At 39.3% G+C, this 144,179-nt stretch overlaps 5 protein-coding genes and 1 long non-coding RNA gene across 11 annotated transcripts; 1 reads left to right on the forward strand and 5 right to left on the reverse strand.

Moving 5' to 3' along the window:
- Positions 1-2,827: 2,827 nt before the first annotated feature.
- On the reverse strand, positions 2,828-18,820 carry LOC124286066. The gene is made up of 3 exons (XR_006900943.1): positions 17,610-18,820; positions 11,321-11,324; positions 2,828-2,858 (listed from the first exon to the last, which is right to left on the reverse strand). It is a non-coding gene; the product is annotated as an uncharacterized LOC124286066 (long non-coding RNA).
- A 4,300-nt stretch (positions 18,821-23,120) lies between these two features.
- LOC124286059 (zinc finger imprinted 3-like) lies at positions 23,121-23,969 on the reverse strand. The gene has a single exon (XM_046722377.1). The coding sequence runs from the start codon at positions 23,967-23,969 to the stop codon at positions 23,121-23,123; it is 849 nt and encodes a 282-aa protein (XP_046578333.1).
- A 319-nt stretch (positions 23,970-24,288) lies between these two features.
- Positions 24,289-39,700, reverse strand: LOC124286063 (hypermethylated in cancer 2 protein-like). 2 transcript variants are annotated; one of them, XM_046722381.1, is made up of 4 exons: positions 39,516-39,700; positions 36,413-36,615; positions 35,772-35,847; positions 24,289-25,627 (listed from the first exon to the last, which is right to left on the reverse strand). In XM_046722381.1, exon 4 carries the CDS (start codon positions 25,618-25,620, stop codon positions 24,289-24,291), a length of 1,332 nt encoding a protein of 443 aa, XP_046578337.1. In that variant the 5' UTR covers positions 25,621-25,627; positions 35,772-35,847; positions 36,413-36,615; positions 39,516-39,700. The 2 variants fall into 2 exon arrangements, with proteins under 2 accessions (XP_046578337.1, XP_046578336.1); XM_046722380.1 differs by lacking the exons at positions 35,772-35,847; positions 36,413-36,615; positions 39,516-39,700 and adding an exon at positions 32,287-32,376.
- Positions 39,701-41,902: 2,202 nt separating this feature from the next.
- LOC124286065 lies at positions 41,903-46,763 on the reverse strand. Its single transcript, XM_046722388.1, has 5 exons — positions 46,681-46,763; positions 44,186-44,670; positions 43,481-43,526; positions 43,090-43,182; positions 41,903-42,576 (listed from the first exon to the last, which is right to left on the reverse strand). The coding sequence occupies exons 2-5, from the start codon at positions 44,600-44,602 to the stop codon at positions 42,188-42,190; spliced, it is 945 nt and encodes a 314-aa protein (XP_046578344.1). The 5' UTR covers positions 44,603-44,670; positions 46,681-46,763; the 3' UTR covers positions 41,903-42,187.
- Positions 46,764-56,086: 9,323 nt separating this feature from the next.
- On the forward strand, positions 56,087-73,183 carry LOC124286064 (glycoprotein 3-alpha-L-fucosyltransferase A-like). 5 transcript variants are annotated; one of them, XM_046722382.1, is made up of 3 exons: positions 56,087-56,213; positions 58,151-58,311; positions 71,647-73,183. In XM_046722382.1, the coding sequence occupies exon 3, from the start codon at positions 71,658-71,660 to the stop codon at positions 72,825-72,827; it is 1,170 nt and encodes a 389-aa protein (XP_046578338.1). In that variant the 5' UTR covers positions 56,087-56,213; positions 58,151-58,311; positions 71,647-71,657; the 3' UTR covers positions 72,828-73,183. The 5 variants fall into 5 exon arrangements, with proteins under 5 accessions (XP_046578338.1, XP_046578342.1, XP_046578340.1 ...); XM_046722386.1 differs by lacking the exon at positions 56,087-56,213 and adding an exon at positions 56,293-56,322; XM_046722384.1 differs by lacking the exons at positions 56,087-56,213; positions 58,151-58,311 and adding an exon at positions 58,802-58,957.
- A 45,923-nt stretch (positions 73,184-119,106) lies between these two features.
- On the reverse strand, positions 119,107-141,222 carry LOC124286062 (methanethiol oxidase-like). The gene is made up of 12 exons (XM_046722379.1): positions 141,056-141,222; positions 134,741-134,895; positions 131,922-132,107; positions 131,269-131,389; positions 129,582-129,761; positions 126,568-126,749; positions 126,111-126,189; positions 123,802-123,923; positions 122,910-122,979; positions 122,130-122,177; positions 121,305-121,365; positions 119,107-119,894 (listed from the first exon to the last, which is right to left on the reverse strand). The coding sequence occupies exons 1-12, from the start codon at positions 141,147-141,149 to the stop codon at positions 119,732-119,734; spliced, it is 1,461 nt and encodes a 486-aa protein (XP_046578335.1). The 5' UTR covers positions 141,150-141,222; the 3' UTR covers positions 119,107-119,731.
- Between the last annotated feature and the right edge of the window lie 2,957 nt (positions 141,223-144,179).

The following is a 144,179-nucleotide window of genomic DNA, read 5'->3' on the forward strand; positions in this document are numbered from 1 at the left end:
CGTCATGTCACACATCATTTAACACACAAAAACCCCCACAAATACAGGTAAACATGACAGCGGTAACCAACACGGACTTTGAGAGTTTCTGGTCATGGCGCGGAACGACCAAGTATTGAGGAAATATTGTGTAAAAAGCCTTATAAAAACAAATAACAAATACTTTCTTGAACCACATATATTTTTGTCAAATCAAGATCTATGCATACATACAAATAAAACACTAATCCCTACGTAAAACACTTAAATGATTGAATTAAAATTCCTAGGACCAAAATGAATAAAAAGAGACACACTAGATTATCAAATTTCTATGCTACATAAGTCAGGTAGCGTTGATAGATGAAATGCAGTGACCTAATAACCTCAGATCAGAAACTACAACTATCAATAAGTACACTTACTTTACTTGTGGATTTCAGTCGATGGCGGCTTGCTGCCCGAGTATAACACGCCGTCCGAAACTTGGCGAAATTATTCAAAAATTGACGTCAAGAAAAAGGGAAAAGAAGGTTCGACAAAATCTCATGACGATAAAATCAGACACTTGAGGAGTATTCGGGCCTTCCCAGGCGCCATAAATAACAGGTATAAGAAACTCCCGTCATGCCTGTCAGTCACCTGTCGCTGAGGTGCCGTCTTCAATAGACTTCCCAACACAGGCGCGGTGTTGTGGAGTTTTCGGACTCGTCTCATTTGCATAATGTCACAAATTGATTTGACGTACTTTCCAGATATATTGCGGCGTTTGATTTTACATTTTCCACCTAAAACTATCATATTTGACATTTTTTATTCATTTTGTACATGTTTTAGAGTGTACAGAATGTGGGTCGTTTTCGGGCGTTCGTAGGAGCTGAGTCATGAAGTTTTGCATATTTGACAACACCCACCGAATACTTTATGGTTTGAATGACGCACAGATGAGTTTCATTTCAGTGTGTACTTTTCCTGTATTATTTAGACTTTGATAGCAGCTTTATATTGTATTTCTTAGGAGTGTTTTTTGTTCTATCTTTCCATGATACTAAAACTTCTCATATGTCTGCGTGCGTGCGTGCGTGCGTGCGTGTGCCAGAAATGTTAATCCCTATTTAAGGTTGAGTAGCATAGATTACTTCTTGTCCACTTTTGAGTCTCGAACGTAAACAATCTATTGTAATACACGCAATACACCAGCAGGTGTTGGTGAGTACATGGGGACTGAACAATTTTCCAGCGCTACACACCTCGTTGATCTTGTTAAAGGCGCACCTTCATTTCTTTGGAGTTTCCCACCGTGATATTGATGGAATATTTCTACAACCGTTCTCACTCACCCCGTCACTCTGCATCTGCACTCTGCTCTGCATGTGTGAAGGCTGCTAGACTGGAGCTAACTGACAGGTTTGATTTAAGTCTCAAACATCACGTGTATTAAAAATGATTTTTTTAAATTTTACACAACTTCGCAGCATTGTTACATACTTCACATAAAGGAAATACAATATCACATTTATAAGACAGGCGCACAGATGACTAATTCTAGATATTAGGTCACGATGCAGGTGAGCATACCAATATATTTCCAGGCGGTACAAGTAATCGGCCATATATGCTGTGGCTGTTTACGTATTTGTTAATTCATTTATTTTGTTATTGTTGTTGCTGTTGTTGTTGTTGTTGTTGTTGTTGTTGTTGTTTAACGCCGTATTCAGCAATATTCCAGCCATATGGCGGATGTATTTATCTATCTGTTCACACACGCGTGATTGCATTTATTTCAGAAGTTTTAAGATGGAAATCAATTAACAGTGTATGCTTACCCAAACATGCGGCTCAGAAAGTGTCAAAATTCTACGCCTAATATAATTGTATCGACAAGTTTCATACCGATAATTGATGAGGACTATAAAGTCACGTGGATGGTAATGAGACTGACTGAGTTCAGTTCCACACCGCTTTTAGAGATACTTAAGCAATACCGGGGCGGAGGAAACCAGGAATGGGCTTCACACATTGTACCTATCTGGGGAATGGAACCCTGGCCTGTTGTGTAAAGGCTTTAACCACGAGGCTACCCATCGCCCCATGGTACCGAGTGAGTGAGTTTAGTTTTACGCCGCACTCAGCAATATTCCAGCTATATGTCTGCGGTCAGTACATAATCGAGTGTGGACTCTTAGTAGTGGAACATGGCAAATATACTGAAGGAAAAAAATAAGGGAACACCACTTAATTTGGATTGTTCCTTTGTTTATTTTGACATTTCCTTCCACAGCGCTATTCAGAGCTGGTGCTGAAAACTGGAAAATATTCAAAGAACACTTGAATTTTCATGTGTTCTTTTATTTGTTTCTCTCAGTATAGCATAAGGCTGGACACGAATGATGTAACCAGCAGCTCGTGTATGTTTAGCTATTGCATCTTAGTTCATCGTCATACGTGGCGGTGGGATAGCCTAGTGGTTAAAGTGTTCGCTCGTCAAACCAAAGACCCGGTTCGATTCTCCACATGGGTGCAATGAGTGAAGCCCATTTCTGGTGTCCCCTGCTATGATATTGCTGGAATATTGCTTAAAGCGGCGTAAAATAAACTCACTCACTCATCGTCGTACAATGTTCACTGAATCAGTTGCCCAGCAACTGTTTAAACATGTCCGAAGTATGGGACAGGCAGTTGTATAATCCGTCCGTGACCACTCGAGTCAACTGACTGACTGACTGAGTATGGTTTTACGCCGCTTTTAGCAATATTCCAGCAACATCACGGCGGGGAAACCAGAAATGGGCTTCACACATTGTACCCATGTGGGGATTCGAACCCGGGTCTTCGGCGAGACGAGCCAAACGCTTTAACCATTATGCTACCCCACCGCCCTTCCGCTCGTGTCAAGTGGTGATGAGCCTTGTTGCAGACTACGGGGAGCGTCGCGTGGTCCTCACGATGGCCTGGGGCGTACGACCCGCCGAAGGGTGGTCATAGTGTTACTCGGACATAACCGAGGGCCTAAGTATAAACCTGTCAATCTGAATCAAATCTTGCCGCCCGTACGCTCGAAGACGTTAACGTGTTACAGACATGAGAGCATGAACCTATGGTTTCCGAAGTTTGATGTTTTGTCAGTTGTAACTGTTCAAGTGAAGATCCATGGGGACGTCATGAACACATTCAGGCGGAATGTAGTATCTTATGGAGACGGCGATGACGTACACCCCAACGTCTGCGGATAATGACGTGTGTCGTAACAGATGGAAACGTCTGTGTACAGGGACAATGGTGACGGGCGTGCCTGGTATAACGCATGTGGCAAATGGTGATGATAACGTATGTGCCAATGGGTGACGATAACGTATGTGTCAATGGGTGATGATAGCGTATGTGTCAAGGAGTGATGATAACGTATGTGTCAAGGGGTGATGATAACGTATGTGCCAATGGGTGACGATAACGTATGTGTAAATGGGTGACCATAACGTATGTGTCAATGGGTGACGAAAATGTATGTGCAAATGGGTGACGATAACGTATGTGTCAATGGGTGACGATAACGTATGTGCCAATGGGTGACGATAACGTACGTGCAAATGGGTGATGATAACGTATGTGTCAAGGAGTGATGATAACGTATGTGTCAAGGGGTGATGATAACGTATGTGTCAAGGGGTGATGATAACGTATGTGTCAAGGGTGATGATAACGTATGTGTCAAGGGTGATGATAACGTATGTGTCAATGGGTGATAACGTATGTGTCAATGGGTGATGATAACGTATGTGTCAAGGAGTGATGATAACGCATGTGTCAATGGGTGATGATAACGCATGTGTCAAGGAGTGATGATAACGTATGTGTCAAGGAGTGATGATAACGTATGTGTCAAGGAGTGATGGTAACACATGTGTCAAGGGGTGATGATAACGCATGTGTCAAGGAGTGATGATAACGTATGTGTCAATGGGTGACGATAACGTATGTGTCAAGGAGTGATGATAACGTATGTACCAATGGGTGACGATAACGTATGTGTCAATGGGTGACGATAACGTATGTGCCAATGGGTGACGATAACGTACGTGCAAATGGGTGACCATAACGTATGTGTCAAGGGGTGGTGATAGCGTATGTTTCAAGGGTGGCGATAACGTGTGTGTCAAGGAGTGATGATAGCGTGTAAAGGGTGATGATAGCGTATGTGTCAAGGGTGATGATAACATATCTGTCAAGGAGTGATGACAACGTATGTGTCAAGGGTGATGATAACATATGTGTCAAGGGTGATGATAGCGTATGTGTCAAGGGGTGGCGATAGCGGATGTGTCAATGAGTGATGATAGCGTGTGTGTCAAGGGTGATGATAGCGTATGTGTCAAGAAATGATGATAACGTATGTGTCAAGGGGTGATGATAACGTATGTGTCAAGGGGTGATGATAAGGTATGTGTCAAGCGGTGATGATAAAAGAATGTGCCAATGGGTGACGATAGGGTATGTGTCAATGCGTGACGATAACATATGTGTCAAGGAGTGATGATAACGCATGTGTCAAGGGGTGATGATAACGCATGTGTCAAGGAGTGATGATAACGTATGTTCCAATGGGTGACGATAACGTATGTGTCAAGGAGTGACGATAACGTATGTATAAAGGGGTGGCGATAACGTTTGTGTCAAGGAGTGATGATAGCGTGTAAAGGGTGATGATAGCGTATGTGTCAAGCGGTGATGATAAAAAAGTGTGTCTAGGGGTGATGATAACGCATGTGTCAAGAAGTGAGTGATAACGTTAGTGCCAATGGGTGACGATAGCGTATGTGTTAATACGTGACGATAACATATGTGTCAAGGGGTGATGATAACGTATGTGTCAAGGGGTGATGATAACGCATGTGTCAACGAGTGATGAGAACGCATGTGTCAAGAAGTGATGATAACGTATGTACCAATGGGTGACGATAACGTATGTGTCAAGGAGTGATGATAACGTATGTGTCAAGGGGTGATGATAACGCATGTGTCAAGAAGTGATGATAACGTATGTGCCAATGGGTGACGATAACGTATGTGTCAATGACTGATGATAACGCCTGTGTCAAGGGGTTACGATAACGTATGTGTCAAGGGTTGATGACAATGCATGTATCAGGGAGATGCAAGCTGTATCCCAACCACCAATAAAGGAAGGTTCCTTTGTGGCACGCCAGTGACGAGTGGCGGCAGAGTTGAAATCATCTCACATTATCAGCACAGATCTTACCATGTATCATTGTAATTTTGCAAACCTTTGTGGGATAATGCGCTTGTTTAGCAGCCCGCGTTTGTATGACACAGCCACGCTGCAGGCGATTTTTCACATTCTTTGTGCAGATAGACAGGTCAGTGGATCCGCCCAGCTGATTTGGACAGCAGGCTGTCAACACAGGAAGCATAAATGTAGCAAACAGGGATATTATTTCGTACAGGTGGTTTCCTTATGTTATTTCGGATATGTTATTTCGTGATGTTATTTCGTATTATTTCTTGGTCTTTTTCATTTAGTATATCTATGTTATTTCGTATTTGTTATTTCATGATGATATTTGGTAACGTTATTTCTTGCATGTTAATTCGTAATGTTATTACGTGTGTGATAGTCCGTGATGTTAATTCGTATGTGTTATTTGGTCATGTTATTGTACTATTTCGCATATGTTGTTTTATTATGCTATTTTTCATGTAATGTATATCATTCCACGTAAGTTATTTTGTTACGTTATTTCATGAGTGTTATTTTTATTTTATTTTTGTGTGTGTGTATATTTTTACGTGATGTTATTAAATAACATTATTAAATAACATCACGTAAAAATATACACACACACAAAAATAAAAATAAAATAACACTCATGAAATAACGTAACAAAATAACTTACGTGGAATGATATCATACATTACATGAAAAATATATTTCGTACATGTTATTACGAAGCGTTATGTTGTAATGTCATTTCGTTTATTTGTTTCATCATATTACTTCGTGATGTTATTTCGAATACATAAAAAAATCCAGATTCACTTTCATTTTAGGTCAAGGTGGCACACCAGTAATGCAACTGAAATACTGACCAATGTGCCAGTGAACTAAATCCTTCCATTCCTGACCGTTGCCTACAGCTTGGGACCCGTGAAGATCCGAGTTAGAATAGGTCTGCAGCAACCCCTGTTTGTCGTAAAAGGCGACTATAACGGGATCGGGTGGTCAGGCTCGCTGACTTGGTTGACACACGTCATCGTATCCTAATTGCTTGGGACGATGCTCATGCTGTTGATCACTGGATTGTCTGATGCAGACTCGATTATGTACAGACCACCGCCATAGCGTTGGAATATTGCTGAGTGCGGCAGTAAACAACCATCCTACATTTTGCACGGAAAAGGAATTCATATATTTTACGGACGCTTCAAGAACTACTGAATGTGCGCCGCCTTATTATTTGGCCATATTCACCTAAATCCGTCGATCGTCAACTGATCGTGAAGGAAATCAAATTCCCCATGTTCCAATGGAAAGTTCATATTCGAACAACTGACAAATGATAAGGAATTCTCCGCCCAAATTTATGGGAATCAACTCGACAAAGTGACACATAAAAATAAACATGTCTTCTCTTTAATTGCAATTTTAAGAGTTGTACTTTATAAATATCTACGGTTGTATGACATTTCACACTATCCAATGCTAAGCCAATATAGTTAAAAAGATGAGCTGCAAACTAACCACTGGTATACACATATTTTCTTATTTTAAACGTCTTCGTGGCGCTCCCCGCCTTAATCCACTAACGTTTATATAATCCCCTTTTGCCACACGAGACAACGTGCTGCTTGTCTTGGAGAACATTTTTACCTAATAAACTAGGAGTGGGCCTTGCAGGACTCCTCGCTCCTTGTGGCTATACCAACCTTTGTTACCATAATAACAGATCACCCAAATATAGTTTATGGACAGATAGAGGAACATATGATGTACTGACTGACTGAGTTTTGTTTTTACGCCGCTTTTTAGCAATATTCCAGCAATATCACGGCGGGGGACACCAGAAATGGGCTTCACACATTGTACCCATATGGGGATTCGAACCCGGGTCTTCGGCGTGACGAGCCAATGCTTTAACAACTAGACTACCCCACCGCCCCACATATGATGTACAAATGTATACATTGTTTATTACATGTTTCTTGCTAATTACCACAGTCAGAACTAATCCAGCTATATGATGGCGGTTTGTAAAGGAGGGGAGGTACCGCCAGGCCGACAATTGGGTTAATTTGCTCATTTTAGACCCTTCTAGCAAGTCGGCCTGGCGTAACATTTTACCCTTGTCAATTTAAAAAGGATTAGCGAAACAATGGAAGTGGGGGATTAAACCGGGAAAACATGTCAAAAGATAATTTGGGAAAATGTATTCACTTCTGGTAAGATGATTCGTTTATTTCCAGTCTATATTTTCATTACTTCATAACACAAACATATACATGTTTATACACTTGTTCCTTCATTTATTCATACACTTTATCATTCACTAGACCTTTTCATACATTTCATACATATTTTGGGCAATTTATAATTATATATATATATATATATATATATATATATATATATACTATATATATAAAGAAACTGTGCATTGTCAAACTATTATCCCAGTTGATAAGTACGATAACAATGTCAAAGGTACATATAAACTTTAATGGAGGGATCATGAGACCATAACAAGTCGGGAGAATTTCAATTGAAAAGTCAATCACAATGACGTCACGAGTCCACAAGCGGGACAGGGGTCAAACGACCATGTCACAAGCTCAATAACGGGTATGGCCACCATCGGCATTGAGAACAGCAGTGCATCGACGACGCATAGAGCCTATCAAACGTGCAAGGAAGGCTTGTGGGATGACACGCCAGATTCTCTCAAGTTCTGGTGCAAGGTCAAGGACGTTATCTGGCGGATGAGGAAGACGGCGTAAACATCGATCCATCTCGTCCCAAACATGCTCTATCGAGGAGAGTTCTGGTGAATTTCCAGGCCAAGGCGGTAAGTCAACGTTGTGGTGTTGCAAGAAATCCATAGCAACCCTTGCCGTATGAGGGCGGGAATTGTCCTGTTGGACTGTTAACCCAGGGCCATGACGTTGCAGAAAAGGAATTGCCACAGGTCGAAGAATCTGATCCCTGTAGCCCACACCAGTTAAGTTGCCCTGAACAAACACCAAAGGAGTTCTTTGGCGTACTGTTATTCCACCCCAAATCATCACGGAACCACCACCAAAGCGATTCCTCTCCAAGACACAGGCCTGTGCGAACCGTTCTCCCACGCGTCTATAGGCACGTTGACGTCCATCACTATGGGAAATGTTAAACCTGAATTCATCTGTAAAAACAACATTTCTCCACCAAAACAAGGGTCTGCGGACATGATTTCGCCACCACATTCGGCGAGCTTGTCGATGACGTTGTGTCAGGAAAGGCCGCATGGCGGGACGTCGTGGTCTGATCCCGTGATGACGTAAACGTTGTCGAACTGTGTTGGGGTGGATACGGCGAAGTCCTGGGATGCGGGCAGTCATCACTGCAGTCTGAAACCTGTAGCGAAGATGGGTCACCCTTATCCATCTGCCCTGTCTTGGCGTTGTTACACGTGGACGTCCAGAACGCGGCCGATCGATGACGTCATTTGTGTTCTGGTAGCGTCTCACCAGTGCAGAAATGGTGTTCCGGTGGCAGTGGAAATGTGCAACCACTTGTCGTTGAGACATTCCCCCACGGACCATCCCAATGGCCTCATGACGTTGTGCAGACATGAGCCTTGGCATGCTATGCGTTTCAATAGCCGTTTAATTTTTTTAACGATCGCAAGGATAGGGGTTGAGCTTTCCAAAGTGACAGTATTGTGTGGCATTCATTTGCTCTGTTTCTCTTTCCCGGAATGCACGTGCAACAACGTATTGCACGTCTCAAGGACGAACCCACTGACGTCACGGAACGTGGCACGTGCATGCATGTTGGATACATGTCACTAATCTCTGAGTTTAAATCCTCATGTGTCTACACAGGTTTGATAAATTTAGATTTTACATTTTTGTATGCAAAGTTTCTTTATGTGGCTAGTATATATTGAATACATTTATTATAAGCACTTTTCATATTGGATCACAAGCACGTTTCATACTTTTATTCATTCAAAGTGCAAGCATACCGAAACTTCGTTCACGAAAAAAATGCAAATAGAAATCTGAAGAATAAACGTTATTTAACTAATCGTGTAGCTTATTTCACCTCACTTTATCATTCAGATCACTTATTAATAATCTCTAAATGAATATATGATGTAGGTCGAGCTGCTTTGCATCGGAATCAATTTATTAATAATACTGATGAAGAAAGACCAAGCTGACCTGCTTTTTATGAAAGTGCATGGGTAAGAGAATATATTTTACACGAGGTGATACATTTTCACAGAAATAGGGAAAAAATATTTCTGTTATATCACCTCGGACTGGAAGTTCGGGGCGGGGAGATGGGGGACTGAAAATTCGAGGCGAGGAAATGGGAAACAGCAAAACAAAATGCTGAAAAAAATCTGTAGTGACAAAAGTGACGGAACTATACCTGGGTGTTGTTGTACAAAACAAACTTCTTTATTGCATTGAGTGCGACGTTTCGGTGCAGGTACTAACACTTGCTTGATAACGGTGGTAGTAGATGTACCTACTTTGCATAAAGAAGTTGACTATCAATAGAACTTGGTTTTCCTTCATCATACCAGCCGCTACATACTACAGAAGTCTCTTGAGCTGCAAATCATCTTTAGTTTTACCATGTATTGTATTAATATTGTCCTTACGGGTGGCAGTTGAGTGTCTTCCTGGTCTTGGATCACCATGAAGTTCCACTTCCCTTCTGAAACTACTCTTCCCACGATCAAATATAGAATACCAGTGCAAACGAAGATGCAGTTTTGATTATCCTCAGAAACAGATTCCATTTGGTGTTAAAGAGGAAAATAGCTTTGAAAACTATATGAATGGACAACTGAAAATGAAATATGACACCAGGTGTTCACGGTAAGGTTACTCGGTAGCACCAGTCATTCACAGTCTTTCCTGACTGACGCAGCAGCTTATATGACGGCGGCCTGTAAACAGACCTGTGATGGACGAGGAAGGTCATTTGTAGGAACATCATCCCCTGTACCGATACTATGTCTATATGGATGGACATTAGTTTTTGGGACCTTCCGGTTGGAGATATTGACCTTCAGCAATCCATGACCCAACACTGCCGCTGTTACAGGTCATTGGCTCCCTCCCTCTGCAAGCCGTCTGCGTTCTGCTGTTTATTTTGTTGACAGTTACATAGACAGATTCTTTAATACAAATGCATAAAATTGGTGATTTATGTGATTAGGTTGTCTGACAAAACATCCACTCGCACAGTTTGAGATCGATTGGGTCGAGAGATATTTACAAAAAACCGGGTCCACATGCATTTCATGCCAAACTATAGCCTACAGGATACAAGTATAAAAGAAGGTTATTGTTTGTAAACATACATCCGTATATCTGTAGACGAAATATTAGTCTGTCATACAGACCCTAAGCAAATATATATAAAAATCCCTCGCAAGTCTAGAAAATGTGCAAGTCTGTCTGAAAAATGAATGTCTCAGGGCTCCTTTTCCTTATATTTTTTTTTACTATGAACTTTTTTTTCAGTAAAATATGTTCATTTCAGGGACTAGTTGTTAGTCTAACGAAATATGTAACAATCCCAACGTTTGAGTGTGTAATTCAGAAACCATGGTGCGAGAAATGATATCAATTTCTTGTGAAGGAAGTGGGTGGATGGATTGGTTTCAAGGAATGTGGTATTATTGTTTATTATTGGATATTTATATAGCGCACATATCCACGCACTAGTGCATGCTCAAGGCGCTGGTATTTTTCTCGATCCTTGTACGTCAATCTCAACGGCCCATCTTATTATCAATCTCAACTCCCTGGGGAGTATACAACTCCTTGCTGCCACAAGGCGTACAGAGTTATTGCGGCTTTCCCATCCTTACGAGGTAAGGACATAGTCACAGTACTTTGTCCAAGTTCACTGCACGTTGCTGTACCCTCAACTAGGTGTTTGCACGTATTCATGTGGCCACCATCTGGTCATATACCAACGGATTCGTTGGTTCTTTTAAGTGCACAGGGTTTTGTACTGTACACTAGGGGTTGTGACAACACTGAGTTTTTACACCCGGTCACAGGTGGGCTCGATCCCGGCACCTCATGCCCGCTGGATCACCAGCCTGGCGCCTAGCCAGCTCGCCCACCATGCCCCATTTGAATGAGCACAGAGAAGAGCGGGACGAAAATTAGAGTTGGTTGAAAATTAGAGAAAGGAGAGAAGAGGGAAGAAAACTGGGGAGGAAATGAGTGAAGGGGGAGGGAATATGAATGGAGAGATGAGAGAAAGGATGATGAAAATGAGAGTGAGGGAGAAATACAAGAGGCAGAAAATGAGAGAAAGGAGAGAAAAATAGAGAGGGCAGTTAAAACAAAGCAGAGATGATAACACTGACTGACTGAGTTTGCTTTTACACCGCTTTTAGCAATATTCCAGCAACAGCACAACAGGGGACACCAGAAATGGGCTTCACTCATTGTGCCCATGTGGGGATTCGAACCCGGGTCTTCGGCGTGACGAGCCAACGCTTTAACCACCAGACTACTCCACCGCCCCAGAGATGATAACAAGGCAAGGCAAACCACTGTTCAGGTAAATTTGTAAGGAGCAAGAGTGAAGACAGGAAAGTAAAGATCTTTGTCTTCAGCAATCTAAACACTTGTCCTGAGACGTGACTAACTGGTTCAGTGGTCAGTGTCCTGACTTGCTTGATGCATGTCCTTGAATCCAAACTGAGTAGATGGATACTCCAAATGTCAATCACTGGATCAGTCACCAAGAAGTCCCAACTTGATTATTTTCAAAAACTCTTCATGTACCCAGAATACTGTTGAGTTTTACCTTAAACACAAAGAGAGACTAAGGAAATGTCCCCACAAAGCAATATTCAAGCCAGGCCCATTCTGGACAAGAGTGAGTGAGTTAAGTTTTATGCCGCACTCAGCAGTGTTCCAGCTATATGGCAGCGGTCTGTAAATAGAGTCTGGACCAGACAATCCAGTGATCAACAGCATGAGCACTGATCTGCACAACTGGGAACCGATGACATGCGTCAACCAAGGCAGCGAGCCTGGCCATTTGATCCCGTTAGTCGCCTCTTACGACAAGCATGGGTTACTGAAGTTTCATTCTAACCCGGACCTTCACGGGTAGTCTGAACAAGACAATCCAGTGATTGATATTATGAGCAACAACCCCTATATCCATCCAAGTCACTGAACGAGACCACTACATCTACTACCTAACCCTCGATTCATTTGGAAACCTTCTATGACCAGCATCAGATGCAGAGGATATATTCTGGCCTGGAATCCCAAGCAACAGTTGAAAACCTTGAAGTTCCCTAATAATGGAGAAGATAAACAGCAACATACACCAAGGGTTAGATCACCACAATAGCTTGTTCCCTCAGCCATAATGGGGCAGTGGAACAGTCTAGTGGTTAAAGCTTTCACTCTTCACACTGAAGTCCTGGGTTCAGTTCCCAACAGGGGCACAATGTGTGAAGCTCATTTCGCTTCACACCAAAGTGCTGGCTTTGATTACCAACACCGGTACAAGTTTCTGGTGTAACCTGGACAGTGGGGTAGCATAGTGGTTAAAGCGTTCGCTCATCTCACCAAAGTCCTGGGTTCAGTTCCCAACATGGGTACAATATTAGAAGTCCATTTCTGGTGTCCCGAACAGTGATAATTGTTGGAATATTACTAAAAGCAATCCTAACTCACTCAACCACCCATGGCCATATTGATGTTTGACATCACGGTCACAAAACGTTACAATGAAATAACAGGAACACAAACGCAATGCAAAGAACTAGTTTAATCAGATTAGATGATCAGTTATATATTATGATAAACATTCACCATGGCAACACACAGACTGCTCATACCTTGTGTAGATACACAATAAATGCTTTGGACATATAGATTGACATGAACAACAAATAAATGCTTTAATACAGTTTCACAATGATATACATTCAATTTATGATAACAATCAATGTATTTGGGTCTGTCTCACACTGACTAGTCTTTGATATACTCAATATGCTCAATGATATACTGCTCCACTTTTGAAAAGGAGTTTTATATTTTTCATGATACACAGAAATTATTTTAATGAAATGTCATGTGTAGGTTTAATTATATTTGGGCAATGGAGTAGTCTCGTGATTAAAGTGTTCGCACATCACAACGAACACCCGGGTTCAAATCCCCACATGGGTACAATGTGTGAAGCCCATTTCTGGTGTCCCCCGCTGTGATATGGCTGGAATATTGCTAAAAGCGGCGTAAAACCATACTCACTCACTCACTTAAACATATCTGATGATCTCTATCAAAAGTTAAATAGAATTATATGTTAAGATTCATGAAAACAATGAAAAACAAAAATTAACTACTTGCTACATTTCATACATTATGAAAACCATTGTAGCATTTATATCTTCTGAGAAAGACTAAACTTTCTTCCTTGAAAAACAAATAATAATAAACTTTTCAAAGAAATAAAATGCCCTTCAACAACAATATTATGATACATATATTTCCATGTTTAAGACTATGCCAGGCAAGACATTTTCATGAATTGGTTCACACATTTCTGACCATAAAGACATAAAAGGTGGAAAACAAAATTCAAAATTTTAAAAGCTCTTGTTTTTCCACCAAATACAATCTGACATGATCACCACAAACAAAATGTATGCACAACAGAATAAAAAACAAGACAAGTTGAAAACTGGCACAGACCACATGGCAACAATACAGAAAAATGTTTGAAGAACAAAAGAAGAAACTGAAAAATCTTACTGTTCCTTTCCTCCTTTAGCAAACAGGATTTTCACACAAAAATCTATACATGACAGAAAAAGTCTGACCCAACTAACATTTCACACACTTCCTATCTAACTTCATTCCAGGAACCGTTACAGAATCGTTGCCAGGCAACAAGAGATTGTATTGGTCTGGATAAGTACATAACCAATGTAGTTCCTGTTCTTCTGGAACCGCTCTGCATGATCCACATGCAGTCAAACAAATGTCATAAAACAAAGGGCACATCACAAGTCAAATATATTGCTGATTCAGCTGTTTTTTAAAGCATGCACGTTTGTTAGGTATGCATGAAAACCTCGCTGATCAGCGTCGTGTAGAAACTACATGCCTAGCTGCAGATGTACCTAGGAAAACAGTATATATGAACAGTACACGTTTTAACAACATAAAAAATTTGTTCCTACAAATTACATCAACAAATTCTCTCTTGCTCACATGTATGCACTCACACAAATAACACAAAGAACATAGATATATATACACCTCTGGCTTGAAATGCAAGTCACTTTATAGAAATTCTTCCACAGTGTTCCACAGCGGGTTTGAAGACTCCCAAACTCACAACTGTTTGTGGTAAACCATATGATCAAATCATGATTCTAAAGAATAACATAAAAGAGCACAAATAAAAAAATATCTATCTTGTTTCTCAAATTCAGTGAACACTAAAAGCTCATTTCATCAGGAAATGTAGCATTTTAAGCCTTGAGACAAAACTGAACATTTCAGTATACACCTTGTAACAATGGCATACTGTACTATACCAATACTCCATACAGACCTATGTACAACCGATTCATAGGAAAATAAGCATCATTGGTCAATGGTGAGAAAATGCTCAGAACAATGTTGACCAGGTGACCCATAAAGTGGACAAGAGTCATCAGGTTACCTCATATTAATGCTCGTCTCTGACCACTGAACAAATTTTGAAAGGTATTACAGATTTAACATCAATCACATGTTAGGAAGTTCCTATCAAATGTTGTCTACTTCCGCTGTCAGAGTGAGTGAGTGAGTTTGTTTACATCACACTCTGCAATATTCCAGCTATATGGTGGCGGTATCTAAATAATTGAGGCTGGACCAGACAATCCAGTGATCTAGAGCATGAGCATCGATCAATGCAATTGGGATGCGATGACATGTGTCAACCAAGCTGTTCCTGTTATTCGCCTCTTACGACAAGCATGGGATACTGAAGATCAATTCTAACCCGGATCTTCTCGGGTGTCGGCCGTAAGAAATATACCATCTATGTCACAAAGCTCTGTACACAATCATGAAAGAATCTGACAAACTTGTGACTGAAAGCATGAGCATCAATCTACATCACATGCAGGGGACACAACTCTGCACCATCCTTGCCCATGATGCCATTTACAACACTACATATTGTTCTGTGTATGTTTAAGAGTGGGAGTTACGATCACATAATGCAAAGATGGCTTTATGGAGTGTCGCCCTTTTACAACATATGCATTGGTGACAAAACAATTTACATTTAAGCCATGACATTGCAAAAAGCAAGACTTCTTCACTCTACACCACATTTTTAGCAATCCAAAAACTGCACACTTATCAAGACAATCACAACAATTCAAGCCCAAGCAACATACTGAAGTACAACACACGGTTAATGATGATATATAAACATAAATTAACATGTCACCGCAAGGTCTGGTCCAAGCACAAAGTTGTCTATAGTCTGTTTGCAGTGAAAACGTACCGATGAATTTCCCTTTAAACAAAAAAGTAAATCAAATAAAATGAAATTAAGATTGTGAATCCTCATAATTTTACCTTCCCAATTGAACATTTAGATTTCAGAATTTTAGGATTAAGTTGTTTAACAAACGATCACAGGTTCGAATCGCTATTTTGGGGTGGTATTACAAGTGGGAAAGTGCAGTAGTTGGAACAGTGAAACAAATGCACGTGTGGTACGTGATGAGCGTTAACTTAGACCAACCCCACTTGGTCTCGGTGTTTCATTTAATGTACTCCCTTGTAATACAAACCAATAATAGCGATTGAAACTATGATCGTTTGTTTAACAACTTTTATCTTAAGTTGAACAAAATTCTGAGATTTAAATGTTCAATTGGCAAAATAAAATTATGAGGATTCGCAATCTTAATTTCATGTTATTTGATTTACTTTTTTTGTTTGAAGTGAAATTCATCGGTACGTTTTCACTGCCTTACACAGAGACAACAAATGCTATTTCTGTTTTCAGAAGCTCGTGAAGTTCTCCAACGAACAAGGAAAGGCCTATGCATGGTGCTGTTCTTGACATATGTTTGGTTTTGCAAAAACATCTGTGGTGATCTGGTTTGGGAAATTTGTCTTCGTCAGGATATGGGCGTGAAACAGGTTGAGGAACGTGAATTGGCTTTCTTACTCTGTGATACCATATCCCAATTTTGAAGATCAATGCTCATGATGTCAGTCATTAGAAGTTCTGGTCCAGATGTGATTATTTATGGGCAATGGAATAGAAAAATATAATTTACGTTTTTCAGATTCCAGAAAGAATAGCTACTAATCAACCTGATTAGCACAGCTAACGAATGAAAACCAAACAAGTCTACATGGCTATATTGTTTCACAAATAAATTGCACATGAATAATTCACCATTCCTTCTGAGATATAAAAATAATCAACAGCTGTGATAGTCATGCTAATCATGATAAAATCTCCATGGATATAAAACAGAATTGACCAAAAGGAAAATTGGAAGAGTCGTTCTATTTGTTCTTATTTCAAATGGTTTTGATGTTGGTTTCATAAACCAATTATACAATATACAGTCCACTGATGGAAAACCAATCAAATTGACCTCTAAAGAAGGGTTCAGTGATGTCCAATGTACAAGTCTGGACTTCACATGATGCTTCTCGGAATGCTACTCAGCAACATACATTTTCATTATGATTTCCGAACACAACAACAAATAATATGAAATATATCTCAATGTAAGTAATTAAGCATTTTACAAGACAGAACAGAATTACAAAGAGTGAGGTCAATGCCATTTTGTACAGCAAAGGGACTTAGTTAGGAGCCCAAAACATTTCCTCTTGGCAGGCAAATTGGGAAAATTACAAAAAAATTGACTTTATAAAAGTTCTTATTTTTGAAAATTTAGGAGTATTTTAACACAAAATTTTCACATATAATGTTAAACAAAGCATTAAGCTCCTTGCTCCATATTGGTCGCTATAAGAAAAATACAAGACGCCTCCACAAAACCATAAATTAGTGAGAACTATAAAAGCATAAATGGAGTAATGTACAATTCCAGTTTGGATTTTTTATTGACACCTGCTGCTGTTATTGACACTTTTATTGACACAAAGCCATCGTAGTGGACACTCGCTTCGACTGTTCTAAGTCTATGTTAAAGTATGGGAGTTAGGATCATCTTAATGCTACGAATGCTTTGTGGATCGGGACCCTGGACCATAATATCGGTATCTAAGCAAGTTGCATCATGGCCTGTCAGTATGTTGTGGGAGGGAAGCCTGATACGAGACAGTTGCAGACATTGCTGGTTAGTGACACCAGTGAACTGAGACAAGGTGCCGAAAGACCTGAGTGAGTGGGTTAGTTTTACACGCTTTTAGCAATATTCCAGCAACATCACAGCAGGGGACACCAGAAATGGGCTTCACACTTTGTACCCACGTGGAGAATCGAACCCGGGTCTTCGGCGTGACAATCAAAAACTTTAACCACTAGGCTGCCTGACCGCCCAGCACCAATGATCTGAGACAAGGTGCTGAAAGACCTGAGTGAGTGGTTAAGTTTTACACTGCTTTTAGCAATATTCCAGCAACATCACAGCAGGGGACACCAGAAATGGGCTTCACACTTTGTACCCATGTGGGGAATCGAACCTGGGTCTTCGGCGTGATGAGCGAACGCTTTAACCACTAGGCTGCCCGACCAACCAGCACCAATGATCTGAGACAAGGTTCCGAAAGACCTGAGTGAGTGGGTTAGTTTTACACTGCTTTTAGCAATATTCCAGCAACATCACAGCAGGGGACACCAGAAATGGGCTTCACACATACCCATGTGGGATATATAAGCCAGGTTTTCGGCATGACGAGCAAATGATTAACCACTTGGCTGCCCCACCTCCCCGAAAGACCAGCACAAATTTTACAGGAAACAACCCAGAAACATCCTCATCCAGAGGTGACTTATATTTCACTAATAACAGAACATATAAGAAAATAAGGTAAAAAAGGTATCACTGATCAGTTTTAAACTACCACACTGAGAGCAATGTTAAAATACCTCCTAATCTGACAAAACAAGAAATTTAATAAACATCTATATTTTGAAAAACAGGAGTTTTTCCCTGTTTGCCTGCCCAAGATAATGAGTGCGGAATCCTAGATACATCTTGGGTTATGATACAAATTCTGATACAGGACATGATACATGGGTACATCAAGTACTGGTACTTAGTCAGTGTGTGACATATCCCAATAAGGTTCAAGCTTCATAATTTCCGAGTCACATTACATGTAACATATCGTCATATCATACATCAATATAAAACCAAGTAAATACATGCATCAGGACATGTGAACATTGAACATTGACCATTTGTAGACAGTATGTACAACAGTTCTGAAGTAACTGTTTATGTAATTTGACTCAGTAGAACTGCACAGCATTTCATTATATCAGAACTAGGGATGTCACCATACATAAGTTTGCATTTGTTTCTGTTTCCAACTACTGCGCTTACCCAGGGGTGGAAATAACTTTAAAATTGCTAGTGTACTCCGGTACAGTGTCACATGTAAAATCACTTGCCCTGATAATTTGTCCACTATACTGGCCGATTTTCTTGTTGATTTTTTAAATAAACAACATAATTAACATTGGAAAGTCAACTGGACACTGGTACAGTGTGATATGCAAATTTGCTTGCCCGACAGAAAAAAACACTGGACTGGGGCGTCGGGCAATGGGTTATTTCCACCCCTGTTACCCCTTTGTAATACAACCCAATAATAGCGATTCGATACGTAATACATGACACAATTGCAAAATGTAAATGATGCATAAACATATTTAAACTGATACTTTCAAAATTAAATAATGATACAGTTTTGAATGTATCGATAATTGTATCATCTTAGAAAAAGTATCAATGCATCAATGTATCGTGGCATCCTTAATCAGAACCATAACACTGACTGACTGAGTTTGGTTTTACGCCGCTTTTAGCAATATTCCAGCAACATCACAGCGGGGGACACCAGAAATGGGCTTCACACATTGTACCCATGTGGGGATTCGAAACCGGGTCTTCGGCGTGACGAGCCAACACTTTAACCACTAGGCTACCCCACAGCCCCCCCAGAACCATAACAATATTTTCTGGGTCTTAGTATGCAGAACATAGGCTCTCCATGTACAAACATTATAGCAATCACTCACTGTCAAACACTTTAGCTCCCAAAGTACTGCAATATGAAAACCAGAATTGTAATATATGGCAATATGATTCATTTACCAATACACAGTCCTCTCAAACTGACAGAACATATTTTGCTGGGATCACTTTTCTTTTAACAAAAGAATATATTTAAAATCTTATGCAGTATCATCACATTGCAACTATTGAGATATGTTGTAACAATGTGTACTATCATCCTGTATTTGGGGGCAATTGTATCTGGTTGCTGAGCAACTGTGTAATAATACTTGCAGCATGCCAGCATGCAAAAACTGGTAAAACATTTCAGGAAGTATTAAGAAATATGGATGGCCATATTCAGTCTAAATGCAGTTATTTCACAGGTGCTGTAAGCATGACACATCAACTTTGTGATGACATATATTGACTTTGGGATCCGAGTGGACGCTTGAAACATCCTTCACTCTCCTTCTAATGTCAAGATTGTAGTGAGGAAACTTTAATAGTAACATTGGAAGTGTTCATCTCTTCGTGCTGTAGTCTTCATACTTTGAGATAGCTTATTCATATTCTACAACAGGTCTTCATCATAACTTAAATAATACCATCAACAGACATTAACCTAGAAAGTCTACAAGACTGATTAGTGATAAGGATTAAGAAAACCAAATAAATGATCACAATTTTTCAATCAGGGCACTCGATGCTGTTAACCTTGGCACAGGCCAGCAGGCTATTCCTGGAACAGTCTTCCTGGAATAGGACACTAAATAAAACTGCAGTTTTAAACTTACTCTTTTAAAGAAATTCCACCCAAACAGACTTATTGACAGTTATGGGTGTCATCAAAATAATCTTTCTTTCAGTTAATCAAAACATAATATGTGATACTTACATGATATCATTATTAGTGATGTTCCGATGATCGAAAATAATCGAAAATCGATCGAAAGAAGAATTAAAAATGATCATCGATTGTAAAAAAACATATTTTCGATTAATCAGAATTTTGTTGTTTTTGTATAACACCCTTGAATGAAGTAAACTAACCATCAAATCTGACGAATATTCACGAACAAACATGCGCTCAACAGCGTAAAGGTATGCATATTGTAAAGTTTTAACCACTTTTATTGTTTAAGTACAATCCCAGTGTCTTTCTTGCATGACGTGCATTTCATTGCATGACAGCATTAGTTATAAAAACCCATTAATTAGAAAAAAACTGGGAAAAACCGTTAAAATTGGTGATTACATTAAAAATGTATATATTTCAATTATAATCGATAATCGTTCACCACAATCCTCCGATAATCGACAGTGAATTTGGTTTCCGATTCCCAACACAAATCATTATGCATACCAGAAACACCTGACTGGCCAAATCATCGAGGTGATATTCAACAATATTTAGTCACATGAGTAACAAGTGTAAGAGGATTGGTATATCTTTATGACAATTCAAACAATATCATATGAATATTCATCCATTTTCCAGTAACAGTGAAATAATTTTTAAAATTTAGGAAAATTTAGCATTGTTCCAGTAATCATTTTCCAGCATTCCTCAAGTATTATTCTAGCATGTAGTGCAGTGCTATTTCAGAACTCCAATAATATCCTCATAATATTCCAACATTTGTCCAGTAATATTCAGATGTTATTCCAGTATTCCAATCATATAATTCCAGAGATATTCAGTCTAATAACATTCTCACAATTGTCCAGTAATATTGTAGTACTCCAAGAACTCTTGAATTGAAGCAAAGTTGTTCAGTAATATTTCAGCCACCTTCCTGGCACATCTCAGCCAGAGTGTACGACACAGGCTCAACACAGTGCACTTGTTTGGTCCACTAGACAACTTCCTGGAAGTATTAATCAGGAACAGCATTGTTAAAATCCAACTGATCCAACTGACAAATGGGAAATAAAAAACGACAGTATCCTCACACTTGTTTACCTAAAGACAATTCAAAGGGGCACTATGCTGGGGCTAAAGTAGGCTGCAACAGTCGCAGCAAACACCAATTTGCTTACTGAACCATATTTTATGATTCTAACAAATATATTTGAAATAATCAGAAAAGAGAATATCTTCACAGGACACTAGAAACAATGTGTCAGACTCTAAGCTAAGATTGGACAATACTGTTTCTTTCTGTGGAAAGAAATTATTTGAACAGCAACTATAACAAAATATTCTGAAATATGTGAGTTTGAAGTTGCTAAGTAAAATATCTGTTAGATCAGTGATGCTTGTTTCCTATTGGGCATCTTAAAAGTCCTATTTCTGGCACCCCTGTTGTCTGGAGTAACACACGACTGACCAGCTGAGTTTATGACTCACTCACTCACACACACACACAGACCCTGCAGATGTTACTGCTTTGATTCAGATATACGAGATTCTGTTACTTCCCCTAAGTTCCAGGATAGTTTTGTTCGGTCACATCAACTTTACACATTTCGCTAGGGATGCCACGATACATTGATACATCGATACTTTTTCTAAGACAATACAATTATCGATACATTCAAAACTGTATTGACATTTAGTTTTGAAAGTATTGGTTTAAATATGTTTATGTATCATGTGACGTGTTATCACGCATTTGACTGTATTATGGGCCAGTGGCCTTTTACTGAATAAAACTGTCTGTCTGTTTATGTATCATTTACATTTTGCAATTGTATCCTTGTTTTTTTTATGTTATGAGAGTTATAAATGATTATTTTTCATGCACAAAGATGGGAAATTAGAACTTTTTAATCTCTGAGAATAAAAAATGTTGATCTTTTCATGAACAGTTATAAAATATGAAATATTAATGTTCAAAATGTAACTAAACTTACGCAATAATGCCGCGAAAATAGGTATTGTGATACATATCGAATCATAACATGGGTATCGTGATACGTATCGATTCATGAAACTTATGCATCGTGACATCCCTAAATTTTGCTGCTGAATCTTTCAGCCAAGTGTTCTGACATATTATATAAAAGAAATCACAGGGGCTTGTATTGCTGAAAATAATACATCCTAAGTCCAACACTCGTTCACTGACAGACATACATATTTACTAATATGTAGATGGCTGTTAGTGAACAAGTGTTGGACATAGAGCTAGTATTTTCAGCAATACAAGCCCCTGTGAAAGAAATCTTGACAAGTGTTATTTGAAACTTACAGACAGATGTTACAAGAACAGACATGTGATGGAGTCAATGCTATTAGATCCTGACATGGTCAAGGGAAATAACTCTTCATGAATAGATTGCAGAGACATTTTCCATGCAAACTTCAGTCCGCAGAGACATAAACCTATGTATATGGGAGTACCCCTGTTAACATTGTGTTTATAGAAGCTGGACCTGTAACGTGATCATGTCACAAGAAATCAAATTTTAACCAAAATACTACAAAAGTTAACCATCTAATTATGATGGACACAAATCTGAACTAAAAACAAAACAAAACAAATGAATCAAAACTAAAAGAAAACTCAAAATTAAAAGTATAATCAGATTTGATGAGGGACTTTGGGTCAAGCTAGAGAACATGTTTCAAATTTTGTCCATGAAATTCCAAGATATTCCACATCTAAAAGGATGGGAGGAAGCCAGTTAGGAAATGACAATGACAGGCAAGTCATCTGCATCATCCTCTTCCTGCAGGGCATTGTGGGTCTTTAGATGGTCCGTGTACGCCTTGTCGTTGGTGAAGGTATCGCTGCAGGTCTCACACACGTAGATGTGCTGCACGTGGGTCTTCATGTGGAGCTCAAGATCGCTCCGACAGGGGAACACGATCCCGCACTTCCTGCACCGCAGCATGGCTTTGTGGAACTTGATGTGCTTCAGGTACTTGGCCTGGTCTGTGAAGGTCTCTCCACACGTGACACAGATCTGAAGCTCCATCACATGAGTCTTCAAATGATCGGTAAGATCTATGCGAGACACAAATTTCAGTTCACAGAAGTTGCATTTCAATAATTCATCTGAATAATGCTTCTTGAGATGTGCGGCGTAGTCGCTTTCGTACGCGAACGTCTCCCCGCATGTGTCGCACATGTAGGTGTGTTTAATGTGGATCTTCAGGTGTTCCTTGAGCTCCTCTTTCTTGTTGAACTCCAGCTTACACTTGTTACACTTCCATCTTATATCCTCATGAGCCTTGTGATTCCGCAGGTGAGCAATGTACAGGATCTCCTCGGTGAAGATCCTACCACATTGCTCGCATCTGTAAGTGCGTTTGATGTGCTTTTTCAGATGTTCCCGAAGATCGTTCTTATGAGCAAACTCCAGCTTGCATTTGTTACACTTCCAGGTGACCCCTTCATCCGCCTTGTGAGACTTGAGATGAGCTTGGTAAGGGCGCTCGTCCGTGAAAGTCCATCCGCAGGAGTTGCACATGAACGTGCTCTTCGTGTGCTTCTTCTGATGTAGGTCCAGCTCCTTCTGAGACTGAAACATGTCCCCGCAGGTCATACACTTGTACAGTTCGTCATCGTGTTGTCATCCTCCTCATCATGAGCCTTCAGATGGGCCGTGTATTCTTCATCCTGCGTGAAGGTCTTGTCGCACATGTCACACTCGTACACAATCCCAGTGTGTGTCTTCAGATGCTGACTGAGGCTGTCCTTGGAGGTGAACTCCTTCCCACAAGTATGACACTTCATCTTCTCTGTGGAAACAGCTGCATCATCTCCATCTCCTGAACCACCTGCGTGGGAGCTGAGGTGAGACGACAGCTCACTCTTACACTCGAACTCTCTCCCACATATGTGACACTTCATCTTCTCGCTGGAGCAGAGACAGTGCTTGGTTTTGTTGAAGCATCACTCTTTGACTGTGTTTCCTTTGAACTCGGCTCATTGGTATATTTCTCTGACGAATGTGTGTTCCTGTGCCTAGTGAACCCTCCCCGGTCATTAAATGTCCGACCACAGATATCACACTCAAATGACTTATTATGCACTTTGGCATGGTTCTTCAGCTTGTAAGGAAAGTCAAACAGCTTGCCACAGACATTACAAGTGAGAGACTTAGGATCAATGTGACACTTCATATGCCCTTCTAACATCTTAGCGCTGATGAAGTCCTTGTTACAGACTCCACACACAAATGGCTTGGCTTTCGACTTCTTTTTCTTCTTTGCCAACCTAGTAAAGTCATCATCACTGTAGTTGGAACCATCATCAGATTTAACTTCTTCTTCTTCCGCCTCTGCATCATCAGTGCCTTCTGTAGGGATGTAATCTTCATCCTTTTCGGTTTTCTTATTTCCTTCTGATTCTGAGGACATGTCGTCTTCCATGGCGTGCAGGTGTGATACAAAATATTCCTCATATTCCTCGCTCTCCTCACTTTCAGGTAAGGAAGACTCCTCGCAGGACATTTGACCTTCAGCAAAAGCTCTGATCTGGAACAACCTTTGAGCATCATCATCAGCTGCTGGTGCATCACTCTGAGAATTTTCACTAGCAACATCAGGCGTGCCTTCGTTTGAGGTGGTGGTTAATGACTTGTCTCTTGGTTTATCCCTTGGGAGATCAGTCGACCTCTTCATTATTTTCTTCACAAGGTTATCAAGTCTGCTACTAGACTTGTGACCTCTTTTCCTCTTACGCGAGATATCGGAAAAGTCACTGTCGGGAAAGTTGGAACTGGAGTCTGTTCCACTAGTCTCCCCATACACCGACGCCTCGGTAACACTGTCGATACTGTCTTCCTTGAGACTGCTCCGGACACTAGATGCTCGAACTGGAGCAGGTTTCTTCTCCTCATCGCTACCATACAACAATTTGATCTCTGCATCCAGACTCAACTCACTGCCATTGTCCACTGGAATCTCGGACATTTTCGCTTCATCCTTAACCCCGCCTTTACCATCCACCGCCGTTGTGTCAGTGGTCCTGAATCCTGAACTGTCAGTCATGCTCACCTCGCCATTCTCATACATGATCCCCTGACCTGTGAGAGGGTCGTCTTTGCTGTCATCCATTTCGTCGTTACTGCTGCTGGCTGTCTTCTCTCGCTGCGCAGTCATATCCAACACCTCCTTTCCCAGCGCTGTCCACCTCATGATACTAAACTCACTTTCTCCACTTCCTTCTAGTGACATCCTCGATCTGGAAAAAATAAAAAGAACATTCTTATAATGGTAAAACAAATGTTTTGGGTTTGTGTTGTTTGTTGTTGCTTAACGCCGCACTCAGCAATATTCCAACTATATAGCAGCAGCTTGTAAATCAATGAGTCTGGACCATACAATCCAGTGATCAACATCATGAACATCGATCTATACAATTGAGGTACAATGACGTGTTAACCAAGTAAGCAAGCCTGACCACCCGATCCCATTAGTCGCTTCACACATAACAAGCATTGGTTGCTGAAGATAAATATGCAGGGATAGAAATACTTTTTGTTCTAAGTGTGCCCTAGGGCACCAGGCAAATATTTTAGGTGTGCCTTTCAGAAATCAGGTGTGCCCACGTTTTTAGAATAAATGACTGTAGCAAGGATGATGACGTTTCGAAATTTATTGTGAGAAAACAACAAATGTAACCAGTTTTCTGTTATCACTGATATGTCTTCTGTTTAAGTTGGCTTTCTTATGTTTCATTTGTTCAGCTTTCCCACCACCTTTTATAGCTAAGAATTGTGTGAGAGGTTCACCTTTTCCAAAAAATCTAACATACATAATTTCCTCTTCAATAACTGAACTATCAGTACTCCCAACACTCTAAATGACAAAAAACAACCAGTGTTTTTACATGAACTATCATAATTCCAGTGATTTCCTAGGTGATAAAGTCAATAAATGTTTTTGCTTGGTTGTCATTTGCATACCGGTAAGTGTTTTGTTTGGTTATTAAGTGACTAAAGGTGTTTTATGTCTCTAAAAAAATTAGGCGTGCCATAGGGGCACTGAGAACCTTTTTATCCGTGCCATTTCGATATTTACCGTGCCATGGCACGCTAAGATATTTATGGTATTTCGAACCCTGATATGAAATGACAACATATTCCTTGATTTGATACATAAACTATCAAAGTCTTAAGAGTCTGGCTATTACACAGGGCTCGATTTATGGAAATGAAACCTACTTCCACCATGTGCAATCTCGGCTAATACTGTAAATGAGGAAATTTTTGCATCACAATATTCATGCGAGTGGCAACCAACACATGTTTTTGCATCATGATATTTTTGCGACTTGCTCAATACTCAAAAAATAAATTGCAACAGAAAGTAAATCCAATCACATATTAAATGTTGTCGCTAATCTTGAACTGAGCTCAGCAGGGTACTTCCTTGTGTATGCAATCAGTAAAGTTTTCTTAAAAACAACACACTGCATAGGCCAGATAAGCTTAAAACTAAAAACCAAGATTGTGTGTTGCGTGGTTGGCGCCTGTCTGGACTATCAGACCTAATTGAGTAACTTTTGTGCGGGAGTATCCCTTGTTTGACATGTGAGAACTAGTAACGATAGTAATTAGTCTTCCCCCAAGTTGTTGTCATTGCTTAATTATGTATTGTCTAGATCTGTGGTTGATTATATAAACTGGTGAATATTTAAGAGATAATGACACACTGTATTTGTTGATCATTTATTGCATCATGATATTTTTGTGAGCTAAAGTCATTTGCAATTTTCGCAAATATTTCATGATCTACAGTAACTTTGCTGCACCTGTGGCTCAATATAAAATTCTATATAATGCTTGTTTTATATCTTAACAAATCTATTCTGGTCTGATGATCTTATCTTAAAAATGTCATGACATGAGCAGTAACCATGGTTACAGTCATACAACCACTGTCACAGTAGTCGTTCGAGTCATTGCTCCCACCTAGCTCCACATCATTCTGTTTTCCAGCTGACATTTGTGTTTTTTTAACTGCAAAATATTAACATGCATTGGGGCCAAGTTGGCATAATATGAGGTTGAATTTTGCAGTTTCATTTTGCACCAGTTCACGTTCTAATGCTTAATTTGAGCTCTGTTTAAAGCTTAATACTTTTCACAACTGCAAAAGTACCTATATTTCCAACATTTTGCCATGAGATGAATATGAAGACTTTGGTGTTTGGTCTATCTTGAAAAATCAAATTTTGTATGTCTACTGGCAAATGGGGCTGGGACAATTCACCGATACATCGTGATACATTTAAGTTTGATACAGCTATCATATCGACGACTGGTGTATCGATACAAAACGATACACAACTTTTTTCAAAATTAAGATTTAAAATGATTTATTTCAACGTATTTGTGTATAACAATAACACTATTGTAATAAACAAACAAGTAACTCTATAATACTTGCATATTTTTCTCTAAATAAGTACCTTATCATGTTTAAGATAATACTATACTGTGCCATTCTTTCAGGGTGTATGTATCGTGATACGTATCATATCGCAGGTAAAATATCGTGATATGTATGGTAATCGTGACATAGTGTATCGTCCCAGCCCTACTGGCAAACAAGGATAAGTTGGACCGGTTCAGAGAACACGTTTACGAGAAGTAGGCGGTGCATGGCAATGAGCAAATCCATTTGGTTTGTGAAAGGTAGAGCAGATGTAGGATAGTACTCATGCATTGCATGACGATGAAATTGACTCCGCGCGTAGCTGCACACGCCTTGCTCATAAGACTCTCACGTCAGTGTAGCAAGTCACACTACACTTGGTTGCGGACAGTCTGTGTCCCCTTCCCTTACAATGGCAAGCGCCAGTGGGCGGCACTCATACATGCTAATACAGGTCAATTGTCAGGTCGGTGATCGACTTATCCCTGTTTGCCAGTACAATCTTAACCTGTGTATTTAACACATACACAAGAGTCCTCACAAGTTAAAACCTTTGTGCATGAGTGAGGTTTTACTCCTGTTTTAGCTAAACAGCAGAAACCAATATCACACACTGTACCCAAATAGGGAATTGAACCCAGGTCTTCGATGTGCTGAGCAAAACACTTTAACTGCTAGCCTACCCTACTGCTGAACCTCTGAGTCTGAGGCACGATAACATCAGAATGGTTTGCAAAGCATTATGATGCAATTTTACTGTAGGGTATTTCCTAGGAGCTGATTCCTAAGTAACATTTTTTAATGAATTTAGCTTTCACCTATTTCTATTGAACAACAGGAGGGACTTGCTGCCAACACAGGAGATAATGACTTGAAACAAATGCTACAGGTGTCCTCCCATTTGTGAGAACTCCCAGTTGTGAGACACATTAATTAATGGTTCAGTGCACATAGGTGATGTTTCCACATCCCTACAATTAAAGTGGGATCAGCCCAGCCCAGTACCCACAGGAGGCATAGTTCCCATGCAACATAAAATACAAAATGAAATGGAGGATGAGATTCAAGGTTGTTGAGTTAATTTAAGCATTTTCCTGAGAAAATTTGAATCATTGTGTCTTGATGATGTAACCGTGGACGGATTCAACTATTTTCTGCTGGTTTACACAAGATGTAAATTCTTGTTTCCGTTCAAAATGGTATCCAGGTTATAACGGGTAGTGTAAAATACATTGATATTAATTCTTTTCAAGTGAGAAAATAGTGTAGGGCGTTTTCACTCTGATATCGACAAGAGCAACATCATGAAGTTACCTACACAAAAAGTGTAATTTTTAAGGACATTTACCAGAATATGTTAATCAATTTATCTTATAAAGTTTCATTAAGTTACCTCCAAAAGATTCAGTTACATAGCAAATCAGTAATTAGCTAGGGTTAATCCATTCTATCAGGAAGGGGAGTATGGTGTGTTTTGTGTGTTAATTACCTACTCCACTGTCTCATAACTGGGAGTCTCACAATTGGGAGTTCTCACAAATGGGAGTAGACCATGCTACAGTAAGTAAATGACATTTTTAATTTTAGTTTACAAAATGAATTAAAAAATATTGCATGTCTGCTCCTAATACCGATACCTGTTTAGGCCAAACAAAAATATTGTTGTGGTTCCGATTACACCTCTTCAGAATTTAGGGTTGGTAGGTATGATTATTATTTATTTTTTTATTTTGTTAAGTAAAGTACAAACTAATAACACATTTGTCAATGTGTAACTGTTTATTTAATCAAGCTTGCGGCCATCATGTCGACTTTCTCTATCAGAATGGCCGATTCCGCCAGGAAAATAAAATGGCATCTGAAAGCTTATTTTATTCATACCACTTAAAAAAAAGGGTCGGCACCAGAATTCAAGGGTCAGTCGGGTAATTGGAACCACATTTTTAGGTCTTATACAACGTAATCTAGAGATTTCTGTGGGAAAAGTTTCCTGAAAACATTTTGATGGGTTTATTTAAAAGTTTTTTTATTAATTTCAATTATTGCATGTTATTATTTTTATTATAGGATATTTATATAGCGCACATATCCAGGCAACTAGTGCATGCTCAAGGCGCTGTCTGATAACATGTGAATCAAATGTATGTCACTGATGCAGATGCTGCACACCATTATAGTTTTTAGTAACATTTTTAAGGGGATGTCCAGTATGTAATGTTTATGAATAATTATTGCTTTGATATTCAATTTTTAGGTTTCATGCTATTAAATCACACAAATGCAAATTGAGTCATTTTTTCAGCATGTTTGAGCTTAGAGATATCCAGTATTCTGTGGATGTACCAAGAAATGGTACATTTTGGTGGTCACAACAAACCAATCAACATTACTGAAATGGCTTTCATACCTTTCTAATTCTGGACATACATGTCAGAAAGAAATAGTACATAGTTAACATTACTTCATTCTGTGAAAGAAGATCACACCGCCAACAGACTAGGTAAGAACATTGCATTGGCAATACCAAAGGTTGAAATTAACGGACGCTAATATGCTAAATGCGTTTTAAAATTCATAATAGGGTTCAATTTTTTAATAAAGGCTGACTTTTTTAGCGTCTAGTGTTTTTATTGATTTAAATCAGAAAAATTATGAAAATGGTCGTATAAAAACATTGTTATACTCAGTTTGGAGTTACTTCCCTTTATTTATTGACGACAATTAATGAAGGATTCCACAATCCACGGAACTTACAGCCAATCACATGCTTAGAATAACATCTGCATTCTCCGATTCAATGATGGCTGACCTTAGCAACCGCGTGAATTTTGTCAAATTTGGCAAATGTTTTTGCTTCTTGAAATTTCATTTCATACTGCTTAATAAGTCACAAGCAGTTTTTTGCTTGTGCTTTAAAAAGTTAAGTTCTAACCCTGAACACTGACTTATATCTCAGAGGGTGATGCCATCTTTTGTGGTAAGCACAGGAAAGTACCTGACCAGGGTTCTTATTCAATATTTATGTGCAAGTGATCCCAGCTGATACTATTTGTTAGGGCTGGTTATCAAACTAGATCATTGAGATCTAATACTGATCATTGATAAATACTGGAGAAGTAACTTTGAGCAAAATTGCCAAAGAAAGTCCTACAGAAATGAATTATCAATCTTTTTAGCCAGTCCTATTATTTATATCTGTTGTCTTTATCAAACTGAGAAACCTATACATTATGTGATAACATGAAACATTCTGTCACACCCATACTTTTGTCTTTGAGTAAATTATCTTTCAACAATGGATTGAAGTAATTTTAGCAGGTTGGGCTGTATGGGTCTCTGTTTGAAGGGATTTATATAGAAACCTTAACTAAATGTCCGTGTCAGGCAAACTGGACAGAAGAACACCATCTAGTTCAAACTGTGTTTCAAAAACAATAATATCTTGAATTCAGAGGCATTTAGAAATAGTATTGATACATTGCATTTATGCAAAGCATAAAAATCTCGCCCTCATTAGTGAGCATAATTTGAGTGATTTACACTGAAAAGAGAGAAATACAGTAATTATTACTTTAAGAAAAAGAAATATGAAATGTGTAAAAGCAATTGGGGAACTCTTACTGACACTTGTTGTAACCTTGTACGAGTATCAGCATCAAAGACTTAAAGTATAGATAAATCCCTGCACTGGCACCACAGAATGGTGTCTTCTACCTTCCTGTATAAACACTACCATGGCAAAACTTGGACTGCACTGTCATTTTTCACACTGACCAAATCTGGCCAACTGTCTCTGTTACTAAAATCAGTTGTAAACATGTGCAAGATGCTTCAAGCGTGTTATGTGTACTGAATCTGTTACAATCCTGACATTGGCACTATTAACATTGCATTACATAGATGCATTTGTATACAGACACAATAACGTAGGTAAATGGCACCTGACTTGACAACGACCGCAATGCCCAAAGTTCCGGAGATAAACTAGGTTGCAACAATATCATATCTACAAGTGAAAAGAAGTCACGACAGACAGCTTCCTCTTGCCAACATTCAAATAATACAGTTCACTAAAGTCTGCTTGTTGTTCGTGTGGATAAGTTTGCACTACTGTTCATGCCGAATATTCACTGTTGTTATTCCAATATGAACTCAGTGATTTCTACGTGAAGTCTATTCGTTACCAGGCGACATAACGATAATTATTTAGATTTTAAACCGACACGACTGACACAGCATAATCATCCTTGTCGATGTATAATATGCGTTGCTTACATATAACCTTTATACCGCAGGGGTGTCTACGTTTGTGTAAGTTTCGACGGAAGCATTATGAGGAGGTGAAAATCTGATGAAGCCTTCGGTCTGTACATGAAATACACTCCGGACGTTGCACACAGTCCATAAATTCCACGAAAATAAAATGATGCATAAACAGTTGTCAATAAAAGAACAAAGTACCTGTCTTAATGTCTCTAATGTCCACGCAAAAGCCAGTTATTCAAGATAAAAATTACAATTTTCGGAAATTCTCCCTTTCCTCCATGTTGAGTAAGGGAGCTAACTCTAATTTTTCTATGGCAGTGGATACCAAAACTTTGTTTTCACCACACTGGATCGATTCCCGCAATCAGTTCCTCAACGGTGTTTTAAACATATTTTCAAATAGTGAAATACATAATATTTCTGTATCATTATCAAAGACAAAAGAAATATTATGTGAAAAAATAATAATATTTTACAGTAGTGGTCACAACAGTTCATCATAAATTCACATAGTGGAAATTACTATAGATTCATACACTGGCTTTAAAATCAGAATAAATCTTCAGACTTTTTGAATGCCACATTACTGCAGATGCTACTTATAGAATAGTAATTCTTCTTTAGGCATTGTTGGCATGCAATAAAATTCTATGCACAATTATCGGTTCTTGTCATATTCAAAACATGTGACAATGTATTTAGTAGAAAACCCCATAGAAATATACCAAAAACAATGTATTTCACAACTGAAAGACAATATATAATTAAAAATTAGGCTTAATTAATATTCCTATCTAAACCACAACAAGGTTAGCAAATATTTAAGCATATATTTTATACTGCTGGGAATTGGTTGAAATCTCACAATTGATGACTGGTTCAATACCAACAAGCAATCATCGATAAACATTGGTTAGTGTCATTTTTCAGATTTTCGTATTCAAATTGTTATTGCAGATAAGTATAACATGGTTCTCTGTTGTTTTTTGTTTTATTTAGAAACTGCACAAATTCCATTTGCAAACTTTACGTCCAACGTAAAATTATACAACTTGCCACTTTAAAGTGATGACTAATATAACATAAACATAAACCTCCTGAAGTCTTCGAGAAATATGCAGTCATGACTTTTCAGTAAGTGAAGTGAGTTTTCTAAGAACTAAACATGTTTTCAGGCCCTGACAACTTCTAAGACATCTTCCATTGTCAAATGTGTTCAAACACTAAAACTGTAGTGACAAAATCGTTTGTGTTCGATTATGAGAAAACGTGATCGATTGTATGGACTTTGGTCACTGCGACCAATCTTCGATTATTCAATTAATCAGAACACAACTAATGTTTTCTTTGTTACACTCAGTATATATACTTTGCCACCACTGTATGTTACATTCCTGCTTGACAACGGTACAAGAATCTGTATCGAAACGTCACACTCTCGTAATAAAGAAGTTGTTATCCATAAAGTTTGTCAATTTGGGTTTTACAAATTAATAATTTCAAACAAGTCAGTTAAAGGTCACAATTTTGTTTTTATGTTTTTTCATAACCAGCACTGTATATTATATGTCATGAATAAGTGATAATTGTGTTTTAATTATGTTTGATTTTTTGGTGGCATGTGACCTTTAAAAAATTAGAAGAAGTAGATGAATGTCTCAGCTGGCTTCCAGTTTCCAAAACAATGTTAAATCACTGACCAACAAATTGTTTATCTCAATTAACAATTTTTACAAATGTGAAAAATCTGCTATGAATTAGAACACTAAGTATGAAGTTCATGCAAATCTTATTTTTATTTTGCCAGACACAATAATCAACAGGGAATATGTCCAAGTGTGGAGTGGATATTAGCTGTCTGGATTGAGTGAATGCGTGAAGTTTTGCACCTAGTTTAGCGATTATATTCCTGCAATATCATGCAAGGGAAAACCAGAAATGGGCTTCACAAAATTTACACATGAGAGGAATCAAACTTGAGTTTAATTCAACCACTAGGCTACCCCACCGTCCGTTCTGGCAGTAAGCATCAACTGATAGAAAATCTTTGATCCTAGTCAAACCCTACCTTACAGCCAACTGATAATTAAATGTCCAACTAATTCCAAAGGAACAAAACACCACATGCACGTGTCTGGTAGTAAGGGTCAATATAAAACAAACTCACTTCCACTTAAAATACATACAGCTCCATCCCTTCAAGTGTTTAAGCGTAACCTCAAAACACCTCTTTTCAGTCGATACAAACAGTAACTCTCTCCAAGCTGATATTTATGACTATCTTCTACAATACTGATTCATGTGACTTTTGATGTGTTTGTTTTTAAACATTTGTGCACGCTTTGAGCATGTCCCTTTGTGGTGTGGAGTATTGCGCAATATAAGTACCCTTATTATTACTATTATTATTAAACCAATTATTATTATTACAAATACAGATGCAGCTGGCTTTAACCAGGGTAGCTTACCGGTAGTTGTCGCCCGTCACATCGATGTCATGTGTTCGATTCCCCACATGGGTACAATTAGACTAAGGCTTAGTCTCTGAATATATATAATTTTGATAGTAACAAACAAGCCCATTTATATTGAAAAGGAGCCCTAGGTAGACCAGAGATTCAGAACCTGAGGAAATCTAGACTTGCTTTATTTAGGGCTTTAGCACTGCAGAGAGCGCTTGGCAGTAGGGAAATTAATGTGGTTCAGGGAATGTGAGACAGACTAGGGTACAATGTGTGAAGATCATTTCTGCTGGAATATTGCTGAAAGCGGAATAAAAATAACCCACTCACTTTGACTGGTCTCTACGGCTATTGTTTGTGTGAACTGAAGAGTGTCATCATGTAGAAACTCTTTTTTTCAATCAACATCACTGACACAAAATACAAGACAACAATGGGAGGGGTTTTTTTTTCTCCAAATATTCTCAGACTTAACTGTCAACCACAAAGTTGACTAAATGGCAACTGTAGACCTATTTCACCTGAATGGAATTATGGTACCCACATGCTGAATATTAGAAACTATTGTAAATATGTTTTACTGTATTGTTAAATCAATTTATTGATGAATGTGTTTATGTATTCTCTATCACAACAGCTGAATAACAAAGGGAATATCTCATCAAGTAATAAAACAAGATTCAGTCACCAACAGCACTGAAATCAATCCATATAAATAACAAACTTATGAATATAATAATTCAAGTTTATTTGAATTTTATTTTAAGACAATGGAATAACCACAGAAACAGTGTAATAAAAACAACAGACATAGTGACATAGAACTGAGCCTTCCTGTACATAACTGTAAAGCTTTAAAGGATACGAACAGCAAATAATTGTCACTGTGGCGATACATTGGATAAAATACTTTGACTGACATTACCTTCATACATCAATAAAAATTGAAAATGTTTTGTTATTCCCTGGAATTTAAATTACAAAAGTTTTAATTTAATGGATAAAATCTAAACATAAAACAATAAAAATTTCTTCTGAATTACAAATCAGGTTAAAGAAGAACTGGCTCCAAAATGATTTCATACTTTAGAAAAGATCTAAAAATCAATATTTCCTGAGTAAGGATATAGGATTTAGAAACCTATCATTTCGTATTTATTAACATCCAAGAAAAACATGTAAATTGGAAAAAAGTATGTAAAATATGTTTATTCTTACTGTGTCTGAGATGGTGACTGGGGTGGTTTCCGTGCAGGAGATTTGTCAGATTGTGCAATAGATTCTCCTTCACCATCTGAAATATATATGTGAAAATGAAACATACTTCAGTTATTCACACTTGACTGCCCTATACCTATAATTTTTCCTGTGTTGCTGAAGCTGTGGACACTGGTCAATGTTTTCACAAGTATTTATGAAGGTTTAATTAACAACTTGTGTGTACCATATATACATTTGAACTATCACAGATGTTGGCAGAAAAAGTTGTTTCACTGCTATATAGAATGTTCAATTAACAATAAAAACTTGTCAGAGGGGTACACAATGAATGTATTCTAGACTACCCGTTGTTTGTGGAAGCTGTGGTGGCTGAGTGGGTTAGATAGCCAATTTTGTGTGCTGGCCATTATGTGCCTCACTCTGATGGTGTGGGTTCGAATCCTGGATGGGACTAAACCTAACAAAACTACTAGAATCTGTACTTTACAGTGAAAGTGTAATCTCAGATATAACATGTTACATTCGACCACTTTCTTAATGGCATTTTGTTTTCATGACATACTAGTATCAAAAACATATGCTGCACATGTAACATGACTGCTGCCTGGAAACATGTTTAAAATCAATAATTTCCTTACTGCTGTAACAAGATGGTCTCCGAGAGGATGACTTCCTGTAACAAGGTCGGTCTCCGAGAGGATGACTTCTCGTCTGTGGCACCACCTTCTGTCCACGCAAACAAGGAGGGAGCAGCACCTTGCTTTAATGTTCTTCTGTTTGGTGTCCACTTAAAGTCCTCCTTCATGAAGTGCTTGCTACACACAACTGTGTTGGAGGTTATCTTTAAATCAAGTCATAAGATGGATCAACAAATATTACACATCTATCAAATTAAAATATATATTTAATAATGCATTGTTTCTTCCCAGGCCATGTCTTGAATCTGCTGATAATGTTATTATTATATCATAATAAAAATATATTAAATAATAAGATTAATATAATATTAGGTGAACAAACTAAAATTTTAGGTTAACAGTACAGAATATATGTTACAGAAAATATGTATAATCAGTAAATATGTATGTTTACTGTTTTTTTCAGTGATTATGTATATTTACTGTTTTTTTCAGTGATTATGTATATTTACTGTTTTTTTCAGTGATTATGTATATTTACTGTTTTTTTCAGTGATTATGTATATTTACTGTTTTTTTCAGTGATTATGTATATTTACTGTTTTTTTCAGTGATTATGTATATTTACTGTTTTTTTCAGTGATTATGTATATTTACTCATTTCTGATATTTACTTATGTATATTTACTCTGTGTTGGAGGTTATCTTTAAATCAAGTCATAAGATGGATCAACAAATATTACACATCTATCAAATTAAAATATATATTTAATAATGCATTGTTTCTTCCCAGGCCATGTCTTGAATCTGCTGATAATGTTATTATTATATCATAATAAAAATATATTAATGAGGAAATATACATATTTACTTTTTAATCTACATCCATTCATTGTACATATTTACTGAAATCAAGATCAGATCAAAAAGTGAAAATTATAAACAAAGATTTGTTTGTTTGTCTCAGACTCAGACTCTCTACATCCATTCATTGTACATATTTACTGAAATCAGACTCAGACTCTTGTATTCTCAGACTCAGACTGATGGATGGCCTGTGAGGCCTATAGTACACTTTACATAAATAATTCAAACGTAATGGTTTGTATACAAGCATGGTTTGTATTACAGATATGAAACATTTTAGTCACATAAATTGCTAGATTATTTAAAATAGCAGTATCATGGTTGGACAGTAATTGAATGAAATTTTTGTTTAGATGGATACTTATGGTGATATAGTGGTATATATTTATCTCTTGTATGTGTGTATAAAGGCCATATTATTAAGGTATGGTATTCGTCTTCAAGGCCATCGTCACAAATCGAGCACATTGCATCGATTTTCGTCTTCGTTTAACTGAAAATTTCAAAATTTCCCTGACTGAATCACTGAAAAAAGCAGTAAATATACATATTTACTGTAACATACAGTAACCTCCCAAAACTTAGACCGCCATATCTTAGACAGCTTAAAACAACAACATTTCTCATTGGCGGATCCAGAAAGGGGGTTCAGGGGGTTCGACCCACCCCCTTTTGAAAATAACTTAAGACCACATTGAAGATTTTTTTTTGCGTTGGTGGAGTCAATGGGGGATTCAGGGGTTCGAACCCCTGACCCCCCACCCCACCCCTTTCAAAATTCATCCCATGATTTCTGGTTCAGTGTACAACTAATCCTCAAGCTGATACCTATTTCTTATAATGGATCAGTCCAGTAGAATCAATTAGACAAGACGTTATGTTCATTCAGCATATTTATTACAAGTTCAACAGGAAAAAATTCCCTAAAATATAATATTTGTATATGACAACATTTAATTTGCACATAACATGTAATGCTTACTGGTCATTATCATGACATCCTTGACACATTAAGCACAGCATTTATCTGATACAAAATTTCCCTAACCAAGATGTAACAAATGGCTGTAGCCAATGTCGCGGATAGGGTAGGTGGGTGCTAGTGTAATAATTAATATGTTTATATTAAGGAATGAACCACCATACCAAAAAAAATATAAGTGAGGGGGCGTTAACTAACATGGAATTTGGAATAAAAACGTTTTAAAACATGAGATGAAAATAAATAAAAGCCGAGGTTATGAAGGGAAAGTGATAAAAAAAATAGCAGTAATGTTAGTTAAGAAGTGATAGAGGTATATAATTAAAATGAGAGTAAGTATAAATAGAGTAAGTATAAATAGGGGTTGGAGGGGTGGGGGGGTTAGGGAAGTTTGAATACTGACCTAATCTGGGGCAGGACTTTTTATATCTGATATTAATGTAATGAGATTTACACATACTTTACAGTTTCTTTCATCTTGTGAGGAGATATTCAAATGAAAACATAGCATGCATCTTTAAACTTAATCCCACTTGTACAGTTCATATCATTTACTTCTGAATACAAGCTAGGTCTACTCAGCAGGAACATTAATTAGGACTGTTCCATTTCAGCCATGGGTGTTGCCTTAATTAATCCCCTTCATTAGTGTCTAAGTTATGTCTGTCTAAGATTTGGCGGTCTAAGTTTTGGGAGATAACCGTAACATACATAATTATAAGTTAATAGAAAATCAACTATACAAATTAAGGTAAGAGTTCCGCCCGTAACCTCCGCTTGAAATGTATTCAATTTATTCTATTATTTCGAGGGTTTAGGGTTAGGTTTAGGCTTAAAACCCATAGACCTATATTCTTAGGCATATATTGATTAAAATTACGGGGGTTACGGGCTGAAATCTTTCCCTAATTAAAATGGCTCGTTGTATTGTAGCCGAGAGCCGCGATGCGGTCCTATACAGTCAAGACATGACCCTGCATCGCGGTCATGTCTTGACTGTATAGGACCGCATCGCGGCTCTCGGCTAGTTGTATTGTACAATTGACAAGCGAATGTATTATATTTCATGTCAGTTTAGGGACTGACTTACAAGACTAGATTGTATTGCATGACAATTACTATCAAAAGAAATTAGTCTGCGTCGCAAACCAGGGCATCCCTCCTCTGGATCCGCCCCTGCCAACTTGTATATAACTGTGTCGTGATCGAGCACATATATTATTATTATTCGTTGTATGTATGCTCAGTGCTCACTCTGAATGTTTTTCCTGGTTCTCTGCGTATGTTAGTTATCCACTGCCTCCTCGCGGTCTCATCCTTGGGGATGTGGTGGAAAGACACGTCAAAGTCTCTCCGGGCATCGCTTCTACACAAAGGCACACAACAATAATCTTTCCGCGTGGAGGTCGCCATTTTGTGTTTGCCTACGTTAGCCTCGCTTTCGATTTGACCTCGAGGTCATGCATACTGGCTAAGAATGTCTCTGTGTGTTTGTTTCAGCACCGAACACATGACTTACATAGATACCTAAAGATCCATTTCATTGATCATTTATGTCGTTCAGATATTATTTTGTATTGTCTTAACATACAGCTATAAAATACATAATATAGTTACTGTCAAATATAAACTTAATTAATTTATTAATTAGTAAACGATTAAAATGGGCATATTTATTTTCTTTGGGCACAACACAATTTGTCAGGCATTAAAAAAAAGTGTTCTATGTTTACATTTGCAATTAACTTACATTTTTTTGTATCTTTACACCATCGGGTAATTTATTATTCTTTCGGTGTAAGTTTATAGCCAGAGGTTGATCTTGTCTGTCTTGTGCGACGACGTATTTACAAAGCGTGTTTAAACTTATCTTCCGCGATTCAGAATAGTCGATGTTCTTTTAATTTTCGTTACCTTGAGATAAGAATTACGACCAGGAACTAGTTTCTCAGAGGGGAATTCCCAGTGACCTCACGCATGTGCACCAACGTCTAAAAATAGTATCGGGAACTTCCTCGATCGTAGCCGACAGGAAAGTGACAACGAGAGCTCAGGTGTTATGAACCTTCATCGAATCAGGAAGACACAGTGTAATATAGTCCAGGTTTATTCCGGCAATGGATTCGTGAAGCAATTAGGACAAATTATGAATTTCATTAGGTGTTTATTAATTTGTTTATTAAATAATTGTGACATAAATAGACTAAATATACTGCAGAGCGAAAGAAAGTATACATACAAAAAAATGTATTTTACCAAAAGCTGACGAACGTTAGCAACACGTTCAAAGGCCCATAACTGCCGCTGAAACTCTGCAACATTATAGTCCAAAGCACAACCATGACAGCCGTATTACTCAGAGGCGGTTGGGTAGCCTAGTGGTTAGAGCGTTCACTCGTCACGCCGAAGACCCAGGTTCGATTCCAACATGGGTACAATGTGTGAAGCCCATTTCTAGTATCCTCCGCCGTGATATTGCTGGACTATTGCTAAAAGCTGTGTAAAACTAAACTCACTCGCACCCGTATCATATAAAAACGATTTCAGACTTTACAATTTAAGTCATCAAACAAACATTATTGGTGTATTCTTTCTTTTGCCGGGAAGATTTTCAAAATAAAATAAACTATTTATGACATTTAACGATAGAACGTATATATGTACAGCAAATGAGCCCATCCCCATTCGCTACCCAATCCCCATTCGCTACCCAATCAAAAGCTGCCCCTTCCCCTCCACAAATTTAACCCGGAAGATCATAGCAACGCACGTAAAACAACTATTGTGACATGAACAGATGACTTGCATCTTTACAAAAAAAACAAAAAAACGGCAGTGACGTCAGGAGCGTAACATTTTGCCAGTGTCAATTTGTTCGTCACCCAAACAAAATCAGCGACATAGATATTTACATGCTGGTGACAAACACCTAGTAGAGATTGGGATTCAAAGATCTTTTTAAGTAACACATTTTATTACAGGTGAACCAACAAGCAAGACATTTCGTTTATTCTTTCAATTTTATAAAAAGAAACACAAAAGGGAATGATTTCAAACTATTTGGATTACTTATTGAGACCTCCTTGTTGGAATCATATTCAACCAATTCGTTCGCTGGTTCAGCGAGAGAGAGAATTTTCACACTTTTTCTTTTAAGAATTGAAACGAAAAGGACAAACACGCACTGACGTCGTCATCACTATGCTACTGAATGGCAAGTTACTTTAGAGAAATATATGCATAAACATTGGAATCTTTGTTGGAGTGAGCTTGAGTGAATGAATGAATGAGTTTATAACTTGTAATGGGGCCACCGGCCCATTTTACATTTTCACGTTTTAGAAGTTGAACATGTACATGCGAGCGCCAGTATGTATAACAATATAAGTTGTTCACTGGTCACGAGGGGTGCATGGGTTGATGTACCCTCGATGTTTGTTTATGTTCCCCTCGCCCTCACCTTCGCCGCTTCGGGCTCAGGGAACATAAACAAACATCGAGGGTACATCAACCAATGGGCCCCAAGGGACCAGTGAACAACGTATATATCGTACCGAACACCTTAATGTTAATTTTGAATTGTTTGAAGCACGGGTACAAATCTTTTTGTAGCCATCGCTACATTTTGCTGACAACAGAAACAGATTTAGAGTTATCTCCCTTCCATCGATTTGCATTCGCAAAATATCGGTAATTTCCGTATTTTGTTCACAACCCGTTTTTTTACAAGACATCCAGCATTTCAATCTAACAATTGGCGAGGTCGATTAAGTTCCTGCCGGTTTGTGCTTGGATAAATTACCCCGCCACACCTCACCCCATTCATTCACAGTGTGGCATACTTCTACTATTAAGCCTATACTCATCCCACCATGCACACGCACACGCACATACGCGCACACATTCCAGCATTCCTGTCAGCATTCTCAAGACGATATTCTCTCAATCTCAAAAGTATTCGCTAATGGAAGATTGTACAGCAGCGAGAAAGTGTTCACGTTTACACACACGCTGTCGTTGGCGCGCAGTTTAATAGTAAGGTCAATGTCAGACGACAAGTACGTCCGGTTTTTTATAGTCACTTTCTCCGTCATTAAAGTATCGTATCCACCATGCATCTTCTTCAAGACATCGTGATTCTGTATATGATCAGCTGCGCGGGGTAACTTGTTGAAATATGTGTCAAAACTGAGATGACTCCGGATTCGGAATATTCCACCTTTCAGCACTTGAAACGACCCCCCGTCGAATGACAGATCGCCTTGAACGAAAGCGAGGCCATGTGGATCATCCCCTAACCATCTGAACTCCCTGTCTGAAAACAAAAGAAAGGCGATATTTTGAGTTATATAATCCCGATTGCTGTGCAGAGTTGCGTCCCTTGGACAGGCAAAAATCTACGATCGTGGTTCGAATCAATTGTATTTTAAGTTTGTCAGTAGTATACGCTTGCTTGTGGGCTTCACCAAAATGGTAAATTTCTGGCACCTGCATCATTTCGGGTTTTCCTCCCGTATCGTATTTTGTTTGCTTGTTTAATGCCACAGCCAGCAATATCCCAGCTACATAGAGGCGGTCTGTACATATTCTAGTCTGGACCAGACAATCCAGTGATCAACATGCAGCATACCCATCGATCTACACAACTGGGAACCGATGACATGTGTCAACGAGTCTGACCACCCGATCGCCTTAGTCGCGTCTTACGACAAGCATGGGTCACTGAAGACCAATTCTAACCCGGACCTTCACGGATAATGTGCCATTAAGAACGCAAGGGAACATGATCTGCATCACCTGCACCGCATCTTCTCACTCACTCACTCACCGTGTTTGGTCGCCTTAACATCCAGGATAAGCCTGGCCAGGGTAAGGGGCCTCAGTGGTTTCCGGCTTTTAGTCCTCCTCTGTCCGGATCCATCTGGAACAATATTGTAATGCCAGATGATATGTTCAAAGCAAAAGATGCATTTGGGGTTCATATTGTATACGGCGGTTGGGTAGCCCAGTGGATAAAGCGTTCGCTACTCACAACGCAAAACCCGCGGGTTCGATACATCACATGGGTACAATCTGTGGAGCATATGTCTGCTACCCACGCACTTGATCGCTGACCCCCTTCCTATATACACATGAGTAAAATAACTGACATGAGGGGCGTCTATATGTACATCGTAATGTTTTAGCTATGTTTGGATGGTATTACGCGCAATAGTTACCTGGTTCACATTTGCGACGATTGCCCAGAACAGGAGAGGTCCGAATCTGTGGAATAAAAAAATGAATATGTATAATTTGCCGGGACTGCCGATTAACCCGGGGTCAGTCTGCCTTTAAGCAGTTTGTCCGGTATAAACATGTTTTATGACCAGTAACACATATTCTCGCAGTCCATGTACAATGACAAAGGACTAACCAGGCCACAGTGGAAAGCACCCGTGAAGATCCGGGTTAAAACTGATCTTCAGCCACCCATGCCTCTCGTAAGTGGCTACTAATGGGGTCGGGTGGTGTGCTCGCTGACTTGGTTGACACATGTCATCGTAACCCAACTACGTAGGGCCATGCTCATGATATCAATCAAAGGTTTTGTCTGGTCCAGATTTGATTATTTACCGTCACATAGCTGGGTAATTAAACCCTTATTCAAACTTGTGCTTTGTCTCGACGTTTGTCGTGATCATTTCACCCAAATTTTGTATTGTATTGTATTATAATGACACGGCCTGTCCAGGCCTCGGTACGTTGCATTTAAACTGGTTCATTGTCAGTCCATTGGTTCTGCACAGAACTTTTACACTGGATTTCCGTCAACTATGCGTCAACAAATATAACCTCGTGCTCTCATGTAAGAATACGAAACTGGCCTTACAAAATAATCAAGTGACCAGACTGGTTATTGTGAACAAAGGGACATAACTCACAAGTTTCTTCTCAAGAAGAGCTTGCAGATCTGGGTTGGAAGCCTCAACGCAGCAGTATCCGCTCTCTGTGCGCTTTGTATCCACCCCGGGTACTCCATCCTCTCCACAGGGTAGGCATACGTTGTTTGACAGCTTATCTTTCAGATTGCAAGACCAATGCATGACAGGCCCAAACACCACGCCGACCAAAGCAGGGATCGCGACGATGTTAAGCCCAAGGGAGATAACTACCACACACTTGATGACACATGATGTATTCTCGCTTATAAGGCGCTGGAAATGGTGGCGCGTTTTCCTGTATTTATATTCCTCCGTGGTGTAAGGGGAAGTGGGGTCGGTGCTGCGTGACCTCCTGGTCAGGGGGTTTTCCGTGGAGAGAGATAAAGGTGTACACGGTGTGGATGGCCTTGATCTCATGGTGACCTCTGATGGCAATTTAAGTTGATCAATCTTCGCCTAACCTTATTAAAACGTTACAAACCTATCTGAAAATGTGAAAAAATGTTATTGATTAGAATGTGTATAAAATATCGAGTATTTGTGGTAAGACATTTCATTTTTCTGGAAGGACTTGGATTGAGAAACAATTGTTCCATCTGTATAAAATATAAGTAAATTTAGATGTATATGATATTTCTTTGTTTGATTTTTCATTTATTTGTAACTTTTGGTTTAATTCAACGGATGAAAGGAAAAAGTAATATAACTAGGTTATGGTCCATATAAGTTATAGAAATCGACAATTTGACAGTGACATTTCATTGACAATCAAGGTTATCACTGCTCCCGGAAGGAAAAACGCCCTTAGTCGTGTTATCGCCCAGATTGTGTTTCAATACATGATTTTCAATTTCCTCGCCCCTTGAATGCCATGAAATAAATTAAGGAAGTGAATATTGTCACAGCAAACGGGATATTCCCGACAGTCAGTAGAACACGATCTAACACCACATTTTCTTCCCCTTCTCGAAAAACTGTATCCCTCTCCCCCAGCCGACCCCCAACCCCCTTCTTCCCGCTGGTGTAACTGGAATTTCCCATGTCCAATGGGCGACGTCCGAATGCTAACTCTTCCTAATGCACATTGTTCATATGTGGCTCCACCAGGATGTTAAACCAACATCACTACATACATTGTCACTTTCGTTTTGTTTTGATGTTTGCTGGGTCCAGTCGTATAGTGTCATATTTCTCAATAAGTTTTTAGACCCGTGGAATGGCGCTGCCGATCGAATCTAGCCCTACATAGGTGCTGTCAACGTGGCTGGAATTAATAAACGAATTTAAAAGGTGAGTTTTCGCTGTCTTGGGTGATCCATGATTTTGGCTTGGAATTGCGGAGGTAGCTGTTTTCGGTGAGTCGTGGCGTATAACTTTTGAAATAATGATCCGATTGTGACCATTTATAGCTCATTTTGTAGGGAAATCATCTCGCTTTTGATCCGTAGGCCTCGACGGGACCTTAAAAATAGTTTACGTGGTGAAATCTAACTTGGATTGAGGAGGGGGTGGTTCCGTCGTTACATCCCTTTCCTTTTATATAGTACTAGGGTAGGGTCTATATACCTATATGTCTTTCTAACGCTGTTTCTAAGCGTGACACGCCCCTGTGGTTGACACATCGTCGTGTCTCAGTTATATAGATCGATGCTCTTGCTGTTGATCACTGGATTGTTTGGTCCAGACTCGATTATTATCAGACCGCCGCCACATAGCTTGAAAATTGCTAGGTGCGGCGTTAAACAACAAACCACCATAGATTCCCAAACCTGGACCCTCTTTAACTCGAAGTCATGGTTTCTATCGAACGTGGTGAGTTTCGCTTCATCGAAACTTGCGGGTGGCAATGGTGGCGATTTGAAAAGGCAGATAAGTTACATATATTCACATCTAATATCTGGTTTCCATAGCTAATGTGACAGAAACAAGGAAATACGCAAAATATCTGTTACACTATTGTTTCCGGTGGAAAATGTCGCCCATGTCAACTTTATACTGATTATGAAATGGAATAACGAAAGATAATGGATGCTTTAAGCGGCTTCGGGATGATTAAATATACACAGAACACAATACACCGAGAGGAAGATGTCACACTCTCTATGTGTTGCATGAATCGTAGCATAAAACAATATTGAAACTGTTATGGGCTACAGAAGCACTGGATTTCGTATACCAGGACTAGCTTTTTTCCAATTAAGTCAGTGTTTGTTATTTGTGTTTCTGTTTCATGCGGAAAAAAGAGACTCACGATACATAAAACATGTGTCATCCATACACAAACGATTCTGCGTTATCTATCAATGCTTTGGCTGGCCCAGTTTCAGTTTAAAATATTTCCTTGTTTCTCTAACACTTGTACATCGCACAGTGCAGTTAATGCCCAACACAAACATTTTAGACACAATCAGGTCTCACATTCATGCTGCACAAGATCAATCAAAATAGTATATCTCTATGTCAAGGTATGAGTATGAACCTTTAAAAGTACTCACAGAACAACCGATTGTCAAGACCGCTTCACAACTTAATCCATGAGCAGCAGTCAATGATTATATATGATGTCACCCGACTAGGGGAATTCCCTGTTGTGTCAGAGCTTGGAAAATAATTCTATTAATAGTCACAGGCAACATGGAAAACCATTAAAGAAATTACAACTTGTATACGGAAAATATTAGGGTATGACTGAAAATAAACATTTTACGAAAACATGAAGTAAATACTAATGAGGCGAACAGAATAAACCAACTCAAACATGATCTATAATTTCTCATTGCAGCGAAACCTTGCGCATTTCATTCAGCAATTAGCAGGTTGGACTGGAAGGTATTTTCCCTAGGGAATGGAAGGGATTGAACTCAGAAGAGGGCATTAATTATATGATGCAGTGCAGTGATGTGAACTGCCATGACACCATATACAAATATTTGTTCCAGAAAATGACACAAGATTCAAGTTTCTTTTCACTTTGTTTTTCGCTGGACACTCTGGATGTCTTAAACAAATATTGCTAATGTCCCCCGCCATGAGTATAGTTAAAAACGGCGTAAAGCATTTTCACTTGTGCGCAGCGCTTACTGTTTAAAGCTGCATTACATTAGACAATGCATCATGGCTACTTAAAGAAAGACCGTTAACCGCGGTGATGGGCTAGCCGCGTGGTTAAAGCTCTTGTTTGTCACTCAACGGCAACCAACATGCAGATGGATCTTCTTTAATATGGACCCTATGATCTGTTGTATTAAATAGTCACTCACTCAACGTTGAATTTCTCTCTGAATATAGTGTTATGGGGCATGAAGTCTATCAACTTCTCCACAAAAGCTGCTCAACAGAATTGGCCTTCTATGTGTGTTTCATTGGGACTCTAAAGGTGTGCGTCTCATACCTTGTTCATCCAATTTCTTAATTTTGTCACTTCTACAGATGTTTGAACTTGAATTGGCTCTATTCATCCAGTTCGTCCCATACAACAGGGGGTGTACTTTATCCACTTCTCCTCAAAACCACTGCACAAAACTCATTTAGCTTACATATGTCTTTTATAGAGACTCTAAAGGTGTGCATCTCATATTTTGTTTTCGTATTTTATAATTTTTTGTATGTTTAGAGAATTTTGATCTTAGATAAATTTTCCTGAATTTCTCTCTGATGATAGTGAAATAGGGGATTAAGTCTATCCATTTCTCCACAATAACTGCTCAACAGAATTGATTAAGCTTATACGAGTGTTTCATTGAGACTCGAAAGGTGTGCATGTCTTAGTTGCATAGATGTTTATTGAACTTGTTCGTGAATTTTGTTCAATTATTGATCTTTATATGTCTTATGAATGTCAGCGGGGGCATCCGTGTCCCTGGACACAATTTTTTCTTGTTTTATTTGAAGTTCGGCGCTCTTTGTGAACCAGTAGTTTTTGCCGGTTTCGACAGTCACCAATGTACATTATTTTTTGGTAGTCGGATGTAGTGATAAGAACAAAGAGTTAAAAATATGATGTATTTACGACGTAGTTTTACGGAGCACTTCGCAATATTCGAGCTTTAAGGCGACTTAGTGGCCAAGGCCCTTATTCTCGAAACGTTTCTAGCTCTAAGAATTCTTAACTATGATCGTAGCCAATGTGTTAAGAATGGGCTTAGGGAGTTCGTACGGCTACGAACGCTTCGAGAATAGCTAGCCAGGCTCGCTGATGTACGTCAACCCGACTACGTATGAATTGCAACTCCTTATATCAATCACTGGACTGTCTAGTCCAGGCTCGAATACTTATATGCCGCTGTCATACAGCAGGACAGTTGCTGAGTGCAACGTGCAAACAACGAACGTACGTACGCACGCACGCACGCACGCACGCAAGCATGCACATGCGTATCTACGTGTCGTATGGGAAATATTATTCCTACACACATGAAGCATATACGTGTGTACTGACAGCGTGTACAATACAGTCCATCCATTGATAAAACAAAGAAAGGATCGGCGGGTAGCCAAGTGGTTAAAGCATTCGCACGTCACGCCGAAGACCCGTGTTCGATTCCCCACATGGGTACAATGTGTGAAGCTCATTTCTGGTGTCCCCCATCGTGATGTTGCTGGAATATTGCTAAAAGCGGCGTAAAACTATACTCACTCACTCACTCACTCACTAAAACGAAGAAAAACGCTTCTTCGGCGCAAGCATCGTGCGGGAGAATATTCCAACAATCGAAAACGTTTCTATTAACCCACAAAGAAAGCATCGTAATGGGGTGGACTATGAAACTCAAACACCCGATAAGCGGATCCTGGCGCAACCAAACAACGGCATAGGACGATGCAGCGTCATTGCAGATGGCATTTGGTTTAAAGCGTTCCGAAAGTGAAATAAATTGGGCTAAAATTAATAGTAAAACTCATGTACAGGATTTGTGCAGTCAGCTATTAGTGTGATTTGAATCAATAGGAGATAAAGTGATGATAAAATATTAGCCTGGTTTTCTTATGGGTACCTGATGAATAATCCATACCTTGACATGTGTGATTCCATATATTTATCAGTCTGATATCTGTGGGTGGTATTTCAGTATCATTTTTATGAAATGGGAAAAAAACAACATATTATTTTTTCGGATTTTTATGAAGGCTTGCGTATCCTTAAAACAAGCATAACACATAATACTTTCATCGTCATTCCAGAAATTGGTGAGTCAGTAAGGAAGATTACAATTTTATGGATAACAAATTCTTGTTTATTAAATAAAACGTTGTTTTGGTGTAAATTCCTAGACCGTTGTCAAGCGGAAATGTACACCGAAACGTCGATCTATACAATAGACAAGAAGATGTTATCCATAAACTTGTGTCAGGCACAATTTCTGGAGAACCCATGTGTGAACTATTTTTGCTTGGTCTGATAAACTGAATATCATCTATTACGTACTTGAAGACTCAAACAAGACGCTTAAAATATTGACATCAGGATGAGAATCGAATCCCAGCTTCCGGTGTGACGAGCGAAAGCTTTAACCACTGGGCTACCCCTTGAATTTTCAACAATTCCTTGCTGTTGGTCGCGATATTAATAACTAATAGATTTTATTAGATTTCGTATCGGAAAATCTCCTTCTGACGTCGGTGTTGTTGCAAGACACAATTCGCGCTGGTGCAGCAGACATCGTTGCCAGCCGCCACGGAAGAGATGAGTGCCTCTTCCTCCGCTGGCGGATGTAGAAAGCTGACTATAATGCAAGTTCATCCGCTCGAGCCGATGGGTATTTTGTTTACACAAATTATTAATTAACAGGGATTTGACAAAGTGGTGTGATATATAACCTTCACATATATTTCAATGTTGATATCATACTGCGTAGTAAAACTGTTGATATTGTGGGTTGATGGCATCTTCATCATCTGATACTGACGGCGGGATTTCTGATGCTGCATGGGTAATCTTAATGATCTAACATTTACGATTGGACACTGTGAACTGAAACCAAGTGGGTTTGCAGGGTTAATGCCGCATTGAATGAAATGTAAGAACACAGCGTGTCTGCTAAATGTGGGAGGACATCCCGGAGTGACGCTTGGTCTTAGCAAACTAGAGATCATAACCAGATGCTTAGAAATGCTTAGATGCTGTGTCCAGACATGGCCGAAATACTGACTGACTGAGTTTAGTTTTACGCCGCTTTTAGCAATATTCCAGCAATATCACGGCGGGGGACACCAGAAATGGGCTTAACACATTGTGCCCATGTGGGGAATCGAACCCGGGTCTTCGGCGTGACGAGCCAACGCTTTAACCACTAGGCTACCCCACCGCCCCTGGCCGAAATAAGGAAAAGGATCTCTTGGTTGAGTAGCGCTATACTGTTGCATCACTCTGATATTCTGACAGACATACATATAAACAGTATATTCAGTAAAAATGCCATAGGCCCATAATACAAACAATTTTTGGTTGCATTATGCACGCATGCCAGTGAAGTAATTGATTAAGTTTCTCTTAGCTGTTGGACTTTATATTAACATAGACATAAGTTATATACAGCATCAGAGTTTTCAGATGAAAGAAATTCATTAGAAGACTTGCTATATTGTTTAAGATACCTTGGGTATTCTGTGAGCTATGATTGTGAGTTCGAATCCCGCTTCGTCTTGATTACGTTTCTGGGTTTGTTAGCACCACGCCCGTGTTCGTAGGTTCGACCCAAATGATAACTATCTACAATCTGCATCACTTCCAGATTTCCTTACACATTAATATGCCGTGATGTAACTGGAATACAGTCCGTTGAAAGCGCCGTCACCCAGTCAGTCTTGGTCACGAGGGGCGGTGGGGTGGCTTAGTGGTTAAAGCGTTCGCTCGTCACGCCAAAGACGCGGATTCGATTCCCCACGTGGGTACAATGTGTATTCCTAAAATCCACGATGTTATGATGACCTACCTCACTGGTTGATCTATTTGGTGGACCTGACAGAAGTGATGGGACTGAGATACGCAGTAAACATACCTTTGAAATTCCACTAACCGAACATGGCGGGAAAGTAGGTGGCATGTTAATCCAGACACTGGTTAATCGAGATGATTCCTATTGGACCGGTATCGTCCAGATTCATGGGGTCATACTGTATTACTGTATTGTAATTGTACGGGGCTGAGAGGAGTTAAAGCGTTCGAGAGCGGGGCCAAAGACGCGGGTTCAGAGAGAGAGAGAGAGAGAGAGAGAGAGAGAGAGAGAGAGAGTTTATTTCCTCCAGTAGTTACCGAATGTTACAAACAAAAACATCATATTATTACAACATGTTTAGAGACATATGTACGGATATTTAGGACTTTTCAAAATCGCATTATAATGGTTAGACTATATAATCAGAGATGTGAATTGTACATAATTTGGGTTCCCAGACCTGTGCTGTGACTTTGCACTGATCATTTCTAACCCTAGGATATTATTCATGATTGATACAACTTTGTTTTGCTATCACTGATCGTAAAATATCACATTATTGAAAAACTTTTATATATAAAACTTTTGATGGGTAGTATATTACGTAAGCTTCAACATCAAGTTTTTCAATTATGTATGGAAAGAAATCATTTCGTTGTTGTATTAAGTTTTCACAATGGAGAAGCATATCTGAGATGGGGGAAGGAAGAGTTGTTGTCATTTAACGTAGCGTTATCAATTCAGAAGTCTTGTCCGATGATCAAATAAAGCCACCTAGCCGGAACTACTTCTTTAGCGCCACAGATCGTCGCAATGCCTTCTTCAATTAACTGTTAACAGGCGACCCCGTATACCTTAAAGGGCATCACGATGGTTAATGCGTCCGCTTGTCATTCGATTCCCCATATATGTGAAGCCCATTTCTGGTGTCCCCTGCCGTGATATTGCTGGATTATTGCTGAAAGCATCGTGAAACGATACTCACTCACTCACTTAAAGGGGCGGCCAAAAGACTATTCTGAAGTCAAATAGTTGCATCACACTGTATGATGAGTGAGTGAGTGAGTGACTGAAACACTGTATTTATATAGCTACTTCGTGATAGACATCTATAGAAATAAGTCACTATATATATGAGTGCTTTACAATAAAAATAACACCCTTCGGTGTTTCCTTATTGTAAACATCAATTTATGATGAATAGGGCTGGATATTGGCCTCCCGCTATATCAATATCATCATATCCTACAATTAAGAAAATGTTGTGTTTATAAGCATGATGTAAATTCATATATTCATGTATGTATGTATGTATGTATGTATGTATGTATGTATGTATGTATGTATGTATGTATGTATGTATGTATGTATGTATGTATGTGTGTGTGTGTGTGTGTGTGTGTGTGTCTGTCTGTCTGTCTGTCTGTCTGTCTGTATGTACTGTATGTAGGTGGCATGTGTTAATCCAGACACTGGTTAATCGAGATGATTCCTATTGGACCGGTATCGTCCAGATTCATGGTGTCAAAACCCGTTCCACATCCATGAGAAATCTCTGCTAAAGCCTGCATCACAAGCATGTGTTTATGAATCTCTGTGACATAGTGCGTGGGTGAGTATGGTTATGGTGTAGCAATATTCCAGCAATATCACGGCGGGGGATACCAGAAATGGGCTTCACACATTATACCCATGTGGGGAATCGAACCTAGGTCTTCGGCGCGACGAGCGAACGCTTTAACCACTGGGCTACCCCACCGCCCCTATAACATAGTGATGGAACCAGAGGTTGGCGAGAAAGTGCATCTATCCTACCCCGTCCGGGGCACCGTTAGGACCCGTTATTTAGGAACCAGTTGAGTTGAAGATGATTGTGGCAAAATCATCACGTTTTGAGGTTTGACTGTACATGAGACATCATCGCATCCTTTTTTTTTTAGTCTTTAGTCTTTATTCATGTGAATGTAGGCCATCGGCCCATGGTACAACGTTATACATTGGCAGCCTTCAAGCTGCAGCGACGACGATTGTTAGCATAGAAGATAAACAAGGCAAGATTTCTTAAAACCAGAGGAGTAGCATTACTCATCAGTCGATTAAATTTACACAATGTTGGAGGGGTGAAAACATCGACAGGGATAAAACGTTTACGTAGATCATCATAGGCAGTACAAATCAGTAAAAAGTGGTACTCATTTTCTACATAGTTACAGGAACACATTTCACGCAATCTTGAATTTTTTGGTTTCTTTATATATCTACCAGCTTCTATATTCAGTTGGTGTGAACTGCACCTGAACATCGCTAAGGCAATACGAAATTTCAATTAAAGGAAGATATCATAGGCAAAGATATATATTTTGCTAAATAGAGACACCTTTGACATTTGTGTGTAACTTGGTGCGCGAGAGACGCATTATTTTAAACATACTGGCACGGACAGTATTTCAGATGCACGTGTTACTGAAAATGAGACTTTGAAACCATTAAGCTCATAAACACGTCTCTCGTAGCGAATGTTGTCAATCACTGGATTGTCTGGCCTGATATGGTTAAAAGTGTGTAATCGGTTCTTCTTTTAGCAGATTTCTGGATGTTGAAAGGGTTTTGTTGTTTCTGTTATTTATACGACTGTTCATGTTCACTAATACACTCATGGTATACCTGGGTAAATGCAGTTCTTCAGAAGGTGTACCAAAAGTAGGTCTGCAGTGTTCATGGTCGCAGGATATGTCGACGGAATACGCTGACAAGGACGTGCTGACGGGGCAGACTGTGACCTACATAAAAACCCAAACTGATATTCCACATCTACTGAGAACTGCGTTAAATGGATTTATAAAAGGTATATTGCATTCAATAGTTTTCTATTTGTCAAAGTGAGGTGAGGAGAAATGGGGTTTAACGTCGTGCTTGAGAAGATTTTGCTCATATGACGACATGCATGCGTGTGTATGTGTGGCTGCTTGTATTAGCCCAGACTGAAGCTGGTTTTATAGTGCTAGCCCACTGAGATACCATGCCGCAGGTAAGCATGGAGACACATTATAGAAGAACTGACTGACTGACTGAGTTTGGTTTTACGCCGCTTTTAGCAATATTCCAGCAACATCACGGCGGGGGACACCAGAAATGGGCTTCACACATTGTACCCATGTGGGGATTCGAACCCGGGTCTTCGGCGTGACGAGCCAACGCTTTAACCACTAGGCTACCCCACCGCCCCATTATAGAAGAAAGAGGAGGAAGCAGAAAACACTTTATTAACGTGTAATGTGGTATACAATTGACTTGTTAAAATCACACAAAATACACAGTAAAATATGCTGACCACCCGGCCCTTCGTCCCATGAGACATGATAACAACTTTAAAACCACATACAAATGTGATAATTATTAAGACAAGACTAAAACGTTAAAATATAATATACATTACGATAATCATTGTCTTGGACTAAAACGCGTGTTTTCGTCTATTATACATTTGTGATATTAATGCGGCAAGAGGCTTCACAAATCTTTTATTACGTAATAAGAACATAGACTGATTCTTTGAAGACATTTGTGAAAATAGAGGGTTAATACGGGAGATATCCTGCCATAAATTGTATCTGATATCAGAATAAAAGTCGCACTTGGCGAGAAAGTGTAACTCATCTTCAACAGATTTGCTGCAACAAAATTTACAGATCCTGTCTTGTAAAGGTGTTTTCGGGTGGGAATACCTGCCTAGTTCTATCTCAAGAGGCAAAGTGCCACAGCGAAGCTGACTCAGTACACTACGTTGGGATCTTGTTAACAGTGAGGTGACATACCGTTCTGGCTTTAATAGTTTCTTAAATAACCGATAAGTTCGTCATTGATTTCCCTTTAAGTTGACCACGGTCGTTATACAGATCGTTGTACCAGGATTGACTATCAAGAGACTTAGTCCAGACTTTAATATGATACAAATCAGCTCTTGAGATATCATGGAGATCGAATGGTAAATTCAGATTATCAATAAATTTATAAACAGTACTATTCCAGGACTTTGGGTACTGATTTGACCATCTAAAGATCAGACTTGGTAATCTGGTTTATTCCAAGTTTATTAGCTTACTCAAGAATATGATAAAATGCCAATCTTTTGATTTGTAAAAGGCAGTGCCCAACCCATCTCTCCACGTACGGCCAAATTGGGGTTTTACTTCCTACAACTTAAAGAATCTAAATGCCCGATTCTGGACAGAATTGATACAACCAAACTGCCTGGTATCCCATATTGCCGCACCATATGATAGTATGGGTTGAACTAAGCGAGTGAGTGAGTGAGTTTGGTTTTACGCCGCTTTTAGCAATATTCCAGCAATATCACGGCGGGGGACACCAGAAATGAGCTTCACACATTGTACCCATGTGGAGAATCGAACCCGGGTCTTCGGCGTGACGAGCGAACGCTTTAACCATCAGGCTACCCCACCGCCCCGGGATAATACAGATATTATACAATTGATAAATCACATAAAATACACAGTACCAAGTGCGTTACGAGCGAACGCTTTAACCATCGGTACCAAGCCCGCATGACTTGCAGATTCAGCGATTTCTCAACCACCCACCCACTCACTCACTCACTCACTCAGGCTGATTCTCGTGTAAGACAGCAAGCAGCTTAATACATCCAGCGGGGCTAAGCTTTTCGTCTTCAGCCTGAACCAACAGCAGCTGACGGCTGACTATCAGGCACCCTCTCAAGACAACAGTTACAGTCCATTTGACTCACTCACTCACTCACTGAGTGGTCTGTCGATTTCATGTGACTGTGCAAAATTTAGTTCGGTGGCAATTATTAGATTTTGTGTTAGTGAGCAAATCATCGGTCTCAAATGAAACCAAACGGACTTCAGCTTTGATAAGACGATGAGATAGCTTGCAGTAGTGTCACACGTAGCTATAGATAATGTGTGCACTACTCCGTAGACGCAAACACTGTCATATCACATCACTTCCTACAACCCGGCTCCTTGACACACTTCACCACCGTCCACGCTTGTCGAAGAACGATATATCCGGGCTATCTAGAGGTCAATGGAGTGGATATCCCGTGAGAGGTAGGCTACAATATATATGCTTACCTGTTCCCCTATCTTTGGTTGTTTTCGTGGGTAGTTTGATCGTATTTGTCATTAGCAGAGGCAAAGGAGCGTGTGTACATTCAAGGTATGCCTCAGCTCTGAATGTCCGGGTTAGTATTGATCTTCAGCAACCCATGTTTGTCATATGACTAATGGGATCGGGTGGTCAGACTCGCTGACTTGGTTGACACATGTCATCGTATACTGGCGGTCTGTACATAATCGGTCTGGACTAGAAAGTCCAGTGACCAGCAGCATGCGCATCGATCTGCGCAATTCGGATACGATGACATGTGTCGACCAAGTCAGAGAGCGTGACCACCCGATCCCGTTAGTCGACTCTTACGACAAGCATGGGTTACTGAAGATCAATTCTCATCCGGACCTTCACGGGTCGAGTAAACTGGCAATACATGGGGAGATGTGTCCACTGGAGAAAGTAGAAGACACCTAAATGAATAAAACCCTCTACAGATTACAGAGGCTTAGCAAAGCGAAAGCTAGGAAGAAATGCATGGGTTACTGAAGACTAATTATAACCCGGACCTTCACGGGTTATTTCCATATACAAATTATGAAACACAAATCTGCATGGACCTTGTTTAGAATTGAGTTCATTATACTTGGTGATATCGGGAATTATAGGCCAACTATTTTTTCAACCTACCTTTTATGTGTGCCAATCACTAATTGCACTTCAGGCAAATATTGGCTATCAGTTTGATGTTGTTACTACTGTGTCCTGTATGTATACGTTTTGGAAAATTTGAGTGATGAATATTCCGAATAAATGTGAGAAACGTTTTTTGACAATATTCATTTCAACCAGCTATTTGTGAGAAAACAATTAACAGCATTCAGTTATGGACATGTTTATACAAAACAGAATCTATATATACATCATCATCATGAAGGTGTCAACATTTGTTTGGAAGCACTCCGACCGCCTCCGTGGTGTAGTGGTTAGAGCGTCCGCCCGGAGAGCGGAAGGTCGAGGGTTCGATCCCCGACCGCGTCATACCAAAAGACGTTAAAATATGGTACTTGTTGGTCCCTGCCTGGCGCTCGGCATTAATGGGTACAACAAGGACTGGTCGGCTCGGAGTCAGTATAATGTGTCTGAGTGGGGTATTCATGCATCACTGCGGCATGGTATCTCAGTGGGCTAGCACTATAAAACCAGCTTAAGTCTGGGCTAGTACAAGCAGCCCCACATACACATACACACGCATGCACGTCGTCATATGAGCGAAATATTCTCAAGCACGACGTTAAACCCAATTTCACCTCACCTTGGAAGCACTCCATTGATGGTGGCCAGTCAAGCAGAACTCTCTGCAAGGGAGATGCATAGACGCTCTCATGAAATTGAAAAGCTTGGAGCAATAACATTTCAATATGATATTGTGAATGATGGTGACAATGATGATGATTGTCACAGAAGATTGGGTTCATCATCTGTGCCACTTCCAGTAGCTGGTGTTACACAAACACCCCCCTCTGCTAGGCATCAATAACAGGAATAGAAGTTATCAGAGCTTCTAGTTTCTGTACTTCCATCCTTTCAAGATATGTAAGAATAAATATAGCCCTGATTAATTTCTAATTTGTGCTCATGTATATTGACAACTCTTCATAAGACTATTTTGTATTGAATGAGTGAGGCTAGTAGTACACCGCTTTTAGCACAGCAATATAACGGGGGGGGAGGCACCAGAAATGGCCTTCATACATTTTATTCGGGTCCTCGGCATGACGAGCGAATGCTTCTACTGCTAGGCTACCCCACCGCCCCATATATTTTATTACACATTAATAAAATACGATTCCTGTGCATGAGGTTTTTGGACATGTAAGCATTCACTGTTTGTATTTAATTTCCAGTGCTACTACTCAAATTGATCTTGTTTCAGGGAAAGGAAGCATTGTACAAACAGAAGAGGGGAACCTGGATGTACTGCAAGACATTTTGCAAATAGATCGGAGGAGGCGACAATTAGAAGCAGAAAAGATGTCATGCAGATAAATATTTGTTATTGATATCGACTGATATTCTTTGTCCAACTACATACAGGTATGTATAGCCTATGCCATGTACAGCCAGTTTAATGTATATATGCTCATTAAATGATTGTATTGAGCTAAATGATCATTGTTTTCTTTGAAATTTTAACCATAAACATTAGTTACCTTAAGCTGGTTTCAAAGATGCAATACTATATTCAACGTCAATATCATGAACAGTTATATATTATACGATCTTGGCTTTCTGTAATATATATCTACAACAAAACAATGGTCGTGGTATGGTGTGGAAAGGTTATCAATCCCACATAAAACTGTTAAACCGATCACTTTGCATATTATGACTGCAGGGAGCAACATTATATCCGGTGAAAAGAAATAAAATTATACAAAAACAACAACATTATGTCAATACACTTTCCTGTATCTGATGCATGTTTCATGATTCATTGATTTAATCAATCCCCTAAAGGGAACCGACTGACTGACCGTAAAATAAGGCTCCTATTTCATAGAATAGTGTGTGGATTAAGCGCAGAATATTGATCAAGTCTACAAATAGTATAGGGTTACACTGTCGGTACAAGGTGTGCTGCCGGGTAGAGAAGGCGGCAGTTCAGAAGCTGTCGATAATAAATGATTATACAGGGTCATATCTCGCTGGCGGGCACCTGGCTGAATACTGCTTGTTCAAGGTAGTGTTGGTTTTAATTTTAATTTAACAAAGCAATGCATTACCCTTCCCGTTACTAAACATGAAAATATGTGATCCCAGCGTCAAACATGTTCTTTGGCTGATTATGCAAACAGTGACAGCGCAATGTTAATGATGTCGCCACCATGGAAGATATTTGTCCGTTTCCGTGCTGAACACTGTGTCACACTGACCTGGGTGGCTGGCCGGCCGGAAGGTGTTTGATAAACAAAGTTTTCATGAGGTCATTGTATTCGAAATGTATTTTGATAATATCATGTGCTCGAAGATCAAACTAAAATCAAAGTTACATTGTAATTAGGTATATAAATCAGAAATCTGCAAATGTTGAAGGGAACGGTTTTGGGTGAGATGTGTTTTTATACAAAGAAGTTCCGCAATATTTCACCACAATAGATATTTGACAGATATTATAAATGATTTATACTGAGACGAACAATCACAATGACAATTTTTTGTCGTAAAGGCTTAAGGCCCATGGCACATGGAGTTTGCGATCCATTATGCACGTTTCGTCCAGCATTTTGACTGCATAATTTAAAAGAAAGAAAAAATACAATATTAGTTGTGATAGAGGTTATTACACAGAGTATCAGTGCGTAACATATGACGCAGTTTTGTTGAAACAGTTGATATCGTTTGTCATTATATACAAATATGATATTCATATAGGCACGTTATATCGTTTACATAAACCCTTTTCGTAAATAATCTAATTAATACCCTTTGTGCCTTCTGTTTACCTACATGTTTATAACCACATTGAATTAAGTGATACAACCATAAGGTTTTTACCTGAAGTAGATATTCAATATCCAAGAGTGAACTGAAGGTACTAGACATGATTAATATATAACAACAAGACACAGCTTCCCTTTCCACTGTTGTTTTGTTTGTTTTTCTAAAAATCTTTTTATTTGTTCCCATAATTGAGTACAAGCATATAGAGTAAAGCAATAAATGCATAAATAATAAATACATGATCAAAGTTCATTGGGTTCAACAAAAATGTTAGGTCAACTGATAGCATAGAGAGAATATACTCCAGTAAAAGTATTCCCCTTTTATTAAAGATTACGTCAGAAATTAAATATTGAGAATAAAGGAAACCATTTGTCTGAACTTTTTATCAGATTTATTGTTCCTTCTGGATATGAAATTTTCAACCGTATAAATGTCTTTCAATTTTTTTTAAAAATTATTAACTTTTGGAATTATTTTCTTCAAAGTGCAAGTATATATATATTTTTTAGCAGATAAGATTATCTGATTCAGTAATGGCTTATTACCTAAAATTCCAAACCACACCAAGGTCTTTGTTATTTCAAATTTCTGTATATTATGGATTATCCAGTTTTCAAGTTCCTTCCAGAAGGTTTGGGTTACAACACATTCCCAATATACATGACATAAAGTTTCACTATCAACATTACAAAGGCTACATACTGCATTGTCAACCAGTTTCATTTTCATAAGTTCTTTTTTTGTTTCCCATTCCACTGTTCCTCAATCATTAGATCGTTGCTGAAAGGCCTATGTAAACACAGCATTGCCACCGAAATCTTGATCTATCCAAACATAATTTTAAAGTGAAATAATACACTTTAAACATGGCTTACCCTACCTGGCCTGGTTCCCGAGTATAAGTTGTTTCAGGTTAACATTCACAGTCCGATTGGATGAACACCATCTACATTCAAATACGCCAATACGTATGATGAAACTGTTTATACGGAAACCATTTATAGTACATACCATGACGTACCATTTACTTTCAAATAACACTACTTGTATAGTCCGTTTGGCTCAAAAGCGGACCGATGAATTGCAATCTAACTCGAAAACTAATAAACATAAAATACGAGGGAGGAGTTCAGAGAAAGGGACAGTCCGGTGTTCGAAACGAATGGAGACGGCACAACACAGGTTAATGAATACAGTCAGGCCGCGGTAATCCGGTCCTCGTTAATCCGAATCCACCGACTTCCGAACGCTACTCACCGGGCACCAAATCATCTCCCTATATATTGTATATAATTGACACCTCGTTAGTCCGATGATTCAGTTTCCGCCTCCGAACGCTGGTCAGTCGGAACGGATTGGACTAATTAAGTTGTAAACAGCTGCGTTAATCCGAACGATTGAAGTTGACCGCGCCATAGTTTTTGAATAACATTATAAAACTAAACTTCATATTTATCAACAGTAGGATTATAATTTCCTTCATAAACATAGGCTTCATCTATGACCTCAGAGTCTCGATAGTAAGGAAAGATATCAAGGGGAAGTAACTCGGTGCATATACTGTGGTTTCAGCAGTACGAACGTTTCACTATCCGAACGGTTTTTTTTAAAAAACCAAAGTGTTCGTATTAACGAGGTCTGACTGTAAATAACTTTGTCTGTGAACGTGCACGTGCTTCTCGAACACCTGGCTGTCATTTTCTCTGCACTCCTCCCTCGTAACAAACAGTGAACTGTGTCAATATTTTAATGATAGTTTGTAAAACAACGTTATTATTTTTAGGACAAAAATTCTGCAAAAAACTCACAGTGTGGGTATGATGTTTTGATTATGATCAGCGTTTCATTGAGTATGTTATGTTTGTTAGTTTTCGAGTTAGATTGCAATTCATCGGTCCGCTTTTGAGCCAAACGGACTGTAGTGTTTTGATTATGTTAAGACAATCAAGTACTTTTTTAATTGATGACACTAACCACCTTCGTCAGCTATTCAAATAGGGACCAGAATATCGCGAGCACCCTCCTACCAATTGGGTACTCTATAGTGACTGTGGATGCTGATGAATCTAAGGTTGTTCTAACCAAGTGGTAAAAGCGTTCGCTCGATGACGTGGGTACGATACCCCAGACGAGTGAAATGTGCGAAGCCTGTTTTTGGTGTTCTTCCACGCGGAGATATTACTGGAATATTGCAAATGGTGGCGTAAAACTACACTCATTCTCGTATGCCCAAAGGGGAGGACTGACCTGTTGAAGTAACCTTGTGTGGCTTGAGGCAGTCACCAATTCTCACAGAGAATGCCCAATTTGAAAAGCACAAATCGTAAAAAATAAAGACAATATGTCTGTCACTTGTTGTTGCTGTTTTATTGAAGAAAGTGCCCCGAACGAAAATCAGAAATTGTAGCACTCAAGGGGAGCTTGTAAAAATTCCATCACATCTCATACAATACCACCCTACACGATCGTTGTAATCTACGTGACTGTTCTTTATGACGGCTGCATGACACATTGAAGGGAGATATCATGCACAAAGTTCAGTTGTTAATCCCAAAGTTGTGTTTCGTTAAGGAAACATTACATGTAACATCCTCTCCACTCAGTTGAGTTTGTTAGCATTATAACAATAAACTTGATCAAGTCAAAGCTCTTGAAAATATAACTTTGTGTTATACTGTTAAAAGCAGTTCTTTACGCAAAAGAAGTCGACAAAAAGAATCGACATCTGAGAGGTAATATCATGAACTTTACTGACAATACAACAGCATTTATAAAAGGTAATATTATTGATCAGGTTGTGAATGAACGCCTTTGTAACGTAGATTACAGATTTGCACAAAAAACACTTGTTCACATGAATAACCTTCATTCCTTCTTTCTCCCTATTCCCTTGTCCGTAACCCCGCTGGATCTCGGCATGAATCTTGCCCATTCTGTCAGAATTCAACGATGATATTTTTGTAATCTACGTTACAAACTAATTCATTGGACGTAATAATCGTCCTCATATATCGTCCTCATTCATAATTGCAATCTATGTTACCATACTTTGAGGAGCGAGTACAAAATTGAGGTGAAAGATATGTTGCAGTGTTCTAAGAGATCGAAATATACGTTTAGGGTCAATATCAATATGTCTAAAAATCTATGTGATATTGAGCTTCACGAAATACAACTTTTGTCAATCTTTTGAAATGATGGCTAACGACACCCAAATATAGTGATCATTACCAAATGCTTCTACTGAAGAAATTATCAACGAGTAGAACAATTGTTTTGAAATATTGTGAAACTATATAATAGCATATTTTGTTACGTGCATATATCCATGCTAAAGCATGTTCAAAGTGCACAAGATAAAGATTAGATTAATGGTAAAGAGCTACAGTTCAAAGGCTATCTTGAACATGTGTGTTTTTAGATTGGATCTGAATGAATTAAAGTCACAACAGTCTCTGAGGCTCTGCGGGAGACTGTTCCAGGCTATAGATCCTGCATGGACAAAGGACCTCTTTCCATACATCACTGTCTTTACTTTGGGAACAACAAGCAAGTTCTTTTCCTGTGAACGGAGAGATCGGGATCGGTTAGAGGTGAGGTGAGGTGATATTGGGTTTAACGTCGTGCTTGAGAATAGTTCGCTCATATGACGACGTGCATGCGTGTGTATGTGTAGGTGCGGCTGCTTGTACTAGCCCAGACTTAAGCTGGTTTTATAGTGCTAACCCACTGAGGTAGCATGTCACAGTGAAGCATGAATACCCCACTCAGACACATTATACTGACTCCGAGCAGACCAGTCCTTGATGTACCCTTTAAAGCCGAGTGCCAGACAGGGACCAACAAGTACCATATTTTAAAGTCTTTTGGTATGACGCGGTCGGGGATCGTACCCACGACCTTCCGCTCTCCGGGCGGACGCTCTAACCACTCAACCATGGAGGCGGTCGGGGATCGGTTAGAAGATTGGATAGATAAGAAGGTGCAGTTCCAGTGAGACAGCGGAAAACAAGGCATAAGAGTTTAAACTGGATCCTCAACTCGACTGGAAGCCATTCGAGAGTGTACAGTATAGGAGTAATGTGTTCATATTTTCCAGAGCGAGTCGCGATACGGGCGGCGACGTTCTGCACTCTCTGCAGCTTGGCTATCTGGGTCTTTGATGAACCGGCCCCAATAGTCAGGTCTCATTGCAAGTGACTTCTTGATTCAACTGTAAGTATTGATATGTTGCGGAATTGACAAGATCAAACATTCAAGTATCAAGAGCTGACTCCACTTTGACTGATCAGGACCTCCGTTTCTCTGGACCAAGGAGAATGCACTCTGTCTTGTTGCTGTTGAGCTTAAGTTTGTTGTGGGTCAACCAGGATTTAACGTCATCACAGCATTGACTCATGTCTGTTAGTGCGCTACATGACTGTTCTTGGTCTGCAGGAAAACACTTGTATAGCTGTGCATCATCTGCATATTGATGACGATTTATGTTGTTTTCGGCAATAACTTTTCCAAACCTTAACATACAAAGTGAAAAGGACCGGCCCCAGGACCGATCCCTGTAGTACACCATGTTTGAGATGGACTGGGGCAGAGTGGTGTCCGTCTATGAGCACAGTCTGACGGTGGGAGGTTAGGTAGGACTTGAACCAACAGAGAGCGGTGCCATCAATGTGAAAATCACACCTGAGACGATGAATGAGCATGTCATGATCAATTGTATCAAAAGCCGAACTTAAATCGAGGAGTGTTAAGATACCAAGATTGTTGTTGTCCAAACCATGTCATAGATCATTTTGGACTTTATCAAGAGCAGTCTCAGTGGAGTGGTGAGCACGATAGGCTGACTGAAGATGGTCATACAAGTCATGTTGCTGGAGATGTTCTGACATCCTCACATTCACTGCTCGCTCAATGAGTTTTGAAACATACGAGAGGTTGGATACAGGTCTGTAATTGCCAAGTACATTCCAGTCAAGGTTTTGCTTCTTTCAAAAGAGGCTTCACTAGCGCAGTTTTGAAAACAGCGGGCATTTCACCGTGTTCAAGACTTGTGTTGATGATTCTGGTGAGTACTGGGAGAAGAACATTAAGATGATCTAAAAGTACAGATGTAGGCAAAGGGTCAAGAGCACAAGATTTGGGGATTGATCTCCTGATCAACATGCTTACTTCAGCCTCATTGAAAGGTCTGAAATGTGTGAGAGTATGCTCGTCATTGTCACTTGAGTCTCGATAATTTGGGGACACTCTGGAAACTTCAGGATCATGTCTGGAGTCACTGTCGCCAAAATGTGACATGTTACCAGATCCTACCATTGAATCATGGATTTTGGCTATTTTATTTGTGAAGAAATTCTGAAAGACGTCTGGCAGCTTATCAGGAGGGTGGGACAAGATGGGAGGTCTGGATGAGTCTTTACCAAGAAGGTGGGACACAAGTTGATGGAGACACCGAGGATCGAATATTGATTCCTGGATTCTGCTGTTCAGGGTTGCTTGCTTAGCACGCCTTATCTCCAAGGTGACCCTGTTCCTGGCAGCGCAGTAGATCCGCCCGTGTACTTCCAGGAGAGACGATCTCCAGGCACGCTCAGCACGACGTCTACTGCATTTAGCCTCTAACACATCTGAGGTCATAGTCCATGGTGTCACAGGCCTGTCCGTTACTCGCCTGTTTTTCAGAGGCGCGTGTTTGTCCAATACACCCAGAAGTGTAGAGTTAAACAGTTCTGACAGTTCATTTAGATCCGGGGAGGACATTGCACAAGAATGCTATTTGATAAGTCAACACTGAATGCAGTTTTATCAATAGCTTTTAAGTTCCGACACTGCTTGACTTTCTTTGGGTGCGGAGACTTATCTACATCCAGAGAGAAAATGATCAGATAATGGTCTGATATTTGAAGTAAATTAACAAGCAGTCTTACCTGTTTCACAGGGAATTTCCCAAATAAAGATGTGGGTCTTCAGGCGTTGTCTACCACATTCAATGCGACTGTGGTGACGCATACATAGGAGAAACGTGCCGCCCCCTAAACCTACGAATCAAGGAACATCAGACATCTGTAAAGAAAAAAGACTCCAAATCAGCCATTTCCGACCACACCCAAGCCCACCCAAACCATACCATACTTTGGAACAACATCAGCATCCTAGAAGCCAACCGGTCAGAATACAAGATAAGAAAACTCTTAGAGGCAATCAACATCAAACGACTCAACCCGGCAATCAACAGAGATCAAGGTTATTACATCCCAGGGCTTACGATCAACTAATCAATCCTAATCAAGAATAACCCACCCTTTGTCTACTGGCTTCAATCATTCCTATCACATCAAGTCTCATGTCAACACACTGTACATCAACCTCTTCTACTGTATAAACCAATACCCGCCATGTATATATTTCTCCTTGTGCAAATGTTTGTGTATCATTTGCTTGATAACGGTGTTAGGATCTACACCGAAACGTCGCAAGTACTACTGCAACAAAGACGTTGTCTATCAATAAAAAGTGTTCCACTTTATTATGCTAATCCCTTCACCTTTTTCATAGGTTTTACATTCATGTACGTACAATCTATGGGAAGTCAGTTTAAACACCCTATGATGGTAAACATACTAATTGTATCCATTTGTTTAAACACTACAGCTTTGGCGACACCAAGAATGAATAAATTGTGACACATGTTTTGATTGTTACAAACAAAATAGTGATTTCCAGTTAATTTCTACGAATCATACCATGTTTACTTGGTAGTACTGGATGCGTATTTGACTTTTATTCGTGTTTATTCGTCTGCTAAACAAGTACAAATCAAAATGAAAGAAGAAATAGGAATTGGGGCATTCTCTCTAAGAATTGGTGAAAAGCCTGCGCTCGATGACGTCGGTACGATACCCCAGACGAGTGAAATTTGGTGTTCTTCCACGCGGAGATATTATAGCAGTTGCAAAATGTGTTTATTTTTACCTAAAATTGTGCAGATATTTCTCAACAAAGTCGATTTTATATTTCTCACACTTTGTTAAAGTATTCACGATGTAAGAGACTGATTATCGGCAACTTGCGTAACTGACAGCTGTCTATGCCGCCGTTATCGCCCATGCCGCTAAGAGCCTAATTGAATATACCCTCCAGTGTTTGTAGTGACCGCTCCGGCCACAACTTAATGGTCAAATATTCACGCCTGTACACACTGTAAAATCAGACAGACGTAGATGTGTATGCTTAACCACGCACATTACTGGTTATTACTCAACTTTTCCGATAACACACGGCCAAGGCAATTATAATCTTTTAAGCCATCTGCCAAAATTGAGCAATATTGCGAAGCCACAACTCTTCAAAAGAGAGGTATAGCGTCACCTCCATATTTGGGAAATTGGTTATATCATACAAGCAGAGGGTCCAGCTATATAAGCACCAGGGTCTGACACATACATCAGTCTGACCCTGGAACCCTTCTGTTTGTATTAAGGTAAGCCATAGTTACTTATTACTTTGCTGTTTTCATATTTTTGCTTACAATGTGCCTTACTTGAACAATGAACCTAGTTCTACACGTTATCAAATTTATGTTCTAACCTTGTACCTTGGCCGTGCTGTTATGATATATGTAACTTGGTATCATTTACTACGGTAGTTCTGTATCCAACACTTTGTAAGATTACTCTAGTTATAACTTAAACATACAATTCGGCTAAGTATCACAGGCGTGGTTTACAAGTTAGGCTTTTATTATTTCTACCCAATCGTAATATGTGTCCTGGAAGTTTTCCGTTAACAATGTATATACGTGCGTTTTGCAATTTAGAATATGTACATGTTACACTCTGCGAGAATATGTTTTAAGTCGCTAATTTGGCACGGACTGTAATATTCATATGTGTGCCGTTGTAAAGTGATTTTCAAATATAATGCAAGATGTTGAATAACATGAAGCATTAGCTATGTCCATACTTTCCGGTGTCAACACACTGTTCAGTTTCATGTACAATTCCTGCCTGACGACAGAGTTATCAATTTACTTCAAATCAGATGTTTTACCATCACATATTGTCGAAAACCAAAACCAAGTCAGTGCAGGTATATGTTTTATATTGTGACTAAATGTTTTCGTAGATATTGTATTCTCAGGTTACTAAGTTGTGACTGCATATGTTTAGAAGAAATACTTGAACATTAAGTTATTCTGACTAAATGCGTACATCATTAGCAACGCCTAAGTGCATATATTAATTCCATTTGATACACGCTACTGTCGTTCACTATCGTCAATTATCAAGCGTTTTTGGCCAATGACCATCAAGCCCACCTTAGCCTCAAACGAATAGCTGAAAGTGCCAAAAGGATCAAACCATTTTCCAGTCAATCGCTGAGCCATTGCTTGATGGACAACTACCATTGCCAAGTACCTGGCCAGCCACAAACACTATAATTGCCATTTCTGCGTCTGTTGTTTCGGCCATTTCAATTTTATTAGTTACTTGGATGTTTTTCAAAGTTCGTACACTTTCAGCTACGCTCATGCTAGTCACTCGTGTAGCTCCCCGTTAAATCTATTGCAACACCCATCTTTAATTTATAACGCCCATACTACCCATAGTCCCACAGCCTCCAGGCTTCGTCATCTCTTCTCTTACAGACTATCATGTTTCTATCCTTCTTGGTATCATTGTCCTAGCTGTCACTACTATCCTTATCATCCTTCTCATCCGACATCGTTCGAGACTACAAAATGGTCTTATCTTGGAACTAACTACTGGTCCTGGTGTGTCACACTATTCCCATTCTTTCCTTAACACTTTGTCCTGCTTACTGGGACATACAGCCCCCATACACTGTCGGACGCCTCCGTATTTCTGGTTACTTGTTTCCAACTCTCTCTGTAGACTGGCCTGACTTCATTGTTACTAGTAAACTTACAGAAACGTCCATCACTATCCCCCGAACACTTCAAATATCCTTCCTTACTGCACGTAAACTTCACCGTTTCTTTAAACAACCATTCACCGCCTATGTGTTTGCTTATTCATAATGGCTATTATAAGGTTCTCGATCCACTTTCAATACCTACTTCATTTTAGTTTTTGTTGACATATGGCAAAGCAAATTGTATAGTCTCTCTCATTGTACATTTAGGATGGGCATATCATGTTGTTGAGCAGTACTTACTCATTTTCATATTTTCATTCTGCAATGTATGACTTTCTGACTTATGTATATCAATGTTGACTATGTATTTCTTTTTGATGATTGACTCATATTGTGTTATATTTTTATGTGTTTTGATGTTACATAATTGCTTTTGCGGTCAAAAGCTTTCCAGGACACAGGGGTACTATAGCAGTTGCAAAATGTGTTTATTTTTACCTAAAATTGTGCAGATATTTCTCAACAAAGTCGATTTTATATTTCTCACACTTTGTTAAAGTATTTACGATGTAAGAGACTGATTATCGGCAACTTGCGTAACTGACAGCTGTCTATGCCGCCGTTATCGCCCATGCCGCTAAGAGCCTAATTGAATATACCCTCCAGTGTTTGTAGTGACCGCTCCGGCCACAACTTAATGGTCAAATATTCACGCCTGTACACACTGTAAAATCAGACAGACGTAGATGTGTATGCTTAACCACGCACATTACTGGTTATTACTCAACTTTTCCGATAACACACGGCCAAGGCAATTATAATCTTTTAAGCCATCTGCCAAAATTGAGCAATATTGCGAAGCCACAACTCTTCAAAAGAGAGGTATAGCGTCACCTCCATATTTGGGAAATTGGTTATATCATACAAGCAGAGGGTCCAGCTATATAAGCACCAGGGTCTGACACATACATCAGTCTGACCCTGGAACCCTTCTGTTTGTATTAAGGTAAGCCATAGTTACTTATTACTTTGCTGTTTTCATATTTTTGCTTACAATGTGCCTTTTAACTTGAACAATGAACCTAGTTCTACACGTTATCAAATTTATGTTCTAACCTTGTACCTTGGCCGTGCTGTTATGATATATGTAACTTGGTATCATTTACTACGGTAGTTCTGTATCCAACACTTTGTAAGATTACTCTAGTTATAACTTAAACATACAATTCGGCTAAGTATCACAGGCGTGGTTTACAAGTTAGGCTTTTATTATTTCTACCCAATCGTAATATGTGTCCTGGAAGTTTTCCGTTAACAATGTATATACGTGCGTTTTGCAATTTAGAATATGTACATGTTACACTCTGCGAGAATATGTTTTAAGTCGCTAATTTGGCACGGACTGTAATATTCATATGTGTGCCGTTGTAAAGTGATTTTCAAATATAATGCAAGATGTTGAATAACATGAAGCATTAGCTATGTCCATACTTTCCGGTGTCAACACACTGTTCAGTTTCATGTACAATTCCTGCCTGACGACAGAGTTATCAATTTACTTCAAATCAGATGTTTTACCATCACATATTGTCGAAAACCAAAACCAAGTCAGTGCAGGTATATGTTTTATATTGTGACTAAATGTTTTCGTAGATATTGTATTCTCAGGTTACTAAGTTGTGACTGCATATGTTTAGAAGAAATACTTGAACATTAAGTTATTCTGACTAAATGCGTACATCATTAGCAACGCCTAAGTGCATATATTAATTCCATTTGATACACGCTACTGTCGTTCACTATCGTCAATTATTAAGTTGGCAAATGTCCGGTAAATAGCAATCATTTGGAAGCTACGAAATTTAGTGTATGTGTATTGTAGGTTAGTTCGTAAAGAACCGGGGTTTTTCAGATTTCCAAACCGACAGACATATTCTTCATAACTTTCTATACTGAGCCGTTAACAGCTTAGTTGTTATAATACATGTAGTGAGTTTGTTTACATTATCAGTTTAAAGCACTTAAGTAGGTTTAACGAATAAACGCTAATGCTGTAAAATCTATGCAACAATGCAACGGTAACGGTTCATTAGCATGCCGCCACACTGGTCAGTACAGCCAGTCCACTTATAGATTGCTTACTTGTGACGTAACGTACCGTAGTCACTCTCAGTGCGTTCTAACGATCAGCCACATTGTCTTTCATTTACACCCATGGAGTAGCTGTATATCACTCAATATGTTGAACTGATTTAATGATATTTATTGGTCAATTATATCACTGCTCCTCTGTAACTGTTATGTTACATTTACCGTACATCCGGCATTAACAGTACATGTTAAGGAACACCGTACAGTACATGTTAAGGAACACCGTACGGGCGTACCGTATTTGATGTAAAGGACGCCCCTATGTTGAAAGAAAGGAGTTCAAGAAAGGTGTAATGTGTCATGAGTAAATGTTCACAATAAATGAATACAGATCATGTTAAGTCAGATATTTTTAGTACAGACGTGCAGTTGTTAACTATAACTATATAAATGTTTGTATTACACCTTCGTTACGGTAGAGGTACCTTGCATTGAGTTTAACTTAATTGATAATGATTTATTATATAGTAATGTTTATATGTTTATTCTACCCTTCTCATGTGCATCAATGACATTTATATAATTGTGGTTGAATGATTTTGTATGACATTGAATCCATATATTAATAAAAGAGTCTGACCCTGGAACCCTTCTGTTTGTATTAAGGTGTGGAGATCCCTCCCGGCTAATTCCCCAATTCTAGGTACGAAGTACCTTGGCCGTAAGCCAAGCACGACTTCAATATTACAGGAATATTGCAAAAGGTGGCGTAAAACAATACTCATTCTCGTATGCCAAAAGGGGAGGACTGACCTGTTGAAATAACCTTGTGTGGCTTAAGGCAACATGTTCGCATTTGACAGTAAGATGATTTTGATTAAATAAGTGAATATGATTATTAATATGCATTTACCTGACTTTCACCTTCTTGATTAATTGTAGTGTGTTTTGTTTCAGCTTCGGCCACTATGACTTACAAGTACAAAATATGTTTCGTCACATGCCTGGTGACATCTCTTGCTGCTGTAGCTATCTACCTGCCAAGTACTGGATTACTGGATGTGCTTCCATTGCAAACGTCCAGTTCAACAACACTGAACACAAGACAACTGTCCCTCCTCGAAGTGTCCCTAAAGCATCCCCTCGTGCTTCATAGACGGAGTGTGAACATTACTTCAGCAGGTTACGAAACGCGGAAACGTATTGTGTGGATGAACGTTCCACCTTGGTACAAGACTGTAAACTCATTCGACCACTGTTGCATTCGTTCGTGTGAAATAAGTTCGAACGAGGCACACATTTCATCTGCTGATGCCGTGATTGTCAATGGCGTTACGTTGCCTTCATCAAAACACCCAAACACCAACATGAACCAGGTGTGGATTATGTATGGGTGGGAAGCACCTCTTCACTATCATTCAAACACGATTTTCCGTTCTGACTGGAATGGACGTTTTAACTGGACATTGACGTACCGCCTGGATTCGGATATACCCTTTCCTTACAATAGGATCTTGTATACAGGAGGCACTGTGAATATAAGTGATGTTTTGAGACGAAAAAGCCGATCAATAGCTTGGTTTGTAAGTAACTGTGGTACACCGTCAAAGAGGGAAGTGTATGTGAAGGAACTGCAAAAGCATATTGATGTTGACATCTATGGTGCCTGCAGACATAACAAGAGTTTTGACTGCCCTAAAGAAAGGTCCTTTGAGTGTTTGGGCCTGTTAAACACAACGTATAGGTTTTACCTTTCGTTTGAAAATTCCCTTTGTAAAGACTATATCACAGAAAAGTTCTACAACACGTTCATGACTTCAGCTATTCCCATCGTTCGTGGAGGCGCTAACTATACACGTCTTTTGCCAGAAGGAACATTCATCAACACGGCATCATTTGACAGTCCCAAGAGTTTGGCAAATTATATCAAATATTTGGAGAGAAACGAGACAGCTATGGGGGATATTCTGCAAAAGAAGCACAAGTATGCATACATTAATTCAGAAAGTACGGACTTTGATTGGAGATGTCAGCTGTGTGCCAAGTTACATGGTAATATTACAAGAACGCATTACATTGATATGAAAGAGTGGTTAAAAACTGGAAAATGCCAAGAAGAGCCAAAAGATCTGCCGTAATGTTTGGTGTTGTTCGAAACCTGTCCTAATCGTAATATATCATAACGGGAAATGTAAAAGAAAGGTTTTTGTTCCCAGTTACTTCTTGGAACACAGTTACAGTGAGCGAGTGGATGAGTGCACACGTGTTAACAATATTCCAGCAATATAAGGGCGGGGACACCAGAAATAGGCTTCACGCATTGTACCCATGTGGGCAACTGGACATGGGTCTACTGACGGGCAATCGCGTGTACCACAAGGCTTCACTAAACCACATGACACGCCCTCTACATACACGCTCTCACCTACACACAGAGATAAGCGTCTTTTACGCCACCCTCACTACACATACACGTTACATACATCAACCACAATAAAGAATGCTACATCTCCCCAGCATACTAACAAACAAGTACATTTAATAGGACAAACTATTATATGAGTGTCAAACACCATTTGAGGATTTGAAGAATTAGTTTACGACGATAGTATATATCAGCTGTATTCACATGTCAATAAAGCATTACATTTCTCAGTTGAAGTGGTGCGACATACATTCATTCACAGCACTCAAAACGCCACACCGCGGACCATCTTAAATGTACCAATCAGTTAATGGTAGACCTTGGTCTCGACTGAGTTAAAACAAAAAGATGAAGTTCTATCCTGGAAGGAGTGAGTAAGTGAGTTTGGTTTTACGCCGCTTGTAGCAATATTCCAGCAATATCACGGCATGTTGACCACTTTCTAAATGGCATTGTGTATTCAAAACTTCGGCCGTGGGAGCTGTGCCATTTTACACAAAGTCGGTGGTCAAGACTATCAGTTATCCGACTCCCATCGTTGTGGAAGCCGTGGTGGCTGAATGGGTTAGACGGCAGACTTTGTGCACAGGCGATGAGGTGCCTGATTCTGAGGGTGTGGGTTCGAATTCCGGATGGGACTCACACAAACTAACAAAAGTACTAGAATCTGTACTTTACTGAGAAAGTGAAATCACAAATATAACATGTGTTACACACTGACACAAGTTTGTATCACATGGGAAATAACTTGTACAGGAGCCAAGAGAGAAAAGAGTACGGGGGGCCGTGGGAATCAGGATGTCCGAGGCCAGGATCAGACACCAGGGATCCAATCAGAACCACCTGCCATATCCATGGTAGGGGACAGTCACGCTGGAGCTGTGGCCAGGGCCCAGCGTGAGACAGTGATTGTACGACGCTTCACGAGGATATCACTGACTGGCAGGACTACACTACTGGAAATTATTACAGGTTTGTTAAATTTCTATTTGGAACATTCCCGAAATTTTCTAAAATTAGCAGAATGACTTATTAAAATATATGGAGTCTGTCGATAAAGTTCGACTCACAGAAAATGAAGTTATGATTTAGATTTAGAAAGTGATTTTACAGATGATCAAATTATGTACTCACCCCCTTCAATTTTTTTAATTGGAGAGGGGGTGTGGGTGTGCGGTGGGTGTGGGGCTGGGGTGGGAAGGGGGTAACAACCATTATTGGCATGAGTATATATCAGAAAAGATCCTGGACAGATTGATCTCATTAACAAGAACTGAAAATTAATTAATTTCATTACCGTGTTACTTCTCATGTAGGCACTCGTGAAGAGCAACCTCCTCGTGGTCGGTGCTGGGTAACGCTAATAGCTCTTCAACCCCCTGTGTGGACCCGGGGGCATATTGGTCCACGGCACCCCATTGCTGGTTGTAAGACCGAATGGGGCAACCTGTTTGCCGTGGGTTGCGCCTCTGTGTCGGTGGAGGACGGCAGTCTGGTGTTTGAGGGCACTGGTTCCAGGAACAGCGTTCCTTTGCCCAACACACCGCTTTGACCGTGACTTCACCTATACGGGTGGTAGAATGGGCACGATTCTATCAGTCGGCTGGTCACGCTGTGCCCTGTGCACAGAAATTATTTGTGCACATTTAAATTATTGGGTATTGGTACTTTTAATGTCTAGTATACAAATTATTGATAAATCTAATTGCCTAGAGTCCTAGGCTCATATGCTAATCTAGTTATAGATTGTGAATTCCATGTTCTTTAGAAAAGTGTCATGGCCCGAACCATATCATGACTTTTCAAGTCTGTATTTTCTGGAGTTTAACATCCCTGTAACCCTGGTGTTGTAGTCTGGTTTCAACTGCAGTATCGTTCTTGATGACGCTCGACGGTATTGTTGAATTATATATATTATAACAGTATTACACCATGGCTAACAACGCTCACTCTGGTTCATAGAAAACGAGCAAACGTCGTCATATGTCCTCTTCATCCGATGAAGAGATATCTTCTTTAATTAATGATTCCTGGCCAAGGTTTTTGGTTATTGAAAGTGCTGATGTCACTCGACTCCTGTACGGTTCTCTTTTAATTAAATGCTTACGAAGGCAATAGTCTGTCATTCCGCTGGGATTACAGCAGTTTGTATACAACCAGGTTGTTGTTTCAGTTCACAAGACTCACAACACATGTAGAGGTATCAGGTTTGGCTCAATCAAGACCAGCTACAGGTCTAACATATTCTGCTACAGTTTCTTCTCCTGCTCCTTCTGTTAAAAAAGATGCAACTGTTTCAACTTCTTGTCAGACGGTGATATCGTGGATACATGACGCCCAGCTAACCTGTGATGACACGACTCGATCATCAGAAGACCAGGCTTAGGAGACCCAACAAAGTCCAGGGGCGGATACAGCTTTTAGAGAAAGGGGAGTTGGGGGATGGGTGCACAGATAATTTTCATCCGTTTTCACGAGAGTCTAAATGGTCATTTAATAAACTTTCAGGACATAAAAAGGGGGGAGGGGGTGCGCACCCCTGCATCCTCCACCCCCTCTGGATCCGCCTATGAGGTCGAACATTAGATATTGATATTACTCCAGATACGTAGAGTGTTGCTATTCTCACTGGTAAAGAAAGGAGAAAGTTGAGAAGAAAGACCAGAGCCCTTCAACAGTTAGAAGATCCTCCTCTTATAACACCTCCTGTGGCGGTTCAGAATCTTTTCGAACTACTTGATATGGAGATCTCTCCTTCACAAACAGGAAGTAGGAGTGGAGCTGCAACGCGCTCACGATCTCCAGTTGAAACTCCCTGAACATTTTGTTTATGAAATTAAAACAATAAGGCTCCTGATTTTAACGATATGCAATTCATATCTCAAGACTCACCACAGGCTTTTAGTCTACAAGAGACATCCCTGAAAAGCACAGATACATTTGACTTGTGTCAGTACAATTCATTTAATTCATTCTCACCTCCAAGCGATAAAGCCACTGGCGGCGCTTCTATTCTCGTGAGATAGGATGTTATCCATAGCCCGGTGCCTCTTAAAAGCCATCCTCAGGCTGTTGCTGTGCGACTTACTTTACAGATAACCTTTACGCTTTGGTCTTTGTATATTTCTCCTTCTTTCGGTCCTATCTTCAGGATCTATTCGACCTGCTCCCGAAACCCTGTATCATGGGTGACCGTAACGGACATAACCCTTGTGAGGAAGTTCCGAAACTAACAATAAAGGTAAACTCCTTGAGGATTTTATTTTAAATAATAATTTATGCCTATTTAATGATAGATCAGTCACATATTTACTTCCTGGTACTGGCATATATTCTGTTCTTGGTTCCGGGTCGTTTCACCCCAAGTAGTTACACCCGGTTTGTTTCATCCCAATTCAAGACTAGGTCAATTCATCCCATATTAGCTGTTGTTTCACCCCTAATCAAGAATTGTTTCACCCAACTAATTGAGTATACATGGAGAATGGTATAAGTCTCATATCATCACGCTTACAACTTTGACTCTAACCACCCTCTCAGAACTACAACCGCCTTAATCTCTACCCTCACCCGCCGTGCTGTCAATCTATCCTCTGCCTTAACCGAACCCGAGCTCCAACACCTTCGCCACGCACGTTTTCACCCAACTTAGCAATTACCCCACTAAACATGTTGACCGAGTCCTCAAATCCACCCTCAACCCACCACTAACAAGCCCGAATCTGCACTCATCCGCATCTCACTACCATACAAAGGCAAAATGTCACATCACATCAGTCGTTTATTAAAGCAGCATGCAGCCATTGACACCTACTTCACGACCGCCACACCAGTCAAAACCAACATCACTTGGGACACCGTCAAAACACTAGCAAACCCTCAACATGATTACACTACAAGAAACTTGACAAGCATTACACATAAAACGACACCGCCCAAAACTTAACAGGGACCAGGGCTATTTCATCCCATCAGCTTACCATCACTTATCCAAACCTAATTAACTCAATCTCTGGCTTCTCTAACTAATCGCCTCGCCTATTAGCCACCCCACTGATATCCTATTCATCATGCTGTTATCTCATGTATATTTATGATATCTTATGATATCTTATGCAGGGCTCCAGATAAGGGCCGTATCGGCGTATGTACGGATAAAAAATATGCACGATACGGTAGGAAATAATTTAGAAAACGTAGCAGATACGCACCACAGCAATGGTGTGCGGTCTTAGAATCATTAACAGACGTATTTATCTGAAAAAAAGTATTGTTTTATTGTTTATTGATCTGTTTACACAAGAGTAGCAATGTTGTGGCGCACATATGAAACTAAACACAAGATTACTGATAGTCCATTAGCTTCAATTCAGTACTCTAAATGTACACTTAAGGTTTTCCAGTACTCAATATTGAACAAATAAGGAGTACGTACTCCTGATGTTGAAAAATTATCTGGAGCCCTGCTTATGATATCTTATTATCTTGTTGTATCATCCATTGTCTTTGTTAGCCCTCATGTACCCTGTATATATCCTGCTGTACTCACTCACTACTTCATGCTTGAAAACGGTACAAGCAGCCATACCGGAACGTCGCTATTGTACAAGATTCTAAGATTTTGGTGTAAGCTACACGTAGTTGACAAAAATAGACTTATCAATGTAATTTCAAATTGATCTCTTAAATTTAGAACTTCGTGTAATAACAAACAGTCTTTTACTATTTCCCAATCTGAATTTCAGAAAGCAAAGTTTTGTTTATTAATGTTGGATCATCACGAATGGCTTACTTGATTATGGAACGATAGAGGCCAGCCACATGGAAATAAACTTTGTACATACCGTCTAATATAGCATAATCTCAGTACTGAGCCAGCAGTGTTACCATGGATCAACATCAAAGTAGTAGTAGTAATTGCTGTGTGGGACCCTCCCCTTACAGGTAGAGTTAGGAAGGTTTGCTCGTCCCAAGGTTGCTTAGAAGAGAGAATTTGTCACTGCTGTAATACAAACAGTGTAGAGGACGAAGTTCATTTTCTCGTCGTTTGCCGGTTATATTCAGACCTAAACAGATAACATTTACATACCAAAATAAAATGAAATTCATTTTCAATAAAGTTATCTTTACATACAAAACATAATCTATTTGATCTGGGTTGATTAATATATCCACGGGTTTCAACTTGGAGGCGATGTGAAGAATATCTGAATTTAGCAAGGGCCGATCGGAATTTTGAAATTGATAAATCTTTTATGTAAAATTCAACACCAAATGAGATTTTAAAACAAGAATAAAGTAAACATTTAGGACTATTTACAAGCTATGTGTGCCATTCTTGTTCATAACTTGCTCTTAGTCTAAAAACAAACTCTGATATGACTTTATCGACATTACATAAATTTTGCTGCTGTTCCCACATAAAGCCAAATCCAAAAGAGTAAACAATATTCTTAATTTTTTATGCCAATTTGTTTTACCATTTACAGAGTCTAAAACTAACATGTTATAACATTTCTTTACAAATCTGGAATCGGGCATTTTGCATATTTTACACCAATATTTAACAACAAAAAATTTCAAGAGACTCGGTTTTGAGCAATGTCAAGTTCGTCTGACAGCTTGCAGAGGACTTGCTTACTGTAGGAGTTATATCAGACGACGTTTTTGCCATGGACGCATAATTTTCCTTGATCTCAGATCTTAAGACAAGCTTTTTTGCATCAGAGAAACTAATGTTTTGAGTAAATTTGACCTTTTTGATCTCCATATGCTGTTTCCAGATTTGACAGTGAGTGAGTGCCTGCGCAGTTGGTACATTTCTTAAAGGTACTCTCACAATTTTCTGTTGTATGTGTCTATTTTTTCTCACCACAGTGAGCACACACAACGTGCAAGTACGAACACCATGGCCAAACTTCTGGCATTTAAAACACCTCAGAGGATTTGGTATGTATGTGTCAACAGTAATGTTACAGTATCCTGCCTTTATTGATCTGGGAGCATTGGGAGAAGAAAATGAAAACAGGTAAGTGTTCGTCTGAATGGTTTCCTGTTTTTTTCGTGTTGTAAATCGCTTAACGTAAGTGACCCCTTGATCGTTCATTTCTGAAACAATGTCAAGTTTGGACATGTCAGTGAACAATTGATCTCGGTCTCTAACGATTCCTTTGATGGTGTTAAGTGATCTATGAGGAGAGACTGATACCGGAATGCCGACGAATGTTTCAGTAGACATCAGATTAGTTGCCTGTTGCCTTTTGCTGCACTCAATGAGCAATGACCCTGAATGCAAAAGTTAGCGTTACCCAGCACCCACCACGAGGAGGTGGCTCTTCACGGGTGCCGAAACTGGTTAGAATGTGAGGTATGTCTATTACTATGCTGATGACAAACTGGTGACAAACTGATGACAAACTGGTGACAAACTGACGACAAACGGATGACAAACTGGTGACAAACTGATGACAAACTGGTGACAAACTGACGACAAACGGATGACAAACTGATGACAAACGGTTGACAAACTGGTGACAAACGGATGACACACTGATGACAAACTGGTGACAAACTGACGACCAACAGATGACAGACTGGTGACAAACGGATCACAAACTGATGTCAAAGTGACGACAAGCGGATCACAAACTGTGACAAGCGGATGACAAACTGGTGACAAACGGATGACAAACGGATGACAAACTGATGACAAACGGATGTCAAACTGACGACCAACGGATGACAGACTGGTGACAAACGGATGACAAACTGACACCTTGTAAGAATGAATGAGTGCATATAAGCGAGAAATATCGTAATCGATGCAGTTACACATGCAATACAATTATGGCAAAATTAGCATGATATTATATAATTATATATAAATACATGTACTCTGTGAATCCCTCGGTATGAGTGTGTGTGTGTGTGTGTACTTATAGTGAAGTCACAATGTAAATCATTAACAATGTATATTGATTACATTTCCCGTCACCAAAAGTAAATGAAACGTTCGTAAAATTGTCAGTTGTCTCCCTTAGCTGTTTGATTTGTATGCACTTTAGAATATACAGTGCTAAAGATTACCACATAGTATCATGTGTCATAACTTGTAATAATACTTGGTAAAAACTTGTTATACAAATGACATGAAGTAATAAAGTGCACTTCGTGTTCAACTGCACCTACATTCAAATTCGAGTCACAATGTATAACATTAACAATAATATAATCATTATGTTTCCAATCACCCAAAGTAAGTGAAGCGTTCGTAAAATTGTCAGTTGTCTCCCTTAGCCTTTAACATTCATCTGTGTGATCTGGGTGCACTCAAGAATATACAGTGCTAAAGCTTATCACATAGTATTATCTGCCATAACTTTCTTAAATTTGTCTACATTACATAAATTTATTGTACAAATACTGTAGATGCAATGAACTTTAAGTCATTATGTAAGTGTGGGGCAATTAGCCAGGAGGCTGAGAGACAGTCAGGGGAGAGAGTAAAGGAGCCGAGTTAGGAGGTAAGCCAATCAGTCCAATCCATCTTGACACATCTATCTTTCCAACTAGATTCATAACTAAGGGAACTAACCCTGGTAAACTCATCTTCCAGGGCCGTCGACGAAAGGGGCGGGGGAACCGGAAGGGTCATGCTCTGACTGTCAGAGTCGGAGCCTGGCGAGAGGTGGGGTGGGTGTGGGGGTGTGGATGGGCCTCCATGTGTTCTACGGTCGGTTTACCATAAGCTTCCTGGTTGAGTCTTCTCTGAAGGTCCATTTCTCGTCCATGCCTCTGTTCCTTGACCGCCAACCCGGCACCAAGGGCAGTAGAATTGGCATCATCAATGTCTACTGGAACCTGTACAGAGACGCAGGGAGAAACCAACATGCTCACATTAAACAAAATGGTCCAAGACAAACGCAAGCAACTACAGCAAAAAGACCGACAAAAGTACCAGTTACTGTTTTGTATCCTTTCAAGAATAATTCTAAATTCAGCATAAGCTTTGTCAAGCATTCAACTCTAAAATTCTGTCAATCTTCATCAAACATTTTGAATGATTTGCAGAAAGTGAACGACTTAGAATTTAACCCACAGAATAAATTTCATCCAAATCAGCCCTGACCACACATGACAAACATTGAGTGTCAGAATCCAACCGATTATAGTGACTCTTCACTTTCATCTGTCCTTGCCATCCTAGAAAGATACAAATGCTGGTATATTATGCATGTATACAAAGTAATCTACTTACTAAAGTAGAATATTTACAATGAGAGGCTTAAGATTTACAAAAGGCATCATCCATACAAGATTTAGATGTCTTCTTGACATGTTGAAGTTAAATACAATTGGAATGACACAGGAGAAATTTCTTAAATTCACTTAAAAACAATAGTGTGAGCATCTTTAGTAATCATAGCAAATGAAAATAGAAACAATTTCAAAAAGTTAGTTGGACAAATTTAAAAGTTAACAGCCTGCAGCCTAGCCTCAAGTCCAGCCAAGTAATATTTCTGCTGGGCAAATATACATTTTCAGCTGGAAGGCTAACTACCTTCCAGTGGCAGATCCAGAGGGGGGATTCAGGGGGTTCGAACCCCACCTACCCCTTTTGAAAATGACTTAAGATCACATTGAAGATTCTTTTTGTGTGTTGGCGGAGCCAATGGGGTTCAAACCCCATGAACCCCCTCCTTTCAAAATTCCTGGATCCGCCCATGCCTCCGTAAAATTTTTACAGTTTTCAAAACAGAAGGATGTAATTGCATTGTAGAGGTTGCTGAGTTGGACACAGACTTAGTTTAGGGTTGAGGAATGCAGCGACATAATGTGTACAAGACTGGACATGAATTGTTACGAACATTCAAGGGTTAATGCTATTAATACCACAGGGACATTGGAAGATCAAATCAAATCAAATCAATACATATACATATACATGTACAATACAAAACAATACAAACTTCTGTCAAGACTTATTTATTCCAAAAATATGAAAATGTAAATGACACTGTAATATCTTACACAACACTCGAATTGGGGTGAATCGGTAAAATTAGGTAATACAATTTAAATATGACACCCATAAATATTGGAAGAAATAACTTGTAACATAATGTAAGGGAGGCAACTCAAATTTCCTGATTGACAAAACCCTAGAGTATTTATATCACGTCTATGTGTATATACTCATTATGGAACTCATATTTCCCAAAGATAGAAGAACAGAGTATCATGCCAGCATCGTACATCTTGAAGTAGAGACAGTTATTTACATGACATACAGATGATTATACAACCATGGAGAGAGTTGGTTGGCGAAGCGCCCATCTTATCTTCATGCCTCTAAAATAATCATAGGCCACAGTGAAAGAAGGGATTTGAACAATATTTGGCTATTTCCAGCAGGTCTAGCAAGGATCATGGGGAAGTAGAAAATTAGCAACCTTGTAATCGCTGAGTGAAGTGGTACCGGTATGTTCACATAGAAAATATTCACAGGTCTTATTCATCACATAAATGTCTAGCATGCATTATTTCGTATACAGCTAATGTAGGATATAACTTGTAAATAATGGGCACATTTCAGCAAATTTGGAAATTTCCGGACATTCTAGAATCGTTGTCAAGAACTCAAACATCTAAAAGCAGGTGGTGGGGAACATACCAAGGTAAATATTCAAACAGAGCATACATGAGAATAGAAAGCATCCTTTCTCACGACTCCACTGGGCACCAATGTGAGCCAATCAGCTGACCATGATGCCATATATGGCCATGCCATGAACTACCTCTCTGAGGGTTACCGCCTACACTTTTCCAGACTATAACTGGTGCTGTGACCAGAGTTGGTGTTGAGGACTGTGTGCCGTTTCCACTGATACTCTGGACTTTCAAACAACATACTGCGGAGTTCGTCTGATGTTCGGGAGTTGATAAAGTCACTTTTAAGTTATACAGTCGCAGTGATTATTAATATGAACCAAAACCCAAAGATCCAATACATGCAACTAGTAGGACATATCAACCATTTAACCCCTTAGCTACATTCCAAACTAGATGGAACCATTGAAATACATCTTTGTAGATTAACCTAGCAGTATCCCACTTTATGACGGCCACAATGAAACATATCATTTGGGGATGTGAAATGATTGGAAATATGCTACGATTTAAACTTGAGCAGATCATTGATAATGACTAGTTGTGCAGAATACCCGACCGGTGTAACCTTGACATTGGTACTTTGATGAGTGACCAGGAAACTGTCATCAGAATCAGCTGTGTTTTAATTGTGTCTGGGCATGGCAGGGTGCAAGTTTAGATCCCAACTTATTGTGATGTAACACATACCGTTGAGGTGGCAATGACTTGCTGGCAAGTTCTTTCATGTCCATGTCTGGTTTCCGGTCTGCCTTAATTGCTTCGATCTATAAAAACTTCATTATGTGCTGTGATCCTCTGGTACAGATCTGGAGGATATATTCACATATTACACATCAGATACAAGTTGTATCACCAATATAACTCAAACAATGTTATATCAACAGTGAGCAGGGGTGACACAATATAACACACAATTGTACAAATTCCACAAGGTTGTTCTCACACACAACATGGCTGGGTGAAGTCATCACCTTGCACCACAGTAAATACAGTTGGTGGTAACCTACCCTGGCCCTAACATAACTAACCCTAAGAATCGGAAAGGGGTGTTGGATCGGAAAGGGGATCCAAGGGCTAAGGATACAGTTGGTGGTAACCTACCCTGGCCATGACATAACTAACCCTAAGGATCGGAAAGGGTGTTGGATCTGAAAGGGGATCCAAGGGCTAAGTATACAGTTGGTGGTAACCTACCCTGACCCTGACATAACTAACCCTAAAGATCGGAAAGGGGTGTTGGATCGGAAAGGGGATCCAAGGGCTAAGGATACAGTTGGTGGTAACCTACCCTGGCCATGACATAACTAACCCTAAGGATCGGAAAGGGTGTTGGATCTGAAAGGGGATCCAAGGGCTAAGTATACAGTTGGTGGTAACCTACCCTGACCCTGACATAACTAACCCTAAGGATCGGAAAGGGGTGTTGGATCGGAAAGGGGATCCAAGGGCTAAGGATACAGTTAGGTGAGTGAGTTAATATTAAACGTCACCATCGGCAATATTTCAGCCATATGGCGACGAGAACATTTTACAATGAAATGGAATATGTGTATACTATAAAGCCTGTCATCGAACGACAGTAAAACAACTAGAATATCACAATCAGATTTAATACTAGTGTGGAAGGTTAAAACTAATAGCACTATAAGAACAATACAAGATAAAAGCAGGCCATAGATCGCCAACAACTGAAGGTCGATCACCATACTAGGGACCATGGGGACTTACAGTGCCTTTGCTACCTGCATGGACCCTAGCTGGATTTACACCATCCCTTCAGCCATTGGCGACAGAAGAGAAATCTAGCCATAAATTAAAAACACACTTATTCTACGATTAAAAAGCAGGTACACTTAGATTGACTAAATGTTTGGGGACTTACGTACCCTCTCAGGAGGACAATAATTTTACGCTACTTCAACCCCCTTTGAGGGTACAGCCACTAACAATCGAAGTTGATAATTCCATGTAATTTGATAATACCTACTTGGGTGTCCCAGTTCTATTGCATCAGATCACGGATGTAGGTTCTAATGTTAGCTTTGTAATCAGAGTATGGAATCAGAAGTGGTGTCACAGATTTGTTGAGTGCTGCCTTAGCAGCAAAATCGGCATTGTGTTCCCAGAAATGCCAACGTGGCTGGGTAACCAACAGAAGACGACGTCGTAATGGCCAGTAGCAAGATCATTATATAATTCAATAATTTCGATTAAAAATGGATGTTTGCAAGAAAGATTTTTGATAGCCTGAAGGCAAGAAAGACAATCGGAAAAGATTATGTATTGTTAATATTTAGGGTGTTTCTTGATATATTTTAAGGCTGTAAATATTGCGTTAGCTTCTGCTGTGAAAATAGAGCTGTTATCAGGGAATCTAAAAGATATTGTTTTGGAGCCAATGGCAGTGCCACAAGCTATTGCGCCACCATCCTTAGACCCATCTGTAAATAAGGATTTGTATGTATTATATTTATTTCTTAATTGAATAAGTTCTTGTTTATACTGTAATTCCTTAGTTTCTGACTTTTTTAAATGTGGTTAATGTGGTTATTATGTGGCGAAAGTTTCACCCAGTTTATTTGCAATATCTGATTTATCGGTAAGGAATTGATCGCCATGTTTAAGATGATGGACACTAGATTTAGTACCTTTACCTTTAATGTTCTGGACCATGTTCCCATACCTTGGACATGGGCATTTTGGATGCATAATTTTGCCAAGATTGGCGTTTATTCTGTTTAAATGTACGCCGCGCTTTAGCATTTAAAATTTTAAATTTATTTAAACTGTGCACCATAGGATGGCGACGGAAATAATGTTCAGCTTTTTTCCTTGCCTTCCTAGTCTGCTTGCATTCATCGTTGAACCATGGTTTCCTTATATATGGAACCGCAGAGGGCTTTGGTATACACTCGTCAGCTATGATATTCAGTTCATAAGAAAAGTATTTTATAGGATCAGGAACATCAATAAAAAAATCAGGTTTAAGTTTCGCAGAACAGAGAGTTTCATATAAAGGCCAGTTAGCCTTTTTAAATTTTCATCTTGATCATGGAAAATGAATGATATGCATTGGACTGACGTAAACTGAAATTATCTGTCTGCTTTAGATATGTTTCTTGCAGACAGAATGCTGATGGATTAAAGTCCTGGACCAATAGTAGTAAGTCGTTAAAGTTGGTCTTCAGTCCTCGACAATTCCACTGTATAATATTGTTTAGGTAAGCTATCTTTTGGGAATGAATGATCTACCCCGTACCTTCTTAGAGGGCGATATGCTATGCGCATGTAGCTGGATGTTTTCAGCCACATCCATTCTTTCCAGAGATCCAAACTTATTAAATAGTTGGATCTGATTATCTGACCCCTTTGAAATTCTATCACTTTGCTGTCCTTTCGAAGATTCAGTTTTTGGTTTGGTTTTCTTCATATTTCTGTGAGACTTTTGGGGTTTTTGTGCTGGTGATTGATTCTGGGTGATTGACGATGATTGGTCTTATGGTCGAGTCTATATGTCAGAAAGTGAATCCGATGTTTGAGTTGATAGTTCATTTGAGTAAATTTGAGGTGCTTCAGAGTTCAACCAAGTCAAGTCTGTCTGGCAGTCTATAGATGATGTCTTGACTTTGGGGTTTGTTTCAGGGGCTATCTGAACGATAGACGCATATGTTCCTGTGCCTTCCCGAGATTGAACAAGCTTCTTTGCATCAGAGAAACTGATGTTTCTGGAAAATTGAATTTTATTTATTTCCATATGTTGTTTCCAGATAGGACAGTCTTTGGAGTATGACGGGTGACTCCCTTAACAGTTGGTACATTTTTAACATCATTGTCACATGGCGTCAATACGTGTACACGATCTGTCACGTGTTGGATCGGAAAGGGGATCCAAGGGCTAAGGATACAGTTGGTGGTAACCTACCCTGGCCCTAACATAAGTAACCCTAAGGATCGGAAAGGGTGTTGGATCTGAAAGGGGATCCAAGGGCTAAGTATACAGTTGGTGGTAACCTACCCTATTCCTTTGAAGGGCATTTATGAGTAATACACATAAAAGGTGAGAATTGTGATGTCAATTTATTTATTATGAGGATACAACATTTCTGAGTATATATTCTTACTGCTTCTACGGGTGAATGATTACTGAAACTATCAAGAAACACCCACCCCAAACCAAATCATGCAACACCTCGCTATCAAAGAGAGATAAGCAATGACCAAACTTCGTATAGACTAAGGTTGTTTTCCACTAAACCACCCAGATCCTTTCCCGCCGCTTAGCCCATGGTCAGCTATCAAGTCATCGACCTCTTCACCAACATCCCTTGACATTATCCACAACAAGCTACAAACCAGGACTGATGACCTATACTCCACACACACTTCACACAGCATCATCAACCTCGAGTCCACTTGCTTTCACACCTCCTACAACACCTTTAATGACATGATCTGCTCGGAACTACATGGACTGTCTGTGGGTTCCCTCACGTCTCCACTCATCACTGACATGAGCCCTCTCCACAGCGCCATTCAAACCCCTCTGTTGGTACCGGAAAACAGAGGTAACATTCACAACCATACCAAACACACACTACACCTCCCCCCTTCCCTCCCAGCCAGCAGAGTACACATTCACCATCATCTGCCCTCCCCCCTTACACCTAACCTAACCTAACCTAAGGACATGAAGGATCTGTGATGTGAGAGCTACAGCCAGCAGCTTGGGTCAGTGAGCATGGAAAGGCATTGATTGATATAAGCCTATCTGTGTGTTTCACTGAAGTGGTAAATGTGCATGGCCAGTACTTTCATCCCTCATTGTTGTTGATGTTGCTGCTGTCCGTATTGACATCAACACAGTCATGGCCTTCGTCGTTGCCACAAATTGTTTGTCACAGTTTCAGTCAGTACGGTTTTATTGTTAGTTGCCATTAGCTGAGGTTATATGGTGCACATATATTAATACGTAATTGCTGGGAGAGTGGATCACAACAGTTTTCAATACCCACAAAGAACCAATGCATTATCAATTGTGCACGGTTGAGCGTTTCCAGTGTGACCGTATGCCTAATAGATGATTGCCATGACAACACGGCAAGAAGACACGACGACAAAGACGTACCTGACACGAACACCTTCGATATGGCTGCTCCTTCGATATGGCTGCTCAGTATCTTGGAGAATGGTTTATAGATGATATGTAAATAGCCTCAAGACCATTCATCTATATTCTTGTTACACACGCTAAATGAACAGACTTGGTGCAAAACCCGGTTAGAAGTGATCTTCGAGCTTGTCGTAACAGTTAACAAACGGGATCGGGTGGTCAGGCTCGCAGACATGGTTGACATACGTCATCGTATCACAGTTGACTGACTGACTGACTGAGTTTGGTTTTACGCCGCTTTTAGCAATATTCTAGCAACATCACGGCGGGGGACACCAGAAATGGGCTTCACACATAGTACCCATGTGGGGATTCGAACCCGGGTCTTCGGCGTGACAACATCGTATCACAGTTGAGATGTGTGAGATATCATTATGTCAATCACTGGATTGTCTGGTCTAGATGCGACTATTTACAGACCGTCGCCATGCGCACGGAATTTAACAACTAATAATGTAATGAAGTATACGACTTTATGGATAACAACTTCTTGTTTATTGGATAGAGCGACGTTTCGGTGTTCGGATGGAGACGGCACAGCACAGGTTAATGAATAAATAACTTTGTCTGTGAACGTGCTTCTCGAACACCTGGCTGTCCCTTTCTCTGCACTCCTCCCTCGTAACAAACAGTGAACTGTCAATATTTTAATGATAGTTTGTTAAACAACTTTATTATTTTTAGGACAAAAATTCTGCAAAAACCTCACAGAGTGGGTATGATGTTTTGATTATGATCACCGTTTCATTGAGTATTTTATGTTTATTAGTTTTCGAGTTAGATTGCAATTCATCGGTCCGCTTTTGAGCCAAACGGACTGTAGTGAGTGAGTGAGTTTAGTTTTACGCCGCACTCAGCAATATTCCAGCTATATGGCAGCGGTCTGTAAATAATCGTGTCTGGACCAGACAATGTTTCGGTGTAGAAACAAGAAGTTGTTATACACAAAGTCGTATGATTTATAATAGACTCACCAATTTCTAGAATGCCGCTAAAACAGTAATAGTATCTTTTGGTTGAAGTATTTATGCGTTTCCAACAGCATTCATTGGTCACGTATTAGGAGAGAAATTGTCAGCTGTTTATTATCATCATATATGCAAATAAGGTATTACACGTTTGAGCAAAGTGTAGGCTGAAATGTCGTTCCAAACAATGACATTCTCTTCCATGAACATCTTCTCGTTGTAAATATCTTTGTGAATGTATTTTCTCTTCTGTACAAAGAGACAGTTTACATACTACAATGCAGCCAATAGCGTCAACTTACACATGGCTGCTTGGGCTAATTGAAAACGTCAGAATACTTAAGAATGTTAAATATATATGGAGTTATTTCTCGACAACTGATGCTTTGCTCGTGAATTGAATCATGAAGGTTCTCATATGCTTGTCCTACTGCATGGCGACAGTCGTGTCTCAAAGTAAGTTTTAATTTTTTTTTATTGAGTGAACATGCATACGTTCTGCTAACTGCTGTTGTCCCCATGGTCCTTAGTATGGTAATCTACCTTCAGTTGTTGGCAATCTATATTGTATGGTCATGTATAGTTAAAATCTTTTAGATTTAATTACTAGTTTTAAAGTTATATATGTGATAATCTAGTTGTCTTACTGTCCTTCGTTGGCAGAATTCTATAATTTACCTTTAATTGTTAATATATCTATAACTTGATTTAGTCACGATATGGCTGAAATATTGCCGGTGTGGCTTAAAATCTTAACCAAATCATTCTAACACGAAATTCATTAGTAATTCACAACGCCAATTGTCTGGCACAACCATATGAAACCGAAACCGTGAGAAAATGATAAATTTCTGACATCAGTTGGCCAAGTATGTTTTCCTAAATTATCCAGAATTTATAAAAGAATATTGTTAGCTAATTTTGGCAGAAGTTGTTCGTGCATATTTAGAATCTTAAACCAATATTTTAATGCTGTCACATTCACCATATACCAAATCTGTTACCATATACCATGCAGTTAGGTGTCTTTGGGCTTACATTGAGGTACTTTTTACAGGATAAAAGATAACCTATCCACATACAATCGAAAGGCTGAAAACCCCATATTTCAGACCTATATAATAACATGGGTTGAATCTGAGTATTTAATATCTTAAAAATCACATTGGTGTAATGGTCCCAACTTTGTATAAAATTGATGAAACTTGTATTAAAGCCATTGTTTTCAGGTAAAGCTATTTTTGTGTGCATTTATTCAAATTCGTTCTGTTTGAAAACAAAAACCCTAAGTAAGAATATTGATCTGCAATACTGCCGATGTCACTTTAAATGGTAACTCACTCACTCACTCAACTGACCATCATAATACCAGTGTTCTTTTGCGGCCACAGGACCGTCCCTCCTAGATATTACAATTTCTGTTTTACTTAAATTAACTGCTAATTCCCATTCTTTAGTGTAGCTTTCTAAGATATTTAATTGATTTTGTGAATCGACCACAGTATCCGAAGCTAAAATAACGTTGTCAGCAAAAAGGAGCATTAGGATTTCTACAAGATCTGGGTCATTTGGATTCCATGTTTTCCACCTAAATTTATATCATGATATAATGTACTAATAAAAAAGGAATAGGATTGGACTTAAGCAGCAACCTTATCTTAAACCAAGCGGGCAATCGAAAAGATCTGTAACCCCGTCTTTGCAAAGCACAGAAGATCGAGCGTTGGTATAGTATTACATTGATTTCAGAATGCTAACTATTTTCCCTTGTAAACCTGCTTTGCGTAAACACTTCCATTATTTAGAACGATTGACCGAATCGAATGTTTTTTTAAATCTTCAAATGTACCACTTACGCTTTCTTTTTGATAATGCATTTTGGACCATTCATTTAGTAAATCCTACCTAGGATTCAGTGAGTGAGTGAGTTAAAATTTAGCGTCACATCGGCATTATTTTAGCCATATCGTGACGAGAGAACCTTATACAACAATAAAAAGTATTTAGATATAATTAAAGGTTATAAAATCCTGTCGTCAAAGGACAGTACAACAACTAGTACATCCCATGTGTTTTTAAAACAAGTTAGGGAGCATATAAAATAGTAAACTATAAAGTGACAACACAATATAAAAAGGGGCTATGGATCGCCAAAAACCGAATGTAGGACACCATACTATGGACCATGGGGACTTACAGTGCCTTTGCTACCTGCATGGACCCCTATGATTCAGGAATCTTATCACGCATATTCGCCAAGTTTCATAGTCTAGTGTTCAATATCAACGTAAACACTTTCCCAAGATATTCATTAATGATGTACCCCGATAATTAATTATCTGGATCGTTTCTGTCACCCTTTTTATGAAGTGAAATTATCATAGAGCTTGACAAACTGCAGGGGAAAATTCCATTTTCAAACGGCTTATTGAAACATTTCGTCGCCTGAAAACCAGAGTGTACTAAGTCACAAAAACCTATTTTCGAGAAATTCGATCTTGAAGTTTAGGACAACAATATCTTCTTTACTTTTCAATCGAATTCTTTCAAATTTTGCACATGCATGTGACATGTTAAACAGGATCAGAAGATATCAAATTATATGCTCAATCTATAGAAATAAATAAGAAATTCACGAAAAATGATTGGAGATAGAACACTTGACCAAAGAAAATTGTGATTTTTCTCAAAACCAAAGTGTTCTAAGTGTAAAAAAACACAGCTAAAACTCAGCTTTATTATTATTATATCGATATTTGATTGTTATTTCCTTTTTACAAGGTTGTATTTTTGTCGTTTAAACCTGTTTTTCTTTCATAAGGACTATTTTTAATTAGATAAAGCAGAAATAAGAACGGAGTTAAAATGTTCCATTTCCATGATGACAATCACTTAAAAATTGGTAACTCTCAATGTCACGTGATCAAATTGTGCTTGCCCATTGGTCAATTGACAACTTAGAACACTTGAAAATTAACAACATGTGATTTTCATGGAGATAGAACAAAGTTTCTGTTTGAAAAACCACTTTCAAAGCTGGATAGCACTGTAAAAAGTTGCTAGAGTGATAGATTATGCTCTAAAACCTACCCTGAGCATACTAACTCTAATTTTGTCAAAACTGGACTTAGAACACTCTGGTTTTCAGGCGACGATTTAGTAAGGAACTGCATAATTTCGAAGTTAGAACACTTTATCATTTCTATTATGATATCGTCAGGTCCAGCAGCCTTCCCATTTTTAAGATGACTGATCGCATCTAATATTTCCTCTTCAATAATAGGTCTGTCTTGTACAAGTTGATGTACTTCTGTATAACAATCATTGTTGGAATCTACGTTATTACTTTCATCGTCGAATGTCGAGTATATTATCTTAACGTGTGAATATACGTCTTTGTAATGATTTAACCAATGAGTTTTAGTTATGCTGTTTCCCGACGTATTTCTTTTGTATAAATGAGGAATATTTTTCAAAAAAACAGACGAGAATGTTTATAGATCTTCTACCTTTCTTGTCTGCGCATTCAAAATTATATTTTCGAGAAAAGCCTTATACTTATTTCTACTTTCTCAATATTTCCGTCTATCATGATTGCTACAAGTCACACTGATTCTTCGAAGATGTTTACGAGCATTGCGTCGCGCATTTCTGAAATCTGCATTTTGAGTATTTTTTAGGTGCGATTGACATTTTTAATCATACAATTAGCTGAGTGAGTGAGTGATTTTAGTTTTACGCCGCACTCATTAAAATTCCAGCTATATGGCTGCGGTCTGTAAATAATCGAGTCTGGACCAGACAACCCAGTGATCAACAGTATGAGCATCGATCTACTACAATTAGCTGAAGTCGATAAAAGTTCTACAAAGTCATTTATGGCTCCATTTACATCTGTAGCAATTGGTTCGAGTATAATTCCTCCAAACGAAATATAATTCCAAACCAGTCGTTTAAGATTTGTGGACCCGTTGTCATCGTACGGGGAATCCTAAAAGTAAATTCAAGAGGTAAATGGTCAGATCCATGCCATCCCCAATATTCAATATGCCGATATATTCTTAGAAATCAGGCGAGCATATAAGATAATCATTGCCACTGGCACCTTGATTCGCACAATATTTATTTTCCTCTTGTAAATCACCATACACTCTCCCTTTAACAATAAACAATTGAGATGCGTAACATATATCTAAAAGTTTCTGGCCAAATTTGTTTTTTAGTTGTATCGTGAGTCAACATTAACAACATCATGTGAGGATGTTAAAGGGTTATTTGCATTACCATTTCGGGAATTTAGATCACCACACAAAATGATATATGAGTCACTAAGTTCCGATTGGAGAGTCTGGCAATAAAAAATCCTCAAGTTTATCTAGTCTACAGTTAATATCAACATGGCTGTAATAAGGAGAGGTGAGGTGAGGTGAGGTGAAATTGGGTTTTACGTCGTGCTTGAGAATATTTCGCTCATATGACGACGTGCATGCGTGTGTATGTGTATGTGCGGCTGCTTATACTAGCCCAGACTAAAGCTGGTTTTATAGTGCTAGCCCACTGAGATACCATGTCGCAGTGAAGCATGAATACCCCACTCAGACACATTATACTGACTCCCGAGCCGACCAGTCCTTGTTGTACCCATTAATGCTGAGCGCCAGGCAGGGACCAACAAGTACCATATTTTAACGTCTTTTGGTATGACGCGGTCGGGGATCGAACCTGCGACCTTCCGCTCTCCGGGCGGACGCTCTAACAACTACACCACGGAGGCGGTCTGTAATAAGGAGAGTCTTTAGGTGGTATGTATGTGCACATCACACTAACATGCTTATCGATAGCAAATAACACTTTTGACATGTGTATTCATATAAAATTGTCGACGCTCTAACCACTACACCAAGGAGGCGGTCCCTCAAGATATAAACCAAAGAAGCATTTTATTTCCTGTTTTATGTTCAATGTAACCAGCCTTAGAAAGAAATCACGCTCCTTCTTCTTTGTTGTAACTTGGAACACTTTTCGTTGACCGATCATACCTGATATTGACCAATGTGATCTCGTTTAGAGGTCGCCGCAGATCCCTCCCCACACCATCACTCTATCGGCTCCAAACGGTCGGACTTGCTGAATGCAAATCGGCGCTAAACATTCATCTACTCGTCTGTAAACACGAGCCCGGCCGCCATTACTGTACAGACAAAACCTACTCTCGTCGGTGAACATTACACGTCGCCAATCACGTGTTTGCCAACGTCGAAGTCGCCTGGCCCATGTCAATTTTGAGAGTCAGATGCACTCCGTGGTTGGGTTGACGTGCTCGAATACCATGTTCTCTTAGTCGTCGGTACACTGTATGTAGACTGACACGCTGTGGTCGCAGCCATTGACGTCGCGGATACAAAACGATTTCTCAGATGAATTGTCCGGATGTGGCGAGCATCAACCGGGCGTTGTCACGTGTGGTCGACCACTCCTAGGCCTGTCTGACGTACTGCCTGTTTGTCTTATTCGTTGCATCAGTCATGCAGATGAAGGTTCTGGCAATGATGGTGCGGTTAGCCCCTTGTTCGGCAAGTGCGGCAGCTATCTCTCTTTTGTTTTAACTCAAACATGACAGTCGTATTCTTTGTTCTTTTTACTACTGTGTTGCTCACGTGTCTCATAGGCTGTTTTATACCCTCAGTATACACGTGCATGTCGTGTTTCATCAGAAAAGGTCTTTTAGGGTTTCTTGAGACGTTTGGGCGATTCGTTAACTTGTTTCGCCGTTTGTCACTGGAGAGGATGGTTCTGTACGTGTGTGACATGGGTCTGTACGTGTGTGACATGGGTCTGTATGTGTGTGACATGGGTCTGTACGTGTGTGACATGGGTCTGTACGTGTGTGACATGGCTCAGTATGGTTTTATCACATTTTTATTTTTTGTGAATTGTTATGTAATATTTTGCGGTGTATAGTTTCTTTTGAGCGCTAGTTTATACTACTCCTTTGATAACGATTTCTTTATAACATACACCTCCATCTCAGCGTGCGCTGTATGTGTTTTCAGTTGATCGCAAATAAGAATAACGTCATGTTTCAGTCAGACCAATAAAAGAAAGTTTTGATAGTTTCATCTTCACGTTAATATTATTTAAATGCATGTTTAATGACTAACAGTTCCATGAAATTATACTGGCATGTTGTCAAGCTGTTTTTGAATGGATTTCTTCTGTGTTGACTTGCCCTGTTCAACTGTTTTAAGTTACCTTATTCTGTATTCCTCCCCACTCTCTGCCATTTTAGTTTTTCGCGCTGACTATAATTGTACATGTACTTTGGATGAGACTGTCTGTGGTGTGAAATGTTCTGAACAAGCTCTACATAATTCATGTTCATGTATGCTTTCAATCACTGAAACCGAACGATGAGGAACACCTGTGAAAATCCGGTTTTGAATTGGTCTTCCATGTTTGTCCGAAGGAAGACTAACGGGATCACTTGTTCAGGACAGCTGACTTCGTTGACACATGTCATCGTATCCCAATTGCGTAGATCGATTTATTTACTCACCCGTTGAAGATATCACTGTTTAATAAATCTACAATGCGTGATGCCGGATCTATGACGTCATAATGTTTCACACAATGGTATTAGACCTTGTTTGACTCTCAGAAAGGTGGGAGTCATCAGACTGTTAGCAGTTTCTATCAATTTACGTTGGAGAATATACAGAATACTAAACTCGCTTCCGTGAAATACCATTTTTATAAAACTCGTGAAGGATTTAGTATTAAACTCATTTGATACCAAATCATTAACTCGTTTAATAAAAATGGTATTACATGGAAGGTCGTTTAGTATCATCTATGTTCATGATGTCAATCACTGGATAGTCTGGTCCAGACTCATATTTTTCTCAAACCGCCGATTTATTCCTGGAACATTGCTGATTGTAGCAACAAACAAAACAAAAACAAACTCTCGAAGTACTCCAAAATTTCAATAAAATTTCAGAGTGTTGTAATGTCAGTAATATGTTTTGTGCGTCTGCGTTTGAGGACTTGGAAAAGCTGCCATTCTTTTTTAATCTAGTTTTTCAAGAAATCGTACATGTACTTTAGATGAAACTGTACATGTACTTCAGAACAAGTTTAGATGTAATTCAATCACTGAAACCGAACTATTTTAATCTAGTTGTGAAATCTTACTTTAGATGAAAGTTTATGTTGTGAAATTATCAGAACAAGTTCTACACAATGTGTGGTCATATGTACATTCAATCACTGAAACCGAACTAATTTATGTACTTGGGTTGAAACTGTATAGCTACATAGCTTTTTCTGTTTTCTTACAGTTACCCTTAAAGGAAAAGAACTGATGGCAAGTTCAAACGTATCCGGATACGAGCCAGAAAGGGCGATTGATGGAGACTTCTTTACATCTTTTAGTTCAACTGCCAACGAGCCCTTCTGGCAAATTGATTTGGAAGTATACTATGACGTAGACTCAATAATTATCCAGTTTTCAGCCATAGGTACCTTTATGTCATATATATACTCCTGTAACAAATGAAAATCCGGGTTAATAATAATCATCATAATAATAATAATAATAATAATAATAGTCAACTTACATAGCGCCATTCCAGGATGAATATCTTGCTCAAAGCGCTAATGGTCTTCAACCACTCATGCACGTCGTGAAGCAATTAACGGATGTTCAGACTCGCTCAGATGATTGACACATGCCATCATAACCCAACTGAGTAGGTCGATGCTCATGATGTTGATCACTGGATTTTCTGGTCCAGATTCTAGTATTTACAGACCACCGTCATGTAGCTGGGATATTGCTGCGTCTGGTGTTATACACCACGCTAACAAAACAAACAAACAATTTCTGTTTTGTTGGAAAGTGAATGCTGCTGCAGACGTTTGTAATATTGTTGGTACCAGGAGTAGGGACAAAAAGATTACACTGTTGATTATAACCGGTTAAGGCAGCAGGCAGAGGAAAGGGGACGCAGTTTTCTGTACGTCAGCGCAGAGGAATGGGTTGTCCTTTCTTTGAAAACAAAATGTGTGTGAGAAATACATACACTAAACGTCAAAAGAAACGTTACCCTCCTACCTTTATGAATTACTGAAAACTATCAAAGACATGTTCGAAGGCATTAGTTTACAAGAAAGCTGAATAACACAGCTTTATGAAAATCACGAAACAAATTCTCAAATGCATTCATATTTAGGTGAAATGCATCTTTTTCAACCATGCCGAAATAGACCAATAACAGTGATTTAGATGTCCGAAAGAAAGGTGGAAATAAAATTCTGCTTTGAGGCAAAGACAAATCATTTAAAGTCACTATTTTTCAACTATTTAAACAGGAAACAACTGTTGTAGAGTGTGTAAAATTGTAAAAGAATCATCCCTATGATTTCAATCTTTTAAAACATGCTGCTGATTTGCATTAGTGAAAACGTGTCTTTGATATTGTGGAAAAATTGTTAAGGAAGAAATAAAATTATCTTTAACATTTTTGCTTGCAAAGTAACATTTTTCCATTTTCTGTTTACACATAGCAATATCAATTGCAAAAGCATAGCAATATTCAAGCAGTATTTGCATCCATTTCACGTGTAGAATGATTCTGTAGGGTATATAAAGAGACTAGAATGCATGGTATCATTGACAAGTACTAGAAATACGCCACGATTAACAGCTGCAGAGAGAAAGACGACCAGGGAGGATTGTCTGGTCCAGACTCGATTATTTACAGACCGCAGCTATATATACTGATAGTTGAAATATTGCCGAGTGCGCGCACACAGAAACAGACACACAGACAGACACACACACACACACACACACACACACACACACACACACGCACCATTGTTAGTGGTCGATGTGAACATCAGATCATGTTTCCTTCCAAGTAAACACGACACGCCGTTATGTATCAAATAGCATGCTTAGACCAGTGTTTCTATATACCCATGCTCAACATGGTTTTCACATGGTTTCATTTTGACCGTTCCTTCCACAATTCGAGCTGAATTCGATTTTGTTCAAGGCGGTGACAAATTTATTTATTCACTCATTACTAAAATGCTTGCTTTTCAGAGCCATCTACGCAGAACAGAACAGTTTCTCTTTCCGTGTATTCGACTTTTGAACCTGCTCATAGTTTCATGTGCGGCCAGAATATAGCACCACAGTACACACCGTTGACCTGCGACATGTCGTTTGCTGTACGGTACATACGTGTCGCCGTCGACTTTCCACCACTTGATCTTGACGAAATAGAGATATATGGAGACAAGGCTGTGCAGCCAGTGTCGGAAGGTGAGTCTGAAATATTTTTGACTACATAAAGTCCTTACTCGCCTGACGGCGGCATCAGCTATTGGTTCGCTCGCCATTCCGAAGGCCCAAGTTTGGTTTCCAACATTGGGACAATAAGAGCGAAAAGCTAAGTGCCTTATGTATTGAACTTATGATTGAACTTATGATTGAACTTATGATTGCATCGAACTCATCGAACTAGAGAAACAACTAAACAAGAACAGTGCAATTGGCAATAAAGAAAAAGAATTGAAATACGGAATTCGCCTAATCTTACCCTGTGGTATGGCTGTATTACTATCGTAGTATTAATTGGGTGTGTAATAATTATATAGTCGGGGCACCCGTGAAGAGCCACCTCCTCGTGCTGGGTGCTGGGTAACGCTAAGAACTCTTCAACCCCCCGTGTGGACCTGGGGGCATATTTGGTCCACCAACCTGTTTGCCGTGGGTTGCGCCGCTGTGTCCGTGGAGGACGGGGGTCTGGTGGTTGAGGGCATTGGAAGCCTGGAACCGTGTTCCTTTTGCCCAACACACCACATCGCCCCTTACTTCACCTAGACGGGTGGTAGAATTGGCCCGATTCTACCAATCGACTGATCACGCCAAGCCCTGTGCATGGATGTTTTGTCAAATCTTCTTTGGAATTGTATAAATATTGAATATTTTTGCACATTTTACTCATTTTTGGTTTTGGCTTTTTCAATTTCATAATTACAAATTATTGATATGTTAAATTGCCTAGAGTCTTACGCCAGAAGGCGGTGACTCATGGGCCAATCTGGTGCTCTTGACCTCTGAATTCTGTGTTTCTTGAGAAAAAATGTCAAGGGCCGAACCAGCCTGGCAATTTTTCTTTTAGTTGTCACTGCTATTCATGTCACTATGTGCTGAAGTATACCACGCCTGTAGCCTGCAGGCTGGCTTCCGCTTCAACATCGTCCAAGTTGACACTCCATGGCGGGTGGGGAGCAGGCGTGCTGAATTCTACTATTATACCATGGCTCACAACACATTCACTGGTTCCTTGAAAGAGAAGACACCTTTCCTCATCGTCCGATGAAGACACCTCTATACTAACTAAAGAATCATGGCCATTTGCCATATCAAAAGGAATTCAAAGCACCTGTGGTGAAGTTAAAAGTGTTACTCGTCTCCGTCATGGATCCATCCTGGTTGAATTCGCACGGAGGCAGCAATCTGTCAATCTGTTAGGTCTTAAGCAGTTTGTAACTACAGAGCTTGTTGTTTCGATATACATGACACTGAATTCACGTAGAGCCATAGTTCGAGATCGATGTCTGTCGGATATGAGGGAAGAAGAGATAGCAGCTGAATTACAAGATCAAGGTGTCATCACAGTTAAGCATTTCACCTGGAAAACAGAGAATGGTAAATTTATCATTATACCCCACTTCCGGTCTCGTTGCCATGGTTTCCTTTGTTAAATGTGTAGGTGTATTGACCGGTACACCTGTCAAAAGTGTAGGTTTATCAATGATACACCTACACATTTTCACTAGGGTATACCGAAGCAATAAAGACACAACAAACGGCGAAATATAATTTTATTTCAATGGACTCACATTGAGATTTCGATTGTTTCAAAATCTTCCTTATCATCCAGGTCGAAATGTGACGCTAACGAACTGTCAATTTGAGAAAGAAAATCCTCTGTCCACTCTTCAGCATCCATGGCGAACGAACGTGTGATCTTCCAAATGTTTTCTATGCCACATGCGAGTCAGAGAACGCATGCGCATTGGTCTGCCCATACAAATGTCAATTATTAGTAATATTGCGCATATTTGGGGCTACTTGAAGTCTTTCTCGCGCCCGAACTGGTGTTTAAAATCGTGGGAAATCGTGCAAGCCCGTGCATGCACGTGCAATCGACTGCTTATAGTCTATTTGCAGTGAAAACGTACCGATGAATATCACTTTAAAAAAGGAAATCAAATAAAGTGAAACTAAGATTGCAAATCCCCATAATTTTACCTTGCCTATTGAACATTTAAATCTCAGAATCATATTCAGCATAGGATAAAAGTTGTTTAACAAACGATCATAGTTTCAAAGCGCTGTTATTGGTTTGTATTACAATGGGGTATGCGCATTAAATGAAACACCCAGAACATGCAGGTTTGGTAGAAGTTAACGCTTGTTACGTACCGCACGGGCATTTGTTTCACTGTTCCAACTACTGCGCTTACCCCCCAATAATATTGATTTGAAACTATGATCATTTGTTAAACAAATTTTATTCTAAGTTGAATATAATTCTGAGATGTTCATTTGGCAAGGTCAAGTTATGAGATTCGCAATCTTAATTTCACTTATTTGAGTAGTTTTTAGTTTAAAGTGAAATTGATCGGTAGGTTTCACTGCAAACAGACTATAGACGCGGGACATTTGAGGGTCTTAACCAGTGGGCTAAAAATAAATGAAACAGATGGAAAAGAAATATTTTTTTTGGTCATAATTAGAACATAAAGTGTTATTAGAAACTCGTAACTCGACCAGAAGTGAGGTATAAGTCAGATGTACCTACACTTCCTCGGTGTGTCGCCCAATACCCCTACTGTTTGAGTCGTGTGGTCTCCTCGGCTAACGCCTCGGAGGCCACACGACTCAAACAGTAGGGGTATTGAGAGGCACACCTCGGAAAGTGTGGGTATATCTATTACATACCCAAACTTATCTTTTCACTCTTTCTCTACCAGCCCTTCCAAAGGCAATACAGTCTGGTTACTTTAACATTGGAGTGGAGGTGTATATACCAAATCCACTCCGATGTTACAAGTGTCAGAAATTCTGTCACGGGGCCAAAACGTGCACTAGTCAGACAAGATGTTTCCGTTGCAGTGGAACTCATGAGAGTTCAGAGAGAACCAATGCGATCAAGTGTGCCAACTGCAACGGAAAGCACTTGTCATCATCGAAATCCTGTCCTGTTTTTGATCGTGAATCAAAGATACTGAAGATCAAACATACAAATAACATATCATACACTGAAGCGAAAAAGTTACTGATTCCAACTCAAACACCTGCTGATAAAACGTATTCAGCTGCTGTCACTTCTCCCGTTCCAGTTACCAAAGTAACTATGGCCTCCACTCAGTGCCAGACATCTATATCTTGGTTACAAGATGACCAACTTATTGTTGATGACATCAATCAAATCTCCCAAGGTGGACAACTAAACAATCTTACAATATCAAACTCAGCTACTAAAACGGACAACCTAACTAAACTGTCAACAGATCAAAATCACCATTCAGAACCTCACACTATGAAGACAACCAAATCATTGTCTAGCAAAGAAAAAATGAAAATGAGGAAAACCAAAACCTTTCAACACTTGGAGGTACCTTGCCCTGTTTCAACCCCTGTAGAAGTTCATAACCCATTTGAACCTTTGGAGATGGATCTCACTCCCACACCGCCAATGGATAGGAGTGCTCGTACATCTTGCTCAAGATCCCCAGTTCAAGTGCCACGAGCAGTTCACATGTACTCTTATACCACACTTTGACTCGTTACTATGGGATACCTTTGATCTCTCAGTAGGTGTGTCAACCCATAGACTCTAATTATACACGTGCTTGCTCAATGCACCTACAGTTTACTCGATACACCTACAGTTTCTTCAATACACCTACACTTCGCTCAATACACCTACAATTTGCTCAATACACCTACACTTTCTGATAAACAAAATTAAGATTTGACATGTGTGCACGACAAAATTGATATATCTGTATAATTATGCAGTCACTTTTGGCATATGTGACATGTATAGTGCACACGAATCAATCCTAAGTTTGTTTACCTGAAGATACGCTGAACATCCTGTTGTTAAAATATACTCAAGACCCCACCGATACTCATTTTATTCAATGGGAAAAACAATATATATATTTCCAGTACATAGTCATTTTGGCCTTTTTATGCAAGACGTGCGGACGACGTTGAGGATTGTTTCAATGCTGTCGATGGTGGCAGTACAGGCATCGATGCACGTGGTTGAGGCGTCTGTTTAAGCCTCAATGGAGGCGGTGCAGGCGGAACTGACGTCGGTTGATTTTGGATCCAGACAGTCTGGTGGCAGTTGTTACCTACATCATAAATGTATCCAATATAATAATTGTGGTCTTAAACTTGCTGACATCCTGTACCATGTAATGTTATGCTGTTACACATGGCACATTCAGATCAAAAGTAAGATTAGTGTTTTCCAATGGTATGAAAAAAAGTTATTTTAAGGGGTTTGATAAAATGTTATCAACATTTTCAACATATATTGCGATATTAAGATATGTGAATCAGATTATATTTACCTTTCCTGAGTGTATGGCTTCCAGTCAGTCCAACTTCGCAACACAAAGTACGTAACAGTTTCTGAAACATGTAGATGCCGACCTTTTGAGTGGAATACCTCAACGGATAGTTGACGCCAAAGGCCTTCTGTAAAATGGTCCAGATTGTGCTATATTCTCCATATACAGCTGCAAACGTCTGACGTAACAGCGTGGGTTTTCCCGTTGACTGTACTGCCGTAATGTCCTGAAACAGACTCTCAACTAAATCATACCAAGTTGACAACGATGTCATATTATTTCTCCCCAAGATTGCATTAGAGAATGTTCAATCATAGAATTAAACTTTACTTCATTTTCTAGTTATTTATCCACTTCTCAAAATACCTTCACAAAGATTTATCAATGTGCTGAGTACATTTTTACAAGTTCATAATTTTTAAATATTAAAACTCACAGAAATGGTACTTTCCCACCATGCTCGTGTCCGCCAGGGATATATATTTGCTGGTCCGTCCAAGACATTCAACGTATTCCCCTTCATCGTAACACAACTGTTCAACGTCAAGGTTGTAATGTTCATCGGCTGCAACCCAAACTTTTTTCACTTGTAGAAGTAAATATCATCATACAAACCATGTTTGTCCCACATAAGTTGCTCGTCATTTACAGACACGTACTGCATCCGAAGTGTGCACCCTCTCACAGCCAGGTTCAAAATGGCGTTCACGGTTACCACACCATGAGAGGACAAAAGCACGTGCCTACACGAGAAATGCATAATCACGCGTCGGATACGGCTTCTACAAAACCACGTGACTGGAACAGACATGAAATATACAACTATTGAGTCGGAATTGGTATAGCTTGATTGATGGGGCCCAGTAAAGGTTTTGAAAACATTTTAAAGGCCCCCCTCGTCAAACTGTAGGTGTATCAGCTCATACACTCGGAAAAGTATGGGAATAACTATTACATGTACAATGGAATTGTAGAGGACTCCGGAATAATTTCAACGAGATACAATTACTTATACAGGATTCCCAAACGTCAGCATTTTGTCTCCAAGAGATATATCTAAAAAATTCTGATAACTTTATTCTGAGACAGTACAGTGATGATCACTAATTTTCTCTTCCTGGAGATAAAGCAAAAGGCGGTGCTTCCATTTTAGTACGACGGGGCATCATACATATCTCAATTATTACAAATCTGCAAACTGTAGCTGTTCGTATAACCCTGCACATTGCATTGACTCTGTGCAGCTTGTATATCCCTCCTTCTTCTGACATTCGACAATCGGATCTTCAAAATCTCAACGATCAGCTCAAAAAGCCATGTCTTATCATGGGTGACCTGATCGCACACAACCCGCTTTAGGAAAGTGTAAAGGTAAAATCTTGGAGGAATTCATTTTCAATGGTGATTCTGCCACTTATCTACATCCAGCTACGGGAACATATTCTTCCCTGGATCTATCACTTGCTGACTTTATTTTTTATAATGAATTTGAATGGATGTCCATGATTACCTTTGTGGGAGTGATCACTTCCCCACGATTCTATAAACAATAAGCCCTGGTGATGATCCACCTTTATCAAGAAGGAACTTCGCCAGGGCTAATTGGTCATTATATGAGACTCTGTGTGTTGAACGCTTGAAGCATGACCTTTTTATGATCCTTTAGAGTCGTTTTCGGATATTTTACATGACATTGCTGACAGAACAATTCCACAGTCCTCTGCAGCTCCACACAATGACTGTAAACAGACCAGAAAGAGCAGGAGAAAAGATGCAAAGTATTGTCGCCGACATCCTACAGTCCATAATCTAGACAAAGTCCAAAATCTAAATGTCAAGGCTCCACGCATATTTAAACAGAATAAGCGTCAGTCTTGGAGGAACTATGTTTCCAAGATAAATTCCCGTACACCGATTTCAAAAGTGTGTAACATGGTTCGAAGAAAAAAGGCAAAAAAAGGCAAAGGTTCTAAATCAACTGTTCACCATCTTAAAGACGGTGAAAATGTATTAATTTTAAATCGGATAATGGCGAAGATAAAGGTGACATTGCGAATAAACTTGGTGAAACCCTCGCCAAGCATTTTTCTTCGTCAAATTATGTTCCCGAGTTTCAAAAATATCAGAAACAAGAGGGGAAGAAAAGAATAAATTTTAAATCGGATACCATCGGGACCATACTGATCCTTCTAATTACAGACCCATGTCTTTAACAAGTTGTGTCTGTAAAAACCATGGAACGAATGGTAAATAATAGATTAATATGTTATCTTGAAACCAATAACCTTATTACAAATATTCAATGTGGTTTCAAAAAAAAATCGTAGTACCATTGATCATTAGGTACGATTAGAATCCTTTGTTAAAAATGTTATAGTAAATAAACAACATGCAGTGTCGATATTCTTTGATCTCGAAAAAGCGTACGATACCACCTGGAAGCATGGGATTTTAAAGGATTTACATCATTTTGGTTTAAAGGTCGTTTACCTCTTTTTATATCACAATTTTTAACAGACAGGCAATTTCAAGTCCGAGTGGGTTCAACCCTGTCTGACCATTAAAATCAGGATCAGGGTGTCCCACAAATCAGTATTGTGTCTGTCACTTTGTTTAGTATCAACATCAACAGTTTATCAAAGGTTTGAAATGATTCAATCGATGGATCATTATTTGTGGATGGTTTTAATATTTCTTGTCGTGGTAAAAATATGCATACTATTGAACGGCAACTGCAGTTGTGTTTAAATAAAATCAATAAATGGTGTTTTGAAAACGGCTTTAAATTATCTAAATCAAAACCTAATTGTATACATTTCCGCTGTAAAAATAAACCTCATAAAGATCCAGAACTCATTTTAAATGGCACTCCCATTAAGGTTGTTAAGGAGGCCAAGTACTTGGGTCTAATTTTTGACTCACATTCAACGTTTCTGCCACATATCAAATTTCTTAAAACTAAATGTCTAAAGGCACTTGACTTGCTAAAAGTCGTTTCCAGTTGTAAGTGGGGAGGGGACCAACCTACCATTTTACATCTATATCGCTCACTGGTCCGTTCAAAACTTGATTATGGCTCTATCGTATATGGTGGAGCCTGCAAAAGCAACCTTAAAAGTCTTGATTCTGTCCACCACCAAGGTCTAAGACTTTGTCTTGGATCCTTTAGAACTTCTCCTGTTGACAGTTTCTACGTCGAGGCAGATGAGCCATCTCTTACACAACGCCGTATAAAACTATCTTTACAATATATTACCAAACTGTACTCTGACAAATCTAACCCTGCATATAACTGTGTCTTCAATCCCCTCTATGAGGATTTATACAACAAGAAATCTTCTTTTGTTCCGCCTCTTGGGCTCAGAATTCAACCCTTCATTTCTGCTGCCGGCATTGAGCTAGAACATACATCTCCTTCACGTATTTTTTCTTCTCCTCCTTGGCAACTGGTTAGACCACAAGTCGACCTAACATTAACCGCATTTAAAAAATCAGAAACTAATGGATTACAATATAAACAAGAATTTAATCAATTAAGAAATAAATATAATAATTATAAATCTCTATTTACGGATGGGTCCAAGGATAGTGGCGCGGTTGCCTGTGCCACTGTCGTTGGATCGAGAACAATGTCTTCTCGATTGCCGGATAACAGCTCTATTTTCACAGCAGAAGCTAACGCCATATTAACAACCATAAAATATATTAATAGACATCCTAAATATAAAAAATACATAATCTTTTCAAACTCTCTTTCTTGCCTTCAGGCTATCAAAACATCTTTCTTGCAAACATCCACTTTTAAGAGGAATTATTGAATTATAGACTCTCCCAAAAAAGAAACGCATCATGAAAATAGCCATTTCATGTAGCAACGTGATTCATTTTACAAAAGGTTTTGCTCTGTTTATGAGTCCTATGGTGTTTATGTTTTGAAACATCACAACAAAACGCACCATCCGTAAAATACCCGTATTTAACAGCATGATTTTCAATTTCGGCGTGTAGTGTCACAGAATACACAATTCACATGCAATGCACGTGAAAGTTGGGGAACAGACAGTCTCAATGATGGGTATAAAAAAGGTTGATCGTTGTCTGTCGATTATTCTCTGTATTTGGAATATTGTTGACGAACGCACAATGCCACGTCTAAGTGAAGCCAACCGTCATATCGCCATTGGTTTGCTTGAAGCTGGCCAGTCTCAACGTGCAGTTGCCCGACGCATGAATGTTTACCAAAGCACCAGTTCACGGCTCTGGGAGAGATATCGCCGGCAAAATGCGGTAGCAGATGCCCCTCGTAGTGGGCGACCTCGAGCGACATAAAAATACAGTTGAAAATCCTATATGCGTTTCTTTTTTGGGAGAGTATGTAATGACCTTGCCACTGGCCAATACGACATCGTCTTTTGTTGGTTACCCATCCACGTCGGACTTTCTGGGAATAAAATGTCCGATTTTGCTGCTGAGGCAGCACTTAACAAATTTGTGACACCACTTCTTATCCCATACTCTGATTACAAAGCAAGCATTAGAACCTACATCCGTGATCTGATGCAGAAGAAGTGGGAGACCCAAGTGGGTATAAATAAATTACATGAAATAAAACCTTATATTGGTTACACCTACTTGGGTTGTCAGTCCAGATTTGAAGAGGTCATCATGCGACGATGCCGCATTGGCCTCAGCAGGTATACTCATGTGTATTTGTTAAAAGGCGAAGATCCTCCATTCTGCATCCCTTGTGATGAAAGAATCACGGTCAAGCATGTCTTGCTTGACTGTATTGATTTTTTTCCATCACAAGGGAAAAACATTTCGATGTAAAAACAATGAGGGATCTTTTTAATCATGTTGCTCCTGATTTAATCCTTGGATTTTTTAGAGCGGAAGGCCGCGGGTTCCATCTCCGACCGCGTCATGCCAAAAGACGTTAAAATATGGTACTTGTTGGTCCCTGCCTGGCGCTCGGCATTAATGGATACAACAAGGACTGGTCGGCTCGGAGTCAGTATAATGTGTCTGAGTGGGGTATTCATGCTTCACTGCGGCATGATATCTCAGTGGGCTAGCACTATAAAAACCCCTTAAGTCTGGGCTAGTACAAGCAGCCGCACATACACATACGCACACATGCACGTCGTCATATGAGCACGACGTTAAACCCAATTTCACCTCACCTCATAAAGCACCGAGAGTAAGTGAGGAATTTTGACAGTGACGACTGTCACAGACGTCCTAGTCCTGTTCAATGTAGAAAAAGTCAGGACTGAGTGCTGACCATGACTTGTCATGGCTGGTTTTGCTTTTGGTGGAATTTGGTCCCAATCCTGGCAAGGTGGATACATGCGTTACCATCTTGTAAAGTTATGTTGTCACTGTGCAGATAGTATGCATCTGTCGAACGCAGTTCAGCCCGCCAGAAAACCTCAAATACATTTGGAAACACCTGATAGAAACGCGATGTTCAATATGCGCAATCTCGGGACATTGAATGTATACAATAAACAAAAATTTTGACGGTGTTAAAGTATAGAACATCGTCATCCTTATTGGTTCGGAACACGATGTTCACCAGACAAAGTTAAACAATATGATATATGAATATGTTACATAATATTAAGTGAAGTAATATCATCAAAAATATATTTTATATTTCACCTTCGGTGCCAAAGTCACGACCTCTGTTACTTCATCGTCTGGTGGAACGTCACCTAAGACAGCCACGACTACAACAACATTAAAGACTACATTGTCTTCAGGTGAGCTTCATATATAATCAAACAAACAATCTGATAATGTGATATCATTACATCGATTTACTGTACCTACTGAAAGACAGTGTTTCGGGTTACGTATTGATTTTCATGTTCAAACAATACGTTTACCAGAAATCCTTGCGTAAAACACTTCTGTGTGAAACCAAACAAGCAACAAAGAAAGAAATGTAACAGTTACAAATTAAGACTTTTAATTAAGAATGATTGATTACAAAACAATACAAATGACGGTAAATGCCATCACTGCATGTTGAACACAGTTTCCACCTTTCGGCATCTTGAGTTTTCTAACTTTCTGTTCAAAAGACACCATCACAGTGAAGTCATCGTCACCTGCAACTGTTACAACCACAACACCAAAACCGGCTTCAGGTAGGTTTTGAATAACGCTCTAGCTGTGAGACATAACGCCGTTTGATCGTTCTCAACCGAGCAGATCGACAGCTGTAACAGTAACTGTTGTATTAAAGAACTAACTTGGGTCACACAAAGTACACATGACTACATATTACTGTAATAACTGCACGCTCAACCAGTATTTAGATTTCTTTCGTCTTCTCCAGTTGGAACATCATCTGCAACTGTTCCCACCCCAACACAAGACGCGACTTCAGGTAGGTTTCTTAATTACGTTCTGACTGTGAGATGTTACACCATTTGATCGGTCCCAAACTGAAGATCATATGGATATGGAAAGGGTTTCGTGAATTGAGTGTCACGTATACGACAGGACCGCTAACGCAAGCACACTTTGGACAAATCTTTGGCTGACATTCCAAAAAACATTGCAGTGATTAAATTTGTTCATGGTGACTGGATTTCCTGCAGTACGTGTAATGCATTTATTTAAATAACTTTGGAGATATTGCTTGCTCTTACCTATGCAATATTTCCTATGAAACGAAAAAGTCAAACATCAAAGCGTCCAGTGGTTTCGTAACAATGGTATCCAACGAGTGTAGCATTTTCAGAATCATCTTCGACGAAGATGTCAGGCGAATGGTTCAATGAGACTAGAAATGACCATGTTAATGGTTAGAAGTAGCTAACCAGTTTGACGCCGATTTCGTGATCCCTACAGCAGTTTATACGTCTTTCTTTTTGTGCATCATTCATCAATGGTGTGGGAACTCCACGCTTTTTCACCCAGTTAAGTCTTTGTAATGATCTTGTCTAAGGGTTTCATTACATACCTGAGCACTTCCTCTATCAATCATCTCATTTCGGATATTCACAAAGTTTTTTCTATCTGCCTCTACACACAATCTGACCAAGTCTCCGGCGATCCGTAGAAGTGAACTCTCTTGTCCTCCCTGCCCCTGTCTTGTGCTCAGTCCCAACTCCTGACTGAATATTCTTCAACGTTCTGTATACTGTAGAGAGGAATGCCATGTCTACCAGCTAACTGTATTGCATTAGTCACACCTTTCAAAATCATCTAGAACCAACTTTCTTGTCTCTTCTGCTGTCAAAGGACAAGGTATGATGAAGGCCCTTATTGGCCCACAAAATTTCATGATATTCAAAGTTCAACAACATGATAATTTTAGCATCAAAAATGCTAAATAGATTGTTCAAATGACCTCCAATTGCTTTTTTAACATTTTTAGTGCTGTTTTTTAACCTCTTTGAAGACCTCAAAGTTAACCAATTTTACAATATCTTCTAAAAAGCTACATTTTCATATTTTCAGAGTGATAAAAAAGTGTGAGCAAAAGCATGACCCATCCCAATTTTTCACCGCACATGAAGAGAGTAAATTAGAATGCACTCCTAAAATTTGTGATGGATCACGCTTTCTGTTATCTCAAAAATAAACATGGGCGTAAAGTAATATCGTTGAAAACTATCCGTCACATTTACACAACTATACCATGATATATATTTTGAATGTTTAAGAGCACTAAAATGAACTTATCGAACATGTTTATTAAAACATTTCACTATCATAAGGGACTCTCAAGGCTGATTACTTTGAGGTAAACAAGGGTAGTTTTTTGGAGACCCTGTTGATCTCTGCTGGAAAAGTAAGAAGACATCAGAAGATTTTTCAAAATATCATCAGGCAGTATTCTAAAGGTGAGAATCTTTGTAATTATGCTAGAATTTTATCATATTTGTTCTATCATCTGTTTGGCAAACACCTATGTGTCACCTGTCACTGTCAAATAACACTGTCATTCCACAGGATGTAACTGTGTATAAACATACACATTTTAAAACAAATAATGTACCTTGATGTTTTCTAGGATATATTAGGCTACACTTAACCAAAATGAATATACATCACTATATATGAAAAGTTTAGTTAGAATAAGAACATTGTATCAAGGTCTAGCAGATGATGAACGCAAGCAGAAGCCAAGTGACACATTGTTGCAAGGTGTAATATATAAGCTTAAAGTGACATGTGGTAACAGTAGAATTTGTAGCCTTGTGGTTACATCGATAGCCTGTCAATTTTTTTCTGTTATCAGACATGCAGGTTCAAATCCTATTAATGTTTATTTTGCTTTGCTTTTTTTAAAATACGTTTGGTTAGCCAATTTACAATGTTTAACTTTACTTGTACACATGAAATCCAATATTTATTTAAAATATTTCTTAAGTTGGGTAATATAAGTTACACTGTTCAAACAAACTTGAATTGATATCTTGTAAATCTTGTTTAAGCCTGAAGACACTGACTCTTTCACTCGGTCTCATTGCCTTTGTTCCCACACTGTAAAGAACGTAGAAAAGGTAATCATTGTATCAACATGTTAGTATGGTAATTTCTGTCAGTAAATAATTTACAAACTGCCAAGAGCTGTTAATTAGTGGTGTATTGATCAAACAAATAATTAGTTTATGGATAGTTTGTGGGCTGCCAGTCAATTACCGATAACCAAAGAACATAATCGATTAAAGCCTTCACTATTTCTTCTTAGAAATATGTTTACAGAATCAATGACTATTGGTTTCAATTGTCATTTTGAAACTGAGGACTGATCATCTTTGTTTTCATGTACTCTAACAGTTGTTTTATCTTACATCTATAATTGATCAAAGGTGGCATCAACAATTGATTATGCTTTTGGAGGTCATTTCCCTACCCTATATAACTATACTATTGACATATTTAGCATTAGAAAAATTAGAAAGCACCAATTTCTTCAATATAATGATAATTCTATTATAATTTCAAATATTTGTTTCCAGATAAGAGAAATTTGCTTAGACTGATTTCAGAAGTGTCATTTCATTAGAAAGTAAAACTTGAGGTTGAAGGTAAGCATGATATGTGTTAAAAAATAATCAATATTATTTTTTATCAATTTTCTAATTTAATGTGACAGAATTTCAGAAATACTGATGCCTCAGGGGTGATTAAATCTGCAAAGCCTTCAAAGCTAGACTAGGGACAATAAAAAATAAGTGTAATGTTACCCTTAAATAGATTTATAATATCAAAGTTTTTAAAACAGAATTTTCTATTGATATAAAGTCATCTGTTTTTCAGTTGAGAGAAGATCTGGGTATGGCAGACACCAAGACAGATGCCTGTTTCCAGCAACTCTGGTGATACACTGTTGAATGCTGCAGTCCTTGATAGTGATTCAGAAACTGATTCAGAAATTGATGACCATGTGGATGAAGAGTGAAAGTGGATGTTTTATATCTTTGCAGTGAATGAGTTGTGAATAATTACTTTTTGAAGATTGCATGCTGATCTGGGCTAGTACAAGCAGCTACACACACGCATGCACATCGTTATATGAGCGAAATATTCTCAAGCACGACGTAAAACCAAATTTCACCTCACCTCACCTCACCTCACCTCACCTCACTTACATGGTGTTAAAATCAAACTGTGCCAAGAATGTAATTTCAACCAAAATGGCCCCATTTGAGGTCAAGACCTGTGATTTTTAGTGCAACACGATCGGTTATTGTAATAACATGTTGTGAATGAGGTATGTACTGTATATTTGCCAAAACTGGTTGTGAATACTGACTTTTAACACTTACTTGTTAAAATCAAGCTGTGCTCAAACTGTAATTAGACCCAATGGGTCCCTGTGAATTTTAGTGCGACATGATTGGTTATCATAAGCACATGTTGTAAAATTGGCCTATAATTTATATTTGCAAAGAAAGTTGTGAATAATGAGTTTTTTGTAAACAATTGGCAAGTAATTGAATTACTGTCCACAATGCATTGCAACCCTAATTGGGCCCCTTGAAGTTAAAACCTTGTGATTGATGCTGATATGTTTCTTCATCATGAATACCTGTTGCAAATCTGATGTTATTTGTATGTAAATAAACTGATAGTTGTAAATAAGTTATTATGGCACACTGATATTTCAGACTTCTTGTTATTTTTCATGGGAACTGATTTAACCCATTTGTGCCCCTCTACTTTGAAATTACGGCGTCAGATCATTAAGAAAATAGCTTTTTTATGCAACGCTATCTTGTCTGTAAACAAAAAACATGTGTTCAGCCAGTTCTGTTTGTGGGTCCAAAACCACCCTTATCATACCTTGTCCTTTGCCATATCAACAAAGGAAGCAGCCTGCTACTTCCGGGCAGATGACTCTTGATGTAGTAAGGTTCATTCTCAAGCCTACAAGAGTTGTCTCCTATATTGAGTATCTAACTACATAATGTAACACCTATTTTAAAATTATTTTATCAGTGTTAGGAAACACAGATTTTCTCAATAATTTCTGGGAAAACTGTAAAATATTTTTTATCCCCCGCCGCGCGTTTAGCGCGAAGCAGGGGATATAGTATTAGGCTCCGTCCGTCCGTCCGTACGTAAGTACGAATTGGAATATCTTAAGAACCGGTCACTAGATTCTTTTCATAATTGGTACCTAGTTTCGTCACAATATAAGAAAGGTCCAAATCAGGTTTGGTGACCTTGACCTTCATTTCACAAGGGGACTTTAAGATTTTACCTGCATGTTAAGCTATATCAAGAACCGTTCACTGGAGTTTCTTCATATTTAATACCAAAGCTTCATCCAGGGAAGGCGCAGGGCCCAGTCGATTTTGGTGACCTTCACTTAATTTTCAAGGTCACGACGACACTTTGAAGATTTCAGCATGTTAAATTGCATGTTAAGATAGTCAGCAAGATATCGCAAAAATTATTCACTGGATTTTCTTCATATTTGACACCAAGCTTCATCTAGGGAAGGCCCAGGGCCCAGTCAATTTTGGTGACCTTCACATAATTTTTAGGGTCACGACGACACTTTGAAGATTTCAGCATGTTAACCTGAATTGTCAGCAAGATATTTTAAGAACGGTTCACTGGATTTTCTTCATAGACTTTTAAGACTTCTCTTGAATGTTTTTCAATAAGCAATTTCTTTAGTACTAGTTTTGCATATTTCATACACTATGACATTCATGTCAAGGTCAAAGTCAGTCTTGAAAATATGTGTGTGTTTGAACACCTAAAGAGCCAGATATCAAGAGAGGTGATTAAAGTTGTCGGAAATGCTAACTTATATTTAAAATTCAGAGCCAGTTATAAATAACAAATATCACTTCAAGAAACATCTACCTAATGTAGACCGACAGAATAAATTTTGAGACATGCCCTAAAATGTGTTTTTACTGATGAAAATACCAAAAACTTAGAAAAATAAGGGGTAGTGGGACGTTATTTGATACAAACATTAATTGCCTGTGTTACGTCATCAGCACCCACGGTATCGACAGGTGAAATTGACACCTGAGCACACACTCGGGCGAGGGGTCATCTCAATAGATGTTTTCTGCAAAATGTTGAATATGTGTACGTATAGTATACGTATCGGTTATGTAAGGGATCATTTGTGTATGTGTGTTTGTTTTGAAATAAACATACGAATTACTGTACATTGGAAAGAGTCCAATCACTTGTGTTATCTTATCGATTGATTGTAGAAATGTGCAACGTTTTAATAAATGTTTTGCATGTCAACAGTATATTTCATTGAAAACATATGAATGTAATTCGGTCAGTTTAATCTAGTTGTGAACATTGGCCAAAGATTTCACGAAGTCACTGGTGTAGCTTCTTTAGAATATGTATATTTTTCGTTTCATAAAGTTTGTAGACCGCCCGTCTAAGCACTCCCTTGTCAAAATTGTCAAAGATGGTTTTACGTCCCGGTTTTGCATTTGAGACGGTCCCTGTCTTGTTTGATTTGTTTACAATATTGTAAACTTGTTGGTAAGACATGCCAACAACTGTACAAGTTCTGTAATAAACCCTTTCTAAACTAATGCAAGGTTTACCTCTGTCTTTTTTAAGCAGAAAAAACCTATAAACCTTTGCAACAATCGACTGCAAATCGTTGGCCATAGTGGACGCTGTGATAAAGATGTGCATGCATGACGGGAAACTTATTTATCAAGACTTAATATTTATAATAATATTTCTTCGATAAAGAAACGATCATTAAGTAAAGTAACACAAACATTGAATATTTATTTGTTTAGGAAAAACGTTTATTCATATTTTTACACCACCTGTATTCAGTACTTTAGTGATGTTTTTGTTAACATTTAACTTCATCTTAAACTTTCATTACTTTATAAGTTTGATTTGATAATTTGCGGTGGGGATTTTGTCACCTTAGTGACAATGCTTGTTGTAGAAGAAAAATGGCGTCAACGTCATCTGGTGAATACAGATGGTAAATAAATTCAGTGCCATTACGGTGAGTGTTCCGACGGTTGGCATATCCTTGGCCAGCAGCCAAAGCATTGGTCATGAAATGATCTGAGAGAAATCCACCACTTTGACTAGTTTGTGATTCCAGAAAACCAAAGCCATTTTCTTGGCAACCTTGATAGTTGTTTAGCCTCTGACTGATGAGTCAATTTGATCAGCAGGTACATCTAGTTATTTAGAAGACTGCAAGAATGTGCTGTCTGGTTGTGTACTTGCTTCAAATTCAACTTGTTTGAATGGATTTCTTTTGCGTAATAAATTAACACTGTTTCGTACGAAGTTTAGGGAGACAGCAATGATAATCTATCTTCGTATGAGCGGCAAATCGACTTGAGTTATTACGCAAATTTGTATATGTGTGTATGTATATGTGTTGGTGTACGTGTGTGTCTTGTGTATGAGTGCATACATAAACCTGTATGTATTGATTAACGCTACTCCAAACACGGCTTCCCCGGTGTATATCATTGACACACGCCCTTGCAGGATCTACCTACAGAGTCATGCCTGGCTACACCCTCACGACTCCAACTGCTACGCTGACGACGCCCATGGTAACCATGTGCAGCATCTGGTGTCAGCAGAGCCCCGGATGTACAGCCTTCAGCTTCAACAAGGCACTGCTAGTGAACAACTGTAAGATCGGTGCAAGTCAGGAAACCACGTCAAGCTCAGGGTGGACTGCCAACATCAAAGGCTCAGTCATGGAGATGCGTAGAGCTGGGTATTCATGCTCGTATGAAGGAATTTAATGTAAATAATTGTGATTAGAACCTTTTTTGCTCTCATGTATCATTTTGTTACAACGAGACTTCATTTTACACATGTTCACTAGAGAACATATTTTTGTCCAAGAGGTCTGCCTTTGTTTTTGGTATGTTAAGATTTACCCTCAACATTGTCAAAGGTATAGAGATTCTATTACTATATTTAACTAATAGACCTACTGGAGTAGACATGTGTTACTGTGGGTAATACGTCCAACGCGTGTTTATGCTAAAAGCACAATGGTTTAGGTTAATAGATAATATACAGTTAATATATATCACAGGCAACTCATGGTTCCGAAAACCTTGCTGAGAAGACGATGGATGATTATTTACTGAATAGGCATCTATTGACACGTAATTGAACTGAACACAAAATAGGAACATTTAGAACATTGAACCACTAAATTAATTTCATTGTTTTGTATCACAGTAGGCTAAAGGTTTTTCAGTGAATTCAGTAGGGTTATCAACGTATGCATGGTGTGGGTAAACTACTCCAGCTACAAAAGGGGTTCCAATCATGCCATATTAAACAAAGTGTCATCGAAAGGGCTGCAACGTTTAACACTGATGTTTTGACAACGTCTTCATATATACTATTCCAAAAAAGAAACGCATAACCCAGAAATCTCTGTGCTCTCACACGTAGCAGTACGAGCACGCAAATGTAGTACCCGGATGCACCAGTGGTGACTCGAGGTCTGCCTGTACAGGCACGGTCATTTGTTATACCTGTTTGGTTGTAACGAGCTGCAAGCAGTGATATCGTGCTCAGACTAACATTCAAACGCCTTGCAACAGAAGATTGGTAATCTCCAGCGTGCATTCTTTGAATGGCGATGTTCTGTGTCGCAGCGTCAAGACTTGGGGTAGTGATTTGACCTTGAAACTCCTTTGAAAAAGGATGCCGATTTCCGAAAGTATTCTGGATTTCTATAGCCAGACAGTGCATGTTCTTTGCTGCACAATTTCAACTGGAAGGTGATTTCGTCGCGTTGTGGCGATGCCTTTCTAATTTCTTGTAAGAAATCTCATCAAAATCAACATTTTCACTTGTGCAATTGTGTAAAGTCATGTTATCAACACTTTTGTTACATAATTTCACGATTGTTTGAACACAATAGGTAATTAACGCCCTTGCGTTTCTTTTTGGGATAGTATGTCTAATTTATTTTCCATATCGAATTCTTAATGTTCAAAAGAGTGTTTGTTTGAAGCTGACAACACGACCTCACCCAGCTTTTGATTTAAAACGACTGTATAAACCCTAGACAAAACAGAATGGTTATTTATTTCGCTAGTCTAGAACATACAAACCATAACTTTGACGCGTTTGTGTCTTCGTTCCGCTTATTTGACCTTCTGCCTGTTTCTATGTAATTCGTATGATGATAAGGAATATATATGTGTATCCAATGATCTTAATGGTAGGCTTTTGTTGTTTTCTAACGAGTTTCAGCACTCTTTTAGTGACGTGATGCACTGTTGATCTTTTTGACGAGAAGCTTTTCACAAAGACTTTGTAATGATGTGTTTTTTTATTAATGTACATTGTGATATTGAAACTGTTGATTTTAGTAGCCTCTCATTTATTGATGCCATGTACTCATGCTCATAATGGTTGTCGCCCCCTCTTTGATTACTAAGTGTTTGTGTTTAACGGCTGTTCAGTTTTCATTTGTTAATCCTGTCATTTTGATTAATGACTTTTTTAAAACTCAGTTATGTTACTAACATTAAATATTTTTTTAAAGAACTTTGTATGGCTACGATTTTAGTAAAAGACCACCCAAAGATATGCTCCCCTCAAAACTACTAACTTTTACACGTGAGACTGACTTGTGAATAAGCTAGTTTTATTCAATACAAAATTTGTTGCAGATTTGAATATTGAGGGTAAATGTCTCAGAACATTCAGTTGTCAGGAAAATGATAGTCAATAGCGAGTAAGCGAACCCTGTCGTCCCTTGTGTCAGTTTTTCGGGGTCTACCTGTAGACATTTTTGGTACTAATGATTGACGATTTCGGTGCATCTTTTTATCCTCTGTACACTTCTAACGTATACGTGCAACTCACGACTTATTGCACGGTTGTTCACGCCAGCTCTTGACATTCCTACAATCTGGTTACTTAATGCAAGGTACAATGGTGCTGGCATTGTATTTTGTATAACATTGTTCGTTACAAATTGAAAGAAGGTGTGCACTCAAGCTCAACACAAATGACAATGAAACTGAACAGTAGGCACGTTTTTCTACATGCTAGAATAATGCTGCATGCTTTTTTCATGCTTCACTATAATCCACCTGTGGAGACGCGTTTGGACACACATTTTCACCAGACATTCACAAAATTTCAGTTCGATACAAAATAGTGCATGAATAAGAGAAAATATGGTCATCTACAGGGGGCTGACAACCATTATGAGCCTGAGTATATAAAAAGATGGAATGGTTCTCACTGGACAAGAAGCCATAAGCCACAACATGACATTAAAAGTTCTATGTTGACTTGTTTAAGACAATGTTGTCGTGCTTGTCGTTGTCAACGTACTTGCAACATACAACAAGTTTCAACCCGTAACCATTCTTGGCATGATTATATCTACGAACTCTCTGATTAACGAAATGCATACACAGAAGGATTGGTCTTTTTTTGAAACACCATTTTTGGGACGTGACTTCAGTAACCTACGACGTGTTGTAAATATTTGTTTGAATGTCTGATTCGGAAATTGAAGTACAGTAGCTCACTCTTGCACAGTAATATAGCCGAGTTGTGTTTGTGATTTGTGTCACCTGTTGGTTTTTAGTTGGACTGTTATGGTTGTTGGTTGGTTGGTTTGTTGTTTAACGTCACACTCAGCAATATGCCAGCTATATGGCGGCGGTCTGTAAATACTCAAGCCTAGACCAGACACTCCAGTGATCAGTATCATGAGCATGATTCCACGCAGTTGGTATACGATGACATGTGTCCACCAAGTAAGAAAGCCTGACCACCCGATCCCGTTAGTCGCCTCTTACAACAAGCATGGATTACTGAAGACCACTTCTAACACGGATCTTCACGGGCGGATTTGTTATGGAAATGTTATGTTGTTAGGATTACGATGCGTTGTACGTTCTCCTACGCTTGTTACAGACGGAGCGACGGACAAAAGACAGACGAAGCCTTATGGCTAAAGCTCATTTCATGTTCAGATGAACTTTAGATATCAATCAACAAGGGCATCTGGTATTTAAATTTATTGACATAAAACTCCGACATGGAAGCATAAGCAAATGACATATGAATTTCGTCAGGTCATACATATGTAAAAACAATTGAACTATTATATATTGACAATTATATTCTGCCACTGCATGAGAAAACTGTTTTACATGTGTGCATTTTCCGCGCTATGGATACCAAGATTCACAAAACTTTCTTTGGGCAGTTTCAAGGTATGTGTATCCTTAAGTACGACAAAGCTCTCAATGTATAGTCCTTGTTTCAAAGAATAATTCCATTCACAAACCACTAGTTGAAGTAATCAATAATATACATGTCCAAACAAAAGTGGTGACAGTGTGCGTGTGCGTTTTGTGTGATATTGTTAATATATATGTACATATTATGCATTGAGTTGTGTATTGACTTATAGAAGACGCTTTTGTTAGGATTAGGGATCTTCCATTGTGTTTAGCTGGTAATAGAATAACATTGTTCCATGATCGCACCGTAATCAAGCTTACATAACCCAACGTATCACAGATACATGAACATAAGAAGGTCTGTGTAAATAACGAAAAATGATGAATCTGGTTCTCGACCGTTGGAGCGCATGTTGTAATATCACGATCAACTGATTCGATATTACAGCCAGATATCGGACGTACAGTCCCCGCCTGGGTACCGAATTTCGTGGGCGAATACTGGTCCTGCAGGTTCCAGCCCGTAGTCGACTGCAAAGTCCGGGTTCAGTTTCAGTCCTCCGTTGACTGTATCCACGTCAATCATCAGGAACATTGTTCCCGCTCTGAAACAGACCACAAAAAATGAATATTTCAGTTAGTTTAGGAATCTTATGTTATGAACGATACCAGTAGAGAACGGCTTTACGAAACACGGCTTTCAACATGGAAGAACCATTTTAAAAGGGGTTAGAACACGGCAGTTTCACTGGTGGCTCCTTCGTAATCAGGCCAGAATATTTGTGGTTTCAGGCGTTAGAGCGTAAACGATTACGGCGGGCAACGTTTCTCAGTGTTGGGGTAATCCTTTGGCGACTAATAATGGCAATATCAAGATTTTATGTCAGTGTTGACAGGCGAGGTCCAGCGACTGTCGTAGCGTAAAGGCGATTACGGCGGGCAACGCTTTTATCTCAGTGTTTCAATAGCTTTCTGGCGACTAATAATGGCCATATCCAAGATTTTATCTCAGTGTTTCAATAGCTTTCTGGCGACTAATAATGGCCATCATATCCAAGATTTTATCTCAGTGTTTCAATAGCTTTCTGGCGACTAATAATGAGGACAAGAACTTGTTACATTAACGCGAAAGGTGAAACCGTCTCATAGTTAGACGTATATATGTGGAGTTAGTCACAAAAAAATATCCAAACGGTTGTGTGACAACAGGGACGGCTATCCAAGTGTCAAGTTCTTCTGCTGTATTCTGCTGTGAGGTGAAATTGTGTTTAACGTCGTGCTTGAGAATATTTCGCTCATATGACGACGTGCATGCGTGTGTATGTGTATGTGCGGCTGCTTGTACTAGCCCAGACTGAAGCTGGTTTTATAGTGCTAGCCCACTGAGATACCATACCGACGTGAAGCATGAATACCCCACTCAGACACATTATACTGACTCCGAACCGACCAGTCCTTGTTGTACCCATTAATGCCGAGGGCCAGGCAGGGACCAACAAGTACCATATTTTAACGTCTTTTGGTATGACGCGGTCGGGAATGATATTGTTTGAATAGTGTTGACTGTAGGGTGTGGTAATTTTTGCTTCTGTATATTAAATTGTTTATCATTAGGTGACACTTACAATATTTCAAAGTTGTGTGTGTGTGTGTTTTATGTCATATCTTTGCGAAAAAAACATTGTATTCATTTTGATGTTTGACATTTCCTTTAATATACACGCTTCTAGAAATAAATGTGTAGTGCGTACTATTTGCTTTTGTTTTGTATTCAACTTTTGATACAGCGCGTGAACGAATGCCAGTTATGCGATTAGGATGGCTTGGATTTTATAGTGTTGTTCACTATACCTACTTGATCATATTGGGGTAGAACTGTTTGTCGCTATACATACTTGATCATATTGGGGTAGAACTGTTTGTCGCTATACATACTTGATCATATTGGGGTAGAACTGTTTGTCGCTATACATACTTGATCATATTGGGGTAGAACTGTTTGTCGCTATACCTACTTGATCATATTGGGGTAGAACTGTTTGTCGCTATACATACTACTTTGATCATATTGGGGTACTGTTTGATCATATTGGGGGGGTAGAACTGTTTGTCGCTATACATACTTGATCATATTGGGGTAGAACTGTTTGTCGCTATACATACTTGATCATATTGGGGTAGAACTGTTTGTCGCTATACATACTTGATCATATTGGGGTAGAACTGTTTGTCGCTATACATACTTGATCATATTGGGGTAGAACTGTTTGTCGCTATACATACTTGATCATATTTTGTCGCTATACATACTTGATCATATTAGGTAGAACTGTTTGTCGCTATACATACTTGATCATATTGATCATACATATTGATCATATTGGGGTAGAACTGTTTGTCGCTATACATACTTGATCATATTGGGGTAGAACTGTTTGTCGCTATACATACTTGATCATATTGGGGTAGAACTGTTTGTCGCTATACATACTTGATCATATTGGGGTAGAACTGTTTGTCGCTATACATACTTGATCATATTGGGGTAGAACTGTTTGTCGCTATACCCATACTTGATCATATTGGGGTAGAACTGTTTGTCGCCTCCATCATATTGGTAGAACTGTTTGTCGCTATACCTACTACTGTTTGTCGCTATACATACTTGATCATGATCATACTTGATCATATTGGGGTAGAACTGTTTGTCGCTATACAAGCTTGATCATATTGGGGTAGAACTGTTTGTCGCTATACCTACTTGATCATATTGGGGTAGAACTGTTTGTCGATCAAGATGATTGCTCTGATATTGCGACGTCATTGTCATGTGCGTGTGCATCCCACTAGACTAAGTTTCTGCGGTCCTCCCTCCACTGTGGTTGCCCCTGAAGACAACGACGCAATCAGCCATCGATGCAAGCTCAATCTTATATGTTGTTTTTGTGATCGAATTTGACATCAAGATGATTGCTCTGATATTGCGACGTGCAATGCATGCGTGTCATCCCACTGGTTTTACTGTGGTTTACGATCGTCGATCGAAAAGATTACTGTCCATGGCTCTGACATCAGCATGAAAGATTCAGGATTGCTTATCTTTACAAGAACGTGACGAGCTGATAAACGTTTTCTTGTATTAGATAGTTAAAACAAATGTCAGTGACACTGGAAAAATCCACATAAACTTAGGATCTACATTTGTGTGTGTGTAGGGGGCGCTGTGTGTGTGTGTGTGGCTTGCGTTTGTGTGTAGGATGGGCGCGCCTGTTTTTATACTAGTTCACGCTGCCAAAAACATTTCCGCAGATTTTGAAAATACGAAAATGTTGAATTCCATGACAAAAAGCTTTTGTGAAAAATTGGTATGACCCATCATTTGGGACAATGTAATAATCCGGGGAAATGAAATGCGGAAAGATGTGATCCAGTGATCGGGCTTTTCTGTTCACGAATACATTTTGTCAGAAGGGGACATGTTATATGTTTTTCATATTTTCATCACAACCATCCCCAATATACACGCACACGCCTTGGGAATCAAATGCCTGCTAAATGCTAGCTCCCTTGGAAGATACGTAGAATTAACTATAATTATTAAACTGAGACAATGTTGACACTTACCTGTCCTTCTGGGTCGTGTGTGACAGTAATGTCCCCACCCTTGCATATCATCCCGCCGAGAAACACCTAGGTAGAGATGAAGATGATCAATCAGTATTGTGAAACGAGTTAATGAGAAGCTTCATTGGCAATTAATGGCTATGAATCTTTTACCATAACCGACTAGACCAACCAAACTTCAGAAAATGTTAAAACATTTGAGATTTACGTAACTTCTAGCAACTGTATGGTTTATGTAACATAATTTAGATGGTGAATCTGGGAACTTCTGAGAAAAGTTGCATAACGGTTGAGAATTTGGAATTTAGTATGTTTCTATTAAAATATGATCATACTTTTAACGCAAGGTAATTTCGCTTGAGGCTTCACACCGGAAAGTGGCGTTATTACACACACACACACACACACACACACACACACACACACGTGGGGATATTACACACACACACACATCATATGCAGCACAATTCGTATGCTGCTACCTTCTATATATATCTGCACACACACAAACACACGTAACATGTCATGTTATCATCATATGCAGCACAATTCGTATGCTGCTACCTTCTATATATATCTGCACCCGTACAAACCTACGTAACATGTCAGGCTATCATATTATGCAGCACCATTCGTATGCTGCTACCTTATACATTTGCACATACAAACTTATGTAAGACGCCATGTTTTCATATGCAGCACTATTCGTATGCTGCTACCTTATACATTTGTACATACAAACTTATGTAAGACGTCATGTTTTCATATGCAGCACTATTCGTATGCTGCTACCTTATACATTTGTACATACAAACTTATGTAAGACGTCATGTTATCATATGCAGCACTATTCGTATGCTGCTACGCTCCATCTCTGTATCAATGTACCTGCCCGACCAGTTTAGGGTTTCTTGTGTCGGTGATGTCGTACTGTCGGATGTCCCCGTGGAGCCAGTTGCTGAAGTAGATGTATCGGTCATCGAGGGAGAGTATGATGTCAGTGATCAGACCTAGAAACAGGAGGAAGTCAGTGTGTAAAGTTATTATATGCCGACTTTAGATATAGTGAAGATGAACACCATGAGAGGGAGTGAAAATTGTTAAACTCAGCAACAGCAATTTTGCAGCTACTCGCGGCAACAAATGTGTTAAGTTTTAGGTCTTGGTAACAACAGAAAATACTTATTACAAACAAATATTTCTTTAAAGAGTAAAACTGACTGTTTTAGAAATGAATACCACGAAATGAGATGTATATATTTGAAAAGCATGCCATTTTGAGAAGTAAATACATCTTGTCATGCTGCACTAAATCTCTTTCTTTTAGAAGATCGATGATCTAATATCGTTCGATAACCATAGCAACTTATTTACTGCCGAAACAAATATACCCATGGAAAGGAATAAAGGAACACATGAAAGTACAAGTGTCTCTTTATCTATTCCCAGAATTTCACCCACAGTGCAATACATACCTTGTGAAGAAACCTGGAAAAGAATAAAGGAACACGTACTTTCATGTGTTCCCTTATTCGTTTCCATGAGTATATATACTCATGATACATACCTTGTGAAGAAACCTGGAAAAGAATAAAGGAACACGTACTTTCATGTGTTCCCTTATTCGTTTCCATGAGTATATATACTCATGATATAGTCACAATTGTACAATCGACTCTGCTTTAAGCAAACATTTCTTACGGGTGTGAAAAGGATTTTGTTGCTTCTATTACGCAATCTACTCAGCTTACATGTATGAAAACCAAAGATAAACCTATCCTTCACAATAAGAGATTGTTCTTCTTATACCACATTAATGCACAAGTAGCCGCTTGAATTACTATAGTCCGTTTGGCTCAAAAGCGGACCGATGAATTGCACCTGGCTGTCCCTCTGCACTCTCTGCACTCCTCCCTCGTAACAAACAGTGAACTGTGTCAATATGTTAATGATAGTTTGTTAAACAACTTTATTATTTTTTAGGACAAAAATTCTGCAAAAACCTCACAAGAGTTGGTATGATGTTTTGATTATGATCAGCGTTTCATTGAGTATTTTATGTTCATTAGTTTTCGAGTTAGATTGCAATTCATCGGTCCGCTTTTGAGCCAAACTGACTACGTAAACTTGCTGACTGGCTGCCTAAATGGCGTCTTGACCACAGTTACAGCAACCTGTTTACAGTAATATCGTGTAGGAGACTCAACGCTAGGTCGTGATGATTCAAGACGAATGACGTGCACATTAGGGAGCACTTTGCTTTATCATGTACACTGGAAATAATTATTACGACATTCCCACGTGCAATTTCACAATTACCTTTTCACACAGCTAGTAATTGAGTAATTGCCTGTTTTACACTGAGTACTACATGTAACTTTATCCCCTGTTATTTGTTTCGTTATGCTACAATGACATGTATGTGCGCTGTGCGAGAGATTCTGAACACTCGCAGCACTGTTCATGTTGACATATTGCATGCATTATGCACAAGAAAAATCCTCCACCATTCATACTATTTATAGGCATTCAGACCAAGGAGTGAGTGAGTGAGTTTGGTTTTACGCCGCTTTTAGCAATATTCCAGCAATATCACGGCGGGGGACACCAGAAACGGTACACATTGTACCCATGTGGGGAATCGAACCCGGGTCTTCGGCGTGACGAGTGAACGCCTTAACCACTAGGCTACCCCACTGCCCCTCAGACCAAGGAAGGCGAACGTAAAATTATTATTTCTTCTCCAGCGAACTTTGTCGATTCTACTTGTCGACCGAAATGTCACAATCACCCTGTCGTATAAGTTCAAAGGGACATTGTCATGAGTTTTAAGTCGATTTTATATGCCGGAAAACCCCCCAGGTTGGGCATAACATATCTGTTCCCCGTGAAGCGGCCAATACCGATGACCGTGAGTGAGTGAGTGAGTTTGGTTTTACGCCGCGTTTAGCAGTATTCCAGCAATGTCACAGCGGGGGACACCAGAAATAGGTATCGCACATTGTACCCATGTGGGGAATCGAAGCCAGGTCTTCGGCGTGACGAGCGAACGCTTTATCTTCTAGGCTTCTTAATACGACACTGGATTTGTGACCTAAATATATTTTATCTTTCGACTGAACTATGGGCCATGTGGCCTGAATTACGAAATAAACTTGATTGATTGATTGATTGATTTAATAAACTCAATAACATACCAGGCAGCTGTGGCAGCGCGAATCCCTCCACCGTCTTGCTGGGTATAGTGATCACCTTCTCGCTGTCCCATCTTCCATTCTGTCAATACGGTGCATAATATTGTCACAACATCTTGTATGTAACGGGAGAAAGATACAAATGTGTACGAATAGTGTTGAGCTGAAACTACCATACGAAGGCTATCCTGTCTTGACGTCAAATTAATTTTGAAATCTTCAATTTTAATTTTTTAACAAAAATGTTGAAATTTGTGGATACTCTTGATTGCAACCACATCATCGGGACTTTCTGGACCAAAGGATTTCCAGAATAAAAATTGGAACGATTTTTGAGGTACCGAACATGCAAGAAATATTTCTTAGCACCATATTGTTCTTACCCAAAAGTTAATTGATCATTATGGAAACGGTCTTGTCGCTTTATGCATTGCCAGTAAAAGCGTCGTGGGGAACTTACCGGAAGTTTGAAGAATCTGAATACTGTTGAGCTGAGCGCGCACCCCACGTAGCCCTCGGTGGTGTCAGGGTTGTGGAGAAACCTGATCTCCAGGGGGATCATTCCCTCATCTCCGAGGTCAAGTGTCTGGATACGCTCATGGGTTGTCCAGTCCCACACGTGAATACTGTGACCGTACAGACCTGCCACCAATCCATACAACACAATGTAAGTAAAGTTGCACGAAACATTACATCCTCGTCATGTGCCATATGATACTGTTATGTATTTGTCAGCCGGATAATGGCTGGTGCTTTGTTTGCAGTCCTCGCATACCTTGATTATTAAACCATGTACAAGGTAATAACAACGTGTCTTGGACGGTGATATCAATGAGATGTAAATGTGAATATGTCTTACAAGGACATATCAATGTGTTTTACATTATAATAACAATGGTTATTACACACAAGTGCCGTTGATGGAAATATCAGTGCATCTCCTATTGTAATATCTATCCGGCACTCATGTGAATTATCAATCTTCCACGTTACTACTGGTATGACTCACATGGTCAGGCGCGTAGCAAGGGATTTCTTTCGTGTTGGCCCGATAGGGTGCAAAGCTTTATGTTTAGATAGTATTGAGGGCTCATCCAACTTTCATAGACAAAATCATGTGTAAGCCCGGGCTTTTTTTATAATGGTAGCTACGCCCCTGGTGGTAGTATCAATGAGTCTTACGCAGTGTGTTTTACATGGACATGTCAATGTGTCTTATATGACAGAGGCCCAGATAAGCTGCGTATCCGGGTAAATTACGCATAGAAAATTCCCATTTACGCATTGAAAATAATTGTTCCGTACCAATTACGCATTTAAACTGTTAGATACGCAAAAAGTTTAAAACAAATGCGTACGGAATATATTTATAAAAATCGCTTGCGTAATGAAAATGACATCGATTGCTATGAAGTTGTACTGTTAGTATAGGGCAAGTGTTGTACTGTCAGTATAGGATGAGTGATTTCCATTATATTCAAGTTGGTTTTGATTAGGTATGACAAAAGGCAGAACATACCTGCTTAGTAAACTTACTCAATGACATAATACTTAGGTGAGTAAAATGACTGAAATACGCTCATATTTGAAAGCAGTGGGTAACGGAAATTGAAATACCCACTCAACATTCATAATACCCACTCCAAAAAAATACAGTGGTTACAGTACCCACATGAGCTAAATCTTATCTGGAGCTCTGTTATATGGTAATTGCTATGTGCAGTACATGGTAATAATAATATGTCTCACATAGGACTACCCACGTGTCTTGTATGTGTCTTATATCATAACAATATATCATAACATCAATGTGTCTTATATGGTAATTGCTATGTGCAGTACATGGTAATAATAATATGTCTCACATAGGACTACCCACGTGTCTTGTATGTGTCTTATATCATAACAATATATCATAACATCAATGTGTCTTATATGGTAATTGCTATGTGCAGTACATGGTAATAATAATATGTCTCACATAGGACTACCCACGTGTCTTGTATGTGTCTTATATCATAACAATATATCATAACATCAATGTGTCTTATATGGTAATTGCTATGTGCAGTACATGGTAATAATAATATGTCTCACATATATGGACTACCCACGTGTCTTCTATGTGTCTTATATCATAACAATATATCATATCAATGTGTTTTATATCAATGTATGTGCTTAATATGGTAGGACTATTGTGTATGTGCTTATATACATATATATATAATAATATGTCTCACATAGGACTACCCACGTGTCTTGTATGTGTCTTATATCATAACAATATATCATAACATCAATGTGTCTTATATGGTAATTGCTATGTGCAGTACATGGTAATAATAATATGTCTCACATAGGACTACCCACGTGTCTTGTATGTGTCTTATATCATAACAATATATCATAACATCAATGTGTCTTATATGGTATTATATGTGCAGTACATGGTAATAATAATATGTCTCACATAGGACTACCCACAATATCATAACAATATATCATAACATCAATGTGTCTTATATGGTAATATGAATGTGTTCTACATGGAAACACTCATGTGTCATATATGACAGACAGACAAGTTTATTCCGTAAAAGGCCACAGGTAACATCCATCTGTCTTACATGTTAGTACTATTACGTCTTACATGGTAATATGAATCTGTCTCACATAGGAAGAGCCGTGTGTCTTATATATATCTTACATCGTAACAGCAAGGTGTCTTACATGGCAATATCAACATAGTATACAACATAATATGTACAAGGTAAGGTCATCCTATATTACAAATTGTGAACGTCTTGACAGTGAATCTAACGCAGTGAGTGTGTGAGTCGGATTTTAACGTCGCTTTCAATTCTCGTTGTATTGATGCTACACGTGGGAGCATCTGAGATATTTGAACGTCTTTGGGAACCCAGGGGCTCTGGTCCGGTGCTGACAAACCTTGAAACATGATCGGAGCGATTCTGGATTCGAACCCACGATCAAAGCTATCTCGTGTGCATAACACCTGTAGCGTTATTTACGGCTAAAACCACCCCCTTGCATGGTATCAACAAAGAGTTAAATCATGATAACAAAATAGTCTACAAGGCAGTCCAAAAATATTTCATGATAACACGAGGGCGGTGGTGTAACCGAGTACTTAAAACGTTCGCTCATCACGCCACCTTGGGTATAAATGAGTTGCCAATTTCTCGTGTTCCCCGTCCAAATTATTGCTGGAAGATTACGCAAAGGCTGCGTCAAGCCATACTCTTTGCATGATAAGCTAAACGTTCTTACGGTAATGTGAGTGTACATGTTGTCAACATGTTATTTAATAGTGTTACTGTAATTGTGGAGATGCATGAGTATAACGGATGCTAAGGCAAAAAGATATCTTGAAACAGGTACAGGTACAGGTATATAAAAGCGTCGTTTCTCAGGGTTAGTCAGCCATATGGATTCCCTTTGCATCCTTACCTTGTTTCACGTGCTCGGGGTTGAATCCGGTTCTCCAAGCATTCGGAGCACCCCACTCAGAGCTGAGCATTACGTTGTGTCTTGGCTGGTACCAGAAGTCGTAGCCGTAGTCGGGGGCGGGGGAATTCTCCCACTTGCCGAGGACCCGGAAGTCGGTCCCGTCCAACAGAAAGAACCCACCTGGTATACGTGAAGGAATATACAATAACACAGGAGCCCAGTTAGATTGAAAGAAGCACTCGTAAAACCAGCAACTCGGTGTCGGTGAGACGCTGTTGTAATGAAAAATATTATGTTTGTTGTAGTGGTGGTCCGATTAATGAAATAATGGAAGATTGGTCGTAGTGACTAAACGACTAAGCAATCGATCATAATTTCTCATTATCGAACACAAACAATTCTGGAACACTTGTTTTCATTAACAATATTTGTCACATGGTTGGTTTTGTCTGTTACATTTCGTAAGCACTACAAGCTCGTTTCAAGTCATGATTGAATTTATCTTAAAGATTCCCAGAAATTTATGTTCCCAACATACTAGTCATCCTTTAAAGAGGCGAAATTTTGCCCAAAAAACCCTAAAAGAACTACATGTCTTTTTCCTTATTTGTATGTGCATTAACAATTTTCATAAATGACGCTAACCAATTATTTTCGATGATTGATCGGTAGTAATGAACCAATCATCAATTATGAGATTTGAACCAATTCCAAACACTAGTTTGTTGGTAGTTGGGTGATTCTTTTATTTATTTATTTATTTATTTACTATTTTCACGTTTAATTCAGGTACTCTCTTCCACAACACCCACCTGTACTCAGCAAAATCCCTGCCGTTTTACGGGTATCTGGTGTGTGATGCACAGTGTAGGTTGAAGTTATGCAACGTTGGTCACTGAGAATCCTTTACAGCTTGACTGAGAATATCATGGACTTCAGTCCTGTCCCACAACGAAGCACGCGTAACGCATGTGGTTTCATTGAGTTTGTTCAAAATTTCTGTTCACTCAGCAGTGAATGGGTACCCGGTGGGATAAGTCATATGACTGTTTACCTTCTAGCACCACACAGGCAAGTTATCCGATGAAATAATGTCTTAGCGCTTTGAGCAAGCAAAAGAGCGTGGGGTGCTTTATGAATACCCATTATTCTTATATTATCTCTTCATATAATGCAGCATCATATGAGAAGTGACCAACGCAATAATTTGGATACGAAAACATGCGTGAAACAAGTCACGTAGATGGCATCTTAAGACAAACATTGGTCCCCAAAGACGAATTATAAACCGAATCTATACTCAGGTGTGACTATGGCTGGCTGAAGACCAATTTTAACCCGGAACTTCAAGGAGCTAGAATATTGCCATGCAAGCAAAATATGTGATGTGATGTTTGTTTGTATGTCGTCTAACGCCGCACTCGGTAGAATATCAGCTCTTTGGTGGTGGTTTGTAAATAATCAAGTCTTACTAGGCAATCCAGTGATCAACAACATGATCATCCATCCACGGTTTTGGGTTACGATGACATGTGTCAACCAAGTCAGCGAGCCTGACCACCAGATCCCACTAGGTACCTCATATGACAAACATAAATTGCTGAAGACGGGTTCTAACCCGGATCTGTAACAGTACTGAATATGGTTTCAGGTAACACTGAATATACAGAGCCCGAACATCACTTACTATTTCCGTCTCCGTTCTGATTGCCAATGCAGCTGATCATGATGTGCCCAGACCCCAGACAATGGGTTGTGTGGGGAGCGCCGAGACCGGTCTTGGAGTGAACCTCAGAGGGCTGCACAATCTGTTACAATAAGGTGGACATTCTTTCTTTAAGAGTGAGTGAGTGAGTTAGAATTTAACGTCAGCTCGGCAATATTTCAGCCATATCGTGACGAGAAATGTTTTACATAAACAATTCTTTCTTTAAGATGTGATGACGGAGGGAATACCTACTCAATCACAGGGCATCTTTCAAACAACCACTTTCAGTGCCACTCGCCCTCAACACTCATGCGTAAAAGTTATTTTGTTATTTTCAAGAATTTTATTTTATTATTTAAATTATGGTAAATATATATGCGTTGAGACAGTTGAATAATATACCTTCAGCAGGTTGAAAGTTGATTTAGCGTCGCGCAATCAATAGTGAGTGATTAAGAGTTATCTATGCTTCACAATCGACAATATATTTGAACGAAGGCAAAACCGTGCCAACGCAAAGAAGCTTACAAAGTTAATGATGGTTTTGCCAAGGCTTATTTCAGTGACCAGACGTTTACGTTGATGACGCGTGCGTTACAGGGTATATGGGCGTGGTATTTAAGCATCTCTACCTTGTGAATTGACGGCCTCCTCGGGTCGGTGCCTGTGTCTACTATGTAGACTCTGTCACTGTTGATGCAGGGGAGCACCATCCGGTTCCGTGTTTTACTGCTGTCGTCATAGCAACTGGAGCAAGCGTTCCAACCAGAGTGATGAAGTTCATCAGCAACGTAGGGCATATATAGACGGTGGATCACCTGCAAGGTATAGGAGGACATGTCTTCATTAGCATGTCTTCATTTAAACTACTGCAGCATCTTCTGAGTAGGTAGGTGCATCATTAATACCATAATTTAACCTGATGAAGTTCATCAGCATCTATGAGGGCATATATAGACGGTGGATCACCTGCAAGGTATTTCAGGACATATTATGGGACATATCTTCATTAGCATCCTGAATACTGCAAATGTGTTGAAACTACTGCAGCACCTTCTGGGTAGCTACGGCCCTAGTATGGTGATCTACCTTCAGTTGTTGGCGATCTATAGCCCGTATTTTATATTGTATTGTCTACTTTGATTGGAATATTTTAACTTTGCTCGCTAGTTTTATATTTATATCTGTGATTCTCTTGTCTTTTTACTGTCCTTCGTCGGCAGGTTTTTTAAAATATACATATATTTCATTTCAATATCAAATGTTCTCGTCACGATATGGCTGAAATATTGCCGATGTGACGTTAAATATTAACTCACTCACTCACTCACTCTGGGTATCTACAAGCATCATACATGCCATAATTTAACACAATGAAGTTCAGCAGCAACGTAGCACACATAGAGACAGTATTTGACATATTTTCTAGATTATCCTGAATACTGCAAATATTGTAACTATAGTAGCCTATCCTGAGTAGCTATTACTAATACCATAATTCAATGTGCCGCAAAGCATGAAGCTACATTCTACGTTACAGTTCAATCCCCCCAAAATGTAATTGTTGTTTTACCCCAGGATCTAAATATTTCACCTGTGTCTGCTATTAGAATCTACACCAGCCGCACAAGTGGTGGTTGTAGCCGGAAAACAATTATACCATTTCGCCGCGCCAATTAAGTCCTCCCCAGCGCAAGGATATTCTACTTGGGACCAACTATTCTAACCCGCCGGGAGAGGAACAGGTCACTTCCCAGGTCCACATTACTATTGCAGCCAGGCGTTACTTATTATAAATTTAGGGGCGGTGGGGTAGCCTAATGGTTAAAGCGTCGGCTCGTCACGCCGAAGACCCGGGTTCGAATCCTCACATGGGCACAATGTGTGAAGCCCATTTCTGGTGTCCTCCGCCGTGATGTTGCTGGAATATTGCTAAAAGCGGCGTAAAACCAAACTCAGTCAGTCAGTATTATAAATTTACATATTTAAATAATATACACTTTTCTATAATATATGTATATGGATGTTAGTATATTGCATTAATTTACTTTAATTAAATATAAGAATTTGGATCAACCGGAAAATACTTTAATGATCTAAACTTGAAAAATGTGTTTTCCTACCGAGGATTGTGACAATTGTTCGCAGTGCCTATGAGACTTAAATCTAAAAAAATCAACATGTTTCATGAGAAAACAGTTGACTGTTAACAGCCTTACCATTCACACACAATTCTGTGACATTCTATACCATTCAGGAGCGGGGTTATAATATGGCCAAACAAAAATATGGCATATTTTGAATTTCTAGGATCAGGTCAAACCAGACAGGAATTTTGAAGGAATGATGCCACACCGGCATCCCCTGTGCGTGTTTGTGAAAAGGGTCAGTAACCTGCTGTTTTACGAGCGGAAATTCCGACAAAACACGCTTGTGATCTGATATCTGTTACGAATACATATTTGGTAAGTCTACACTTAATTGCTGTACGCAAGACTAAGGAATCCTAGAAGGGCCATTGTCGCTGTGTCGCCCTTTCTAAAACAAGCACAAAGTGGCACAATTAATGAGTGCGACAATGTGTCCCTACCAGGCTTTCATACAAGATTGTACTGAGGAATAGGGGTAGACAGTTGGAATTACACAGTCAGACAAAGCCTGAGCAAATCCTGTTCAATGAGGAAAATACTTGAAGGAACATTAAAACAAGTGTCATCTGCAGTTTTCTGAAAATACAATATTTGAAATGCCGGACTTCCTCATAGAAAATACCTGTGAAATGTAGGACGTCCTCAGAGATAGCAACAATGTGAAATTTGGTAAGATAACACATTTATGCAACAACACACACCTCATTTGGCACTAATGTGGTTCTCTGGAAAGTATTTTATTTAGATCTTTATATATGGCTGTGTTTCAGATGATAACGTCGGACTGTCGAGGCTCTGTGCATCACGAACAACACATTTCAGTGTTAGTATACATTACACGACACCGTTTCATTGCAAGCAGTTTACAGAAATTACTGAAATGATGCTCTGAATTCCAACGTGTATGTCCCTGGGGTACGTTTACATCAAGCCTTATTGACCACTTGGTTGGTTTTGTTGGTTGGTTTGCACTCGGCAATACTCTAGCTATGTGGCGGCGGTGTGCAAATAATCGAGAATTGACTAGAGAATCCTGTGATCATCATGAGCATTGGTCTACACAATTGGGATGCGATGAGGTATGTCAACCAAGTCGGCGTGCCTGATCACCCGATCCTGTTAGTTGCCTCTTATCACAAGCATGGGTTGCTGAAGACCAATTCTAACCCGGATGTTGGTTTGACCACCTGGAAAACACCACCAGATGAGAATAGGTGTGTGTGTGTAGTTGGGAGGGGGAGATATGTTGATGGTGGATGATTGGAGGTGGACTCCATGGGATTTCAACATTAAGGCATTACCTGGCAATATGTTGGCGATTCAGGATCCACGTCGACTGTAGATAGGTAGTCGGGACGATCCTTCTCGGGAATAATGCACGGGATGTACACGAGCCTCTCCCGGGGACCTTTCATAGCCTCCAGGGGCGTGGCATAACCTGGTCCCTTGCAGCATTCTACAAGAATAAAGCACCCGTCGTTATTATTTCAGCCAAAGTAAAATGTACATGTCCCATAACAGTGGATAATTCAATCTCCCCGCTGGGCGGAAGGCAAACCTGATACCTTGAGCCTTATCACACAGGGGCATCAGCTTCTGTCTCAATAATCACTATAAAATAAAATCTCGTTAATTCATGCAGCTCAATAGATTATTAATACAATGTGACCGTGGTGTATGCTTCTTTGTAATGTTATAATCAGATCATGTTGAGGTCGACGTCGACAGAGGCGGTGGGGTAGCCTAACGGTTAAAGCGTTCGCTCGTCACACTGAAGGTTCAGGTTCGACTCTCCATATGATACAATGTGTGAAGCCCATTTCTGGTACCCGATGTTGTTGGCATATTACTGAAAACACTCACTCGACGTCGACATGTAACACTGCGTCCCTAAGCAGTATAAGTGATATCATTTGTCCACAACACTAATAGTCATAGTCCATTAGGAGGTTGTTTAAATTTTGAGTTTTCGAAAGAAAACAGTTTAATTCAACCTTAGCATATATTTATGATACTTGCACGTTGCATTTTGTGAGAAACAGGCCACAGTAGGGAGCATTTCTGGAATGTAGGGTTTCCAGAATTAAAATGTGACGTGTCAATTCACTGAGGGAAACAGGTATGGAATCGTTGAAGGGACATTGTGGGGTAGTTGCCTAACAAATACCAACAAACCACAATCCATTATCTGTACAACAGGTCACATAATACCCTTTTGATCATTTCATGTTGCTTTTTCAATGTTTGTAATTTAATGACAGTGCGCCAGCCTAGAAACGTCTTTTCATGGATATTGCGTTCGCGGTTCCTTTGTAGTCGTTTCGCAGACTAGTTAGTCATTGTTCGTGAGGTTTTATCATTCGAACTTAATGTTCTCCACCCTATATAACAAACAGAACCTACGCTTTAACTACTTTTGAATAGTCGTGACTATATGTGTTGTACTATCCCACAGTAACTGCAGCTATCCGGTGTTCAACTAACCGTCTTCAATACGACATTCAGATCAGTGAGATCAGCCGACAGCTTAGCTATTCCTGCGGCATGTTCACTACAGCAATCCGGTCTCCTACTGCCCTTCAATACTAGCTGAAGTGGGTGTGTTACGCGCACAACACCTTGCCCGTCCACAACACTGAGGGGTGTCAGCTTGATAGGTCACGTCCTTAATCGTCTCTTTGTCATCCATACATCACAGTCACTGCAGGAAGTTTAGAAATACTATCTCTCTACAATACAGTACTGGAATGTGTCTTGATCGACCAGTACTACATCCCTTCAACATATTCACTGTAGCAACCCGATCTCCAGCTATCCTACGATACAACACTACTTGTTCGGCCTGTACATTATCCATCTATGTACCACCCTTACAACATAATCACTGTAGCAATCCGATCTCCAACTATCCCTTCAACATAATCACTGTAGCAATCCGATCTCCAACTATCCCTTCAACATAATCACTGTAGCAATCCGATCTCCAACTATCCCTTCAACATAATCACTGTAGCAATCCGATCTCCAACTATCCCTTCAACATAATCACTGTAGCAATCCGATCTCCAACTATCCCTTCAACATAATTATCACTTGTAGCAATCCGATCTCCAACTATCCCTTCAACATAATTACTGTAGCAATCCGATCTCCAACTATCCCTTCAACATAATCACTGTAGCAATCCGATCTCCAACTATCCCTTCAACATAATTCCACCCTTCAACATTGTAGCAATCCGATCTCCAACTATCCCTTCAACATAATCACTGTAGCAATCCGATCTCCAACTATCCCTTTAAACATAATGTAGCAATCTGATCTCCAACAATCCACTGTAGCAATCCGATCTCCAACTATCCCTTCAACATAATCATCTCCAACTGTAGCAATCCGATCTCCAACTATCACTACAAGCAATCCGATCTCCAACTATCCCTTCAACATAATCACTGTAGCAATCCGATCTCCAACTATCCCTTCAACATAATCACTGTAGCAATCCGATCTCCAACTATCCCTTCAACATAATCACTGTAGCAATCCGATCTCCAACTATCCCTTCAACATAATCACTGTAGCAATCCGATCTCCAACTATCCCTTTAACATAATCACTGTAGCAATCCGATCTCCAACTAATAATCACTGTAGCAATCCCATCTCCAACTATCCCTTCAACATAATCACTGTAGCAATCCGATCTCCAGCTATCCTACAATACTACACTACTTGTTCGGCCTGCACCTTACCCGTCTATGTACCACCCTTACAACATAATCACTGTAGCAATCCAGTCCAAAATTCATCAGCCTCGTATAATGTGCACTGTAGTTCATGAAGGTGAGTTGTTAAAAAAATGCGGTGAACTGTTTTAGGGTCAGTCATTGTGTAACTTTATCCTGAATTAGGTCGGTGTAAGTGCCTTACATAAAGGTGTTACACAACCGAACGACGGTATCATGGTGACATTATCTTCTCTCGAAGGACCTTATCAACAGGGCACCGAGACCCACCTTGTCATCACGTGATGTACTATGTGCAACGTGACTCACACAGGTTAATGTGTCAAGTCCCACTTGTTTCAACAGATTTAAGCTCCAGGAACTCTTATCATAACAAAATGTAATATACAGCCACACCTTCATGAAAATGTATTTCTTAATACATCGTGTTTGGCTTTTGATAACGCTGTTACTCAGCAGTAATGGATCTTTATGAGAGCTATTTGCAGATAATGAAGACTGACACTGACGAACCAGTGACTGACGTCATGAGCATCGACCTACGCGTTTAGGTAGACTGAAGGATAGTCGGAAAATATAACGCTAGCTCTGTATAAACTTTATATAATTTGACAAAAAGCCCAAGTGAGATTATAGATTGACCTGAAAGTGAGATTGTTGACTGACCTCATATAAATCTAGACTTGCTTCATTTACGGCTTTGGCATTACACACAGTGTTAGATGGAAGGGACAACCATACGGTACGGGCACTGTGAGACATACGTCGACCAAGCTAGCAAGCCTGAAGTCACGAACCCTTGACGACAATTATGAGTTGCTGAGGACCAGCATGGTTCTTTATACTGGTCTATACAGGACTCGTCATATAAATCTGATCAATTCAAACAATACGCACCTGATGTAAGACGTGAATTATTAAATACATGTATGTATCCAGAACGATTTACATATGTAAATATGGTATCCATATGCAAGCCTGAAGGCACGGACCCTTAACGATAATTATTAGTTGCTGCGGACCGGTATGGTTCTTTTCACTGGTCTATACATGACTCGTCATATGAATCTGAACTGTTCAAGCAAGACGGTGTAAGACTTGAATTCTTAAATATGAACCCCGAACGATTTGAAAACACAAAGATGGTATACAAATGCTCGGCGTGATCACTTATGCATGACCAGAGCAAAATAATTGCTGTAGTACATGCACACTTAGTGGGTTTAATGCCACTTGGTACAGCAGTCCCGTAATATCGTTGCGTGTCAACTTGCTCTGAAAGTCATCTGAGAGCACTAGATCATTTTCTCTGCGGCACCGCCCGTCTAAAACGTACTGAAACGCTATACCAACACACCGGCTGAAGCGAGAAATTGTTTTAACTGTAAAGATTGTGTTGAGGACGAGTATCACGTTTACTACATTGCCCATTATATCCCGATTATCGTTCAGCTTTGTTTCATCGACCCGTGAAGATCCGGGTTGGAATTGATCTTCATTAACCCATGCTTGACGTAAGAGGCGACAAACGGGATCGGGTGGACAGGCTCCCTGACTTGGTTGACACATTTCATCCGTTCCCAATCGCGTAGATCGATGCCCATGCTGCTGATCACTGGATTGTCTTGTCCAGACTCGATTATTTACATCCCGCCGCGATATCGCTGGAATATTTCCTAGTTCGGCGTAAAACTAAAATCACTCACTCACTTTGTTTTATCAGTGTAAATCTGTGATTAAAAATGTTCATACTGATGTTGAAAAAATGACATGCCCAGACGTTGTTTATTATACTGCCAAAACATGCAAACTTGTTTTACAGAAGATGAGGGCTTTATTGACAATTAATACATTGGTATTCATCTTTTGTGCATTTTATTCATTTGATTTTATATACAAATGTAATTTATTATTTTATTGTGACGCATAACCCATTTTGGGAGGCTGACTTTTTATCAATATGCGATTTTAGGCTTTTGTACCATATGTATTTTATGTATAAATTGGTAAATTATCTGTCTGTCTGTCTGTCTATCCCCGAAGGGATGCAGTATAAGACGTTTATCACATTAGTGAAGCTCACGAGAGCGAGTGTGGTGCTCACAAACCTAAAAACATGTTCATGGTGAACCGGAATTCGAACAAAAATAATTACTTCCTAACGTTTCCACGGGACGCAACTCTGCTCAGCTAATTGCGGTGCCTTAGACGGGATGTACGGTCAACAATTCTATTCAACTTTTCAAGTGCAACTGGGGAGTAAGGCGGGATGGAGCCATTCCGAACTTTAAAACATTTTATGCGCACTGAGTTAAGTTAATTTATAAATGCAAATATCCTTAAGAAAAAGATTACTTACTCAATCAAATAAACCCTTTGATCTACTTGATATGTCTCATTTGTCGAATAAATTTTGACCTCGTTTAATTTCAATAAACTAAAGCGTGATGAGAATTAAGATATAACCCAATAACAAGTCAATTTCAGATTCGCCTGAATGGACAAAGTAGAGTAAAACCAGGAAAACCCCGCAGTTGAAATCTTAAAATGACACCTATTGTTGCTGCACCGCCACAGATATACTTGCATTGCCTCTGCAGTCCTCCAATGTTACCATTCTAACCCACCTTTGTCCCCCCGACCCCCATCCACCCTAACCAAACGGTCCTTTCAAACCTACATCCCCTAACCATTTTCATTGCCTAAGTTATACAAATCACCATACATTATTCTCCTATCAGTCTCAATATAAAACGATGCACCCGTTGAGATCCGGGTTAGAACTGGTCTTCAGTAACCCATGCTTGTAAGAGGCGACCAATGAGATCGGGCTGTCAGGCATGTTGACTTTTTTTTAGATCTATGTTATTACTGTTGATCACTGGATTGTCTCGTCCAGATTCGATTAATTACAGTCCATCAATATAGTTGGAATATTGCTGAGTTCGGGGTAAACAAAGTTCTTTATATCGATAATGTAGATAAGTGCCAACTTATTAAAGATTTAACAGCACTCAAAAGTTCTATTAGCGTTGGTAGTTAGTCGTTCATAAACGAAATATCACTTAGACACGCAGTTCATGCATTCCATGCATTCCGTGCATTCCGTGTCTACCAACTAGGCTGTGGTCGCTGCAAGTCTATACAACAACACGACAACTGTGCTTCAGCTTATTGAGATATGAAAATATTTCATGAGCCGACAGGGTCCCGCATATCTCGTCAATTGTGACTCGGCATGTATACCAAGCTTGAAAAATAGGTCACGTTTTCGCCGAACTTCCCTTCTCGCAACAAGTTCTCGATGTATAAGCAAACCGTGTAGATTCACATACATATACAGCCCTGTTTCATGGGATCATCGGTTTGTTTTATTCACATCTAAAAAGAAGGTGATAGGTTTATTGTCAGAGCAATAAATATACATATTTAGAAGCACACTTTTAGCTGTGTCATGACCCAGGCTGATCGACAAACTGTTTACCGTAAGCGGATATCGAGGGTCTGTATGGGGGTAGTCGTTACTCAACAACTGGATACGAAGAAGTAACTTTTATCGTATTTGGTCAACAGATACATAATATTATATATTTTACGGCCGTAATATCTATATCACATTTGATAGTCAACTACATTTCGCTCTTTTCGCAATGCTGTAGAATGTTTTCTTACTGTATTAGGTGATGAGGGAAATATTGTCACGTTCAGTATTAAAATTGATTTCATACAGACAGAAAGACACACGCACATATACACACAAAAACACACATGCACTAACACCCACACGCACAACCAACATGAACACACACAACAGAAAAAACACGTAAAAACACGCGACGCCCTTTCCTGATAAATAATATCAAGTACCGACCTGAGGCCACATGTGTCTGTATGTTGCATCCTCCACTACCATTTCGTAACACTGTCTGCAGCTGCTGCAGTCGTTGTTCAGCCTGTTCCGTCATCGTGGAGCTTCCTACTGAATGACAACGAGCCGAGCCAGCCTAGGGTGTCGCCTTGACCTTTTCATTCAAACGTGCAGACTAAATCGAGGGGTCATCTCAAAACCCTGCTGGTGATCCGGTCACACATACGGGTAATTGAGAACGTTCGTTCGTTCTTTTGATTTAGAGGTCAAGTATCGTTGGAATTATTGCCCCTATTGAGAAAATTACAAAAAATTCATTGTCATCACCATAACTGCCATTCGTCGATTTAAATGTAAATGTACTCTATCGTTCTCTTAGGATGGAAAACTACTGATAAATATTTAATTCTTCATGAAAAACCTTGACGGAGCAATGAAGGATAAACTGATAGCAAGAACATTGATAGACATGAAGCCTTATCAGACAAGTCACGTTCTTTCTCCGAGAGCAAGATTTATCAATTCCCGAGGCATGTACAGTTGTAAATATACGTCAAAAGTTGAAGGAATTAATTTTGCTGTAATTTCTTTTCAGCAGCATCGCAACGCTGAATGCGGCATCATTGACTGCGGTCCCACGGTTCTCCCTACCCCCGTACACAAATGTCGTTTATGTTATGGTGCGATTACTTTTCAACATTGAGTTCATGATGTTCAAAGGTCAGGGTGGTTAATACAAGTTAGATAACAACAGTCGGGTTACTGTTCCATTGCCGCCATGACCATTTTGTAATACATGACATATACATAATATACATAATATAGTACACACCTGGTGTTAGTATTTAAAAATAATCGGACTGACAAGTCAAAGACATTGTGTTCATGTTGCCAAAACACATCTGCTTTCTGAGATTTCTTATGATTATGGATCATAAGATGTTTTGATATAGGTAACACATCTGCCTTTACCCTAAGGATGTGTCCTCGAACAATTCAACGCTGGCATATGGAACTAGACTTCAGTAATTCTTTATTCTTCATCGCCTTAAAGGCACTATTCCACACCACACTTCTATAAAATAAGTGGTGGTGGTGGAATTGGGTTTAACGTCGTGCTTGAGAATATTTCGCTCATATGACGACGTGCATGCGTGTGTATGTGTATGTGCGGCTGCTTGTACTAGGCCAGACTGAAGCTGGTTTTATAGTGCTAGCCCACTGAGATACCATGCCGCAGTGAAGCATGAATACCCCACTCAGACACATTATACTGACTCCGAGCCGACCAGTCCTTGTTGTACCCATTAATGCCGAGCGCCAGGCAGGGACCAACAAGTGCCATATTTTAACGTCTTTTGGTATGACGCGGTCGGGGATCGAACCCGCGACCTTCCGCACTCTGGGCGGACGCTCTAACCACTACACCACGGAGGCAGTCTCTATAAAATAAGTAAATTAAATGCATTTGTCTCAATAATACTAATCATACTTAGCCCCCCAGGGAAGGTACTATATAATTTAGCTGGGCATCCGAAATGTCAATCACAATAACTCATACAGTTGAGACATCAGGCTAGCTTAAAATCATATTGGTTATTTATGCCATTGTAGTCAGAGCTGCTCTGGCTCATGGAAAATTATACCATACTCGTTTTCACTGCTTCGTATACAATTCCTTAGGTTAGTGAGTGAGTTATTATTTAAAGTCACATCGGCAATATTGCAGCCATATCGTGACGAGAACACATTTGACATGGAAATGGAATATATGTATATTATAAAAACCTGTCGACGAAGGACAGTAAAACAACTAGAATATCACAATTAGAATTAAAAATAGCGTGGAAAGTTATAACTAATAGCACTATTTGGACAACACAATATAAAAACGGGCTATAGATCGCCAACAACTGAAGGTAGATCACCATACTAGGAACCATGGGGACAATTCCTTAGGTTAGGTGGAACTACTGGGGCTGCGTCATGGCCGACAACATAACCTTTATTGATAAGGAACGTCCCAGACAAACAATATACTCGCACCATAAACATATCTAAATGTATTCCTAAAATCATATGTAAGTCCGTGTATAATGTTTCAAATGATTTCTAGAACAATGTTTGAGTTTTCACGTTCACGGCTGGTTAGAACACGTAGAACACCACCTTTCGATTTGGCAAATAAAGTTTCGCCTCCTCAAAAATATGTTTTCGTGTTTGGCCACATAAAAAAAAAGTTTTTTGGTTTGGGTTTTTTAATATTTTATTTTCATGAAACCAAAGTATTCCATCATAAACGGTCGTTACATAATGACAAATACAAATACATGAACATAATCAGATATCCAACATACCAGGATGTAAGATAGTTAGACCAGTGAAATATCAGCCTGTATAGGGTGTTGTATGTAGTGCCACATCCAACATATCATGTTTTATATAGCGCAACATGCAGCATGGAGTGATGTATATAGCGTCATATGAGACATAGCATATTGTATATGGGGCCACATCCAACATATCATGTTTTATATAGCGCAACATGCAGCATGGAGTGATGTATATAGCGTCATATGAGACATAGCATATTGTATATGGGGCCACATCCAACATATCATGTTTTATATAGCGCAACATGCAGCATGGAGTGATGTATATAGCGTCATATCAGCCTTAGCATATTGTATATGGGGCCACATCCAACATATCATGTTTTATATAGCGCAACATGCAGCATGGAGTGATGTATATAGCGTCATATGAGACATAGCATATTGTATATGGGGCCACATCCAACATATCATGTTTTATATAGCGCAACATGCAGCATACAGTGATGTATATAGCGTCATATCAGACATAGCATATTGTATATGGGGCCACATCCAACATATCATGTTTTATATAGCGCAACATGCAGCATGAAGTGATATATATAGCGTCATATCAGACATAGCATATTGTATATGGGGCCACATCCAACATATCATGTTTTATATAGCGCAACATGCAGCATGAAGTGATGTATATAGCGTCATATCAGACATAGCATATTGTATATGGGGCCACATCCAACATATCATGTTTTATATAGCGCAACATGCAGCATACAGTGATGTATATA

Source organism: Haliotis rubra, unplaced genomic scaffold (assembly GCF_003918875.1).
Source record: "Haliotis rubra isolate DU_JTF1 unplaced genomic scaffold, ASM391887v1 Scf374, whole genome shotgun sequence".
NCBI lineage: Eukaryota > Metazoa > Mollusca > Gastropoda > Lepetellida > Haliotidae > Haliotis > Haliotis rubra.

Bases quoted from the DNA above. Each gene is read 5' to 3' on its own strand.
- LOC124286059 (XM_046722377.1), bottom strand. From the start codon at position 23,969: ATGTTTCAGTCTCAGAAGGAGCTGGACCTACATCAGAAGAAGCACACG.
- LOC124286063 (XM_046722381.1), bottom strand. From the start codon at position 25,620: ATGTCACTAGAAGGAAGTGGAGAAAGTGAGTTTAGTATCATGAGGTGG.
- LOC124286065 (XM_046722388.1), bottom strand. From the start codon at position 44,602: ATGAGATCAAGGCCATCCACACCGTGTACACCTTTATCTCTCTCCACG. The intron at 43,183-43,480 runs GTAACTATTGCG...ATATTGTTCCAG, and splicing joins TCGTCGCAAATGTGAACCAG to ATGGATCCGGACAGAGGAGG. The intron at 42,577-43,089 runs GTGAGTGAGTGA...TTTTGTTTTCAG, and splicing joins TGTTAAGGCGACCAAACACG to ACAGGGAGTTCAGATGGTTA.
- LOC124286064 (XM_046722382.1), top strand. From the start codon at position 71,658: ATGACTTACAAGTACAAAATATGTTTCGTCACATGCCTGGTGACATCT.
- LOC124286062 (XM_046722379.1), bottom strand. From the start codon at position 141,149: ATGACGGAACAGGCTGAACAACGACTGCAGCAGCTGCAGACAGTGTTA. The intron at 132,108-134,740 runs GTAATGCCTTAA...TATACCTTGCAG, and splicing joins AATCGCCAACATATTGCCAG to GTGATCCACCGTCTATATAT. The intron at 126,190-126,567 runs GTAAGTTCCCCA...CCGTATTGACAG, and splicing joins TCAGATTCTTCAAACTTCCG to AATGGAAGATGGGACAGCGA.